Source organism: Macaca mulatta, chromosome 1 (assembly GCF_049350105.2).
Source record: "Macaca mulatta isolate MMU2019108-1 chromosome 1, T2T-MMU8v2.0, whole genome shotgun sequence".
Lineage (NCBI taxonomy): Eukaryota > Metazoa > Chordata > Mammalia > Primates > Cercopithecidae > Macaca > Macaca mulatta.
Window position 1 is genome coordinate 228074067 of NC_133406.1, and position 142496 is coordinate 228216562.

At 50.2% G+C, this 142496-nt stretch overlaps 2 protein-coding genes, 4 long non-coding RNA genes, 1 other non-coding gene and 1 pseudogene across 12 annotated transcripts in view; 3 read left to right on the forward strand and 5 right to left on the reverse strand.

Annotated features, from left to right (window-relative positions):
- Nucleotides 1–14853: 14853 nt before the first annotated feature.
- Nucleotides 14854–25261, reverse strand: LOC144336140 (uncharacterized). The gene is made up of 3 exons (XR_013407643.1): nt 24992–25261; nt 22169–24034; nt 14854–15586 (listed from the first exon to the last, which is right to left on the reverse strand). It is a non-coding gene; the product is annotated as an uncharacterized LOC144336140 (long non-coding RNA).
- A 1410-nt stretch (nt 25262–26671) lies between these two features.
- Nucleotides 26672–30825, reverse strand: LOC144336139 (uncharacterized). Its single transcript, XR_013407642.1, has 2 exons — nt 29995–30825; nt 26672–29635 (listed from the first exon to the last, which is right to left on the reverse strand). It is a non-coding gene; the product is annotated as an uncharacterized LOC144336139 (long non-coding RNA).
- DHRS3 (dehydrogenase/reductase 3) lies at nt 26947–79900 on the forward strand (the record flags this gene model as incomplete). The annotated part of the gene is given in 6 exon segments (NM_001260537.2): nt 26947–27321; nt 66956–67099; nt 68254–68373; nt 68708–68946; nt 74942–75067; nt 79393–79900. Coding segments are annotated over 6 exon segments (909 nt in total). The 3' UTR covers nt 79478–79900.
- On the forward strand, nt 30928–36534 carry LOC144336142 (uncharacterized). The gene is made up of 2 exons (XR_013407647.1): nt 30928–31733; nt 34577–36534. It is a non-coding gene; the product is annotated as an uncharacterized LOC144336142 (long non-coding RNA).
- Nucleotides 38689–41889, reverse strand: LOC144336141 (uncharacterized). Its single transcript, XR_013407644.1, has 2 exons — nt 40031–41889; nt 38689–39899 (listed from the first exon to the last, which is right to left on the reverse strand). It is a non-coding gene; the product is annotated as an uncharacterized LOC144336141 (long non-coding RNA).
- On the forward strand, nt 77748–77849 carry LOC114675259 (U6atac minor spliceosomal RNA; annotated as a pseudogene).
- Nucleotides 79901–134904: 55004 nt separating the features above from the next.
- The window catches only part of VPS13D (vacuolar protein sorting 13 homolog D), a 284839-nt gene continuing 277247 nt past the window's right edge, over nt 134905–142496 (reverse strand). For 4 of the 6 annotated variants that reach the window (XM_015113831.3, XM_015113758.3, XM_015113705.3 and 1 more), the window contains 2 exons: nt 140121–140361; nt 134905–138324 (listed from right to left, as the gene is read on the reverse strand). In XM_015113831.3, the coding sequence (XP_014969317.3) occupies nt 138193–138324; nt 140121–140361 (373 nt within the window). In that variant the 3' untranslated portion in view covers nt 134905–138192. The remainder of the gene's footprint in view (nt 138325–140120; nt 140362–142496) is intronic. The other 2 variants (XR_013407652.1, XR_013407651.1) reach the window with 1 other exon arrangement.
- LOC114675524 (small nucleolar RNA ACA59) lies at nt 139794–139959 on the reverse strand. Its single transcript, XR_003726493.1, has one exon. It is a non-coding gene; the product is annotated as a small nucleolar RNA ACA59 (small nucleolar RNA).

Here is a 142496-nt window from a genome sequence, read left to right on the forward strand (position 1 = left end):
AACAGCATTTCAGGGAAAAGTGGGGCACCATTAGGAGCAGCAACATACATATAATGGGAGTACCAGAAGGAGAAAAGTGGAAAAAAGGAACATAAAAGTATTCCAAGAAATAATAACTTAAAGCTTCCTAAATCTGTTGAAAAATGTTGTTCTACATATCCAAGAAGCTCAATGAACTCTGCCAGAAATAATCAGTTCCTCTTCAAACTTCCTTGTTCCTTTTAGCGACTAGTGTCCTTTCACATTGCTAGAAAGGATAAATTCTTGTTCTCCAAACAAGACTTTCCATCCTTGCCGTGCCTACCTGCCCAAACATGCCTTAATGGACAATCCCCCACTCCCCTCCTTTCTTTACAAGTTAAATGTTTAAGGGTTTCAGTTTACCATATTTGGAAAAGTTTTACCACTCCTACCCCTTCTTCCCCATCTACCCTATTTGGAAAAATTTCAAGTTTTAGCCAATCAGGTTAGTTTAAATTGTGCGGTCCAACACCAGCCAATGCAGAAAGGACACAGAAACAGAAGCTGTGTTAGGGATGAAAACGTTTCTCTCCTTTGCTTGGTGTGCACTTGCGATCATGACTGACACAGGCAGCACCCTTCTGCAGAAGTAAATTTGCCTTGCTGAGAAGTTTGTTGTTTGAGTGCTCATTTTCTTTGTGGCTCCAAGCTCTTATTTCCAACAGACGCCAACTATGATCAATGCAAAGAGATGGCATCACTGGTAAATTATTCCAAACACTTAAAGAATAATTCATTCCAATTCTTCACGAACTCTTCTTAAAAACAGAAGAGAAGGGAACACTTCTCAATGGCTATAATAAAAAAGACAGATAATAACAAGAGTTGACAAGGATGTGGAGAAACTGGAACTCACATTCATTGTTAGTGAAAATGTAAAATGCTGCAGCCACTTTGGAAAGAGTTTAGCAGTTCCTCAAAATTTATTGAACATAGAATTATCATATGACCCGGCAAGTCCACTTTAGGTATATACACAAGAGAACTGAAAACATGTGTCTACACAAAACCCTATATATAATTGGTCATAGCAATATTATTTATAATACCCCAAAAGTGGAAACAATCCAAATGTCCATCAACCAGTGAACAGGTAAACAATGTGGTATATACATTGTATTAGGGCTCTCCAGAAAGATCGAACAAATAGGACATAGAGAGGGAGCTATAAGAGGGGATTTTTTTTTTTTTTTTTTTTTTTTGAAATGGAGTTTTGCTCTTGTCACCCAGGCTGGAGTGCAATGGCATGATCTCAGCTCACTGCAACCTCTGCCTCCTGGGTTCAAGCGATTCTCCTGCCTCAGCCTCCCTAGTAGCTGGGATTACAGGAACGTGCCACCACGCCCAGCTAATTTTTTTGTATTTTTAGTAGAGATGGGGTTTCTCCATATTGGTCAGGCTGGTCTCAAACTCCCAACCTCAGGTGACCTGCCCTCCTCGGCCTCCCAAAGTGCTGGGATTACAGGCATGAGCCACCATGCCCAGCAAGAGGGGATTTATTAGGGGAATTGGCTTGCACAATTATGGAGGCTGAGAAGTCCCACAACAGGTCATCTGCAAGCTGGAAACCCTGGGATGCTGGTAACCTGGCTCAGTCCAAGTCCAAAGGCCTCAGAACCAGGGAAGCTGATGGTGTAATTATCCGTCCAAGGCCAAATGCCTGAGAACTCAGGGGGCATGGGGCACCACTGGTGTAAGTCCTAGAGTGAAAAAGCCAGAGAGCCTGGAGTTGCTGTCCAAGAGTAAGAGAAGAAGAGTACATTCAAGCTCTAGCAGATACATCAACACATTAGGCTTTTCTTTGTTTTTATTCTCTTCAGACCCCCAGCAGATTGGATGGTGGCTGCCTACCTTGAGGGCAGATCTTACCCACCTAGTTCACTCAAACTCACATGCTAATCAATGGAAACCCCCTCATAGAGACACCCAAAAATAATTTTCGACCGGGTTTCTAGGCATTCCTTAACCCAGTCGAGTTGACAACTAGCATTAACCATCACATCCATGCAATGAAATGTTATTCAGTAGGCCAAGCACTCATGCCTGTAATCCCAGGCATTTTGGGAGGCCAAGGAAGGAGGATCACTTGAGCCCAGAAGTTCGAGACCAGCCTGGGCAATAGAGTGAGACCCCATTTCTACAAAAAAAAAAAAAAAGTTTAAAATCAGCGGGGCATGGGGCACATGCCCATAGTCCCAGCTACTCAAGAGGCTGAGGTGCAAGGATCACTTGAGCCTAGGAGGTTGAGGCTGCAGTGAGCTGTGATCACACCACTGCATGCCAGCCTGGGTGACAGACAGAGATCCTGTCTCAAAAAAAAGAAAGAAAGAAGAAAGGAAGAAAGAAAGAAGGAAGGAAGGAAAGAAGGAGGGAAGGAAGGAAGGAAGGAAGGAAGGAAGGAAGGAAGGAAGGAAGGAAGGAAAGAAGGAAGGAAGGAAGGAAGAAGGGAAGGAAGGAAGGAAGAAAGGAAGGAAGGAAGAAGAAAAAGAAAGAAAGAAAGAAAGAAAGAAAGAAAGAAAGAAAGAAAGAAAGAAAGAAAGAAAGAAAGAAAGAAAGGAAGGAAGGAAGGAAGGAAGGAAGGAAGGAAGGAAGGAAGGAAGGAAAGAAAGAAAGAAAGAAAGAAAGAAAGAAAGAAAGAAAGAAAGAAAGAAAGAAAATTCTAATGAGCTTTAGGATCTAATCTCCCAAACCCTTCCCTTCTCATGACCTCCACCCTGTGTGGCTTGGATGAGGGATTTTAGACCTCAGGGATCTGTGAGGACAGCAATGGGGGTATGTGGTATTATCCTGATGTTTCCAAAAGCCAGATGAGGTAAGGATGCACGAGCTATTTGGCACATCTGGTGGGGTTGCTTGTGGCTAGAACTCTAGGCACTTGAGGCAGTAATTCAACCAATACATAGTTGCCATTTACTGAGGACTCCCTGTGTGCCAAGCAGTGTCCTACCAACGGCCCTCTGAGGTGAGCACATGGAGATGAAACTCACACTCTACAAGATTGCCTCACTTTCCCAAGATCATTGCCAAAGGGAAAGAGGTTTCCAGCAGGTGTGTGAGGCTGTGTGTTAATTTCATACAGGTTCCCATAATCCAATGCAACAATAACAGCAACAAAAATAACTAAGTCCAACATTGGTTAAGTGTCTGCAATGGCCCAGGCACAGCTGTGAAGTGCCTTATCTGTAAGAGTTTGTTCAATGTCTGCAACACCCTAGAGGAAGGTACTGGCGTGATCCCTACTTCACAGATGAGGATACCACGCCCCAGAATGCTGGACTCACTCGCCCACATTCATAGAGCCAGAGGTAGAAGGGCTCAGCCCAGAGCCCAAGCACTGCCCTGTCACCTCTTGGGTCTGTTAAAGCAAACTAAATAAGGCCTGAGAAGGACTCCGTACTTCCATATTTGAGTCCCTGTGGATGCACTCAAACCTAGCTTCATAGTTAGACAAGATTGAAAACCTAACTTAGGAGTGTGCGCTTGTAACAATAACTGAGTCTTGGCCAATCCCAGGGGCCAAACTTCAAGCGCTCAGAGCCTGCTAAGTGTTCAAACTGTGTTCAAATAAGACAAACGCCAGCCTGTTTTTGTTCCTCACTGCCGATTTCTGTACATCGCTTCCCTTTTTTTTGTCTGTAAATCTTCTACCACGTGGCCAGATTGGTGGCTCACACCTGTAATCCCAGCACTTTGGGAGGCCGAGGCAGGAGGATTGCTTGAGCCTAGGAGTTTGAGACCGGCCTAGGCAACACAGTGAGACCCTGTCTCAAAAAAAAAAAGAATTAGTTGATGAGGTTTTTTTTTTATCACTTGAGATCAGGAGTTTGAGACCAGCCTGGCCAATATGGTGAAACCTTGTCTCTACTAAAAATACAAAAATTAGCTGGATGTGGTGGCGTGCACCTGTAGTCTCAGCAACTCAGGAGGCTGAGGCAGGAGAATCACTTGAACCCGGGAGGAGGAGATTGCAGTGAGCCGTGATGGCACCACTGCACTCCAGCCTGGTGTCACAGGGAGTCTCCACCTCAAAACAAAAAAAAAATCTTCTTCTACCACATGGCTCCACTGGAGTCTCTGTGAATCTCCCATGATTCGCCTGATTCATGAATCATTCATTGCTCAGTTAAACTCCTTTAAATTTAATTTGGCTGAAGTTTTTCTTTTATCAGGTCTGACAGATGGATGGATGGACAGACAGACTTGAACTTATGGAGGCTGGAGCCTTTCTGGAATTAAAAACTGAAGACACAGCAAGTACAACTGAGGGGGGTTGGGGGTTGAACCAACGTTCCAAAACAGAGTCCAGAGAGGAAAAACACGGTGTTCTGGGTGGCAGATCCACCTCCCCGTACACAGCACACAGCCGGCTCACCGCATAATTCCCCTTTTGTCATTCACAGCAACAATCCATCCTGCTATGTCCACAACCTTGGAAGGGGCAGGAGGGAGAAAGGAGAGTGAGAACCAGCATTTCTCAGCAGTTGTCTGTGTTTGGCATCCCCAGGAAGCCCCAAGCTATCTGGGGAAGATGGGGTGAGGCCAGTCCCCCACCAGAACACCCATGGCCTCACCAGGCAGTGGAAATCCCCGCCCCGCCCTCAGTGCCCTCTCCCCACCCCATCCCATTCCATAGGCCACAGGCAGTGCCCTAGGCTGTAAATCAGCCCAGCTAACCCAGACCTGGGAGCAGATCCCTTGGGGGCCCTCCCTGCTAGCCAAGAATTCCAAGAATTCAAGGGGAAAGCCCTTGAGAAAACAGGCCACATGACCTGATATTTGGGCCAAAGCAGCGTTTCCATCCCAGGCCTGGGAGGACTCACACCAGGAGGCTGGGCTTGTCTTCCTGCGGGAGAAACCCAGGCACGCAGGGGCAGGGGCCAAGGTACTGATCTGGCTCCCCCCAGCCTCCTGAAGCGCTAGCTGGCAAACAGCTGAGCAATGTTCAGCCTGAGGGCTTTCCTGGGGTGTGAGCTTCCCTTGGGAGGCAGGGTGGGGGCCAGCGGTGAAGAGGCAGTTTCCTCTCAGGCAGAAACTTGGTTGGGTTTCAAATTCAAAGGAATGACCTTGATCAGGAGACTGACATCTACTTCACGACCATGCGGCATTTTCCAGCACCGGTCTAAGCATCAGTAAACACGAAGGAGTAGTGGCGTAATGGACACTGTACCCATTTTACAGGCCAGGAAAGCAAGGTAGGAAGAGGTGAAGTGACTTGCCCATGGGCAAACAGCAAGTGGGTGGCAGAACTGGACTCTAAACCCAGGAAGCCCACCCCAGGGGCTGTGTCTGGCCACCGTGAAATTCACCTTGCCTTTAACCAACAGGGTTAAAAATGACATCACAGGGCCGGGCGCAGTGGCTCACGCCTGTAATCCCAACACTTTGGGAGACCAAGGCAGGCAGGTCACAAGGTCAAGAGATCGAGACCATCCTGGCCAACATGGTGAAATCCCGTCTCTACTAAAAATACAAAAATTAGCCGGGTGTGGTGGCGCACGCCTGTAGTCCCAGCTACTCAGGAGGCTGAGGCAGGAGAATCGCTCGAACCCAGGAGGGCAGAGGTTGCAATGAGCCAAGTTCGCACCACTGCACTCCAGCCTGAGGACAGAATAAGACTCCGTCAAAAAAAAAAAAAAAAAGACGTCACAGAGGTGGAGTCATCCGCACCATTTCCCATAAGACGGCCTTGACATCCCGTGATTAGCCGAGGTCCTGTCTTAGCTGTGACAAACCAGACCTTGAGGCTGGATTTTCTAATGTCCCCTTGTGCCCCTGCAGGAGGACAGAACTAGTTAGGGCCAGAACAGTGTGGGGCTCACTGCCTGGCAAGGGACACTTAGGGGTGCCAGGCATCCCTCTGAGAGCTCTACCCCCGACTCCTATCAAGAAGCCCTCACACACCCCCCCCGTGTAGGCACTCCAGCTGTCCCCATTTCACAGATGTGGAAGCCAAGGCCCAGGGGCATTAAGAACTACGCTCCAGGTGAGGCACTGTTTAAGTGAAGAAGGAGGAATATCCGTGTCCGGTTGATGAGAAGCAAATGATCACAAACTGCGTGGCTTAAAACGACATAAATGCATTCTCTCACAATTCTGGAGGCTGGAAGTCCAAAGTCAAGGGGTGGGCAGGGCTACAGTCCCTCCAGAAGTTCTAGGGGAATCCCTCTGAAGCGGCATCAGTTGCCTGGGGTAATACCCCAGGTTCGTTGCCTCACGCCAAGGAGCTTAAGGATGCAGACATGCAAGGAGTAAGTTTAAGGGTGGAAGTTTTATAGGCAAAAGAGAAAAGCTCCCTCCCGGTTTGCAGCGATATGCGGTCTGTTTTGTAGAAAAACTTGAGGAGGCGGTGTCTGATTTACACAAGGCGCAGAAGATTGGTTGGACCGGGTGTACTATTTACATAATGCACGAAGAAGCTGGCCATCCCACCCTAATCTTTTGTTATACAGATGAGATCTTCACCTGGCCAGCGCCACATTGTCTGCTTCTTCACTGCATATGTGGCCTCCATGCTGAACGTGCCTGGCCCCCAGATAGCCGTTTCCTATGGGCACATAGGAAATTCCTATGTACACACAGGCACATAGTAATTTCCTGTGAGCATTTACCTACTCAAGCCTCCAGCTTGCTTATCTGTTTGCAGCTTGATTTTTCAGGCTGCTTTTTGTTAGGAAAAAAAATGATTTGCCTGTAATCCTAGTACTTTGCGAGGCTGAGGCGGGCAGATAACCTGAGTTCGGGAGTTCGAGACCAGCCTGACCAACATGGAGAAACCCTGTCTCTACTAAAAATACAAAATTAGCGAGGCGTGGTGGCCCATGCCTGTAATCCCAACTACTCAGGAGGCTGAGGAATCGCTTGAACCCAGGAGGCAGAGGTTGCAGTGAGCTAAGATCCTGCCATTGCACTCTAGCCTGGGCAACAAGAGTGAAACTCCATCTCATAAAAAAGAAAAAAGAAAAGAAAAAGAAAAAATTACTTGGGGGCTGCTTTTTTTTTTTTAATTGTATTTGTGTTATTTTGCATTTTGTATTATTTATTATTATTATTATTATTATTGTATTTTAAGTTCTAGGGTACATGTGCACAACTTGCAGATTTGTTACATATGTATACATGTGGCATGTTGGTGTACTGCACCCATTAACTCATCATTTACATTAGGAATATCTCCTAATGTATATTCCTCCCTGCTCCCTCCACCCCTAATGTATATCTCCCCTCCCTCCACCCCACAACAGGCCCCGGTGTGTGATGTTCCCCTTCCTGTGTCCAAGTGTTCTCATTGTTCAGTTCCCACCTATGAGTGAGAACATGCGGTGTTTGGTTATTTTGTCCTTGTGATAGTTTGCTGAGAATGATGGTTTCCAGCTTCATCCATGTCCCTACAAAGGACATGAACTCATCCTTTTTTTATGGTTGCATAGTATTCCATGGTGTATATGTGCCACATTTTCTTAATCCAGTCTATCGTTGATGGACATTTGGGTTGGTTCCAAGTCTTTGCTATTGTGAATAGTGCTGCAATGAACATACATGTGCATGTGTCTTTATAGCAGCATGATTTATAATCCTTTGGGTATATACCTAGTAATGGGTTGGCTGGGTCAAATGGTATTTCTAGTTCTAGATCCTTGAGGAATCGCCACACTGTCTTCCACAATGGTTGAACTAGTTTACAGTCCCACCAACAGCGTAAAAGTGTTCCTATTTCTCCACATCCTCTCCAGCACCTGTTGTTTCCTTACTTTTTAATGATCGCCATTCTAACTGGTGTGAGATGGTATCTAGATACCATCGTGGTTTTGATTTGCATTTCTCTGATGGCCAGTGATAATGAACATTTTTTCATGTGTCTGTTGGCTGCATAAATGTCTTCTTTTGAGAAGTGTCTGTTCATATCCTTCACCCACTTTTTGATGGGGCTGTTTGTTTTTTTCTTGTAAATTTGTTTGAGTTATTTGTAGATTCTGGATATTAGCCCTTTGTCAGGTGAGTAGATTGCAAAAATTTTCTGCCATTCTGTAGGTTGCCTGTTCACTCTGATGGTAGTTTATTTTGCTGTGCAGAAGCTCTTTAGTTTAATTCGATCCCATTTGTCAATGTTGGCTTTTGTTGCCATTGCTTTTGGTGTTTTAGACATGAAGCCCTTGCCCATGGGGGCTGCTTTTTATTAAAGGGAAAACCTCACCGGGGACTCTGTTACCCTTACTATCCACCTAAATAATTTACTTTTAGCTCCTGTATCACTTCCTGGCCTCTTGCAGCTTCCGGTTCCTCCAGGGTTCTGCGGCTTGCAGCTTCGTCACTCCAGTCTCTGCCTCTGTTCTCACATCGGCCCTCTCTTCCCTGGGCGTCCCCCTTCTCTCATAATGACACCTGTCCTTGGATTTGGAGCCCCTCTGGCTATTCCAAAATGACCTCATCTTGAGATCCTTAGTCAAACCTGCAAAGACCCTTTCCAAACCAGGTCACATTCACACATTCCGACACTAGGATGGATTATGTATGTTTTGGGGGACCACCTTCCGACTTGCTACAGAGGATCTGAACCAGGTCTGGCTGCCACTCAGCCTTTAAAACCGCATGAGGGGGTGGGGGGAAAGTGAGGATGGCTAATGGATACAAAAAATAAAATGAATAAGAACTAATACTTGACAGCACAGCATGGTGGCTATACTCAGTCATAATTCAGTGGCCTGGCGCAGTGGCTCACGCCTGTAATTCCAACACTTCGGGAGGTTGAAGTGGGAAGATCGCTTGAGCTCAGGAATTTGAGACCAGCCTGAGCAACATGGTGAGATCCCATTTCTAAAGAAAAAAATATATAATAATTTAATTTTACGTTTAAAAATAACTAAGGGTATGATTGGATTGTTTATAACACAAAGGATAAATGCTTAAGCTTATAGATCCCCGTTTACCCTGATGTGATCATTACAGACTGTATGCCTGTATTAAAATATCTCAGGTACCCCACAAATATATACACCTGCTATGTACCCACAAAAATTTAAAAGTAAAAAAAATAAAATCACAAGACATCCAACAAGTGCCCAGGGTACCATCAATCACCTTGGGGCAGTGGGGGCGGCTCCTGCCTACCCCAATTAGAGCTGAAAGCACAGAAAGTCCGCTTTCTTGAGACACCTGGTCACACAGGGACAGTATGGCCTGGAAGTTCAAGTTCTTGGGACAGAGAAACCTGGGTGGTTTTCTCACCCCCACGATTTCCTCCAGTTAAACTTCCTCAATTCCCCAACACTGCCCTTGGCAAATCCCCCACTTACCTGCCACTCACGCTACACTCTGTCCTCTCCTCTGGGACGTCTCACAAGTGTGAATCCACTTTTGTGGTCAGTGATTTCTGTGTCCCCCACCCCCTTCCGCTAGATGTGAGGGAGAAGGGCAGTGTCTACAACTACTCATGTAGACATCTTACCCCTGTGGGGCTTTTCTCTTTGTTTGTAACAGCTTTATTGAGATGTAATTCACATACCATACAATTCACCTATTTAAAATGTACAATTCAAGGCCGTTACGGTGGCTCATGCCTGTAATACCAGCACTTTGGGAAGCCAAGGCAGGTGGATTGCTTGAGCCCAGGAGTTCAAGACCGTAGGGAGACCCAGTCTCGAAAAAAAAAAATACAAAAACATGTTGGGTGTAGTGTCGAGAGTCTGTGGTCCCAGCTACTCAGGAGAGTGAGGTGGGAGGATCGCTTAAGCCCTGGGAGGCAGAGGCTGCAGTGAGCCGTGATTGCACCGCTGCACTCCAGCCTAGGTGATAAAACAAGATCTTGTCTCAAAAAAAAAAAGGAAAAGAAAAAAACTTAAATGTACAATTTAATGGGTTTTAGTATATTTATAAAGTGGTACAGCCATCACTGCAATCAATTTTAGAACATTTTTATCATCTCCCCTCTTAAATTCTGTCCCCATTAGCAGTCACTCCCCCTTTGCCCTCCCCCATGCCCTAGCAACCACTAACCTATTTCTGTCTCTATGGAGCTGCTTGTTTTGGACGTTTCATAGAAACAGAATCGGACAGTGTGTGGTCTTTGTGACTAGCTTTTTCACTTATGTTTCAAGGCTTGTGCATATCACGGCATATACAGTACATTTCATTCTTTTTCACTGACAAATAATATTGCACTGTATGGATTTGCCACATTCTATTCATCCATTCATTAATCTCTGGACATTTGTGTTGTTTCTGTTTGTTAGTCATGAATAACACAGCTATTAAAGCAGCATCCATGTGCAAGGTTTTGTTTGTTTGTTTTTTGTTTTTTTGTTTGTTTGTTTTCTGAGATGGAATTTCGCTCTTGTCGCCCAGGCTGGAGTGCAATGGCATGATCTCAGCTCACTGAAACCTCCGCCTCCCAGGTTCAAGTGATTCTCCTGCCTCAACCTCCCTAGTAGCTGGAATTACAGACAAGTGTAAATTACGCCCAGCTAATTTTTATGTTTTTATAAAATATAAAGATGGGGTTTTGCCATATTGGCCAGGCTGGTCTCAAACTCCTGACCTCAGATGATCCACCCACCTCGGCCTCCCAAAGTGCTGGGATTAGAGGTGTGAGCCACCGCACCTGGCCCATGTACAAGTTTTTGTGTGGTCATATATTTTAATCTCTCTTGGGTTTATATGTAGGAGTGGAATGGCTGGGTCACATGGAAACATCACGTTGAACCTTTTGAGGTCCCCGGGGGGTTTTAGTGAAAGACTCAGTGCCTCTCACCATGACTTTGGCCCAGAGACTTGGCCTTCCCAAGCCTTAGTTTTCTTACCTATATAATGAGAATGGATTCACTCAACAAATATTTATTAAACACGGACTATAGGCTGGGCCCTGTTCTGGGTTCTGGGACAAATTCCTGTGCTTGGGGAGCTGACTTCCAATGGGGGAAGCTGGATAATAAACAGACAACAACTTAAATAGAGCAAGTCCATGAGAAGGGCTCCAGAGAAAAGGTAAAGAAGGAGATGGGGGGTGCAGAATAGGAGAGTATTACTGTTATGGGATCTTTAGGTTGTCATTTTTCTGGCCAGAAACCTCTGTGACTGGGAGCACCTCTGCCCAGGTTTTGCTCAGGCCCACTGGGCTTATTTCATCTTCTTGGCCTGGCAGGTTGAGCTCAGCTCATGCTACTGGCCTGGGTCCCACACCTGCCAAGGGCAAATCAGACAAGGAATGGCAAGAGGTGCGTGGGTAAGTATGGGGCCCGGCCACTGTGCACAGACAGATATGCCAGCTGCTGCAGCAGGATGAGCAGCTCCAGGTGCCGGCAAAGTCGCTGACTCTCTGCGAGGCTGCAGCTAGACCAGGCGCACTGCAAGTAGCTTCCACAGCTGGCACCAGGGAACACAGCGCCACTCAGAAGCTTGGAGATACCAGGAACTGCAGGGCCCAACAGAGGGAGTCACAGCCCTGGGGCCCAACAGAGGGAGTCACAGCCCTGGCTCAGGGAGCTCTGAGGTCTGGGCTCCCTGAAGGGCTGCAGCTCTTCTCTCCTTCTCTTCACCCATAGCATGGGGAGCAAGGGGCATGTCTCAGCCCTGTTTGTGTTACAGCTCTTTTAGCCTCACCATTCGCTGGGTCCTGAGTTCTTGTCCTGCAACCAGGAAGAATGAGGTATGCAGACAAGTGGAAGTGCAAGACGAAGGGGAGCTTGATTGAGCAATAGAACAGCTCAGAGGAAAGGGGGCAGCTCCTTTCTTCTGCCAGGGTATCTCCACGAGTGTTCAGCTCCTAGCAGAGAGGGTGGCTCCTCTCTGCAGGCAGGTCATCCCATCGTCTCTGCAGCTCTCAACAGAGAGGAGGCCCTGGAGTGGGTAGCTACTCTGCAGCTGGTCGTCCTGACATCTCAGCTTTGGCTGATCTTGAGGCTTTTTATGGGCCTCAGAGGGGAAGAATTGCATGCTGACTGGTCCATGGGCAGCCATGGGCGGGCCTGGAAAAGGCACCACAAGTTCCCACTCTGCAGAACTGGCAGCCCAGCTCCCAGCTTTCAGACTCTCCCTAGCTGAAGGTAAGGTCTCAGTGGGGACTCACCAACCCCTTCCACTAAGGAAACTGTCTGCCTCCTGCTGCTGTTTTTGGCACCTAGGCTGGAGGTGCCAAGGGGTGCCTGCTGCCCTTAGCCCCCCTCGGCTTCCCTCCTAAGCTTGTCAGTGCCCAAAGTCCAGAGGGAGCCAAGGCAGCAAAGGGCTAGCATGTCAGCGCTGCCCTGAGTGTGCGAACATCCAGCTGGGCTGCAACAGCACCCAGACTCAGCCCCGACTTTGCTCCGAGATCAGAGCTGGCACCAACAGCAGGGAGAAGCCCAGCAGCGAGAGCAGGCACTTCTGAGCCTGCGAGGGTGGGGGACCTTCTTGAGCCCCCAAGAGTGCAGGGATGCCTGGGTCTGCAGCCGCAGTTTGGGCAGCTGCAGCTGCGCCGCGGGGTATGGGGCTCCTGCCTGCTCTGAGGAGCATGAGGCCTGGTTCTGCAGCCAAGGTTTGGGTGGCTGCAGCTGTCCCCAGGGGGCAGGGCTCCTGCCTGCTCTTGGGCCCCGAGAGCACAGGGATGCCTGGGTCCCCAGCTTTGGTTTGGATGGCTGCAGCAGCACCTGGGGAGCTCCTGCCCCAAGACAGAGGGGTGGGACTCCTGCTTGTCCCCAGCTCCCACTGGCTCCACGGAGCATGCAGCCCCAGCCTCGCCTCCTTGCTACGGCTGGCATGATGGCAGTAGTCACTCCAGATGGCCTGCCACCGCCATCATTACAGTGTTAACGAAGTCCTCAGTGACACTGAGCTGAGACCTGTAGAAGGTGGGGGAGCGAGTCTCGCAGATATGCAGGGGTTGGGGGGATCACAATCGTCCCTGCTCACTGGATCTTTTTGCCGGAATTGAATGTAGCAACATTGATTACCTGTGTCCTCACTATCTTGGGAGTCAATTCTTGTGAAGGTTGCCCAAAAACATTATTTTGAATTCATTAGAAGCTCAGGGTGGTGAACATGCCAAGTGTAATGAAAACACAGCCTTGGGGAAACCTGGAAGGACTCTGGGAGGAGGTGGCATTTGACTGCCACCACCTTCTATTGAAGGGTAAATAGAAAGGAGGAGGGTCTGGCTGACTGTCCAGCCCCTATCACCAAGAAGCTCTCTGGGGGCCTCTGCACCCTTCTGAAAGGAGACAAAGGGGCAGCTCAGATGGGTCAATGGGGAGTCCAGCGTGGAAGCTGCCCCAGGATTCCTGAAGCCAGGCTGTCTTTGAGGAGTGCTTGAGGCTTAGGAGAGCAGAGGACCAGCTCCTGGTTTTATGCAAAGCAGCAGAGCTTCCCTGCTCCACACCTGCCCCTATTCTTAACAGAAGCCTTTGTTGCCTCCCAGTGCCTTCCCCTCACCCTCCTCCGCAACCTGCCAAGGCCACCAGCCAGAAGCTAATTTGAGACAGTACATTTGGGAGCAGGAGAGAGGCAGAACAAGGCAAGTGTCTGCTTTGCTCCCAGGCCAGCCTGAGGGAAAACCCCCACCAGTGGGCACCTGGCCTTCCTTTGTCTTGGTTGAATCAACAGTCCATTCATTCATGAGAAAATTCATTCAACAAACATTTTCTGCACATCTCCTCTGTGCTGCCGTCAAGCAGTTCCCAGGCTGGAAGGGGTGGAAGTGGGGGAAGAGCGACAAGTAAATAAACGCATGCCATAAAGTGTTTCTGGCATTCTGACAGCCATCTTCATTGGGTACACAGCCCTAATAGGTCACAGTCTGGGAAAGGGGCCAGATGCAGGACCAGCTACATCATTTGCAGGTGCAAAGTGAAATACAGGCATCTCATTCACAAATTAAGGATTTCCACAGGCCGGGCGCGGTGGCTCACGCCTGTGATCCCAGCACTTCAGGAGGCAGAGGTGGGTGGATCACAAGGTCAGGAGTTCAAGACCAGCCTGACCAACATGGTGAAACCCCGTCTCTACTAAAAATACAAAAATTAGTTGGGCATGGTGGTGGACACCTGTAATCCCAGCTACTCAGGAGGCTGAGGCAGGAGAATCACTTGAACCCGGGAGGCAGAGGTTGCAGTGAGCTGAGATCGCGCCACTGCACTCCAGCCTGGGCAACAAAGTGAGACTTTGTCTCAAAAAAAAAAAAATTAAGGATTTCCACAGCAGACCACTGAAACGAGCGTGGGGCCCTCCTCAGTGTGGGGGCCTGTGGAACAGCCCAGGTCACGTGCCCACAAAGCTGATCTGGCTCCTCCTCCTCAAGAGGTTCCCAATCAGACACAAGATTTGGACAGGTTATTTCACCTTTCTATCTTCAGTTTCTCGATCTGGAAAAGTGAGTTTGTACCTGCCATGTACATTGGGTTGTTTGGTAACCATCCAATGGGTTCTTCCTGCCTGCTACACAGACAAAACAATCCACTGAGACCACGGTAAAGAAAGAGTTTAATTGACCCGAGACTGGCCATATCATGTAGGAGACAGAGTTATTATACAAATCAATCTTGTTGAAGACTTAGAGGTTAGAGGGTTTTTTGTTTTTGTTTTTGTTTTGAGACAGTCTTTCTCTGTCACCCAGGCTGGAGTGCAGTGGTGTGATCTCAGCTCACTGCAACCTCTGCCTCTCAGGTTCAAGCAATTCTCCCGCCTCAGCCTCCTGAGTAGGTGGGACTACAGGCACCCACCACCACACCTGGCTAATTTTTAGTAGAGATGGGGTTTCACCACATTGGCCAGGCTGGTCTCGAACTCCTGACCTTGTGATCCACCTGCTTCAACCTCCAAAAGTGCTGGGATTACAGGCGCGAGTCACCGCGCCCGGCCCTGGTTGTATTCTTTTGAGTTTCTGATTAGCCTCTCCAAAGGAGGCCATCAGCTATGCATTTATTTCAGTGAGCAGAGAAGAGTGACTTTGAACAGAATGGGGGACAGGTTTGCTCTAAGCAGTTCCCAGCTTGACTTTTCCCTTTAGCTTTAGTGATTTTGGGGGCCCAAGATATTTTCCTTTCACAGTATCCACCTGGATGGGTTGTCGGGAGGGTCATGCATGTAAAGCCCTTAGCAGAGGCTGGCACACAGGGATAGCAGATTACTTTAGTTGGAGGAAGCATCCAGGAGTATATATTGGGTAACATGGAAAACCAACCTGCTACCCAATAGAATGAGTTGGGGCCAAGTTGAGGGACAGTCTGTAGAATGGTGACCTGTGTATCACTTTGCCAGGGCCGCATATGCCACAGTCTGGAGGGATTCAACAACAGAAATTCATTTTCTCACAGTTCTGGAGTCTGGAAGTCGTAAAGCAAGGTACTGGCAGGTTTGACTTCCCCTGAGGTCTCTCTGGCTGGCTTGCAGATGGTCACCTGCTGTGTCCTCACCTGGTCTTTTGTCTGAGCACGCACCTCCCTAGTATGTCTGTGTGTCCCCAATCTCCTCTTCACGTAAGGACACCAGTCAGGTCGGATTAGGACTCACCAGAATAGACTCATTTTAACGTAACTACTTCTTTAAAGGCCCTATCTTCAAAAGCAGCCACATTCTCAGTACATTCTGAGGTTAGAGTTTCAACCTGTGAATTTAGGGGACACCATCAGGCCCTAACAACGAGTGCTTTTCAAAAACAACAAGGTCACAAAAGACAAAGAAAAATTCCAGGCCAGACTGGAAAGAATCAAGAAAGGGCATGAGAACCAAGTGCCATTTGAAACACTTTTTCTTATGTCATAAAGGATGTTACTGACACAACGTTGAAATCCGAGTAAGGTCAGTAGAAGATTACATAATAGTAATGTAGCGTGTCCATTTCCTGATTTCGCTAAAAAGCACTGTGATGTGTCAGAGGCAGTTCTTGTTTTTAAGAAATAGACAAAAATTTGGGACTCAGGCAATCATGTCTGCTGTGTAAAAGGTTGTAGGGGATGGGGTGGGTGGGTGGATGGATGGATGGATGGATAAATAAAGCAAATGCAAAATGTTAGCATGTGAGTGAAGGAGATATAGGAATGCTTGGTTCTATTTTTGCAACTTTTCTGTCCCTTCAGACTTACAGTTTAAAACTTTTCAGCACTGAGCTGTGAAAATTCTACAGTCGGTAACTGCCCGGGGGCAATATGGCAGAGGCAGGGGAGAAAAGATGATCGTGGAACAGCTATCAAGTGTCAGGCAGCCTCCATGGTCTTACAACAACCCTGTAAGGTCATGAATACAACCTTCATTTTATACCTGATGAAACTGAGGCACAGAGCACTTCGCTCTGTGGCTCAATCATTTCAGGTTTTGTTAAGGGTAGCATCCACTTCCAGGTATCATTGCCAGGTGGGGCAGCCAATATTCACACTCACTCTATTCCACTTTTTGCAGGTGATGCCACTCTCATCCCCTAAAGCCACCTTAGAAAGGTCCCGTCCTGGGGTGAGGAACAGAGTAGGCAACAGGGTGAAGAGGGAAGTATTCATTCCTGGTTTTACAAACCTGTTGTTTTTTTTCTCTGGGTCCCAAAACCGAAGGGCAGCCCTCAACCCCTTCTGGCCCCACAGATATTCAGTGTTTGACTAAGATGAAATAGGCAGGGCGTGGTGGCTCACGCCTGTAATCCCAGCACTCTGGGAGCTAAGGCAGGTGGATCACGAAGTCAGGAGATCAAGACCATCCTGGCTAACACGGTGAAACCGTGTCTCTGCTAACAATATAAAAAAATTAGCCAGGCACGGTGGCGGGCACCTGTAGTCCCAGCTACTCTGGAGGCTGAGGCAGGAGAATGGCTTGAACCCGGGAGGCGGAGCTTGCAGTGAGCTGAGATTGCACAACTGCACTCTAGCCTAGACGACAGAGCGAGACTCTGTCTCGGAAAAAAAAAAATGAAATAGAGACCCAACATGATCTGAACAAGGTGTTTTTATGAACTCATGAAAAGAGTCATTATTAGAAAGGGCTCAGGCAGCAGGCAGGCACGGGGGGTTGCAACATGTCTGATCGCTTTCTGCAGGCTCCTGGCAAGCAGTGATCATTAGCGGATTTTGTTCTGGGGAGGCTCAGTGTCAGCACCACATTATGGGATTTTATGGGATTTATGCACAGAACTTTCCTACAAAGCAAGGTATTACAGGACGGATTAGGCAGTTCCAAGAAGCCAAGGTCCTGGCTTCCCTCTCTGTCTTATTTTTTAGGAGAGTGTTTCAGAGGCCCATGGTCAGGGGCTCTATGACCTCACCCCTGGACTGTAAAACAAGCATGTTTTTACAGAAAGATCATACAGTGGATTTTTCTTAATGGAAACTCACTATAAAATATAGAGAATACGTTAAAAGGCATTAAGAGAAGATAAAATCACGTGTACTGCCATCACCCACAGACAGTCACTGTCAACATTCTGTGTTTCCTTCCTGTCTTTTTTCTGCGCACAGGCGTGTGTGTGCTCACAGAGAGACAGCTTCCGAGCAGGGAGCAGAGACAGAAGCAGAGAGGATGGGCTTTGATGTGAAACCGGGCTGAATTCTAATCCCCTATCTGCCACTCACTGGCTGCGTGAACTTGGCCAAGTTGCTTCACCTCCATTTCCGGTGATGTAAAAGGGGACTATAGATCCTACCTCCAGGGAGTCCTTTTGATCAAATGAATAGAAAGCATTTAGTGTACAACCTGACACACAGTAAATCCCAACCAAACAGTAACTAAATAAATATGGACACACACTGTGGGTCTTTTCTTTCCAAAAACAGGGTCATACTGGTGATTCCATTTTGTATCCTAACCCTGTAAGAATTTCACTGCTATCAAGAGGGAAAAATTGACTTCTATTCCCAGGCAGCTGAAAAATAATAATAATACAATTCCCAATTATACCTTGCTTCCTAGACTCCATTTTTAACAATGTAGTATACTGTCATATACTTTTTGCTTTTTTGTTTTGTTTTGTTTCATTTTAGACAGAATCTCACTCCGGTTGCCCAGGATGGAGTGCAGTGGTGACATCACGACTCACTGCAGCCTCAACTTCCCCAGCTCAGGTGATTCTCCCACCTCAACATCCCAAGTAGCTGGGACTACAGGCACGCACCACCATGCCCGGCTAATTTTTGCATTTTTAGTGGAGACAGGGTTTCACCATGTTGCCCAGGCTGGTCTCAAACTCCTGGACTCAAGCAGTCTGCTCGTCGTGACCTCCCAAAGTGCTGGGATTACAGGTGTGAGCCACCACCATACCTGGCCAGTGTGCACAGTTTTTTTGTTTGTTTGTTTTATGAGACAAAGTCTTGCTCTGTTGCCCAGGCTAGAGTGTAGTGGTGCTATCTTGGCTCAGTACAACCACCACCTCCTGTATTCAAGCAATTCTCCCACCTCAGCCTCCCGAGTAGCTGGGATTACAGGCACACGCCACCACGCCTGGCCAATTTTGGTAATTTTTTGTAGAGACTGGGTTTCACCATATTGGCCAGGCTGGTCTTAAACTCCTGACCTCAAGGGATCCACCCACCTTAGCCTCTCAAAGTGCTGGGACTGCAGGCGTGAGCCACCACTTCCAGCCCATTGTGCATATTTTTGGGGTTTTGTTGTCCTTCTTTTCCTTCTGCTCAGCAAAAATCCAACTAGCACTTGACTGAGGCTGCAGGTTCGTAACATCCAGAGGATCTGCCTGTTCCACCTGTGTTCCAGTAACACCACTTAAAACTGCATGATTTTGACATGTTACCCTGTCCTCTCTGGGCCTCAGTTTCCTCAACTGTGAAATGGGAACAGCAATGGTGTCCCCTCAGCAGCAGGCTGTCACAGCCAAGTAAGGTACTCCACGTGACGCACTGCGCCTGGCATCTAGTAAGCATTCAGTAAATGGTAAAATAATTAAGTTTCTTGACTCTGAGACATAATCTTCATGTTACAAATATATACACTTTCAGTTTGTCTGTTTTCTACTTGTTTTTATAAACTGATTAGGGCAACATACATTAAGATATTGAAATAGGCCAAGCGCGGTGGCTCACGCCTGTAATCCCAGCGCTTTGGGAGGCAGAGGTGGGTGGATCACCTGAGGTTGGACATTTGAGACCACCCTGGCCAACATGGCAAAACCCCGACTCTACTGAAAATACAAAAATTAGCCGGGCATGGTGGCGGGTTCCTGTAGTTCAGCTACTCAGGAGGCTGAGGCAGAATCGCTTGAACCCGCAAGGCAGAGGTAGCAGTAAGCTGAGATCGTGCTACTGCACTCCAGCCTGGGTGACAGAGCAAGATTCTCTCTCAAAAAAATAAAAATAAAAAGATATTGAAGTAATTGGCCAAACAGAGCTTTTCAACGATAGAGCAGTTATTGAAGGGAGCCACGGCTAGCAGGAAGCACCTTCATGCACTCTGCCGATGTAGAGAGACAAGCTGGGTGACAAGCAAGCTAACCCTAGCCCTAACTCTAACCCAAACCCTAACCTGGACACAGGTGGCTGAAGACCTAGGATATTCACACAAAGTCAGGGAGCCTCCTGTCTGCCTCCCCACTTGAAGGCAGGGACTGGGCTATGCTTGTCATCTTAGAGAGCCCTCCTAAAAAATGGCAGAGACGGCCGGGCGCGGTGGCTCACACCTGTAATCCCAGCACTGTGGGAGGCCGAGGCGGGCGGATCACAAGGTCAGGAGATCGAGACCATCCTGGCTAACACGATGAAACCCCGTCTCTACTAAAAATACAAAAAATTAGCCGGGCGTGGGGGCAGGCACCTGTAGTCCCAGCTACTCGGGAGGCTGAGGCAGGAGAATGGCATAAACCCGGGAGGCGGAGGTTGCAGTGAGCCAAGATCGTGCCACTGCACTCCAGCCTGGGCAACAGAGCAAGACTCCGTCTCAAAAAAAAAAAAAAAAAATGGCAGAGACATCATAAATCCTGCGAGAGGCCCATTGTCAGAGGCAGTTACAAGTGGTGGCCTTGGGCAAGTTATTGAACCTTTGGAGGTCTCTGCCCTCATCAGTTCAGTTAGGACCACATGAGACATTACCTTTAAGGAGCGAAAGAAGTACCAGGGTGTGGGAAGCTCTCAATATATGGTAGCCCCTTGTGATGACAAATCCATACTAGAGTCATGGGCTTTTGTTTTAACCTCTCAATGAAATCAGTCTCCTGCGTGACGTCTTTAACAACTTCTTACAGTGTATATTAAAACCTGCGTTAGGCCAGGCATGGTGGCTCATGCCTGTAGTTCCAGCACTTTGGGAGGCCAAGATGGGTGGATTGCTTGAGCCCAGGAGTTCGAGGCAGCATGGGCAACATTGTGAGGTCCCATAACTACAAAAAACCAAAAAATACAAAAATTAGCCAGCTATGGTGGTGTGTGCCTGTAGTCTCAGCTCAGCTACTCAGGAGGCTGAAGCAGGAGAATCAATTGAGACCCAGAAGTGGAGGCTGCAGTGAGCCATGACTGTGCCACTGCATTCCAGCCTGGGTGACAATAACACTTTATTTAAAAAAAAAAAAAAACCTGGGTCTTTGTGAACATATTTCCAGAAAGAGTCTAGATAGAAAAGTAGTTTTGTTTTGTTTTGTTTTGTTTTGAGACAAGGTCTCACTCTGTCACGCAAGCTAGAGTGCAGTGGTACAACCACAGCTCACTGCAGCCTCCATCTCCTGGATTCAAGCAATCCTCCTGCCTCAGCCTCCTGAGTAGCTGGGGCTATAGGCATGCACCGCTGCACCTGGCTAATTTTTCGATTTTTTGTAGAGATGGGATTTCACTGTGTTATCGTTGAACTCACTATGTTGCTGGTCTTGAGCTACTGGACTCAAGTGATCCTCCTGCCTCGGCCTCTCAAAGTGCTGGGATGACAGGCATGAGCCATCGTGCCCAGCCTGGAAAGTAGATTCTGCCCTCCTGAGGCTGCGTCATTTATTTCTTAGGACTTGAGAGACTGAAGTTTGCTAGCTTTGCTAGTGGTAGAGGGGAGACGTTGACAAACTGAAAACGGTCCACAGAGCAAATCTGGACCACTGCCTTTTTTTGTACAGTTTGCAAGTCTGAATGGTTTTCAGTTTTAAATGGTTGGAAAATAATCAAAACAAGAATGGTATTTCATGACGTGTGAAAGTTGCCTGAAATTCAAATGCCTGTGTTCATAAATAAGGTTCTACTGGAACACGCCCACAGTCATTCATTTGCAGCTGGTCACTTCTTTGATGCTAGAACGGCAGAGATGAGTTGTTTCGACAGAGATCCATGTGGCCCACAAAGCCCTTTATGGAAAATGTCCGCTGACTCCTGGTTTAGGGTAAGGATTTAGCATTCCCATGGCCCCAGCTCTGTCCCCGCCTCCCAGGCTCCCCGCTCAGCCCCAGCCCCACCCCAGAGAGTGTGTTCCTTGAGGACATGAAGCCGGGAGGACACAAACGCCCACTAGCATCTCCCTGCCAGGCATCACCTCAGGCCCTGCAGAGATGTCATCTCAGTAGTGACAACGTTCCCACTTTAGGAATGAGGAAACTGAGGCTCAGAGAGGCAAATCATCTGCCCGAGTTTATACAGATAATAAGTGGCAGAGCTTGGATCTGACCCCAGCCACGCTAACCTCAAACCCATACTCCACGCCCTGGTTTAGAATTCCATGAGCAGCCCAGAGGCAGGACACAGGTGAGGACCCCTGAGAGCCCTCTGGCCTCCGCCCAAGCTTTCTCAGGTGACACAGTGACACCCTGGGGCCTGTTCCCTTGCTAAGCACATCCTTCCCACTCCTCCGTGTTCCTGCCATGTTCCAGCCTTGGCTCCCGCCTGCGTTTTCACCCGACCCTGGCAGCCAGAATAAACACGGCTGCCCCAGCACCCGCTCCCATGGAGCCAAAAGAACCTACTTCCCTGCTGCCGCGGCCTGGGATTCCAAACAATAATGAAAAAAACACCTAAACCCAGGGGAGACAGACGCAATCCCATGGAAATACTCACCCGTGGCGGGGCACAGGGGAGGCATTTCATGGACCGGGGGGAGCCATCTAACCTGCTTTTATGTGTCCAGTTTTACCCACCAGGCCTCGCCGAGGAGGGAAGGGGCCCTCCTGGCCAATGTTCTGTATTAGGAAGGGATGTGTTTGATGAGGGTTTTAAACCGTCTCTGGCCTTTGCAGATTTGCTTTCCTGGACCATGGTCCCCGTGGGTCCTCTCCCTGCAGGGATTTTCCACTCACCTGATGCCTGATTTCTCCTTTCTGTTGCCTCTGGCCAGGCAAGCTGCCCAGTCGGCCGTCACATACGACTCATGTTTTCCCAGAAGCCTGTCTCCATGAAGAGACCCTCCAGGGCGGCTGATGTTAAACTTCATGGAACACTTTTTTCCACTAGACCAGGAGGTTTTCCAAATCTCCGTGGCTGAACACTGCCAGCTTGTTCTGCTCAGGGGAAAGTAGCCAGTTGTCCCGCAAAGCCATGTACGTGTGTGAGTCCACGTGTGTCTGTATGTGCACATGCATCTGTGTGTGTCAATCACACCAAGCTGTCGGTATTAAAATCCTGCTCAAGAGCTGGAGGAAGGGTGAGGAGGGAGGCAGAGTAGCTCAGCAGTGAGCACAGACCTGCTGGGATTTGGCTCCCGTGAATGCAGTCTCTCGGGAGGGGAGGGGAGGGGAGGGGAAGAGAGAGGAAGGAAGGGGCCCCCATCCCCACCCCAAAGTCCCTGAGCTGGGCACTCATGGCAGCAGAGCTCCAGATGTCACTGTTCACCCATCATGAGCCGGTGGCCCGTGGCCATCCCTGGCCTGAGTACCAATGGCCTCCTCACTGTTCTCCCGACATCCACGCAGTTCCCAGAGCTATCCCGGATTCAGCAGCCCAAGCAGACTCCGAAGACAGAGATGCCATCACATCTGCCCTTTGCTCCACAGCTCCCCTCCAAAGGCCCCCATCGCACTGCAGATGAAACCCAAAGTCCTCCTCCTGCCTGCAGGACCCAGCCGCAGCGCTTTTCAAACCTCAGTGAGCAAAGGAGCACCTGGGGATCTCGTTCAGTACAATGCAGAGCCTGATTCAGGAGGGCCAGGGCAGGGCCTGGGATTCTGTACTTCTTTTGGTGTTTTTGAGACAGAGTCTTGCTCTGTGGCCCAGGCTGGAGTACAGTGGCGCGATCTCAGCTCACTACAACCTCCACCTCCCGGGTTCAAGCAATTCTCTTGCCTCAGCCTCCCAAGTAGCTGCGATTACAGGTGCACCCCACTGTATCATGCTAATTTTTTTGTATTTTTTGTAGAAATGGGGTTTCGCCATGTTGCCCAGGTTGGTCTCAAACTCCTGGCCTCAGGTGATCCACCCACCTTGGCCTCCCAAAGTGCTGGGATTACAGGCGTGAGCCACTGCACCCGGCCTGAATTGTGCATTTCTAACAAGCTTCTGGTCCAGGAACCGCAGGGTGAGTGTGGATCCTCGCTGTACCGGGCGGGGGGCGGGGAGGGCGCTGAGCCATGGAAAAAGTTAGGTCCCCCGAGTGCAGCTCACCTCTTCCCTTCAGCCCAGAACGGCTCCTTTCACATTTTCAGGGACAGACCTGGGATGTGAAATTTCAAACTCTGCCCTGAGTTAAATTCCAGGAGGGGGTACCAAGAGCAAAGGATAAAGGCTGGGGGAGGGAGGAAAAGCCAGAGAGGATGTGTCCCTGCTGTTTTCAGCGACCCTCAGGCCTGGCCTGCTGAACTGTGTACACACACATCACCCCCACACAAGGTCTCCTTGGCTCCATCTTCCCAGGGACCCCGGGGGAGGGCAACAGAGCAGATGACAGCTCCTCTCTGAGCAGCTGATGCTGGGAGAAACCTGTGGCTTGCAGACCTGCCAGGCCCACAAAAACCACATCCTGAATGATGGACCAAGTAGAAAAAAGGCCACCGTCCACCTCGGGCCAGCTTCTGGAACTGTCAGTTCCTTTGGGGAATGCCTGACACGTTCTTTTTTCTTCCGATTTCATCCCAAACCTTTTGGGAAGCAGGGTGCATAGCCTTACACAAGTTACTCAGAGTTACTGAACCCGTTTCCTCCTGCAATAAATGGGCACGTGCCTCCCTGCGCTGTTAAGGAAATTAAATCAGAAACTGTGTAAAGGCCCTGAGGCACTAAAGGTCAGTTTGGGTTCCCGACCTCCTTCCCACCCACTGTCTGCCCTCCATCCCAAGCACACAACCAGAGAGATGTAAGAGGGACATAACGGTTACCCAGCCCCTCTGGCATCTGACCAGGGTGGGCTAGTTGGGGTGAAAACGCATCTCTGTATATGAGTTGCTTCATATCTTTTGGCTTTAGTTTCCCCAGTCACAACAGTGTGTCGGGGGTGGGGAAGGAGGACTATGATCCTCACAAGCCCTTTTACAGTTGGGATGTTAACCTTACATGAGAGAAATGCCTGGAAGAAAAGCATAGCTAGTTAGGAACACCGCGGGGGGCGGGGTTGGAGGCCGGGCAGCTCGGAGGCGCAGTATCCTATCTGGGCCACTAGGCGGCTCCGAGGACAACAGATGAGCAAAGCCCGGTTTTGCAGCCTGGTTCTGTCTTCAGACCTTTCCAGGCTTCTTCGCAGGCCTGGCGGACACCAGCCGCTGCTGGGTGGGAAAGGCCTGTCACTTCCAGGCTGGAATCTCTTTCCCATTTTTACAGACCTCGAGGATGGGAGGAGGCCGTCACCACAATGGAGTCCTGCCCTGGGGATCTGATGGAGACATTGGTCCGCCCTTCGGTCAGACTCTAGGAGGCGTTGGGGGATCTCTACTCTGCAACCCTTGGCTGAACCCCATCCTCCACTTCTTTCCTCCCGTCAGGTCAGAGTGAGAAGAGGTCTGGATTGGGATTCCCCGCTCCTGCACTTCCTGGCTGGGTAACCTGGATGATGGGGTAACAGTCCCCCCATTGCAAGGTCAGGGGAAGGACTAAGCGTCAGAATACAGGCCCTCAGTACAAGACGGTAGCTCATCCTAAGCTTCTCCTGCCTTTTGCTCTTCCAGTGGCTTTTCACCCAGAAGGAAGATCCTCACCTGCAGAACCTCTCCCCAGAACTAGGTCTTTGCAGGTGACAAGGCAATCCCAGCCTCCGCTCCCCGCAGATCAGCGTTTTTCGAAGTGACTTCCTCACCCAGGCGGAGCATTAAAAGTACCGATCCCAGCGCACCCAGCCCTGCTGAATCAGAATCTCTGGGGGTGAGGCCCAGGAATCGCCGTCTGAACAAGTCGCGGGCTGGAAACGGCTGCCCCAGATTACGGGGCAGCTCCCTGCTTTGCTCTCGCTCCTCCGGCCCCGGGAACGTGCAGGGGGGCGGGAGGCAAGTCCCATCAGCACTTTGAACTGGGGTTGCTTTTTCGTGACTCACCTCCCAGACTTCCTGTAACAGACAACTCTAAATAGCTCGGTCCCACCCTGCAGCAGGGGAGACATTCCGGTCGGGAAGGGCAGGAGGTTAGAAGGTGGGTGCCCCGCCAGGGCAGTCCAGGGAGATCCACAGGAGAAGCTGGCTGCACAGCACAGGGGCGCAGGAATAGGACGTTTTGTTTACAGGCTTTTGTTATTAAGGAAATTGCTGTCAGTCAAGGTAATTCTAGCTCAGATGAGCAATAAATATGCTCCCAGCTAATCTTTTGGGGATTTTATTGGCACCCGGAGCACAGGTTCCTTTCCCCTGACTACCCCCTCCCCTCAAAGCAAAGCCCTGCTCCCCAGCGGCTTCCCACAAGCATCGTGAGGGACTTGGGTCAGGCTTTTAAAAGTCCACTCTAAGTGAAGACAGAAGAGGTCCGGGCAAAGGTGAGGAGTGGCTTCCCGATCCTACCTGGAGGCCGGGGATGACCAAATGACCTCAAATAAACCCTGGGTGACCTGGTTGGATCAAGGCATGCGCAAGCTACCCCGGGCCTGCTCCACACGCAGAGGTGGTCACCTGGCCCGCGGGCGGCCCGGGCAAGGAGGAATGTCTCGAGAAGGCAGCCGGCTCGCTGGAGTCGGTTCCAGCGTGTTCGAGTTACAGCTGCGAGCCCTCAGGGACACCGGCGGCAAGTCCCGGCTTGCAGAGAGGGGAGCCAGTCCCGGGAGAGCGCGAGTCCCGGCGAGCCCGAGTGCGCGCCTTATGCGCGCTCCCCGCGACGGCGCAGGGGGAGGGGAGGCCGCAGCAGCCACTCAGAGGAACGGTAGTGAAGCCTCCCAACAACTTTAACTGTCAATCAGACTTAATGGGGTATTAAAAAAATGGGGGAAAAAGGGGCCGCCCTCTCTCTCCGAGACGCAGCTGCCCGGGGAGCGAATGAATAGGGCCGCGCAGACCAAGGCGTCCGATCCACGCGCGCTCCACACCCGGACCCTCTCCAAGTTGGAAAGGACAAAAAGAAGGCAATAAATGCTAAAAAGGGAGAGAAGGGGAGCTGGATCGAGCGGCAACTCCCAGCCTCTGCTGGAACAGAGAGGGGAGGGAGGGAGCCGGAGCGAGCGAGCGCGCGCGAGGGCGAGCCCTGCACGTAAAGAAACTGACACCCGGACCCCCCACTTCTCCTGCACGTTGCTGGCAATCAGATCGCGTTTAAGCAATTTCCTGAGCCCAAGAATAGCAATGAGTCGGGAGACTTTCGCGGGCTGAAATTGGGAGCTCCAAGCACTTTTGTCCCCCACTTTTTTTTTTTTTTTTCCTGGAGACGGGGTGGGGGTGGGGGCGCTACAATTTGGAAACAGCTTTTTTTTTTTTTTTTTTTTTTTTTTGTTTAATCTTGCACTTTGAAACCGCGGGACCGAGGCAGGGTGAGCGCGTGTGGTTGGTGCCTTTTTTTTTTCTTCCCCTGCCTGAACTCCTCTGTCAGTCTGTAAACATTACCTGAGAATTCCCCAGCCGAAACGGCTGCTGGGGCAAGAAACTTCTTGTTAGAACTTTCCACCTCCAGCTTCCCCCTCCACCTCTTTTACAGTCCCAACCTTAGGAGACGCTTTTTCTCCCCCAGAGGAGAATTTATCTTTTTTTTTTTTTTTTTCTCACCCAGTGCTTTGCATTTGGGAAGAGGTGATTTCAAGAGTGGCCAGGTGGGACGCCTCTCTCCTTATTCGGTTTACTATTTATTGTTCGGGGTGTTTTTTAATTCCTGTATTGCTCGGCCCGGGGACTTTCGCCCCCTGCCCGGCTCCGCGGCGCGGAGGATGGTGTGGAAACGGCTGGGCGCGCTGGTGGTGTTCCCTCTACAGATGATCTATCTGGTGGTGAAAGCAGCCGTCGGACTGGTGCTGCCCGCCAAGCTGCGGGACCTGTCGCGGGAGAACGTCCTCATCACAGGCGGCGGGAGAGGCATCGGGCGTCAGCTCGCCCGCGAGTTCGCGGAGCGCGGCGCCAGAAAGGTACCAGGCACTGCGACTCCAATGAGTGGGGGGCCGCAGGGGAGGGGGTGAGCCCACCTGCTGCCGCTGCGGGATCCCGCTCCCGGGAGCTGAGAGTCAACGGCCACCCCACTCCCCCGTGCCACCCACGAGTGCTGAGCTAGTCGGTTTCACCTTGTAAATTTCCCGGGCACCGGACTGTCTTTTTTGGCAGGTTCAGAGTTGATCCACTCCTTTGGGATCGGTGGCTGGCTGGCTATTCACCCCCACCCTGAAACTTAGGAGACCCACCCATTTCCCACATTCCTGCCTCCCAGAGGAAGGTGTTGTGCCCCCCTCCCCCGCCTTCCCCCCTTTTTCTTGCCGCCACCCTGGTGAGTGCAGGGTGTGCGCACTCCTGGGTAGAGCTGGGAGCCGCCTGCTAGCTGGCGCCTCGTATTTTCCTTGGCAACCCGCTACCCAGCCCCAACCTGGGCGGCTGCAGCTCTGAAGACACGAGAGGGGGTACTTGGTTTGGGTTTGAAAAGGGAAGAGCGGTCTGGCCGGACCGACACTGAGAGGCCCAGGTGTTTGGAAAGCAGGAAAGAGGAGGCCAGGGTAAGCAGCTACTGATAAAGAGCCCTTGTTCTCACCTTCAACCCTGTCCCCTCCCCCCAGCACACCCCTCAGGGATCTCTCCCCCTTTAGCTGGAAGGTGGTGCTGCAAGGAGGGTCCTGCCCACCAGACACAGCCTTTAACTTTTTGGTGGTTCAGGCACCCCTTGCTCCACGTTTTGGAGACCTGGTGCCGGAGAGCGGGGAGGGTGAGCAGGCTGTCACCCAACCCCAGCGCAGGCCAGGCTGACTCACCCGGTGACCAGAGCCATCGGGAGAGGGAGGCAGGCCAGGCTGTCTCCAGCCAGCCCTGTGAAGAGGAAGAGCGAAAACAGGGAATTAGTTTGAAACTTAAACTGTTGTGAACTAGGGGGGGGGAAAGGGCCGCAAAGCCAGCTGATCTGACATGGAGCCGCATACCTTGGGGATTAAGTAAACATGTACTGTAGAAAACCAAACCTGCATGTAATTCCAGGTTGCTTTTGTTTTGTTAAATGCTGCCCTGAGATTTACAATTCCTCCGGGGTGGCTCTGACTGGGACTGAACTTTGGAGCCTGAACTATCAGCCAAAGCCGATCCGATTAACTCTTCCCTAGCCGGGCTGGCCGGAGCGCGTGGTGGCCAAGCTAGCAGGGGTCTGGCTGTCCAGGACTCCCTCTTCTCCTTGGGTGGTTTGGACAGCTGCTTGACCTTGCATTTGGAGGGGGAGTTGGGAAGTGTTTTTAACCCTTGGACGCAACAAATAAGGGGAAGTAAGAGTTGTTCTCCGCAGTTTCATTTCCTTGAGGCGATGCCTCATAAAAGGCTCCCGAAGTTCTTTGTGAAGGGGTCTTAAAAGGGCAGATGAGGGTGTCCTTTGTGGGGGGAAGTGGGGTTTAGGACAATTGCATGTGATTGTCATTCTTTAGCTGTCTGCATCCCACAGAGACGCTTTTCTGAGTCTTCCAGCTCTCCCAAGTCCTAGGTCTCTTTTACTGTTCTTGTAGCTGACTACAGTAGGCAGATGAGGAACTCTTAGTCAATCTGGAAAAACTCGACTGACTATAAACAATCCTAAATTGAAAGAAGTGTATGCCATTGGGGGGTGGGTGCGATAGTACAGAATGGAGCCTGCAAGTTCACGCACCGGGAGCCAAACCCCACCTAACTTGGACTGGACGTCTTCTTCCAGGGAATCCAGCCAGGGCCAATTAGAAATATGTCTTAAATTGGTGTCAGGGTCACCAAAAACAAAAACAGGATCCACGGGGGCCTGTGAAACTTCGAGTGCCATTTATAATCAATTCAGTCATCTGACTCGCCAGGATGACCAGCAGTGCTCCCTGTAACTGGCCATTATCTGACCAATTACTGGAGCTACTTTATAGTAAGGCTTCTGTTTGCTCTCTTGGTGGGGAGTTTGGAATTGTGGCTTCTGGCCAGACATCAACGAGAGGACTTTGGGATAACCCCCAGAGCCGGGAGTGCTTTGGGGCCTAGTGGGGTTGGGAACAAAGGGTCAAGTGTTGAGGGAGTGGGGAATTTATGGGTTGGGGACAGGTGTGAACAGTGGGCTTGGGGGTGGCCCAAGGGCACTGGATCAGAGAGGGCCAGTGCCACTCACAGCCTGCAGTGATCCTAGACAGGGGGCGGCTGTGCAGAACCACAGATGACATTCCTTCTCCTCTTGATGGAAGTGGAGGCTGCGTCTGAGAGCTTCCCATCCTAGATTCTGATGGCTGCATCTGAGAGCTTCCCATCCTAGATTCTGATGGCTGCGTCTGAGAGCTTCCCATCCTAGATTCTGATGGCTGCGTCTGAGAGCTTCCCATCCTAGATTCTGATGGCTGCATCTGAGAGCTTCCCATCCTAGATTCTGATGGCTGCGTCTGAGAGCTTCCCATCCTAGATTCTGATGGCTGCATCTGAGAGCTTCCCATCCTAGATTCTGATGGCTGCGTCTGAGAGCTTCCCATCCTAGATTCTGATGGCTGCATCTGAGAGCTTCCCATCCTAGATTCTGATGGCTGCATCTGAGAGCTTCCCATCCTAGATTCTGATGGCTGCGTCTGAGAGCTTCCCATCCTAGATTCTGATGGCTGCATCTGAGAGCTTCCCACCCTAGATTCTAGTGGGATTGGATCTGGAGGGGAAAGACCCCAAAAAGGAAAAAGAAAAAAAAAAAGGAGTACCAGAATCTCTGCAAATAGCTGACATGTCCAGGAGTTATCTGTTTATTTGGGAAGGAGGGAGAGTTGACAACCCAGTTTCCCATAACGACCTTGAGTTAAATAGCATTTGGCAATATTCGTGGGTGGTGGTGAGCCTTAGGGTACAAAGGTGGCCCAAATAAGCGAGGGCTTTTTTTAAAGGGACACTAAGGCTATAAGAATTTGAGAGCTCCTAATTAGGACACGTCTCTCCTTATCCACAGTGCACTGTGGCAAACTGAGGCAGGGCCAGTCACGGTTAGGGTCTCCAGGCGTAAAGCTCTTGCTTCTCAATTTTCTATGCCCTCTTAGAATTCCTTCCACAAAAGCATTCAGAAACCTTAAGCTTATTCCCCTTCCCTCCAAGGGAACTAACTTCTGGCTAGTGGTCAGCCCAGGCTCCAGTCTTTGAGTTTGACATGGTGTTAGCAGGAACCCCTGGGAGGAGAAGTGGATCGTTCATTTAGAAGTATTTGTAGAGACCATTCCAGCCTTTGGTTTGGTGTCAAGCAAGTGGCTGGACTAGAGTCTTGGGCCATGATTGCAAACCTTGGGAGGTGGGGCAACATACACGAGCTCGATACCACATCAAGAACTCCAGGACCTTGGCTGGGAGCAGTGGCTCACGCCTGTAATCCCAGCACTTTGGGAGGCTGAGGCGGGCAGATCACCTGAGGTCAGGAGCTCGAGACCAACCTAGCCAACATGGTGAATCTCCATCTCGACTAAAAATACAAAAAATTATCCAGGCATGGTGGTAAGCACCTGTAATTCCAGCTGGTCAGAAGGCTGAGGCAGGAGAAGCGCTTGAACCCGGGAGGTGGAGGTTGCAGTGAGCCTAGATCGCGCCATTGCACTCCAGCCTGGGCGATAGAATGAAACTCTGTCTCAAAAACAAACAAAAAAACAAACAAATACTCAATTCCCGTTTCCAAGAGGTAGTCTGAGGGGAGGTATTTCAGGGATGTAGTGTGGGAACTGGCTTGGAGTTCTGTCTTGCTATCAGTGAATTTACAGCATGTGGGTAGATTGCCCTGTTCCTAAAGCACCCAGCCAGGAACTAGCACTGTGAGTAGATTTATGAACCCCATTCTCCAGCACTTCCATTCAGCAAGTCCTGTGTCCTTCCCATTCCTAGCCCTGGGGCCAGCCCAAGCTCATAAGTCCCTTGACACCGTCTCTGAGAGACCTAGCTTAGTAAACCTGCCTGGGGTATCTGTTCGGTGTTTGGCATAGCTCTGGGCCTGTAGGAAAATGTAGCAAAGATGAATAAAGACCTAGAATGTGGCCAGGTGCTTACAGTGAAGGCACAAATCACCATGTGTGTGTGCTTCCTGTGGTTACCATGACAAATTAGCACAAACTTGATGGCTTACCACAACAAAATGTATTCTCTCGTGGTTCTGGGGGCCAGAAGTCTGAAATCAAGGCGTCAGCAGGGTTCTGGGTTCCTGGTTCCTCTCCACTCCAAGACTCCAGGGGAAGATCCTTCAGCTCCTGGTGGCTCCTGATGCTCCTTGGCTTGATTGAAGCATGGCTGCAATCTCTCCTTTCATCATCACATGGCCTTCCTCACTGTGTGTGTGTGTCTAGGTTTCGTCTTTTTTTTTTTTTTGAAACAGAGTTTCACTCTTATTGCCCAGGCTGGAGTGCAATGGCGTGATCTTGGCTCACTGCAACCTCCACCTCCCGGATTCAAGCAATTCTCCTGCCTCAGCCTCCCGAGTAGCTGGGATTACAGGCATGCGTGCCACCATGCCCAACTAATTTTGTATTTTTAGTAGAGACGGGGTTTCTCCATGTTGGTCAGGTTGGTCTCGAACTCCCAACCTCAGGTGATCCACCCACCTCAGCCTCCCAAAGTGCTCGGATTACAAGCATGAGCCACCACGCCCACCCCCATCATTTTCTTATAAGGACACTAGTTATTGGATTCAAGGCACATACTAAATCCAATGTGATTATATCTCAAGATCCTTAACTAGTTACAGCTCCAAAAACTCTCTTTCCAAATAAGGTGAGATTCTGAAGTTCTGGATGGGCATGAAGTTTGGGGGATGCTACATGGTGGAAGCACAGAGGAGCAGTTCATTTATAGCAAGCACTCATGAAAGGTTTCATGAAGGAGGGAGCATTTGACTGAGCCTTGAAGAAGGTCAAGAGTTTCAACCAGAAGGGGTGTGACAAGGGCAATCTAGGTGCAAGAAACCTCCTGATCGAAGGCTCTACCTGGCTGGAATTGCGAGAGGGAAGTAGAAAGGAAAGCAAGAAAATACTGTATCGTGGCATAGGGAGGTAAGCAGGGAGTTTACACCTCAGACTCTGAGTCAGGTCAGTACTGGTGGGAATGGGACGAAAGAGAAAGAAGAGAAGGGTCCAGACAGGTCATCTGTGGGTCTCTAGAGTCATCAGGCCAAAACAGCTGCACTAACAAATTTACAGGGGAGAGAGCAGTGGCCCATCTCTCCTATCCTCTCTGTGCAACCTGAAAGCAGGCAGGTAGGCTACCTGTTCTACCTGTGACCGCTAGAAGCGTTTCCGCTTGGAGCATGGGTCTCAACTGACCTTACAAATGAGGCTGTCTCATGAATAGACAAACATCTCCTTCTTACTCCCCCAGGCCCTTCCCTTGGGGAAACAAAGGTGTCAACTCTCGGAGCACGGCCTCCTGCAGTCTTTCTCACCTGTGCAGGAGGCCAGAGACTAAGCTTTTATTTATTTATTATTTATTTGTTTATTTAAAAACAGAGATGGGAGTCTCTCGCTATGGTGCTTAGGTTAGTCTCGAACTCTTGGGCTCAAGCAGTCCTCCCTTCTTGGCCTTCCAAAGTGCTGGGATTATAGGTGTGAGCTTCCACACCCGGCCAAGACTGGGTTCTTGACCCTGGAAAAGTTACTACCTTCTCCAGGTTGCAGCTGAGAAGCACCCCTATAAAATGAGAGGGGTTACAATGATCCCTAAGATCCTGGCATGCTCGAAAATTCTCATTTTACAGATCAGTCAACCCAAGAAAGCAATGGATTGCCAGGCTTCCCTGAGTTGCAAGCAGGAGAATTCCGGGTGAAGAAAGCATTTGTCCCTATCACTGATGATCTCAGTCTTTGCTAGTCATCAGATGCCACCAAATGAAAAATAAGCAACTCAGAGTTGGAAAATGTGCTGTGCCCCAGCTCCACAGAGCCCCACACCCATTTAAAACTCCCTCAACAGGTAGCTGTCTGCCGTGGATTTAGTTCAGCTCTTGCAGAAGATGTTAATATTTCCAGACTGTCGCTTCTAAGGGAATAAGGGACCCGAGTTCCCTAACTAGCATGTCAAACAAAATTTCCTGGTTTTCTTTCTCCTTAATTCACCACCTTCTCTATTTGGGCTTTCAAGAATGCCTCCTCCCTCTAATAATACTGAATCTGAGTCAAGTTCATTTTCGTGTACCTAACCCTTCTGCTAATTCTCGTTTCAACTTCAAGCTCTTCGAGCTTCCATCTTTTCAGATGAAGCGCACTTGTTTACGGCTGCACAGATCCCTTCCAAGCCCTCTGATCTCTGTATCATTGCAGTTACTTTCTCTGGTTCATTTCCATCTTGGTATTTGCCGAGGTTGTCTACTTTGAGAAAGTGATCTCATCTATATTTATGAGGTGTCCTTTCTACCCAGGAAATGTATCTGGTTGTCACAATCGCAGTAACAAAAGCCCTTGTCTTAACCTGCCACTACCAGCGATATCCTACCACAGTATCAGTGCGGGATGGGTTCCACACACTACACGTTCTCCCTTGTCCTTGGACAAAAGCATGAACACACCTAGAATGTTATGAGGCCATGCCCACTGTTGCCTTCAGGAGACACAATCCAAAAATACAAGATACTTGAAACATTTCAAACGTATTATTCAGGTGAACCATGAGGATTAGGAAACCATTGAAGCCAACTGGAAATGAGAAAAGTGAGTCTATTTAGACACTAGCATGCCCAAATGTGTGCTCATCTGCTGTGGCACCCCTGAAATGAGTGAGATCTTAGAATCTGAAAATGAGCAGATGCCTAGATTCTCAACAAGAGTGCCGGGTTAGCAAGTGAATGGTCGGTGGGAACTCATTCATTTATTCACTTATTCATATATTCAGCACATTTATTGAGCACCTGCTATATGCCAGGCGCTGTTCTGGGCACTGAAGGCATGCAGGGAGCAAAGCAGATGAAAATCCCCACCCATGTAGTGAGAGCTGGCATTTTATTAAGAGAGACAGATAAAAAGCAAGATCAATAGAACAGTACATTCTTATGCCTGTAATCCCAGCACTTTAGGAGGCTAAGGCAGGTGGAACACTTGAGGTCAGGAGTTCAAGACCAGCCTGACCCAACATGGTGAAACCCCTGTCTATACTACTACTACTAAAAAAGAAAAATAGCTGGGTGTGGTGGAGTGCACCTATAATCCCAGCTACTTGGGAGGCTGAGGCACGAGAATTGTTTGAACCTGGGAGGTGGAGGTTGCAGTGAGCAGAGATCATGCCACTGCATTCTAGCCTGAGCAACAGTGCGAGACTCTGTCTCAATAAATAAATAAATAAATAAATAAATAAATAAATAAATAAAACAGCACATTGAATTGTCATCATAAGCGATAAGGAGAAAACCAATGAGGCAAGGAGGACAGGAATGTGAGGACCTGAGATTCTAGGTAGGGTATAAGGAAGGCCACACTGAGAAGGGCACACGAGGAAAGACCTGAAGGTGGCAAGGGCATGGTGGGAAGGGAGCAGTGGTGTTCTGGGGAGAGGACAGAGCAAGGGCTCTGAGGAGAGAGTGGAGTGTCTGAGGACCAAGAGGTGGCCAGTGTGGCTGGAGCAGTGAGTGAGTGGGGAGGAAGAACTGAGGGGGACAGGTTCCCATGAAGGACAGGTGGACCTAGCTGACCCTAGGACTCAAGCGTCATGCCCTCACCCAAGCCTTAGCAGGATCCCCTGGCTGCTGTGACAGGCAGGCGGTGGGTGTCAGGCCAGTGGTCGGGGACCTGCTAGGAGGCTGCCAGGTTTCCATGCCTCCTCCAAGAATATCACCCAGACTTGCCTCACCACCTTCTTTGGGAGATTCCCAGAGCTCAGGGAATGCTCTCAGCTTTGCACTAGTTTTAGAGGATGCTGAGGGCCTCCTCCGATATCTTTACCGTCAAGATGGAAGTGTCTGGGCTGAGGGAAATGGAGAATCTAAGCAGGCCGGGGTGCCACTGTTGGAGGGGGTGGGAGGCACCTGGAACCCAGCCCTCGGGGCTCTGCTGGGCAGCCTTGCTCCCAGCCAGATCCTGATTATTTCTTGCTGGTATAACTTAGGTGAGGAGTGACAACCAGCTTCAGGGTGACACGGTTCCGAGAAATCATGACTGTTGACTCCATTCATTGATTTCAGCAAACTAGGCCTTGGAGATGGGGCAGGGAACCTCATAAACAAAGTTCTCTCCTTGTGGCACTTAGTGTTCCTGGAGTGAACAGCATCCCCAGGTTGGAAAAGCTCCTGACACTGTGGAAGGATGAGTTGACACCAACAAGCTGGCTTCTAGTAGCAGTACTGCTGAACCCCTCTAAATAAAATCAGATAACTGTGCTGATGCTTAGAATGAAGGAGATGCTTTTCAGTCCTACTTTGTCAAAATGACTTCTGGGGCATTGTGTCCGTGTGGGCCAGCACTTTGGCAAGGCCCTTGAGCACCTGCAGGGTATCCAGGGAGCAGGCTGGGTGACGAGGGCTACAAGCCATGACTTGGGTTGGGTGGCAAATCCATGGGAGTATAGTTGACTGCTTAAGAGGCAGGAGAGGGTATCAGCTGCACTCCGGTACCACAGAGGCATAGGACCTGTTCTAGATGGTTCTGGAAGCCCACACCAGGCCCATAGGGAGAGCTTGAAAAGGCAGACCTGGGCCCTGCAAGAGGAACACCCTCCTGCCCTTTGGAACAGGCTGCTCTTTAAGCAAACATGGTGTCGAGATTTCTGCATTGGGGGAGGTTAGGTTCTGGACAACCTCCCGGGTCCCTTCTACCCTTTGATTCTGTGAGTCATTGTCATGATGTCAGTGAGAGCAATGACCCAGGCAGGGGCAGGGGGCAGGAGGAAAAGAGGACACCAATTTTCAACCAACACTTGAGAATTAAAAGGAGGCAGCCCTTCTCAGCATGACTTCAGCAGGATCTTCCCACAGTGATGTCATTCCTTTGTCCAGGCTTTCCAGGGTGCTGGGGAGCAGGGAGGAGGCAGGAGGGTGCAGGGTGGGCACAGATTCATATCCTTCACTCAGGCTTAGATTCCTGTGGCTTCCTAACTGGATGCTGATGGTTTCTTTGGGTTCCTAGTAATATTCACGACTGTGGTAACTTTACGTGGCTGTGGTACCATACGTGATTGGTAATATCCTGTGGTAATATATAAAGGGGCTTCAAAAAGGTTGTGGAAAATGGAATTAAAGGATGAAAATAAAAAATAAGAGCCAGGTGTGGTGGCTCACTCCTGTAATCCCAGCACTGTGGGAGGCTGAGGCGGGCAGATCACTTGACGTCAAGAGTTCAAGACCAGCCTGTCCAACAGGGTGAAACCCCATCTCTACTAAAAATACAAAAATTATCCGGCATGGCGGCACATGCCTGTGATCCCAGCTACTCGGGAGACTGAGGCAGAAGAATCACTGGAACGTGGGAAGTGGAGGTTGCAGTGAGTGGAGATTGCACCACTGCACTTCAGCCTGGGCGACAGAGCCAGACTGCATCTCTCTCTCTCTCCATATGTTTATATACACACATACACATATATACACAAATATATATATATATATAATTTATCAACATAAGCTTCATCAAGTTGCAAGACACTTTTGTAAGTGATACCAGCCATCTAGTTCATCCCAAAATAATTGAGCATCCTGAGAGTTCAGCCATGTCAATACAGTCTTTTTTTTACATCATTAGCTGAAGAGAAATGGATGCCCTTTGTCTTAGTCCTTTCTCATATTGCTATAGAGAAATATTAGAGACTGAGTAATTTATAAAGGAAAGAAGTTTAATTGACTGACAGTTACGCATGGCTGAGGAGGCCTCAGGAAACTTACCATCATGGCGGAAGGAAAAGGGGAAGCAAGGCACTTTCTTCACAAGGCAGCAGGAAGGAGAATGAACTTAGGAGGAACTACCAAACACTTATAAAACCATCAGATCATGTGAGAACTCACTATCATGAGAACAGCATAGAGGAAACTACTCCCATGATCCAATTACCTCCACCTCCTCTCTCCCTGAGCACATGGGGATTATTGGGATTATAATTCAAGATGAGATTTGGGTGGGGACACAGAGCCTAACCGTATCACCCTTTAAAGATTTTTTAAGATTAGGAAACAAAAGGAAGTCAGAAAGAGCCAAAGCAGGACTGTAAAGTGGATGCCTGCCTAATGATTTCTTATCAAAACTCTCACAAAATTGTCGTTGTTCGATGAGAGGAATGAACGGGGAACCTTGTCTTAGTGGAGCAGGACTATCTGGTGAGGCTTTCCTGGGTGTTTTTCTGCTAAAGTTTTGGCTAACTTTCTCAAAACACTCTCATTATAAGCAGATATTATTGTTCTTGTCCCTCCAGAAAGTTAACAAGCAGAATGCTTAGAACATCCCCAAAAAACTGTTGCCATGACCTTTGCTCTTGGCCGGTCTGCTTTTGCTTTGACTGGGCCACGTCCACCTCTTGGTAGCCATTGCTTTGATTGTGCCTTGTCTTCAGGATTGTAGTGGTCAATGCTTCATCTTCTCTTACAGTTCTTTGAGGAAATGCTTCAAGATCTTGATCCCACTTGTTTAAATTTTTCATTGAAAGCTTTGCTCTCATCTGCACCTGATCTGGGTGCAGTAGTTTTGGTGCTTATCAAGTGGAAAGTTTGTTCAACTTTAATATTTTAGTCAGAATTGTGTATGCTCAACCAATGGAGATGTCTATGGTATTGGCTATTACTATTATTATTATTTTTTTTTTTTTTGCTGTTAATTGTCAGTCCTCTTCAGTAAGAGCACAAACAAGATGAATTTTTTCTTTCTAATTTGATATGGATGGTCTGGCACTTCCAAACATGAAGATGTTTATCTTCAACATCGTCTTATCCCTTCTTAACAAGTTATCCATTTATTAAGTGCTGATGGATTTTTTTTTTTTCTTTTTTTTTTTTTTTGAGACAAAGTCTCACTCTGTCACCAGGCTGGAATGCAGTGACATGATTTCAGCTCACTGCAACCTCTGCCTCCTGGGTTCAAGCAATTCTTCTGCCTCAGCCTCCCAGGTAGCTGAGACTACAGGTACACACCACCACGCCTGGCTAATTTTTGTATTTTTAGTAGAGACGGGGTTTCACCGTGTTGGCCAGGATGGTCTCGATCTCTTGACTTTGTGATCCGCCTGCCTTGGCCTCCCAAAGTACTGGGATTACAGGTGTGAGCCACCACGCCCAGCCAACTGCTGATTTCTTTAGGGCATTGTCCCCATACACTTTTAATAAAGCGTCAATGATTTCACCATTCTTCCATCTAAGCAAGCTTCATTGTAAATTTGATGTTTGTTCTTGCTTCGGTTTTAGTAGAATTCATGTTGCTCTGATAGGGGTTCTTTTCAAACTGATGTCTTATCCTTCTTAGTGCCTCAAACTAGATCCCATTTAGTCATGTTATAACAAGTTAGTTATTTGGGGGCAAAAAAAAAATCTCAAATATATGCCTAGTTTTTTCATAATATGCATTTTCCTTGAACTTTTTGAAGACCCTTTGTACATGATTATGGTAAAAGCAGGAATGTAGGAATATACGTGGCACTATTGCTATACATGGTACTATTAATATACATGGTACTGTTAATGACTGTGGTACCGTAGAGGACATGGTATTGTACATGGCTATGGTATTCTACATGACTATGTCACTATATGTGACTATAGTACTATACATGATGTGGTACTGTACATGGCTGTGGTACTATATATAACTGATAATATACATGACTCTAGTACTATACATGATTGTGCTAATATATATAACTGTGGTGATATACATTGACTGATACTGTATGTGACTGCAGGACTGTACATGATGGTAGTTATATATGATTGTGGTAACATACATGGCTGCTAATATACATGGCTGACACTATACATGACTTTGGTACTGTACATGACCATGGTAATATACAAGAGAGATACTGTACATGACCTTGGTAATATACAAGATGGATACTCATACAAGACCATAGTAATATGCAAGAATGATACTGTACATGACCATGGTAATATACAAGATTGACACTGCATATAACTGTGGTAATATACAAGATTGATTCTGCATATAACTGTGGTAATATACAAGATTGATTCTGCATGTAACTGTGGTAATATACAAGACTGATGCTGTACATGACCTTGGTAATATACAAGATGGGTACTCTATAAGACCATAGTAATATGCAAGAATGATACTGTACATAACCATGGTAATATACCAGATTGATACTGTACATAACCGTGGTAATATAGAAGACTGATACTGTACATGACCATGGTAATATACAAGGCTGTGGCACTGTACGTGGCTGTGGCAATGTGTGTGACGATGGTAACCCACGTGACTTGGTACTCTACATGACTGCACAGTGCTTTTGCACATTCATTGTCGACCTTCTTCTTTTTTTTTTTTTTTTTTTTTGAGATGGAGTTTCGCCAGTCGCCCAGGCTGGAATGCAGTGGCGCGATCTTGGCTCACTGCAACCTCCACCTCCTCCCGGGTTCAAGCAATTCTCCTGCCTCAGCCTCCCGATAGCTGGGACTACAGGCGTGCGCCCCCACACCCAGCTAATTTTTATATTTTTAGTAGAGACGGGGTTTCACCATGTTGGCCAGGATGGTCTATGTCTCTTGACCTGTGATCTGCCCACCTCAGCCTCCCAAAGTGCTGGGATTACAAGCATGAGTCACCATGCCCGGCCACCAGCGCACATTTCTGAGATCCAGGTGAAGTGGCCATCCTGGGACACGTCGCTAAGGGCAGATTCTGAACCCAGGCTTCCCAGCTTCAACCCTCCATCTTTTCCCACTGCAACAAATAATCTCAGCCTGGCCTGGCCTGCCTCATTCAGGGTCATGGAGAGGTCAAGAGACAAGCTGTTAAGTAATGGGGCTTAGTACACAGAGGGTTCTGGAGAGAGCTGTGATAAGCAGTGAGTGAGTCAACAGGATGCGGGCAGGGATGTAGTGAAATCCGCTTTTACACAAACATCGTTTAGAGCACTGAGTAGCAGTATTTGCATACAATGAATGGGAGACTTGCCAAAGGAATAAAATAGTCCTCAGTTATCAGGGTTTCTTTTAAAGAGTAAACTGACAAGCTTGGGAATAGCACAGTTGAATTTCTTTCATTTGACAACCAGTGTGACGTCTTAACACGCAGAGACCCAGCCGCAGAGGAGACAGTGAGTGACAGCTCCCTCCAGTTAAGCCCGAGGTCACTGAGCTCTGCGTGGCCTGAGAGCTTTGATCACTGTAAATTAAGGAAAATCTTAGAAGACTTCTCGAAGGAGGTGGCAACTGAGGGGGTTGCAGTAACTCTCAATTTTTTTGCTGGTTGTAGAGCCCTTCAAGGGTCTGAAGAAAATATGAGCTCTATCCCAGGAAGAAGGTGCAACTGAAAGTTTTGTACTTTTAAGGGGGCATGTACACCTGTCACCTATCCTAGACTCTGGGTTAAGAAGGCTTGGACTAGATACAATCAAAACCCATCCAAGTCCTACAGGCTGAGATGCAGGCCCAGGGCGAGGGCTCGTGTGAGAGGTAGGGAATGCCCTGGTATCCTGTGACACAGAAGGCAGGGCAAGCTCAGGGTGGAGAGTACACATGTGTGGCTTGGTGCTTAAGGCCACCAGTGGTCAGCCTGGTGAAGGCCACTGGGCCCCAGTCTTTCTTACCCCATTGGCCATCCCTACTTAAAGGAATGTGACCTTAAATCCCCTTTTCGGCAGCCTTTCGGGGATTTTGATGAGTGAAGCGTATGATGATCTTGTCCACACTGAAATGGCCTCCTAGGGAACACGGTCTCCTGTCTGCGTCCCACCTCTCCCAACCACTTCTACCAGCCTCCAAGCCGCGCGGTCCCCACGCAGACCTCAGCACCAGCTGAGGTGCAAGGTCCAGGTTTTCAAACTGGGTTCCAGAGCACCCTAGAGGCCCCAAGAAGGTGGGGCCAAGTGGGAGATGGAGCAGGATGGGTTCTGAGGGACCCCTGCTTCCTGTGGACTAGGTCAGTGTTGTCACCTCTGTTTTGTGGCTTACAATTCCATGTTAAGATTTTGGTGTGCGTTTTGAAACAAAGTCATTGTTCTAAAGGAAAAAAATAAGGCTTGAAAATGATGCTTCAAGGAAATGACTCAGCCCACTCCCTCTCCTGGATGGACCCTTCTTGGATTTGCTGGATGTCCCCTCTTTAATGACACCTCCACCTTTGGCTCTTTAACCCAAGGTGCTGTGGCTTCTGGACCAAATGCCCTCTAGTTCGCTTGGGCCTTTGCCCCTCAGCAGAGGAACCCACACTCCCACCCCAGACATGTGGAACCCCAGACCCTGCTCTGCCCTCAGCCTGGGCACCTCCTCTACCACCGAGGTGCCCACAAGCTAGAAACCCTGAATACCCAACCAGGGCTGAGACAGCCTCTCCAAGGGGACTCAGCCCAAATCCATTTGCCAGAAAGGACACAGGAGGCTACTGCCTGGCCCTCCCTGCCTCCAAAGCACCCAGCCCTGGGAGAGTGTGCCTTAACAACCTCAGCCCCAAAGCCCAGACCTGGCCCATGGGCAGTGTCACAGCGGCCAAAATCTTTTGGGCGGTAGAGGCCGGCTCTGGCCAGTGCACTCATGCAATTTATAGTGCCGGCCAGGGCTGTTGGAAATTCGTTCCTAACGCCGTAGATTAGGAGGGGCCTCCCAGTGACTTGCTGTGTGACCTTGGGCGAGCAACTCTCTCTCTCTGGGCTTTGGTTCCCTCATCTGAAAAATGAAGATGTGGAAATTTAGTGAAATAGCTCCTATCACCTCCTGGGTGACTGCGAGAGCGTTTGCAAGAGACAACCACTCCTTCCAGTTGGGGCAATGGCCGTGGGGGTGAAGGGCGGTGGATACCCCCTGCTCCAGCCCTTCTCCTTCTGCGTATTAGACCAGACGCTCTGCAGGACGCCAGGGACAAAAGGCAAAAAACCCGCTGGCCTGACTCACCCTGGTTCTGGGACTCCCCCAGGAAGGGGAGAGTTCTGCCCCTGCCACAGAAGCCCTCGGGGGAATTGGAGCCCTTGACCCTTTCTAGAAGTCTGTGGGAGGGAACCACTCCCTACAGGGAGTCTGGCCATCTCCCTTCCACCCAAGGCCTCACCCGTGTTGAGATGACCCGTGGCACAGCCCGTATCTTCCCAGGCAGGGGCTGGTCCAACATGGGCCTTTCTGCAACCCAGGGGCTGAGGCTGGTCAGGGGTACGGTCTCCTCTCTGGTCCTGGCTGCCCAACCCCCACAACCATCCAACTTCCCCCACCCAAGACATTAGTCATTTTTATCTCTGCGTCCAAGTAGCTCAATTGGGCAGGACTGGGCTGCAGTGAGGCCAAAGTCTGGGGTTACCATAGCAACTCACCACGCTTTGTGGCTGCTTGTTGATATCCACAGGGGCAGGGGGCATGCCCTCCTCACTCACCAAGTATCTGGCAACTGGCACAGTGTCTGGCCCACAGTAGATACTTAATAAACGGTTGTTGCCTGAATAAATGCATGACCAACCCATGTAGCTAGTTAGAGCCAGTGATTACCAAGTACCTACTATGTGCCAGGGACTGTTCTAAGCCCTGACATGTCACAAGGTCATTTACTCCTCGAAGTAACCTTCCAGCGTGCGTGCTGTTATCATCTTCCTCTTACCAACAGGACTCTTGAGGGTCAGTAAGTTAGAATCACACAGCTAGTAAATGACCCAGCAGGACTGGACCCCAGGATGTCTGCTTGTAACCAATGAGTCTTGCCTCTTGGTTGATACCTTCACGGAAGAGATGGCGCTGATGGCCGCTAGTGGAGTCTGTAGCCAGACAGTCTACATGGGTCAAAAACATCACCTCCCGCTTTCCTGATAGGGGCTCTGGAGGTGTTGCGCTGATTGGTTTATTGACTCACGGGACCAGAACTCCCTGGGTAGGGCTGACTTCGGGCACGTCTCCAGGGACCAGTGCCGTCAGGACTCAGGCGAACTTCTCTCTCCCCTCGCCTTTAAGCAGACCTCTCTGCCACGGGGCTGCTCACACCTGCCCCCTGCTGCTGGTAACGTCACCCTCCCAGCTCCCATTCGAGTAGACAGGCAGGTAGGTGTTCTTTGCCCAGAAGTCCTGGAAGGGTCCAGGAATTGGGTCTCTCTGGCAGTGACGGGGTGAGCCTGAACCAAGGAAATGGTGCTGTATTTGGCCAGCTGGGAGTCACGGCCAGACTCTGAGCCAGGGTATACCAGCCCCAACCAAGCCATACGGTTTGGGAGTTGGGAAGTGGGCTTCTCTGCAGGGGAGATGGGGGTACCATGAGCAGGAGCAAGGGGTCCAGTACACCTTCTTGTGGAAGGACAACATTCGTTTTTCAGTCGTGCCACAGGGAAACAGCCGGGAGAGCCAGGCCTGCCTGTATGAGGCAGCCCTCCAGATCTCATCCTGCAGACCTTGTGAGGTCGTTTACTGATGCCTTACCCCCCCCTATCTCCTCAAGAAAAAAAAAGATAGAATGGACTTTTCTGGGTTGAGCTAAAATCTCTGCCTTCAAGGAGATTGTAGTTCAAAGAGGCAAAATGCACAGCCACCGAAATCCAGCAAGTTGTCAACAGACTGACTTTGGAACCTTTTCTAGACGATGTAAGGCCACTGTGATATGAGAGGAAACGAAGCCCTTTGCTAGGTCACGGTTCACAGGTACGAGAGGTCCGCTCTCCCTCCCCTCCAGCTGCAGGCAGGGAGCAGAACAGAGAGGATATCGGGTCCTTCCAAGTTGGTGGGGGGGTCTGTGGAGTCCTTTTTTTTTTTTTTTTTTTTTGAGACAGAGTCTCACTCTGTCGCCCAGGCTGGAGTGCAGTGGCACGATCTTGGCTCACTGCAAGCTCCGCCTCCCGGGATCACGCCATTCTCCTGCCTCAGCTTCCTGAGTAGCTGGGACTCCAGGCGCCTGCCACCACGCCCAGCTAATTTTTTGTACTTTTTTAGTAGAGACGGGGTTTCACCGTGTTAGCCAGGATGACCTCAATCTCCTGACCTTGTGATCCGCCCGCCTCGGCCTCCCAAAGTGCTGAGATTACAGGCGTGAGCCACTGCACCCGGCCTGGAGTCCTTTTAGAGCTCCCCCAGCCCAGCAAGCAGTAGCCCCTCTCACAGGCCTGGCAGCAGGTCACCGTGGGGAGCTGGGGCCAGTGTGACTGTAAAGGGCGGCGTGACCTTCATGCAGGCAGGCAGTCCTGCCAGACACACCCACATGGCCTCTGTCCACCCTTGGCTGCACGGCCCATGTTCTTACATCCCAGTTGCCAAAGAATTAAGAGTCTGACCTGGCCTTTCCGGGCCACTTCCCTGTGAGCACACAGCAGAGGAGACGGGGTCCGGGGTCCTTCAGGGATGGCAAGACACAAGGTCAGTGTGGACTGGGCACATGGTGCCCTCCAAGGGCTCATACCTCCTCAGCCAGCAGATCCATGCCTTGGCTTTGGGGATGTCTCCTGAGCCTTCAAGTCAGTGGAAATGTTCGTATGTGTGTATGTGTGTGTGTGTGTGTGCGCGCGCGTGCGCATACACACACACAGATGTGCGGTTCTTTCTTTCTCAAGGAGCCAGTAAAGCATAGAGATTCAGATTTTGAGTTCAGGAGTCAACCGCACCAAAGTTCATATGCTGGCTCTTCTGTTCACTTGCTGTGTGACCTTGAGCAAGTTACTGGACCTCTCTGAGCCTCCGTTTCCTCATCTGTCAAATGACGATTAAATGAGGTAATACATTTAAAGTTCAGAGACACAAAGCGAGTGCTCAGTAAGTGTTGGCCATGATGATGAGGCTACAGATCATAACTGCACTCTCTACCAAAGTCTCCAGGGCATTTCATTAAGGCGGGAATGGCTTGTTGTGTTTGTTTTATTCATAAGTGCTGTTGATAGGTTCATTTGGGGAGGAGACGCTGTGCCTTTCAGAGACTGTAGACTTTGAAGTAGGCAGATTCAGGTTTCAATCCCAGCTCTTCTGGCTGGAGGCCTTGGACCCATCCCTTGGCACCTCTAGATCAGCTTCCTGTTGCTGCTGTAACAAATTATCACAAACTTAGTGGCTTAAAGCAACACACATTACTCCCTTCCAATTCTAGAGGGCAGGAGTCTGACACGGGTCCCACTGGGCTAAAATCAAGGGGTCAGGTCTGCGCTCCTGCATGAGGTTCTAGGGCAGAATCCATTTCCTTGCCCTTTCCAGCTTCTAGGAGCTAGCTGCATGTCTTGGCTCATAGCCACTTTGAAGATGGCCCCTCCATCTTCAAAGTCAACCAGTCATATCCTAGTCATATCTCCATGTGATTCTCTGCCTCCCTTGTCTACTGTGGTTACAGGGGGCCTTCTCGGAGAATCGAGGACAATCTATCTGAAGTTGGCTGATTAGCCCTTTTAATTCCAGCTGCAACCTGAATTCCTTTTTCCCATAGGAGGTGACAGATTCATAGGTTCTGGGAATTAAAACATGGGCGTCTCGGAGAACGGGCGTCATTCAGTCAGCTACACTCTCGAGCCTCAGTCTCCTTATCTGTAAAGTGGCAGTGCAAATCCCAGCCTCCGAGGGAGGGACCTTGGGAAGATTCCAGGAGATTATTGAACATGGTGGCAGGGGATGAAAAATGTGGGTTGGGTCTGTCCTGAGCACCTGTTGAGCACAAAGCTCACACAGGAAGGGGAAGATGTCACAGTCCCTGCTGTAGAGCAACTGGCAGTGCAGCTGGTCATCAGGGAGGGTTTGTCCTTGGAGAACAAAACCAAAACAGGGGACCTTAATTGTGCCCCACCTGGGTGGGCAGGTGCTCCACAGGAGAGAAAACTGAATCGTCCCAGATGGCTTCCCGCAGGGTGGATTTGACAGAAGCGAAGGGCATTTGGGGGAGAGAGGCTTTCCCTCGTCACAAGGACATGGTTGACATTGCACAGGTATGGCAAGGGAAGAAGACACCCATCTGCAGTCTTGCTGGGGAGATGGACCAGTAGCCTGCAGTGACCCTGGTGGGGATGGGTGCCTTGGTAGGGCAAACCATGGCTGGAGGCAGCTACAAGCACAGACGGGGGCTTTCAACCCATCTTTGTTGTTAATAAAGTGCTACCCACGTTCTAAACAATTTACATGGACAATCTGATTTACTCCTCAGAGCAACCCTATGACACAGTCACAGTTCCCAGTTTAAAGATGGAAATACTAGGGCTCAGAGAGGTTAAATACTTGCCCGAGGTCACATAGCCCAGGTAGCCATGGGATTAAAATCTAGGCAGTCTGCCTTCCAGGAAAGGAAACCTGGCTGTGCCTAGGACTGGGGTCTAAGCTGAGGCATTAAGGATGAGATGGAAGCAGCAGAAGGAAAATATCCCAGGCAGAGGGAAAGAGCGGAGCTAGAAAATGGGAGACGAGAGCGTTTGTTTCCTTTGGGAAAAAGATCCTGGCCTGGCCAGAACCAAGTGTGAGCAGGGAGTGGAGAGAGATGGACAGGGTCACACCTCACAGAGCCTGGTGGTTGTGGGGTGAAGTCTGGACATGACTGGGAGCTCTGCTAGGGAGCCACTGAAGGCTTTCTACAGGATGTGTGACCAGTCCTTTCTATAGGCTGCATGACCAGCCCACATTAATGGAAGGTGACAGAAGCCTGATTTTCCACAGAATTCTCTGATGTTGGAGGGAAGTGATGCTCTCTGAGAACCGCTGAAAATCACTTTCTGTGGGGCTGGTGCTTGGGAAAATTCCTGCCTCACCTGGCCCCATGGGCCAAGGGCCTGGCTTTTCTCCCAGCATCCTGGTCTTTGCAGGGTGTGCTGGCCTGGCTATTTCCCATTGAATGTCCCACTTCCCCTGAATACCCTGGCCCTCTGGGCCCAGAGCCACAGCCTGACAGCATGAGATCAGTCAGCCGGAAGGGTCAACTCCAAGGCAGTTGACCTTCGTCCTAGCAGAGATTAAACTGATTCCTAATTAATAGCCTGTAGGATAGCTACCTTGGCACAGCTTGCAAGTAATTTAAGGCTTGTCCTTAGAGGCTGGTCCATAAATTATGTTTAATTAGCTGAAGGTCTCCCTGGGACACATCAGACTGGTGTGTGATTGAGCCTACCAGCTCAGTGACCTCTGAATTTCATGTTGGAGTATAAGGGAGATGCTGAGATACTCCAGTAAAATGTTTCTTTCCTTTACTAAAACAAGAGCTGAATTCTTAACTTCTGCTAGCAGCTCCGAGAGGTACCGCCACTCGGTTTGAGGGTCTCTGCTCAGCTAGTTCCTGGCTTTGCTCTTGACCGATTACTTATACTTCCAGGGTCTCAGTGCCTTATCTCTAAAAAGAAGCCGAGTTCAAGTCTACAGACCCTTATCTGAAACCCTTAAGGCTAGCTGTGTCTCATAGGTCTGATGTTTTGGACGTTAGAAATGCAATCCAGCACATAGGCCATATACCTAGTGACACCCACAGCAAGGCCTAGGGCAGCCACCCGTAATCACAGTGATAGTCACCACAGTGGGATAAAGAGACCAGAAGTAGCCTCATGATGGTTCCAATTAGGGTTTGCTCTAAATGCATGTGTCAAAAATAAATTAGGATTTTAGAGCTTTTTTGGATTCTAGAACGGAGGATAAGGGGCCGTAAACCTCACTGTTGAATTCAGAGAAGCTCCTAAATAAATGCTAATTATGATGAGGACTGTCGTTATTTTTATTTTACTTGTTGAGACAGAGTCTCACTCTGTCACCCAGGCTGGAGTGCATTGGTGCCATCTCAGCTCACTGCAGCCTCAATCTCCCAGGCTCACGTGATCCTCCCGATTGGCTTGGACTACAGGCGCGCACCACCACGCCCAGCTAACTTCTGTATTTTTAGTAGAGACACGCTTTCGCCATGTCGCCCAGGTTACCTGTTGTTATTACTCCTCTTTCCCCTACAGCTAATACGCTGCCATGTCTACCGCCCCTGCACATGTAGAGACTGGATGTGTGGGCAACTTTTAGTTTGCCAGGTGTCACCTGTCTGCCAGGGATGTGTGATACATTCTCCCTGGAGTGGCTCTGCTGGAGCTGTGTTTGTGTTTCCTGCTGTCCAGGGGAGCGTGGAAGGCTTGTGACTTGGCACGAGGTCCCACTGGGTGTTTCTGTTGGGCACCCTCTGTGTGATGGCTGGGGCTGGCTTCCTGGGTGTGACCCAGGGATTCTCACTGGGCCCTGCACTCAGAAACACCCTATACTTGGTTTGAGGCTTTGCTGTCACCATCTTGAAATTCTTTACAATTTTTGAACAAGGGACCCTGCGAATTAATGTGGCTGGTCCTAACAATAGCCATACCACACAAGTTGTCAATTTCATCCCTCCGAAGATCCCCTCAAAGGGAAGTTACTAATGTTTCACAGAAGAGGCAAAACTATTTCATTCATTCATTCACATGGTCACTGTGCACCTGATTACCAAGCCAGGTCTGGAAATTCCTCAGAGTGCCTCCGTTCTAGAGAGCGTGTGTGTTTCAGAATGGGGAAAATAGACAAAAACCAAGCAAACAAAGAACCACGATCGCTTCAGATAATCACTAAGTGCTGCGAAGACAAGAAAGCAGAGGGATGTGAGGGAGAAGGGCGTAAAGATTAACTTCAGCGAAGGAGAAGCTGGAATCAGGGCTGGAGTTCAGCTGTGCCTTGTTGCACTCCAGGGGTACTTGCTACAGATCTGGGGTTATTTCAGGCCAGGAGTGGTGGCTCATGCCTGTAATCCCAACACTTTGGGAGACTGAGGTGGGTGGATCACTTGAGGTCAGGAGTTCGAGACCAGACTGGCCAAGATGATGAAACCCCATCTCTACTAAAAATACAAAAATTAGCCAGGGGTGGTGGTGGGCGCCTGTAATCCCAGGTACTTGAGAGGCTGAGGCAGGAGAATCGCTTGAACCTGGCAGGCGGAGGTTGCAGTGAGCTGAGATCGCGCCACTGCACCCCAGCCTGGGTGATAGAGTAAGACTCCCTCTAGGGCGGGAGGAGACCTGGGGTCATTTGTACGTTCCCCACCCCCCACAAGGCAGGGTGGTCATTAGTTAATGGGGTCCAAGTAGAGGAGTCAATGGGGGTCTCCTCAAGCCAGGGGGGACTATTCATCCCTAAGACCTGGTCACCCCAGCTTCTCACAATAAACCCAGAGGCCCAGTTTTGGGGGGGGCAGTGGGTGAGGAGAAGGGCAGCCTTGGTTTCTCTGAGGGTCTCCAAGTTCTCGCAGTGCCAGGCCCCCTGCGCCTGAGGCTTCTGACCAGCCCTGCGGCTTGGTGAGCATTTTCTTGCACTTTTGACCTTCCCCACACCAGCACAGGGAGGCCAGTTTCAGTTTTCCCCGCTTCCCCAGATGGAGATGGTGAAGCTCAGAGATGCCAAGTGACTCATCCAAAAGTCACACAGCAAATCAACTCCAGAGCAGATTCCTTGAGGCCCCAACCAGGCTGCTTTTCATTCCAAAGGGCAGTGCAGGCGCTCAGCTCTGAGCGCTGGCTGCCAAGTTAGTGCGGTCCAGGGCTGCTCTGGGAGCTCCGCGGGATAAACAGGCCCCCTGCTTCGGAAGGGAGGGGCGGTGCGCGGCCAACGGGACACTTCATACCTCTTTATACCTGGAAACCATCCCCGCAACCCCCCATCCAGTCTTTGCAAGGGAGAAGTAATGAGCTTCCCAGAAAGCCCGGAGCAAAGGCAGGCACCTCCCCAGTCTCTTCCCACGAAAACCCAAAGCTGACCCTGGAGGCCCAGCCCTCGGGTTTAGAGGCTCCTTGGGGGAAGCGGAGACAGAGACCCTAGTGGAGAGGCTGCCCCCGGAGGGGTGGGAGCTGCCAACCCCAGGGGTGCTCCGGGGGAGCAAGGCCGCTCCAGGGAGGCGGGTGCCCGCCAGGGAGACGGCGAGGGCTGCCGGGACGGTTCACGCGGCGGCCAGCAGACTGGCTGCGTGTTGCAATGTCTGGTGGCGTTTGCAGCGTCCTGTCCGTGTGTGCAGCTGGGGTAACCTCGGGCCGGCGGAGGAGCGCGTGTGGCTCGTAGGCCCTGCGGCCGGAGGCTGCTGGCACCTTGCATCTCATTTACAGCTCCGGGTTCAGCCACAGGTCAGCGGCGCCCGTGACATCACGGCGTCTGTTTACCGACGGGTCTGGGCAAGAGCGGGCGGTCCCGGGGCGGGAGGGAGACCCCAGCAGCGCCCCGGCCTCCAGCCAGGCTCCCCTGCTCACCCCCTCCGCCCAGCCCCTCCCTGTCTGCACCTGAGACCTCAACCCAGCCCCCTTCTGCAGCCACCTACCCTGCCCCTTCCCCATCTGCACCCGGAGTCCCAACTCAGCTCCTCTCCACAGCCCCCAGCCTGTACCATTGCCCCCCATCTGTACCCTGACCCCACCTCGGCCTTCCTTCGCAGCCCGGCCCAGGACCCCAACCTGTTCCCCCGCTTTCCCCGCAAAGCCCTCCCTATCTGCTCCCGGGACACCAACTGGCCCCCTCCTCACCCGCTCCACCCAGTCGCCTCCCAGTCTGTACCCAGGACCCCAGCCTCGCCCCACCCCCTCCCCATCTATCTCCCGCCCCTTCCCATCCCCTTTCCACCCCTTTCCCATCCGCCGCTTGGGATCCCAGCCCGATCCCCACCCAGCACTGCAGCCCCGCCCAGCCCCGCCCAGCCCCTCCTGGGACCCCCGCGGCCCCGCCCCGCGCCCGCCCCTGGGCCCACTTTCAGAAAGACTTCCTGCCCGACCCGCTGAGGCTTGGCGGCTCCTCCTGCCACCCCCTCACGCCATCATGTGAGCCAGGCTGGCCTCCCGGCCGCGCACAGAGCCGGCTGCAGCTCGTTAGCTGTCAGGGCCAGGGTTGGGACGGCCCGGGCACTTTGTTATTGGAAACTGGGCTCACCCCGCTGCGCGAGGTGGGTCCCCGGCGCTGGCGCAGCGTCTTCCGCGGGAGCTGCCCTTGCCACCTGGAACTGCTTTCTCGCTCACCGCCTCCCCTCCCCCTCCCCCTGCGTAAAGCAATTGTTCTGGAGGCTGAACGGACCTGGGATTCTCTTCCCGCACACCTGGGGCTTGCCAGAGCCAACCCTCCTGGAGAGGGAGGCGCTGGGGCTCAGGGAACGGCAACCCCATTCTTCCATTTTCTCAGGCCAAACGCTCTGGGGTCATCTGGGAAGCTCACTTTCTCTAGCACCCAGCTCTGCAGCCGTCCGGAATCCCTCTTCTCCCATCACCTAAGCACCCCAGCCCAGCCCCTTCCAGCTTCGTGTCAGAGGCTGTTGTTTCTCTGCTTACAACCTCCCAATCTACCCCATCTCAGAATAGAATTCAAAGTCCTGCTGTGGCTGGTATCTCCCGCTTGCTCTTCCACACTGGTCTGTGTGCTGGGGAAGCTCATTCACACCCCAGGGCCTTTGCACCAGCTGTTCCCTCCACCAGGGATGCTCTTCCTCCACAAGTCTGTATCACTCCCTCCTTCACTTCCCTCAGGTCTCTTCCAAAATGTTACCTTAACCAAGAGGACTTCCCTGCATCCCGCCATCTAAATACCACTCCCACCCCATAATCACTCCCTCCAACCCCCTACAAAGCTATGTGTTCCTCCCATGCACTTCTAGCCACCTCTACTTAATATACAGTCATTCATTCCTGTGAACAGGTGTTCATGCTCGTCGTCCCCGGACTTACACATAAGCAAACTCTGCAAGTGGGATAAATGTATTCCCCGCTGGATCCCAGGGCCTCCAAAGTGCCTGGTGTACACAATTCCACAAATACTCCATGAATGAATGAATGAATGAATGAATGAATGAATGAATGAATGAGGCAGGACAGGGCTGTTAAAAGAGCTTCCCTTTGGAGTCCCAAGACTTGCTTTGAAACTTCTAGTAGTGCAACCTGCATGAGTTACTTAGATTGTCCAAATTTGAACCCACCCCACTGGACAGTAATCTGGAGAGGTGTGCTGTGAGGGAAGGGTGGTCTGTAGATGCTGGCTCTTCCCTCCCCTCCTTGGCACCCCCACCCCAAGGTCACCCAGCACTTTGCAGCAAGAGGTCCAGTGGGGGAAAAGGGCAAAGGTGGTGAGGCACCAGCCATGAACTCTAGCCTGAGTTTCTCTGCCTCCGTGTTTTGCCAAGTGCAGCGCTGGGCAGTCAGATGGAGGTGGAGCCCCGGCCAGTCTTGTGGGCTGTGGATGTTTGTGAAAAGAAACATCAGCCCATGGATTTCTGGCTGGGAGTGAACAGTGTTCTGCCCGCCCCGAGTCAGCTTTTGTGACAGTTTCCCTGGAGGGTTTTCTGAGTGGTCCCAGAACCAAAAAGTTTCGCAAGAATCACACCCAGGGATGAGGTGGAGACTGCTCAGTTGTCACGTACTGGCTCTTGGCAGGGCGTGTTTTTAGTGTTTGAAGGAGTGTCCTCAAGAACATGAGGTGCTCGTCGCAGGGGAAGACGTGCCTGTCTCAGCAACTGGGAAGGAGGAAATCAAAGAAGGGTAGAAATCAAATCAGAGCTGGTGTTTGTGGGGTTGGGGCATTTTACATAAAGACCTCTTGGGTAAAGAGACACTTGAGCAGAACCTATGAGAAGGTGGCCAGGTGTGGTACCTCACTCCTGTAATCCCAGCACTTTGGGAGACTGAGGCAGGAGGATCACTTGAAGCCAGGAGTTCAAGACCAACCTGGACAACAATGTGAGACCCCCATCTCTACAAATAATAATAATCATAATAATTTTTTTAAAAGAAGAGAGGGTGCCCTACAAGGAGAGGGATACTTGGGGAAAGAGAACAGAGAGAAGCCGGTGCAAAGGCCCTGAGGTAGAGGGGAGCCAGTGCTTCTGTAGGGCCAAGACCTAGGAGGGAGGAGACAAGGGATGGGGCAGACCAGGAAGGGCCTGCGATTCCAGTAAACACTAGATTCCAGTCTGTGAGATGGGCAGCCATCAGTAGTCATGAGCAGGGTAACGTGGTCTGACACATTCTAGAAGGATCTCTGCCTGCTCTGTTGAGAACAGACTGAGGCAGGGGCCCTGGGGCAAAGGTAGGAGCCGGGTGACCTGTTGGGATCAGGTGAGGGATCCACCTGTGCTCCCAGTGAGGAGCACTGAGGCAGGGCCCTGAGGAGCAGCCGTGGAGGCGGCGAGAAGTGGTGAGAAGCCTCTGGATTTCAGAGGTCAGGCTGACAGGGTGCGTGGTGGAGTGGGCATACGGTGAGAGAAAACAGTTAATGCGGGAGAGTGAAGAGGCTTCAGAGGTTAAAAAGAGCTGGGCATCTGAAAACACGGAATGGTGTGGAGGGGACACAGCTTCTGTCGCTTCCAGCCTCGGGAGCCTGGGGCTGGGCCTTGCTTGGCCTCCTCCATCGAATGAGGATAATGCAGCCGCCCATTTGTGTTAGTTTCCTGTCAATGGCACAACAAATGACCACGAGCTGCGTGGTCCAAAACACCAGAGCTGCTCTCACAGTTCCAGCTCTGGGTACCAGAGGTCCGAACTCCAGGTGTCAGCAGGACCCCACTCCCTCCCAGACTCTAGGGAAGGATCCTTCCTTGTCTCTTTTTTTTTTTTTTTTTTTTTTTGAGACGGAGTCTTGCTGTGTCACCCAGGCTGGAGTGCAGTGGCGCGATCTCGGCTCACTGCAAGCTCCGCCTCCCGGGTTTACGCCATTCTCCTGCCTCAGCCTCCGAGTAGCTGGGACTACAGGCGCCCGCCACCACGCCCGGCTAGTTTTTTTTGTATTTTTAGTAGAGACGGGGTTTCACCATGTTAGCCAGGATGGTGTCGATCTCCTGACTTGGTGATCTACCCGCCTCGGCCTCCCAAAGTACTGGGATTACAGGCTTGAGCCACCGCGCCCGGCCTCCTTCCTTGTCTCTTTCAGCTCCTGGTGGCTCTTGGCAGCTCCTGGCGTCGCGTGGCTTGTGGCCGCCTCACTGCAGTCTCTGCTTCCGTCTTCACACAGCCTTCCTCTCCTCTGTGTGTGTCTCTGTTCTGTCTCTCATGAGGACACTAGTCCTTAGATTCAGAGCCCACCCCAACCCAGGATGATCTCACTTTGAGATCCCCAACTCAATTACAGCTACTCAGTTACAAAGACCCTTTTTCTGCATAAGGTCACATTCACAGGTACCGAGGGTTAGGACTTGGACTCAGCTTCTCAGGGGACACTAATCAGCCGACCGTACCACCCCCAGGCAGCCAAGAGGACTCAGTCTAAGAGCCCAGAGCAGGACCCAGCCTGTAGTAAACACAGATTGTTCACTGTGGTGGCGGTGAGTGCTTGCCACAGTCCCACCCCACCCACTTGGAGACCAAGGGTGTTCCAGGCATACCCCGTACCCCTCACAGCAACCAGCCCTGGGCACTGTGCTGACCTGTGCTCAGAACAGCTTCTGTCCTCACCTGTCCTCCCACCTGAGCCCCATCAGAGCCCCGGTGTCCTCGCAGAGGGGCAAGGAGCATGTCTGTCACGCCTTTCAATAACCACTTGGTCATCAAGACCGTATGATGACCGCACCTTTCCCTCGTTCCCCGGGAGGTGGACACCTTTCTGTCCAGTCCTTGGCACATGGCATCTGCTCACTGTACCTGTGCACTGAATGGACATGTGGTTTCGTGGGGTCACTTTGCTCCCGCAGGCGAAATCAGCGGCAAAGGGCACAGGTTGCTTAAGTTGAGGTTCCGGCTCTACCGCTTACCACTTGGAATTACATAGCCCCTTCGTGTATCAGTTTTCTCCGATATGAGCCCTTCTGGAGCTGACAGAGGACTAGACGCCCCACGGCACCCATGCTGAGGCGGCGTGGCCAGCTAGTGAGCCCCGCGTGCATGTCAGAGCTGCTGTCATTCCTGTGCCTCCCAAGCGGGCCGGTTCCAGGCTGGATGCCCGCCTGGAGGAAGTCTCTGCCCTGCTCCAGGTTGCGGTCAGGGCCTTGTGGGAGGGCAACACCGCGGGCTGATCTAATTTGAGGAGCTTCATCACAATCTTCCCCAACAGCTGAGCCAGCGGTAGCCAAAACATTCTCGGCAGGCCAAAACAGGGGCCCGGAGCCAGGGAGTCTGTTTCGCAGGGCTATGTGGGAGAGACCTGTCTAGGCTTCAGCAGCTCAGCAGTGCGGGAACAGGAAGGACACATAAGGACCTAGCCGAAGTCCCTGAAAGGCCCAGTGGCTTCTGTCACCTCTGACCTCCTGGGGTCGGCTGTGGGGCACCTGTAACAAACCTAGGGCTACCCCAATAAATAGTAGCTGTTACTATTTTTATCAGCACAGCAACAGAAATAGATCCCCCTTGCTGATGGAAGATCTAGAACCCTGTTGGGGTAACGGTTGCCTGGAAGATCCCCTTCTGAAGCTCTGTGTCTGTCTCCTCCCCTAGAAACAGCCTTGAGTGGGGCAAAATCACAGAATCGCGCGATCTCTCTGTCCCCATCCTTTTACCTGACAGCATGCGGACTGGATTGTGTAGAGTCTGGAAAACAGGCCTCCCGGAAAAAAAAGGTGGAAAGGATTAGAAAGTCTGGGAAGGAGATGCTGGAAGCCAGTACCTGATCACTGTGGATCGGTTTGGATCAGTGTGATCAGAGTGGATCTGCACTAGAAGCAGAAGGGCTGGTAGGCTTGTTGTGTGTGCCCAGGTGACAGGCCAGCACTGTCAATGGGTGACAGCTAGAGGGATCCCACTGGGGTCCATTCGGAGAAAGCAGGCTTCCTTCCAGGGCTGTGCTGGAGAGGGACAGGCTGAGGGTTCAGTCACATTCCAACTATTTTTTTTTTCTTTAGCAACAGAGTCTTTGTAGAAATGACTATTCTAGGCCGGGCACAGTGGCTCACGCCTGTAATCCCAGCACTTTGGGAGGCTGAGGCAGGTGGATCGCCTGAGGTCAGGAGTTCGAGACCAGCTTGACCAACATGGCGAAACCACGTCTCTACTAAAAATACAAAATTAGCCGGGTGTGGTTGTGGGCACCTGTAATCCCTGCTATTCAGGAGGCTGAGGCAGGAGAATCACTCGAACCTGGGAGGTGAAGGTTTCAGTGAGCCAAGATGGTGCCATTGCCTTCTAGTCTGGGCAATAAGAGTGAAACATCATCTCAAAGAAAATGAAATGACTATTCTAGAAACCTAAAGTGTCTCCACTCTGGATGACTGGGGCAGGAGTGAGGAGAGGCCTGGGATGGTGTCTGCCTGCTCCCCACCCTACCCTCAGCACCTCCAGAGGCTCCTCACTAGGACCCCCAGGGTTCCTTGGGGCTCTGCTTGAAGACCTTTCCTCCCTAAGAAATCCCTCCACAGCTTGCTCTGCAGGTGAACAGTTTTGACGACTGGTCTCTAGCTTCTCAGGCTTGGGGGCATAGACAAAGGAGAGCCTTCTAAGTAAGGTGGAAGGATGGAACCAAGAGATAGCAAGATTCTGTGGTTTCACCCCAGTCAAGGCTGTGCCTAGGGCAGGCAAGACGGAGAGCCCCAGATGGGGTCTTCCGGGCAACCGTTTCCCCTTCAGGGTATGTGGATCTTCTACTGCAAAGGGGGATCTATTTCTGTTGCTGTGCTAATAATAATAATAACAACAATAATAAAAATGGCAGCTAGCTTTTTAAAAAACAGAGACAGCGTCTTGCCATGTTGCCCAGGCTGATCTTGAACTCCTGGCCTCAAGCGATTCCCCCACCTCGGCCTCCCAAAGTGCTGGGAATATAGGGGTGAGTCACCATATCCAGCCCACAGCTGGCATTTATTGTGCCCTTTCTTAATCTTCCCAACTACCCTTCAGAGTGGGTGTTTTAGGCTGGGAGCAGTGGCTCACACCTGTGATTCACCATCTTGGTGAATTATGGAGAAACCCCATCTCTACTAAAAATACAAAAATCAGCTGTGTGTGGTGGCGCACACCTGTAATCCCAGCTACTTGGGAGGCTGAGGCAGGAGAATCGCTCAAACCCAGGAAGCAGAGGAGGCAGTGAGCTGAGACTGTGCCACTGCACTCCAGCCTAGGCCACAGAGCGAGACTCCATCTGTAAAAAAAAAGAAAAAAAAGAAAAAAAAAAAAAAAGAGTGGGTGTTTCTTTTTTTTTTTTTTTTTTTTTTTTTTTTTTTGAGACGGAGTCTCGCTCTGTCGCCCAGGCTGGAGTGCAGTGGCGCGATCTCGGCTCACTGCAAGCTCCGCCTCCCGGGTTCACGCCATTCTCCTGCCTCAGCCTCCCGAGTAGCTGGGACTACAGGCGCCCACAACCGCGCCCGGCTAATTTTTTGTATTTTTTTAGTAGAGACGGGGTTTCACTGTGGTCTCGATCTCCTGACCTTGTGATCCGCCCGCCTCGGCCTCCCAAAGTGCTGGGATTACAGGCGTGAGCCACCGCGCCCGGCCAAGAGTGGGTGTTTTAAACCTTAATTCATAGAGGTTAAGTTCATGTAATTCATAAGTATTAAAGAATTGAACCCAGGCAGTCTGGCTCCGGAGCCCATGTTCTAAGCTGTTCTACTCAAGATAGAGTCTCTCCTTTTGGAAATAGGCAGGGTTGTGAAAGGGGGAAATTCCAGTGGTAACCTATGCCACGCTCACACTCATCCTCTGCTATCTAGCACCCCTCCCTAACCCTAATGTCTTACAAGCTGGATGTTGCTTGCCTGCTCATTCTCATCTGACCACAGGGATGGATTTTTATTAACAGACTCCTGCTGGAGGGGCCAGGAGCAGAAAGCTGTGCACGCTCCACACTGACCTTCCCACCCCACCGCCCAGCCTGCTGTGGTTTGGGGTCTCTGGTGGGTATTTTCTTTCCCTCTGAGAAGCCAAGTCAGCACCGATCCAGCTCCACAACATCGGGCCCATGGGACATGAGCCGGCCTGCCAAAGACCTGCCCAGGGTCTCAGATCTTTCCGGGGCTGCCAATTATAAACAGATGCTCCTCCTGGGACCCACCCAGAGACCACCCGGCTCATGTCACCAGTGGGAGGGTGTGCTGCAGCTGAACTCCAGGAATGAAAGCCAAGTCCAGCATTAGTGCAAGCCCCTCTGGGCTAGGAAGGCAAGGCTGGGTAGAGAAGAGGTACTGAGTATCCTCTGATCTAGGGCCTCCTGGGGCTGGTGTCTTGTGATGATGTTAGCTGAGCTTTTACTCTTGTGCCTGGCCCATGCTGGATGCTGGGGTTACGCGATGAGTAAGATTCCGTGGAGGACCTTGCACGCTCATGGGAGAGACAGGGCTGTTCACCAGTCAGCATGCTCACATCTATGCACTAGTGGAGGTTGAACAAACACTAGTGTTAGCAGTGAGGAATGGGTATCCTGAGTCAGGCTGATCTCCTGTTATGAGCTGCATGACCCTGGGTGAGTCACTGTCTGTCTGAGGCTTGCCTATTAAATGGAGAAGGTAAACATACCCACCACAAGGGGTTGTGAGGATTAAAGAAGAAAACATATCCATGTACTCAGCACCGTGTCTGACCCATGGCAACTGCTCAACAGATTTGGCCATTGTATAGTGGTGGCGCTGTTGTTGTTGTGAGGAGGCTGGAAAGAGCAGCCAGGGAGGCTTCAGGACTGAGGGAGCATTCAAGCAGGGTTTTGCAGGTTGAATAGGAGTCCATAAGTAGCCTTGGCATTAGAAACAGAGAAAAACAGCCCGGGCAGGGCACCAGGTAGGGACACAGGAGAACTCTGAATTTGAGAGATTTAGTCCCTGTCCTCTAAGTGACAGGATATAGTCCCCAAATGGCCGTGACAGCACATGCAGGGCCAAAAGCACTGTGTAATGAGCGAGTGGAAACTGGGAGCTGTGGATCCCCTGACAGGCTCCCTCCCTCAGTCACTCAACAATGGGAAGAGAGATGTGAATAGACAGTCACTTCACAATGGATGAGGGCCCCTGAAGGGCACTGCTCGGGGGCTGGGGGACAAGGGGTTGTACCCACAGGATTGAGTGAAGTTACCTGTGTGTTAAGAATCTATTTGGGGAATGATCCATGGGGACGCTTTTACTCCACCCTCTGTTGTTTTTTGTTTGGTTTTGGTTTTTGGTTTTGGTTTTTTTTGAGACTGGGTCTCTCTCCATCATCCAGGCTGGAGTGCAGTGGCGCAATCTTGGCTCGCTGCAGCCTCCGTCCCCTGGGCTCAAGTGATCCTCCCACCTCAGCCTCCAGAGCCACCACACCCAGCCCCACTTTCTATTTTTAAGATCATAAATAACAATACTTGTTCTTTAGAGATATTTTTTGCTTATACAAATATAAAGAAGCAAACGACAGTCAGCTGTGATCCTGCACGAGACACCCATCTCTGTGTAGCCTGTTGACTTCCATTGACCTGGTGGCTTACTCCTGTAATCCCAGCTCTTTGGGAGGCCGAGGTAGGAGAATCGCTTGAGCCCCAGGAGTTTGAGACCAGCCTGGGAAGCATGGCAAAACCCCATCTCTACAAAAAATATAAAAATTAGCCAGGAGTAGTGGCTTGCACCTCTGATCCCAGCTACTTGGGAGGCTGAGGTAGGAGGATCACCAGGAAATGGAGGCTGCAGTGAGTCATGATTGTGCCACTGCACTCCGGCCTGGGCCTGTCTCAAAAAAAAAGAAGTTTAGAGTTGAGATTATCTTATTCAAATAGTGCTGCACCCCTTTTGTCCCAACATTAGACTTCTGAGCATGTTTTTTTTTTCTTTGAGACGGAGCCTTGCTCTGTCACCCAGGCTGGAGCGCAGTGGTGCAATCGCGGCTCACTGCAAGCTCTGCCTCCCAGGTTCACACCATTCTCCTGCCTCAGCCTCCTGAGTAGCTGGAACTACAAGCGCCTGCCCCCACGCCCGGCAAATTTTTTGTATTTTTAGTAGAGATGGGATTTCACCATGGTCTCGATCTGAACTTGTGATCCGCCCGCCTCGGCCTCCCAAAGTGCTGGGAGTACAGGCATGAGCCACTGCACCCGGCTGACTCCTGAGCATCTTTCCATGTCGTGACACTTATCATTTTAAAGTCTGCAGAAGAGGGTGTATCAGAGGCAGTGCTATGATTTTCTCAGCTTTTCCTCCCCATGGGAAATGCCAACAGAGAGTGGGTACTAAGCAGTTACTGGGTGCCAGCTTCTGCCAGCTTAATCCCCACAGGACCCCTTGAAGAGAGGAGATGTGCTTCTTACAGGACAGTGAGTGGTGGTGCAATCCCCACAGCCTTTGGAGCCGGACATGACCTTGGTTCAAATCCCAGCTCCATTATTCAGTTGCTGTGTGACCTCAGACAAGTTGCTTAGCCTCTCTGAACTACAATTTCCTTAGCTTTAAAATGGGTATGATATGGCTACCTTTGTCAATTCCCCGATGCAAATGAGGTTTTCTTGTTTATTCTTTATCCCACTTACTGTCATTTGTGACTGACTGTTTTCTGATTCCTTCTCTGTCTTCCCCCACTGGAATGTGGGTTTCTTGAAGCAGGATCACATCTGCTTCATTCTCGGTTGGATCACCCCCCCAGCCCATAGCCGGCTCTCCGTGTGGTCCTGGATGGACGGGGCTGTTGTGGACATTGGAGGAGACAAAGCAGGAGAAGGCCGGCTGGGTGGGGATGAACGTGGGGCGCGGGGATGCATATGAGAAGAGTGGAATCCTCAAAGCTCAGACGACCCCAGTGTCTGGGGGCTTAGGGGTGCCTCTGCAAAGGTCTGAGGCTTTGGGTTCAAATCCTGTTTCACAGCGGGTGGCATGGGGTGAGTTACTTAACTCCTTTGTGCCACGGTTTTCTCCACTGTGACCACGGATAATGACAGTCTTCAGTGCAGAGGGCCGCTGAGGAGTCTGTCCGGCTATATCTGTCGTGAGAGCTGCTCTGGGCGAGGGCAGGACAGCCCGGCACCCCAGAGGACAGAGGTCTTTCTCCCCTTCCCACCTCCCGCTACCAGTCACTAGGAGGGAGAAGGGGACAGAAGCTCGTCATTTGCCCCAGAGGGGAGAGAAGAAGAGGGGAGGCCAGGAGGTGTGGAGCCACCCTTATTCTATAAACCCTACTTAAGAGTGAATTCCAGGCCTCTGGCCTTCCCAGCTGCTGCCTGTCCCGACTTCACTATGAGGCAGCCGCATTGGTTCCAAGGGCTCAGAAATCAGTCCCCTCTGCAGGCTCCCACCCCACACACCCTCAGACGCCTGCCTCTGCCCGCCCAGTCCTCACACTCATGCTGGCCCTGGGCGGGACCCTTGTCCTGTCAGCTGCGTGGGTCACCTCCAGGGAACCCTGGCAGGAGCCACCTGAGCGCGCCTGCAGAGCGGTATCTGCCAGTTACCTGGTCAGTGACGCAGATTCCCCAGAAGGGTCAGGGTAGGAAGCTGGAGGGGGAAGAGGAGCCAGGAAGGGACAGTGGCCAGGGCAGCTCCACGGGGCAGCACCTACCAGGGAAAGGGGCCCATTCTCTCCACTCAGCTCGCTCAGGCGCCAGCCCAGCACTTCAGAGACGCTCCCATTTCCTAAGATGGAAGGTGCCCAGCTCCACCTCCCTGCGACTCCCAGCATCCACCAAGGACCTGAGGAAACACAATAGCACATGGCTACACACACACACACACACACGCACATTACACACACTCGTACACAGACACACTCACACAGACACACACAGACATACACACACATACACTCACACAGAGAGACACATACAGACACACAGAGACACACACAGAGGTACACAGACACACTCTCGCACACAGACACACACACTCACACAGAGACACACACTGTCACAGACACACACTCACACAGACACACACACAGAGACACACACTCGCACACAGACACACACACTCACACAGAGACACACACTCTCACACAGACACACACACACAGAGACACACACTCTCACAGACACACACACACATACAGAGAGACACACAAAGACACAGAGACATACACAGACACACACACACACTCACACAGACACACACACACATACACTCACACAGACACACACACACATACACTCACACAGACACACACATACACTCACACAGAGAGACACACAGACACACAGAGACACACACAGAGGTACACAGACACACACTCGCACACAGATACACACACACAGAGACACACACACTCGCACACAGAAACACACACATACACTCACAGAGAGACACACAGACACAAGGAGATACAGAGACACACACATACAGAGACACATTCGCACACAGACACACACACATGCATTCACACAGAGAGACACACACTCGCACACAGACACACACACACACAGAGAGACACACAAAGACACACGGAGACATATACACAGACACACACACATACACTCACAGACACACAGACACACACAGACACACACACATGCATTCACACAGAGAGACACACACTCGCACACAGACACACACACACTCACACAGAGAGACACACAAAGACACACGGAGACATATACACAGACACACACACATACACTCACAGACACACAGACACACACAGACACACACACTCACACAGAGACACCCGCAGACACACACTCACAGAGACACACTCAGACACACAGACACACACACTCAGACGCACACATACACTCATACAGAGAGACACCCACAGACACACGGAGAGACACAGACACACTCACAGATACACTCCTAGAGGCCCACACAGACACAGACACACACAGAGACACACTACAGAAACCCACTTACAAAAACACACAGAGCCTGGCGCAGCGATGCTCAGCAGGGCATGCGCACAGCAGCCAGAGCCTCACCTCCGTCTGAGACCGAAGCCTTGCCCTGTGAAAGCTGCTCCTCACCCAAGGCCCAGCCAGGACGGTGCTGATGCTCTGGGGCACCCAGGTTTCCCTGACTCTTGGCCCAGGTGGACTTGACTGGAAGGTTCTGGGGCCCTAAATGGTTTAGCCAAGGGAATGGGTGGTCTCTCCTCTTAGAGACGTTAAACCACCTCCCTTCCCCATCCACCTGTGTGCCTGAACTGTCATTCATTCATTCATTCAACAAACATAATGTGCTATGCCGGGCACTGGGATGTGAATGGGATAGAATTGGGGCCCAGGGGGGTGGGGCTGAGGAGGCAGAAAGGCAAACCTATCATGTTGCCAGGGAAAGGTGAGGCCGGTTCCCCAGCCCACCTGGAGCACCCTCAACAGACTCTTAAAAGGAAACAGCCAAGTCTTAGGGCCCTGCCTGGGGGGCTTCCTGGCCCACGGAAGACAGTGAGACACAGCCTTCTTTCCTTCTCCCTGAGCCCTGCTCCACCTCCTCTCCAGGGTGATCTTCCAGCCCGGCTGACAGCGCTGGGTTGACCACTTGTCTCCACGGACATCTGAACCCTATACCCTCCCACAAGACCCCAGCTTTAAGCTTTCCTCTCTGTCAACTTGCCCAGCAATTCTTAGGGCCCCCAGAGGCACCTCTTCTTGCCTCAGCCAGAGCCCAGGGGACTGTGCAAGCCCCATGGTCCTGTTACATGTATGAGCCAGAGGTAGGATGTGGTTAGGCAGGGACAGAAGAATAGAAACCAAGGATTACCTCCCACTCAGGCTGACATACTCAGAAACCAGATGGATGGATGGGTGCAGTGGGGCTGGTGGGCAGGGGGATGGATGAATGGATAGCTGAATGGAGTTGGGTAGGTGAGTAAATGGATGGATGGATGCACGGATGGATGAAGTGGGGTAGGTGAGCAGATGGTTGGATAGATGGAGTAGGGTAGATGAGGGATGGATGGGTGGGTGGATGGGTGGATGGATGGGTGGATGAATGGATGGATGGATGGATGGAGTGGGGTGAGTGAGTGCAAGAATGGATGGAGTAGGGTAGGCGAGTGGGTGGATGGATGGATGGATGGATGGGTGGATGGATGGATGGATGGATGGAGTGAGGTAGGTGAGTGGATAGATTAATGGAATGGGGGAGGTGAGTGGATGGGTAGATGGAGTTGGGTAGGTGAGTGGGTACAGTGGGGTAGGGGATGGATGGATGGATGGAGTGGGGTGGTGGGTGAGTGGATGGGTGGATGCATGGGTGGATGGAGTAAGGTAGATGAGAGATGGATGGAGGGATGGATGGATGGATGGATGGATGGATGGATGGATGGATGGGTGAATGGATGGAATGGGGTGGGTGAGTGCATGGATGGATGGAGTAGGGTAGGTGAGTGGATGAATGCATGAATGGATGGATGGAGTGGGGTGGGTGAGTGGATGGGTGGATGGATGGATGGATGCATGGATGGATTCAGTAGGGTAGATGAGGGATGGATGGATGGATGGGTGGATGGATGGATGGATGGATGGATGGATGGATGGATGGATGGAGTAGGGTAGGTGAGTGGATAGATTAATGGAATGGGGTAGATGAGTGGATGGGTGGATGGAGTTGGGTAGGTGAGTGGGTACACGGGGTAGGTGATGGACGGATGGATGGATGGATGGATGGATGGATGGATGGATGGAGTGGGGTAGGTAGATGGTGGGTGGATGGATGGACCGGTGAATGGGAGAGTGGACAGATGGACAGATAGATGAATGGGTGGCCGTATAGACAGGATGATAAAGGAGGAAGAAAGGAAACCTGGATGACAGTGGCTGCAAGGCGGGGGGGGTGGAGGAGGCCTACACCAAATTGCCTTCCTGGAGCAAATGCTTGTCTTTTTTCTTTCCCATGAACTGAACCTCCCAGCTTCTCCTGGAGGAACACATTCTGTTTTTAGCTCAACAGACAAGAAAATGTCCCTTGGAGCCTGTTTAATTGTAGTCCATCTGCCTTTGAAGGACTTATATGGTCATGGAGAGGAACTGATGGTACCCACTTGTTAAGCCCTTTCTATATTTCAAGACCTTAATTAAAATAAAGTGGCTAGACTAAGTGGGGTTTTCAAACTGGGTTTTAGAGAACACTTATTTTTTTGTAAAATATTTTGAAAGTTTTTAAAACTCTAATTTTAAAAATCGATTCCGTTGGAGACCACTGGAATTTCTGAGAGCCGCCAGCTAGGCCTGTTTTGTGCCCTCTCTGCTTAAGTGACAATTCGGAGATTTCAAGGTGAGCAGCGGATATATGGTTACCATTGGCAGCTCCTTATCAATGTGACTTTTCTCTATACCATGTAACAAAGCAAAATAGAGAAGTCAGCTGGATCTGGGTCTGATGGGATTGGAGCTTCCATCTGTAACCCCCAATTTGAAACATTTGCCTTCCCAAAGCAGCCATTTTGTTCTCATTAGCAGCCTTTAGAGTAAGGAAATATTATGGAGTCAGGTGTATCATTTATTCCTTTTCTTGATTTCACACATTGGGGTTTCCATGTTGGAATTTTTTATTTAAAGGGGGAATTTCATTGATAGTCTTAAATAAAAGAGAAAAGAAAAGAAACAAAAATAGAAACCCACCGGACGAATTCCCAAGAACCCTTTCGGCTCTTCCTGTCTCTGCTTCTGTCCTCTGGGTGGTGTTCAGTCCCCTGGCTTCCTCCCTCTGTGCTGGTGAAACTGGTTCTTAGTCAGGGCTCTTGGTCCCCCTGTCATCCGACTCCAGGCCCTTTTACCAACAGAGGCCTCACTGGCCCCAGTGACACATCGTGGGGAGGTGTGTCGTCCTCCGTTAGGTCAACGTTAAGAATTAGCCAGGCTTCTCTTCTGAGCCTTTTATGAGCTGGCCATTCATAAATTTGCCCAAACCCTCAGTGGTCCTGCCAAGGTCACCTTCTGGCGTAATGAGTCCATGTTTATTACCTGCCGGGTGAGGCCATGCTTCCTTCTCAGTGGCAGCCTTGTCACTGCCCTTCCAGGACTTCCTCAGGGGAGTGACTGTAGCTAGATGGGAGGCTCGGCTTAGCTCCTGTGAACCTTGAGGCTGGAATGGTCCTGTCTGTACTACCAGCTGGTGTTAATAATCCTGGCTCTAGACCTAATGGGTAAAGCCAGCTGATTCCTAATGGAGAGCATTCTGGAACATTGTGCACAAAGAGCTCTGCTGTTGCCTCTACATTTGCAGGAAATGAACTGGGCTGGTAGGAGGCGGCCTGCTGAAAGTAATAAACAAGAAAACCTTTCTAAATACACATCAATAGACTAATCAGACGTGGGCTCAGAAACTACTGGTTCACTTAAGAGTAGACCATATGCCTTTAAAAAGTTATATTGTTGGCTGGGGGCAGTGGCTCGCACATGTAATTTCTAGCACTTGAGAGGCCGAGGTGGGAGGATGGCTCGAACCCAGGAGTTCAAGGCCAGCCTGGGCAACATAAGAACACCCCTACTCTACAAAATTTTTTTTAAAAAATTAGCCAGGTATGGTAGCATGCACCTGTGGTCCCAGCCGCTCCGGAGGCTGAGGTGGGAGGATCTCTTGAGCCCAGAAGTTTGAGGCTGCTGTGAGATATGATGGCACTACTGTGCTCTAGCCTGAGAACAAGATCCTGCCTCAGAAAAAGCCAAAAGTTATATTATTAATCTGTGTTGTAGTCTTTATCTTTGGGTGGAACCAGGGAGGCCAGTCGTTTCAAGACAAATCACTTTAAATACTGAATTTCTGGTGGCAATTGTTGCATCCCTGTGGCTTGTTTAATGACCATTTGTTCTGCGTTGTTATTCTCTTCTTCCAGATTGTTCTCTGGGGCCGGACTGAGAAATGCCTGAAGGAGACGACGGAGGAGATCCGGCAGATGGGCACTGAGTGCCATTACTTCATCTGCGATGTGGGCAACCGGGAGGAGGTGTACCAGACGGCCAAGGCTGTCCGAGAGAAGGTCTGTAGCCTGGGAGGGTCTGTTCCTAACACAGCTGACCACAGGCTAATTCCGGGCAAAGAGAACATTCTTATGTGGCCTGGAAGAGAGCTCTGCTTATGGCAGAATGGCTTTGTCCAGGGCACCTTTGGGTGCTCTCCCATGAAGCTGGCCCTAGTTACATAGACAGGGATTAGGGTTGATTACATAACAGGTGTAATCATCTGTTGTTGCCTTGGAAATGTAGACCGTGTGGGTTTCCCTCCAGGACTGTGGTGGGGCAAATGTCCCATTGGCCTCTGGGAAAATCCTTCTCCTGACTCCAGTCATCTGTTTGGACTAAATATATCAGCGAACTCCAAGAGAGGGAAACCCCACCCTGAGTGTTTGGCACATGGTAATGTTAACTGTTTTTATGTCACAGTAACCTCATTTATTATAAATATGCTATGTGCCAGGTACAGCGTGTGCCATAAATTATTTCTGCTCCTCAGAACAGTCCTGGTGTGGCATTAGCCCCATCTCACAAATCAAGACTGGTGCTCAGAGAGGCAGTTCCCTTCCCCAGGCCCTGTGGCTGGTGGTGGTGGGCCAGGCGGCTGCTGGGCCTCTGTGTATACAGGATAACTGGAACTGGGCTGGCAGGAAGTAGCCTGCAGGAAGGAATATCTAAGAAAAACTGGTAAATAACACATCAATTGATTGATCATAAATGGACTCAGAAATTACTCGTTCACTTAGGAGTAGGCCATATCCCTTTTAAAAAGTATACTGGGCCGGGTGCGGTGGCTCACACCTGTAATCCCAGCATTTTGGGAAACTGAGGCAGACGGACCACTTGAGGTCAGAAGAAGACTAGCCTGGCCAACATGGTGAAATCCCGTCTCTACTAAAAATATAAAAATTAGCCAGGCACGGTGGCAGAAGCCTGTAATCCCGGCTATTTGGGAGGCGGTGGCAGGAGCCTATAATCCCGGCTATTTGGGAGGCAGAGGCAGGAGAATTGCTTGAACCCAGGAGGCAGAGTTGGCAGTGAGCCGAGATGGCGCCACTACACTCCAGCCTGGACAACAGAGTGAGACTCCATCTCAAAAACAAATAAACAAACAAACAAACAAAAAACGTATATTGTTGGCCCTGGGCTGGCTGCCCTCATGGCCCCCTCTCGCCTGCAGGTGGGTGACATCACCATCCTGGTGAACAATGCCGCCGTGGTCCACGGGAAGAGCCTAATGGACAGTGACGACGATGCCCTCCTCAAGTCCCAACACATCAACACCCTGGGCCAGTTCTGGGTAAGGGCTGTCCCAGGCCAGAGCCAGCCCCCAGTGTGCAGGGAGCCCAGGCAGGATGGAGGGGAGGGGATGCTTGCCAGGGCTTGGGCTCAGGCCAGCAGGGATGTCCACGAACGAGGTGGCCAGACAAGACAAATGACCGGCTCCAGGACGCATCAGACTTTGTGAAATGCGCTCACTGTCCCGGGCCCGGGAGCCCTCAGCCCTCTCCCTTGCAGGAAAGCTCGGGTACTAGAGCATCGTGTGTGTCCAGGGTGGGCTGTTCTCCCCAAAAGAAAGGTGGAGGGGTTTCAGAGCTGCGGCTGCTCCACCCTGACACTCCATCCACCCTCAGACCACCAAGGCCTTCCTGCCGCGTATGCTGGAGCTGCAGAACGGCCACATCGTGTGCCTCAACTCCGTGCTGGCACTGTCTGCCATCCCCGGTGCCATCGACTACTGCACATCCAAAGCGTCAGCCTTTGCCTTCATGGAGAGCCTGACCCTGGGGCTGCTGGACTGTCCGGGAGTCAGCGCCACCACAGTGCTGCCCTTCCACACCAGCACCGAGATGTTCCAGGGCATGAGAGTCAGGTCAGTGAGCAGGGGACCCACCTCCCCAAGCCATGTTCAGTCAGCCGACTGCAGAAAGAGCTCTGATATAAAAATCAGGCTAGGGCCGGGCGCAGTGGCTCACGCCTGTAATCCCAGCACTTTGGGAGGCCGAGGCGGGCGGATCATGATGTCAGGAGATCGAGACCATCCTGGCTAATAAGGTGAAACCCGTCTCTACTAAAAATGCAAAAAATTAGCCGGGCGTGGTGGCGGCGCCTGTAGTCCCAGCTACTTGGGAGGCGAGGCAGGAGAATGGCGTGAACCTGGAAGGTGGAGCTTGCAGTGAGCCGAGATCTCGCCACTGCACGCCAGCCTGGGCGACAGAGCGAGACTCCATCTCAAAAAAAAAAAAAAAAGAAAAGAAATCATAGTGGCTCATACCTATAATCCTATTACTTTGGGAGGCCAAGGCAGGCGGGTCGCTTAAGCCCAGCAGTTTGAGACCAGCCCGGGAAACATGGAGAAACCCTGTGTCTACAAAAAAGAAAAAATTAGCTGAGCATGGTGGTGCACACCCAGCTATTCGGGAGCCTGAGGTGGGAGGATCGATTGCTTGAGCCCAGGAAGTTGAGGCTGCAAGTGAGCTGTGATTGTGCGACTGCACTCCAGCCTGGGAGACAGAGTGAGACCCTGTCTCAAAACAAAAAGTCACCAAGGAGCCTCTCCCCTCTGCTTGACGCTGTCTTACCTGGTTCTCGGTCTGCAAGGCAGTGATGCCACAATGGGGAGGGTCCTGCTGCCTGGTTCAGGGAGCTTGTATGAAACTACTAGAGCTACAGGCATGCAGCGGGATGTGCCCAAAGGTCAAAAGAGGGAGACGCACCTCCACAGCCATCGTGCGGGGCGAAGGGAGCTGGAGACATAGGGTGCATTCCGCCTGGTTCCACCTGTGTGAAGTTCCAAAACAGGCGAAACTGAGTTGGGGTGATGGAAGTCAGACCCGTGGCTGCCCCTGGAGGGCTGGGGGTATAACCTGGGAGGGAGGCCGAGGGAACTGTCAAGACTTTCAGAAATGTTCTCTCTTCTTGATCTCAGCAGTCATTAAATACGTGAAAGTTAATCAAACTGTCTGCTTAAGATTTATACCTTTTGTTGTATGCAAATTATAGCTCAATTTATTTGTCTGTTTATTTATTTATTTTTTGAGATGGAGTCTCGGTCTCTCGCCCAGGCTGGAGTGCAGTGGCGCGATCTTGGCTCACTGCAACCTGCACCTCCTGGGTTCAAGTGATTCTCCTGCCTCAGCCTCCCGAGTAGCTAGGATTACAGGCGTGCGCTCGCACCCAGCTAATTGTTGTATTTTTAATAGAGACGGGTTTCACTATGTTGGCCAGGCTGGTCTCAAACTCCCGACCTCAGGTGATCCGTCCGCCTCGGCCTCCCAAAGTGCTGGGATGACAGGCATGAGCCACCATGCCTGGTCATAGCTCAATTTAAACTAAGCAATAGGGGGGTCCCACCACTCCTCCTCCAGACCAGTTAAGTCAAGGGGAACGGGGGCCACTGGTCTAGAGCTCATGCCACCTGGGGTGGTGACTCCCTCATAGCTGTGATGCACTCTGTGACATTGGGTCCCATTAGTTACTGCTCTGGCTGATCTGTAAGATGGGGTGACGTGAATGTCTCCGTCATAAGTTCTGCAGTGAGGACAAAATGGAATCTGGCAGGGAACACCGTATGTGGTACATTTTAAGTACCCAATAAACGGCGCTTTAATGATATGCAGTCATGTAGGGGCATGAGGTCATCGATGAATGAAAACCGGGAATTACTCAAATACTATTCTCCCTGGTTTTTTTGCAATCCGGCGTACAGTGCTTCACCTTCTGAATTATACACTTCAGCTGCTTCCAAAAATGAGGATGACATCGAAGGGTCAGGATGAGAATTCAGTGAGACCGTTTAGTGTAGTGCATGCCACGTGGGAGTCACTCATTCCACCTTATAGTTACTATTAATAGGGACAGTGCGGTATTGGTTGTCGAGAATCAAAAGTACCGGGCTTGGTGGCTCATGACTGTGATCCCAGCACTTTGGGAGGCTGAGGCAGGAGGATTGCTTGAGCCCAGGGAATTAGAAATAATACATGTAACACATCTAGTGCAAAGCCCAGATACTAGATGCTCAATAAGGAGCTGCTGCTTTTATTATTGTTACTAACAATAAACATCTTCATAAATGCATGTTATTAATTTTCCTAGCAGACTGCCTGGTTTGTGTGCAAATTGTCATCAATTCTGAATTTCGAGGAGTCTAGACTAACGGCTACTGATGTTTCCTGTTGGCTTTTCCCCCCCCCATGGGTTTTGGTTTGGTTTCTTTTCATCTGAGTATACAGAAGGTGCCTAATAAATGTGTAGTGCATCAGTGGCAGTCTGCAGTGTTTTTTTTTTTTGGCTTTTTTTTTTTGAGACGGAGTCTTGCTCCGTTGCCCAGGCTGGAGTGCAGTGGCGTGATCTCGGCTCACTGCAAGCTCTGTCTCCCAGGTTCACACCATTCTCCTGCCTCAGCCTCCCAAGTAGCTGGGACTACAGGCGCCCGCCACCACGCCCAGCTAATTTTTTGCATTTTTAGTAGAGACAGGGTTTCACCGTGTTAGCCAGGATGGTCTCGATCTCCTGACCTCGTGATTTGTCCCCTCGGCCTCCCAAAGTGCTGGGATTATAGGCGTGAGCCACCGCACCCAGCTGGCAGTCTGCAGTTCTAACTGGGTGTCCTGAGCACAGGAGCAAGCAGGACATTGCAGACATCAAGTTTGTGTGTCTATTTCACCTTCTAGCATAGTTTCCTTTCTATCACTTCAAGAAGGAAATTCAAGGTTTTCCCGCCACATTTTTTCAGAGTGTGAACCCAAACTGCTTGGGGTCAAATCCCAGCTCTGTGTGACCTTGTCCAAGTTACTTGACTTTTCTCTGCTTCAGCTTCCTCACCTCTAAAAAGGAATTCATAATAATAGTATCCCCAGCTGGGCACAGTGGCTCACACCTATAATCCCAGCACTTTGGGAGGCCAAGGCAGGCAGGTCACCTGAGGTCAGGAGTTCAAGACCAGCCTGGCCAACATGGTGAAACCCTGTCTCTACTAAAAATACAAAAATTAGCCAGGCATGGTGGTGGGTGCCTGTAATCCCAGCTACTCAGGAGGGTGAGGCAGGAGAATCGCTTGAACCTGGGAGGTGGAGGTTGCAGTGAGCCGAAATTGCGCCATGGCACTCCAGCCTGGGCAACAGAGAAAGACTCCGTCTCAAAAATGAATAACAATAATAATAATAATAGTATCCCTTTTCATGGGTTAGATGAGCTCCCGTGTGTGAATCATCTGGCCATGCCTGGGAAGTAGCGAGCACTAGGTGAATCTTAGCGATCTATGGTTGTGCAGGGAAGCCCCAAGGGCTCGGCCAGAAGAGTAGTACAAGGAAGATGGGTACCTAACCAACTCCCATTTCCTAAAAGAATAACAAATGGATGAAAGCATTGGTTTCCTCGTACAACCATGCTTAGCAGCTTCCCAGGGTTAAATGGGTTAAATGTGAAGACATGTTTAGGACAAAATGGATGATTTTCCCAGCAAGACTGGCCATGTCAGTGGATGTTGTTGTTTATAAATTGCTATTTATCGAGCCTCTTTTTTTTTTTTTTTGAGATGAAGTCTTGCTCTGTCTCCCAGGCTGGAGTGCAGTGGTGTGATCTTGGCTCACTGCAACCTCCGCCTCTCAGGTTCAAGCAATTCTCGTGTCTCAGCCTCTCGAGTAGCTGGGATTACAGGCGCCTGCCTCCATGCCCGGCTAATTTTTGTATTTTTAGTAGAGACAGTGTTTCGCCATGTTGCCCAGGCTGGTCTCGAACCCCTGGCCTCAAGTGATCCACCTGCCTCGTCCTCCCAAAGTGCTGGGATTACATGCATGAGCCACCGCGCCTGGCCAATTGAGCCTCTTTGATGTACCAGCCATAGAACCAACCGGAGCCACCAAACACTTTACAACTACCGCTGCATTTGGCCCTCACAGCAACCCTGCAAGAGAGCTTGTATTCCCATTTTACAGATGAGGGAACTGAGGCTCAGAGAAGCAGAGTTACCTGCTCAAGTCCACACAGCTTGGAACTGGCTAGCTGAGAATGCTTCTTCCGCGAATTTGCACTGCTTCCATGGGAGTTAAGAGCTGTGCCAGTTCCCCGTGTCCCCATTCCACCCACCGTGGAGAGGAAGGAGAAAATCCTGTGCACAGACGTGCTTGAGGCCTCCTCTGTCGGCTTCCCTGGCAGGGGTCTCACCAAGAAGGATTCCCCTCAAGCCCATGGACTTTGGTCTGTCCATCCTGCCTTCCCTTTCCCAAGAGACAGGACAGGCCACAGGTGGAAGCCAGAGAATCCAGACTGCCCACGACACCTGTAGGACTCCAGTATCAGGGAGCTGCCTCAACACGTTCATCTCTGCAGAACCGCAGAGACTTGCCCCTCTTGACCACAGGACTGTGGGCCTCAGAATCACCATCATGGCCAAGCGTGGTAGCTGGGTCCACACCAGTAATCCCAGTGCTTTGGGAGGCTGAGGCAGGGGAATTACTTCAGCCCAGGAGTTGCCAGCCTGGGCAACATGGCAAAACCCCATCTCTACAAAAAAATATAAAAATTATCTGGGCATGGTGTGTGTACCTGTAGTCCCAGCTACTCGGGTGGCTGAGACAGGAGGATCACTTGAGCCCAGGGAGGTTGAGGCTGCAGTGAGCTGTGATTGCGCCACTGCACTCCAGCCTGGGCAACAAAGTGAGACCCTGGACTCAAAAATAAAAAATAAAAAACGAATCACCATCATGTTGACAAAGGAATTACAGGGCAGGGGGTAAGATCCATGTGCCCTCTGAGGCCAAGCCCCTGTTGGGAGTCCAAGGGCTGCCTGTTGCTCAGGAATGACATCAAACCCAGGTGATTCATCACCCTTAATCTTCCTGGTGCCAGAGCGGATCACAAGCTCTTTGTGGGATTGGGGTCAGAGCCAGCAACATGAGCCCTGCACCTAAAGATCCAGCAGGGGCAGGAAGAGCAGTGAGCAAAGGTGATAGAGCATTGGCCTGGTTTGAATCCTTAACGCCCTACTGACTCAATAGAGCCTCAGTTTCCTTATCTGTAAATCGGGAGAATAATTTGTGCTTGAGTCTGGCAGTTAGGCAACATCATCATTGTTTGGGTCTAGGGTCAGATGCTTCTGAATAGTCATGTGAGGCCCCTGATGTTTGCTATGCAATCATTCATTCATTCATTTTGAGATCCCACGGAAAGCACCGTGCAAATGTTTGAATCAATGAATCAATGAATGAGTTAGTGAACCAGCAAGCTGAGCCGAAGCCATCGCTAGCCGAGCCCCTGCCTCCAGACAGAATGAGCAGGACACATTTGGGAAGCAGCAAGTTCAGTCCTTCAAGTATTTACTGAGCTCCTGCTCTGTATCAGACGCTGCGCTAGGTGCGGGGGTTGCAGGGGAATAGGACCGACCAGGCCTCCACCCTCATGGAACTCAATAGTCTGATGGGGGAGACAGGCCACCGACAAGGAAACACCCCAGCAAGCAAGGCCTTCCTAGGTGGGGTGAACGCAGTCAAGGAAATTAGCAGGGAACGAGATCAGAGGTTGCTTTGGGTGGACTGGCCTGAGATGTCTCCCAAAGGAGGAGCTGGGAGGAGAGAGCCAGGCCGTCGAGAGAGCTGGCAGAAAGCCCTGATCTGAGAGTGTGATGTGACAAGAACAGAGATGGGCCTGTCCTGAAGGAGCAGAGTGTAGGGAAAAGGACTGTGCACCTGGAGGAGTCAGGGAATGTGGCACCTGGATGAGTGTGGGGTAGAGGGAGTACTCCAAGCAGGCTTCGAGTCTCTTAGACAGGAAAGGCCAAAGGGTAATCCAGACATGTCAACCTCATAGAGGCTTCCAGCTAAGCACACGCCTCTCCAGGAGAAACCCACTGTGTCTCTTCCCGTGTTCAGGTTTCCCAACCTCTTTCCCCCACTGAAGCCGGAGACAGTGGCCCGGAGGACAGTGGAAGCTGTGCAGCTCAACCAGGCCCTCCTCCTCCTCCCATGGACGATGCATGCCCTCGTTATCTTAAAAAGGTATGGAGCTGGGAGAGAACGCTCTGGGTCAGTACGTATGTGATCGATTAGTCATGTCTGCTGTGGGCATGAGCATGAGGAGTGGTGGCACATTTGCCGTTGATGTGCTGTACTTACCATGGGGCAGCAGTTCTCAAACTTGTTAGTCACAGGGCCCCTTAGAGTTTTAAAAAGTATGGAGGAACTCAAAGAGCTTTTGTTAATGTGAGTTGTAGCTATTGCTATTTACTATATTAGAAATTAAAAGCCAGGGCTGGGCGCAGTGGCTCACGCCTGTAATCCCAGCACTTTGGGAGGCCAAGGCAGGTGGATCATGAGGTCAGGAGATAGAGACCATCCTGGCTAAAATGGTGAAACCCCATCTGTACTAAAAATACAAAAAGAAATTAACTGGGCATGGTGGCGGGTGCCTGTAGTCCCAGCTACTCGGAAGTCTCAGGCAGGAGAATGGTGTGAACCTGGGAGGCGGAGCTTGCAGTGAGCCGAGATCACGCCACTGCACTCCAGCCTGTGCGCCACTACACTCCAGCCTGGGCGACAGAGCTAGACTCCATCTCAAAAAAAAAAAAAGATACTAAAAGCCAGAAAAATGTTGTAAGATGTATACATTTGTTTATAATATTTATTCATTTATAAATAGCCATAATGAACCCATTACATTAATATAAATATATTTTTATGACAACTAGTTATGTATTCTAAAACAAAATAAATGTAGTCAGGAGTGGCATTGTTTTACATCTTTGCAAATCTCTTTGTTTGGCTTAATTGAAGACAATTGGATTCCAGTATGTGCATCTGATTTCAATTTGTTGTGATATCTTGTGTCACATAGCCTCTGGAAAATTCTACCATTCACTAAGAGAATGAAAGTGAAAAGACAAATAACATCTTAGTATTATTACAGAAACAATTTGGCCAGGCATGGTGGCTCACGCCTGTAATCCCAGCACTTTGGGAGGCCGAGGCAGGCAGATCACCTGAGGTTGGGAGTTCAAGACCAGCCTGAGCAACATGAAGAAACCCTGTCTGTACTAAAAATACAAAAAAATTAGCTGGGTGTGGTGGCGTGTGCCTGTAATCCCAGCTACTTGGGTGGCTGAGGCAGGAAAATCGCTTGAACCCGGGAGGCGGAGGTTGCAGTGAGCTGAGATCGTGCCACTGCACTCCAACCTGGGCAACAAGAATGAAACTCCGTCTCAAAAAAAAAAAAAAAAAAAAAGCAATTTGACCTCACAGACCCCTGAAGAGATCTCAGGTACCCCCAAGGGTTCCTGGACCTCATTTTGAGAATCACTGTTCTAGAGCCTATTGGACATAGCCCCTGCCCTCAGGAAGTTTACTGCTAGAGGGAACATGGGGATCTTGATGCCAAGGGCTCAGAATTCACAGAAGCGTCTTAGTACCAGTCAGGTGGGATGTAGCAGGGCAGACCACTTTGGGGAGGTAGGCTTTATAAAGGATAGACTCCTCCAGAATTTGCCTGGCAGCCTAGTCCTATTCCCCTAGAATTTTCCAGACTTTGTGCCGCAAACCCTTCCCCTCCCAGTCCCACACTCAGTTTTCTTGGGCCTCTTAGCACAGCGGGAGATCCTTGTCCCTGGAGCCACAGGTGACCATGAGCTCTTGGCTCCCCTGGGGATCTGGCCCCCACATGACTGAACCCCTCTGACCCGGAAGGCCTTTTCAGGAACGGAAGCCCCCAAGTGCCAGGCTGGCCCCTGCTCTCATGCGACATGCACTCCCAGGAGAGCCAAATTCTGCCCTGGCTGCCGGGACATGGCGAGTCCCAGCTAAGAGGCTGCTCCAACACACTCAGGGCACAGAAACCTCGAAACCGAGGGGCAAGCCCGATCAGCCCTCTCTTCCCCAAACTCAAAGCCCTTTCAGAGGCACAGGGAAGGGGGCACCCAGGGGCATCCAGTCCACGCGTCGGCCTCCCTCAGTCCATCCTGACCTCGGGTCTGAGATGCTCCTCGGCCGTCTCTAGGAGCCCCTAGTTGATCAGGGGCTCAGGTCCTCACTGAGGCCAGGCTGCCACCCTCCACCTCAGGGGAGCTTCTTAGAAGCCTTCCAGAGCTTTCTAGAGAAAAGTTGGTCTAGAAAACCTCAGCGCTCTCCACAGTAAGCCCTCAGCCTTATTTTCCAACCTTCCCCACAACTACTTTTCAACAGGAAGGAGGAGCCACCCACCTCCCCGTTCTCTGAACTGCATCCCTCCTCACCTTCCCCAGGAGAAAGCAAGGCTCAACTCTAATGCCACCACCCCCAGGAAGCCTTCCAGATTGCTCCAGCTAGAAGTGAACCTTTTTCATCTTGTACTTAGAGTGGGCCAGGACCCTTCGGTTTGAGTCACCAGACAGCCTGAGGGCCCTCTCTATGCCGGGCCCATGCAAGGGGGATCAGAGATAAAATACCCGCCATGAAGGCCCCCACAGGCTTGACAAGTAAACGGGCAAGGACTACACCAGTGCTTGCTGGGGAAGCACCGGGGCTCCTGGTTGCACGAGGAGAAGCCTGAGGGTGAGCCCAGGACGCTTCCCCGGAGGATGTGACACCCAAATCCAATCTGATTCCTCAGATCCACACGATCATCTCTGTGGAATTGAGGGCAGTTGGGATTGAAGAATCTCTGAGCTGCCTGTGGGCACCAGGATGCTAAGAGCTTGGTTTTGAAAGTGTGTGTGTATGAAGGGAGAGAAGGTCAGCACTCCCCTTGACAAGGAACACACACAGGTTAAGCCATTGTCACCTACTTAGTGGCATCTAACCACCATTTGTTTTTAATGGGTACAAAAAATAGACCGAATAAAAATAAGTCTTTGATAGCACAACAGGGTGACTATAGTTAATAGTAATTTACTTATACATTTAAAAATAACTTAAAAGGCCAGGTGCAGTGGTTCACGCCTAAAATCCCAGCACTTTGGGAGGCCGAGGTGGGCGAATCACCTGAGGTCAGGAGTTCAAAACCAGCCTGGCCAACATGACAAAACCCTGTCTCTACTAAAAATACAGAAATTAGGCAGGCATGGTGGCGCATGCCTGTAATTCCAGCTACTCGGGAGGCTGAGGCAGGAAAATCACTTGAACCCAGGAGGCAGAGGTTGCAGTGAGCCCAGATCGTGCCACTGCACTCCAGCCTGGGCGACAGAGTGAGACTGTCTCAAAAATAAATAAATAAGTAAATAAACATAAAAATAACTAAAAGTATAGTTGGATTATTTGTAACACAACAGATAAATGCTTGAGGTGATGGATACCCCATTTACATTGATGTAATTATATACATTTGCATGCCTGTGTCAAAGCATTTCATGTACCCCATAAATATTTATACCTACTGTGTACCCACAAAAATTAAAAATAAATAATGAACTCTGTTTCAGAATCTAGGAAAAAGATAAAAAATTTATAAAAAAAATTGCTCTTACCACCCACTCTCTGCCTTTTTAAAACATATATTTTAAAAAGAATTTGTGTGTTTGTGTGTGTGTGTGTGTGTGTGTGTGTGTGTGTGTGTGTGTGATAGAGTTTTACTCTTGTCGCCCAGGCTGGAGTGCAATGGCACGATCTCGGCTCACTGCAACCTCCGCCTCCCATGTCAAGCAATTCTCCTGCCTCAGTCTCCCGAGTAGCTGGGATTACAGGTGCCTACCACCATGCTCGGCTTTTTGTATTTTTAGTAGAGATGGGGTTTTGCCATGTTGGCCAGGCTGTTCTCAAACTCCTGAGGTGATCCACCCACCTTGGCCTCCCAAATTACTGCGATTACAGGCGTGAGCTACCACGCCCGGCCTGGAAAGGATTTTTGAGACAGGGTCTGGCTCTGCCAGCCAGGCTGGAATGCAGCAGTACAATCTCAGCTCACTTCAACCTCCGCCTCTTGGGTTCAAGCCATCCTCCCACCTCAGCCTCCCCAGTAGCTAGGACTATAGGCACATGCCACCATACCCAGCTAATTTTTGTATATTTTTGTAGAGACAGGGTTTCACCATGTTGCCCAGGCTGGTCTTGAATTCCTGGGCTCAAGCGATCTGCCCACCTCGGCCTCCCAAAGTGCTTGGATTACAGGCATGAGCCACCATGCCCAGGCTCCCACTGCCTTTTTAACAGCTGCTTATCCACTTACTTGAAAGCTCTTCCCCTGGGGAGGGTGGGGATTTGGGGAGAAACTGGTGTGTGGCTTGGGGGGGTGGGGAGTACTTTTAGGGACCAGCCCTCTGCTGCCCCATCTCACATGGCCACCAGCGACCGAGCCCCTGGATCCTGCCCCGCTGACCATCGCTGACCATCGCTGTTTTCTTTCCTTCCTCCCACTCCAGCATACTCCCACAGGCTGCCCTTGAGGAGATCCACAAATTCTCAGGAACCTACACCTGTATGAACACTTTCAAAGGGCGGACATAGAGACAGGACGAAGACATGTCTGAGGAGTCACGGAGTTCGGGGGCCACAGCACCTGGGCACACACCCGAGCGCCTGTCCGTTGACACGCTTCTGCTGGGTGAGCAGGACAGCTCCTGTCCTCAGCGAAGAATCTGGCTGCCCCCGGGCCAGTCCCAGGACCTTTGCACAGGACTGATGGGTGTAACTGACCCCCACGGGGAGGCAGGAAGCCAGCCAGTAGCCACCTTGACACTTTCGTACATTTCCAGTTCCGTAGAGTTTATCGTTCAATTGCTTCTCAAGTCTCACCAGCCTCAGCAGTGTGCATAGACCATTTCCAGGAGGGTCTGTCCCCAGATGCTCTGCCTCCCGTTCCAAAACCCACTCATCCTCAGCTTGCGCAAACTGGTTGAACGGCAAGAATGAGAAATAAAGAGAGATGGCTTTTGTGAGTTCCTTTGTTCAAATCTTTGGTGGGCAGTTGGGAGGGAGCCAGTCCCAACCACTAAACTCCATCCTTTGAGAGATAATTGGTCTGTTCAAGGTCCCCAACTGCCAAGGGTGGAGAGAAGGGGGCCGAAATCAGGAGACAAAGTGTAGCCCAGGCCTACGGGCAGAGAGAGGTGCCTGGTTCCTTGCCCACTCCGCCAGGCCCCTCCCAGCAGCCATGGGTTGAGGCCGCTTTTTCTCCCTGGTGTGACCTGTATGAACCAGTCTGCAGACAGCTGGCCACAGCTGGAGATGCCCTCTGTCCTGCCATGGCACCACCAGCCCCCAGGCCATCAACTCAGGACAGCAAAACCAGTCTTTATGGAGCACCCACTGTCTACCCAGGGTGTGTGTGGTGCAGATAGGGGAATGTTGCTGAGAAGACTACCAGCACAAGAAGCCAATAATCTGGTTAGGAAAGGATCATAAGTCACCAGAAACGCAGTGACAACTCCTCACCATCAGGTCAGTGCTGAGGGGTGCTACAGACCGAGTCCCATTGATCACAGGGGCAGGGGGAGGTCTGGAGTGGCAGAAGAGATTGGCACAGGTTCCATCAATGGGGGCAAAGTCACGGCCAAAACGACCTAGTAGAGATGCGCCCTGCTTCCCCCAGAGTGCACGCTTTCTGCTGCCACAAGCTTAGTAAACCTCACCTTGGACAGTGGGGAAGAGAGTGGGCCGTGTCGTTTCACATGAAGTAGCCTCCATTCATACAGCTCTTGCAGGTGGATGCCAGGGTGGCAGGAGGGGAACAGGCAAGGTCCCCGGGAGGTGAAGGAGGTCACAGCCCTCTGACTCAACCCAGGAGCTTTCCCAAGAGTCACATAAAGTCTTAACCTACATGTAAACCTCAGGCTGAACCCTCCCAACTTAGAGAATATTAGACACAGCTCAGGTGATCATCAATCTGGTCTATGTGCAGAAATGCCAAGTCATAATTATAGCCATGCTTTTTTTCTTTTTTCTTTTTTTCGACATGGGATTTCGCTCTGTCTCCCAGGCTGGAGTGTGGAGTGGAGTGGCACAATCATGGCTCACTGCAGCCTCAACCTCTCGGGCTCAAACAATCCTCTACCTCAGCCTCCAGAGTAGCTGGGACTGCAGGTGCACGCCACCACGCCCAACTGTTTTTCTTTTTCGTAGAGACAGGGGTCTTGCTCTGTTGTCCAGGCTGGTCTTGAACTCCTAGGCTCAAGCAATCCTCCTCCCTCAGCCTCCCAAACTGCTGGGATTACTGGTGTGAGCTACCACACCTGGCCTGTAGCCACTCTGATTGAGTACCTAGAATGGAGGCTAGTCCCCAGGCATAACGTTTTAACTGTTCATTATCCATGCCACTTGGCAGCAGCTGAAGACCAAAAAAACACAACTCCGAGACTGCGCTGGAGACTTCCAACAGCCTTGATGTGGAGCAGCCAGAATGTGACGCCCCAGTTTCAGTGGCTTCCAACAATGAAGGTTTCTGCCTTATTATTGCTACTTGTCCTTCAAGAATAGCTACGGGTGTGCTCCGTGTCATCTTCACTCTGAAACTCAAGCCGACCGGGGGCCTCAGGGAGGATGCCTTGTGGCACAGGGTAGACATACCTGGTGAACTGTGCACTGGCTCTTGAGGTTTCTGCCTGGAAACAACACCGTCACTTGTGCTCACCTTTCATTGGCCGGAGCAGGTCACATGGTGGAGCCTGCTATTAACATAGCAGGAAATACAATCCTGCGTGGAGATGCAGTCCCTAGTTCTGAACCAGGCTGCCACGCCAGAGAAGAAGACATCATGAGCAAAAGTTAAAATACAGGTTGAGGACAGAGGGAAGCAGATGGATGGCTTCCAACTGCAAGCCCAAGGACATAGTGACTTTTGGGAGGGCACAGAAGGTGCTAAGGAGAGCCCTAACAAGGCAACTGTCAGTGTTTACCTCACGCTACACTTGTTTAGGAGCTCACTCTGTTGCCCAGGCTGGAGTACAGTGGCACGATCATGGCCACTGCAGCCTCCACCTTCCAGGCTCAAGCAGTTCTCCCATCTCAGCCTCCTGAGTAGCTGAGACTACAGGCATGCGCCACCACGCCTGGCTCACTTATTCACTTTTCGTAAAGATAGGATCTCGCTATGTTGCCCAGGCTAGTCTGGAATTCCTGGCTCAAGCAATCCTTCTGCCTTGGCTTCCCAAAGGAAAGCTGGGACTACAGGTGTGAGCCACTGCACCCGGCCCACACTAACCTTTTGAAAAGTGGTATTATGAAGCCTATTCCGTAAGTGAGAAGACACTCAGCAGGGGAAACCCTTGCTCAGGTTAGTGGGCTTGTGAGCACTGGAGCCAGATTTTTTTTTTTTTTTTTAAGAGAGATAGGGTGTTTATCTGTTGTCCAGACTTGAGTGCAGTGGCACAATCATAGCTCACTGCAATCTGGAACTCCTGGGCTCAAGAGATCTAGAACCAGCTCTGCCTGACCCCCTAGTCCCCTTGCTAACTACAGTACCAGGCAACAGCAAATGATGAGACCCCAAGCCAGGACCTATCTCCTTTTTGGTCCTTGAGGACATGTTACCAAAGTATGGGGGGGTTGCTAAAGAGGTCCTCCTGGAATGTCCACACCCACCTATCGCCCCACCTGTAGTGTGTCTAGACACAAGTGAGCCCACAGGGCAGATGCCTCTCACTGGCTCTCCCAGGAAACAGATTGGGGATAAGCATGTCTCAGTGGGCAGGGATAAACGAGGAGGATGAAGTAGGGGTCTTGTGTTAGTCCCGATTTTTCTGACCATCCTTGAGCTGCAGACCCTCATGGTGTGGCCCCAGCCCAGCCTTTTGGAGAGGATTTGACTCCTGAAGTTTCCATGAAATTGCATTTAGCCTGCAGGCCAGGAGTGCAGCAAGGATCCCTGAAGTCTGATTGGACTCTGGGAGTTGCAAGCCCCGCCAGCCCTCCCCAGTTGCACTGAGAACCAATCACTGTGTTAGCAGGGTGGGACCCTGGCTTCCCAGAGCCCCAGGGACTTCTGACAGCAGGGCAGGGCCTGGTCCCACCCCACCCCCTCCCTCTCAGCCAGGAGCTTTCAGTCTTTTTCTGGATCTTTTCCCAGAGGAACCAAAAGAAAAAGCATTAGGCAGAATCCCAGGAGGCCCCATTCTGGTCCCTCTCCCAGATGGTTTGGCACTCAAAGAGCCTTGAGAGTGAGAGTGGAGAGCTAATTCTGTCCTTAGCTTGGCCATGCAAAGAAGAGTGACAAGTGCCAAACCCCTAAGGGGCAGGATGGGGCAGGCCAGCCCTGGGAAGAGGACTTGGGTCCTGGGAAATAACCTCGTTGCCATGCTTAGGGTTCCTCCCCATCCCCAAGGAAAACCAGATTGGAGGTAGGGATCCAGCCCAGGGAGGCACCAGATCCAAGCCCCATGCTGGCACCATTCCAGGGGCCTGGGCTATCTGGCCTGGTGAATGGTCAGGAATTGAGTCTGTGGCCACTTCCCCGCTCCCAGGGGACAGAATGCTTTGACAAATGGACTTTCTTCCTCTTGAGCCAAACTGATGTCTGGGAGGGATCAAGGTGACAGAAAGCTCCTGGGCTGATCACACGGAGAGACTGCCTGATGAGACAGATAACCCTTGCCCCTGGGGACGTCCCAGTTCAGTGGGGATCGAAAAAGAAGCCATGTCACAAATACAGGAACCCCGCTGCCCCAGTCCTGATCAGCACAGAGGGAAGAAGATGGTTGTGGGTTGTGGACAAGGGGATCATCTATGGTGAGAAGCAACCCCCACCCACCACAGCACATCTGAGACTTCTGACCCTGAGGGGTCTTCTCTGATATTCAGGAGAGGCCTTCCAGGGGAAGCAGGTCTGTGATAAGAAGCCAGAGGTCTATGCCTATGAAGAGGGCTTCTATATATGGGCACCCCTCACTTGAGGAAAAGCCAGGAGGTGACAAATGTCCCTTGTATTAGTTCATGCTCACACTGCTATAAAGAACTAGCCAAGACTGGGTAATTTGTAAAGAAAAGAGGTTTAATGGGCTCACAGTTCCACAGACTGTACAGGAAGCATGGCTGAGGAGGCCTCAGGAACCTTACCTTCGGGAATCATGGCAGAGGCAAAGGGGAAGTAATCACATCTTCACATGGCCAGCAGGAGAGAGACAGAAGGGGTGAGTGCCATATGCTTTTAAACAACCAGAGCTCATGAGAACTTACCCACTATCACAAGAATAGGGAGGGAGAAATCTGCCCTTGTGATTCAATCACCTCCCACCAGGTCCCTCCCCCAACATAGGGGATTACAATTCAACATGAGATTTGGGTGGGGACACGGAGCCAAAACACATAATTCCATCCCTGGCCTCTCCCAAATCTTATGTCTTTCTCATATTTCAAAACCAATTATGCCTTTCCAACAGTCCCCCAAAGTCTTAACTCATTCTAGCATTAACTCAAAAGTCCAAATCCAAAGTCTCATCTGAGACAAAGCAAGTCCCTTCTGCCTATGAGCCTGTAAATCAAAAACAAGTTAGTTACTTCCATGATACAATGGAGGTACAGGCATTGGGTAAATGCTCCCATTCCAAAGGGGATAAATGGGCCAAAATAAAGGGGCTACAGACCCCACGCAAGTCCAAAACCCAGTTGGGCAGTCATTAAATCTTAAAGGTTCAAAATAATCTCCTTGGACTCCATGTATCACATCCAGGCCACAATGACACAAGGAGCAGGCTCCCAAGGCCAGGCCTTGGGCAGCTCCACCCCTGGTGGCTCTGCAGAGTACAGGCCCAACAGCTGCTTCCACAGGCTGGTGTTGAGTGCCTATGGTTTTTCCAGGCACACAGTGAAAGCTGTTGGTGGATCTACCATTTTGGGGTCAGGAGGACAGTGGACCTCTTCTCACAGCTCCACTAGGTAGTGCCCTAGTGGGGACTCTGTGTGGGGGATACAACCCCACATTTCCCCCTCTGCACTACTATAGTAGAGGTTCTCCATGAGGGCTTCACCTCTCCAGCAGACTTCTCTCTGGACATCCAGGTGTTCCATACATCCTCTGAAATCTAAGTGGAGGCTCCCAAGCCTCAACTCTTGCCCTCTGCACACCCATAAGCCTAATACCATGTGAAAGCTGCCAAGGCTTGGGGTTTGCACCCACTGAAGCAATGGCCCAAGCTGTACGTTGGCCCCTTTTAGCCACAGCTGGAGCTGGAGCAGCTGGATGCAGGGCATCATGTCCCAAGGCACCAGGGCTCTGGAGTTGGCCCACAAAACCATTTTTCTCTCCTAGGCCTCCAGGCATATGATGGAAGGGCTGTGCAAAGGTCTCCGACATGCCCCGGAGGCATTTTCCCCATTATCTTGGCTATTAACATTTATTTCCTCTTTACTTAAGCAAATTTCTACAGCCTTGAATCTACCCCCCCACACACACACCAAAAAAATGGGTTTTTCTTTTCTACCACATGATCAGGCTGCAAATTTTCCTAACTTTTATGTTCTGCTTCCCTCTTAAATACAAGTTGCAATTTCAGATCATCTCTTTGTGAATACATATGAGCATATGCAGTTAGAAGCAGCTAGGTCACTTCTTGAATGCTTCGCTGCTTGGCAACTTCTTCTGCTAGATACCTTAAATCATCTCTCTCAAGCTCAAAGTTCCACAGATCCCTAGAGCAGGGACACAATGCTGCCAGTCTCTTTGCTAAAGTACAGCAAGAGTGACCTTTCCAATTCCCAGTAAGCTCCTGCTCTCCATCTGAGACCACCTCAGCTTAGACTTTACTGTCCATATCACTACCAGCATTTTGGTCACAATCATTCAACAAATATCTAGGAAGTTCCAAACTTTCCCTCATCTTCCTGTCTTCTTCTGAGCCCTCCAAACTATTCCAACCTCTGCTTGTTACTCAGTTCCAAAGTCACTTCCACATTTTCAGGTATCTTTACAACAATGGCCCACTTGTCTGGTATCAATTTTAGTGCCATTCTCACACTGCTGTAAAGAACTACCTGAGACTATATAATTTATAAAGAAAAGAGATTTAATTGACTCATAGTTCCACAGGCTGTACAAGAGGCATGGTGGGGGAGGCCTCAGGAAATGTGCAATCATGGTGGAAGGGTGAAAGGGAAGCAAGCACATATTCACATGGCAGCAGGAGAGAGAGCAAAGAGGGAAGGGGTACTTTTTTTTTTTTTTTTTTTTTTTTGAGACAGAGTCTCACTCTGTCACCCAGGCTGGAATGCAATGGTGCAATCTCGGCTCACTGCAACCTCTGCCTCTCAGGTTCAAGCGATCCTCCTGCCTCAGCCTCCCAAGTAGCTGGGACTACAGGCGTGTCACCACTCCTGGCTAATGTTTGCATTTTTCATACAGAGGGGGTTTCACTATGTTAGCCAGGCTGGTCTCAAACTCCTGATCTTGTGATCCGCTCACCTCGGCCTCCCAAAGTGCTGAGATTACAGGTGTCAGCCACTGTGCCTGGCCAGGGCTACACACTTTTAAACAACCAGTCTCGTGAAAACTCACTCATTATCATGAGAATAGCAAAGGGGAAATCTATCCCCATGATTCAAACACCTCTCATCAGGTCCCATCCCCAAACCTGGGGATTACAATTTAACATGAGATTTGGGTGGGGACACAGAGCCAAGCCATATCATTTCTCAACCCAAAAGGAAGGCTTGGGGACATCCCTGGCATACTGAGCTCACTGAGAGTGGGGCTGTCACACTGTGATGTGACTTACAGATATTTGTTACCACACAGCTCTCCATAAACGAGGGCTGCCCACTGTGAAACAGAGCTGGCTCAGCCTGGGCCAGGGGGCCACTGCCTCTGAGCTGTACAGGGTCCAGTCTCCACCCCCACCTCTCACAACCCCCTGAGGCACTCAGCTCACAGCAGCCCTGGTGCTCAGGCCCCTTCCAGAGTGCCCCAGTTCTCCCAGACCCACCATGAGGCCAGGGAACTCCCCAAGAGGTGGGAGGCCCTGATATTTGGAGGGAGGAAATTCAAACTCTGGAGTTCCACTGGCGTGGGTTCAAATCCTGGCTCTACCAACTTTTAGTGTGACGTCAACTTTTTTCACCTGCAGAGCAGAGGTGATGCAGGTCCCCACCTGCCTTCCAGGGCTGTGGTAAGTATCCAGTGCTCATGGGATCTAAGAAGGCTCTGTGAACTTCTGAGGGCGTAGTGTGATGCTGGTGACTCCCATGGCTCCCAGCCAGGACCCAGTTGTCCCCCAGGACACATGGGGTCACTGCCTTGGTTTGGCCTGTGACAGCAGCATCCTGCAAAGCTTGGCTGGTTCCCTTGTGATTGGGGCGGGATGAAGCTGTGCTCGGAACACACCAATATGGACTGGGCGCAGTGGCTCATGATTGTAATCCCAGCACTTTGGGAGGCTGAGGTGGGCAAATCATGAGGTCAGAAGATCAAGACCATCCTGGCTGGCCAGGCACTGTGGCTCACGCCTATAATCCCAGCACTCATGCCTGTAATCCCAGCACTTTGGGAAACTGAGGCAGGCAGATCATGAGGTCAGGAGATCAAGACCATCCTGGTTAAAAAGGTGAAACCCCATCTCTACTAAAAATACAAAAAAATTAGCTGGGCATGGTGGCACGCGCCTGTAGTCCCAGTTGCTCGGGAGGCTAAGGCAGGAGAATCACTTGAACCTGGGAGGCGGGGGTTGCAGTGGGCCGAGATCACGCCACTGCACTCCAGCCTGGGCAACAGAGTGAGACTCCGTCTCAAAAAAAAAAAAAAAAAAAAACAAAACCACCAGCCTGGCCAACATGGTGAATCCCTGTCTCTACTAAAAATACAAAAATTAGCTGGGTGAGGCCGGGAGCGGTGGCTCAAGCCTGTAATCCCAGCACTTTGGGAGGCTGAGGTGGGTGGATCACGAGGTCAGGAAATCGAGACCATCCTGGCTAACACCATGAGACCCCATCTCTACTAAAAATACAAAAAATTAGCTGGGCTTGGTGGCGGGAACCTGTAGTCCCAGCTACTTGGGAGGGTGAGGCAGGAGAATGGCGTGAACCCGGGAGGCAGAGCTTACAATGAGCCGAGATCACGTCACTGCACTGCAGCCTGGGCAACACGGTAAGACACTGTCTCAAAGGAAAAAAAAAAAGAAAACTCCAATATGGTGGTGAGTGAGGAGCAGGGGAGGCCCCTGAGGAGGGCAGGGCAAAGCGGCCCTGCAGGACGGGAAGTCTACATGGGAACGGGCTACGGTCCTCCAGCATGTAGCGGGTGGGCAGGATATTTGCAGGACATTTCTCTGCACCTCCCACCATCACTGGCTCTGGGCAGCCCCTTGGTACCGAAATCTCTATGGCTCAGGAAGAGAATAAAAGAAGTTCTGCAGAAGTCACTGCTGGGAGTGGCAGGATCGTCACTGCCCTGCCTTGCTGGGAGCTGCTCTAGCAAGCAGGTCCCCTTGGGAGGCGGCAGGCCTCAGAGGCAGGACTCTCAAAGAGGCTTCATCACAGACTTTCTGGCTAGGAAGGCCAGTTCAGGGAGGCCTGGCCTGACCCAGGAGGCTGGCCAGACAGTGCCTGGCTGTGTGACCCCAGGGGGTCATTGACTTCTCTGGGTTGAACTACTAGGAGCCCCTTAGAACCCCATCCCCTGCCCATCTTTCCCCTGGGGATTTGGAGGACTCTCATGAGAGGAATAATGAAAAAGCACTTTGCAAATAGATCTGCCCTGGCCAGACGCGGTGGCTTACACCTGTAATCCCAGCACTTTGGGAGGCCAAGGCAGGCGGATCACCTGAGGTCAGGAGTTCAAGACCAGCTTGGCCAACATGGAGAAACCCCGTCTCTACTAAAAATACTAAAAATACAAAAAAAATTAGCCGAGCATGGTGGTGTGTGCCTGTAGTCCCAGCTACCCAGGAGGCTGAGGCAGGAGAATAACCTGAACCATGGAGGCGGAGGTTGCAGCGAGTCAAGATCACGCCACTGCACTCCAGCCTGGGCGACACAGTGAGACTGTGTCTCAAAAAATAAATGAATAAATAAATCTGCCCTATGCAGTGAAGCTGGGCTATCCGTCCAGGTGTTGAGCAACAGTGAGGAAATATTTCTGAGGGTTTCTAGCATAGTGGCCATATCACAGAGGTCAATGGGTTCTGTCTACATGACCACTCGGACACCACTCTAGTATCTTGGCGGCTCACATTCCATGGCTCAGTCTCTCTCTCTCTTTCCTGAGAAGATGCCAAGCTCTTGCTGAGAGCACCTGGGGCTCCCTGCACACGCCATGCAGTCTCCTCCACCAGGAACTCTGTCTCCATCCTCTCCCATCCCAGCTCACAAGTGCCGCCTCAGACGTCCCCTCCCGGAGGTGTGGTGGCTCTGGGTTGCTCCATCTCAGTCTTTTGCTTATTTCATTCATCAATCATCTCACCACTTGCCATTTTTTTAAATATATTTTTATTTTTATTTTAGAGATGGGGGTCTCACAATATTGCCCAGGCTGGTCTTGAACTGCTGGACCCAAGCAATCCTCCCTCTTTGGCCTCAGGATTACAAAGTGCCCCAGGATTACAGGCATGAGCCACTGCCTCCCGTCTATGTTTTATATTTCCCAGCTTTATTGAGATATAAATCACATACCACACAATTCGCCTATTGAAGTGTGCAATTCAGTGGCACTCAGCATATTCACAGAGTTATGTGAACATCACCATAATCATTTTAGGACATTTTCATCACCCCAAAAAGAAATCATGTGCTCATTAGCAGCCTCTCTCCATCTTCCCCCAACTCAGCCCTTGGACACCCCCAATCTACTTCTGTCTTTGTGGATGTGCCTGTTCCAGACACTTCATATACGTGGAATCCTACAGCATGTGGCCTTTCACGACAGGCTTCCTTCACGAGCATCACGTTTTTGAGGTTCGTCCATGGTAGAGCGTGGATCAGGACTTTGTTCCTTGTTATTGCTGAATCATCTTCACAGTATGGCTCTCCCACAAGTTGTTTATCCCCATTTATTCATCACTATCAATGGATATTTGGGGCTATTTTTACTTATTACTTTCTTGCTCTGTCTGAGTCTGTCTCCCGCTCTGGATCAGACACCCCAGGAGAGCAGGGGTGGCCACTTTTCTCAGCACCTGGAAGAGTGCCAGGCATGGACTAAACACTCAGTGAATGTTTGTTGTCTGAACAAAGAGGGACAAATTCTTCTTGGTTTTTTTTTTTTTTTTTTTTTTGGAGACAGAGTTTTGCTCTTATTGCCCAGACTGGAGTGCAATGGTGTAATCTCCGGTCACTGTAACCTCTGCCTACCGGATTCAAGTGATTCTCCTGCCTCAGCCTCCGAGTAGCTGGAAATACAGGCATGTACCACCATGCCCGGCTAATTTTGTATTTTTGGCAGAGACGGGGTTTCACCATGTCTGTCAGGCTGGTCTCGAACTCCCAACCTCAGGTGATCCACCTGCCTAGGTCTCCCAAAGTGCTGGGATTCGAGGCATGAGCCACCACACCCAGCCCAAATCCTTCTTTGGAGGCAGCCAATATGGGTGCTTTGCTGTTTACCCCAAACACCCCATTTTCCCACACACCTTCCCTTTTACTTCCCCATGGGCCCTTGAATAAGAAAACCAACACAGATGATTCAATGTTTGACGTCAATATCAGCATTTCCTCAACAGCAGCACTGCTGGCATCCCAGATGGGATTCTTCTTTGTGGTGGGGGCTGTCCCATGCTCTGTAGGGGTCTGGCAGCATCCCTGTCTCCACTCACTGGTTGCCACAGGCACCTCTCCCCCCACCCAGTTGTAACAACCCAAAGAGTCTCTGGACATTACCAAATGTGCCCTAAGGAAGAGGTCCCCAACCTTATTTGCACCAGGGACTGGCTTTGTGGAAGAATTTTTCCATAGGCCAGTGGTGGCGGGGATGGTTTCGGGATGATTCAACCACATTACATTTATGTGCACTCTACTTCTATTATTATCACACTGTAATTGTACAATGTAATAATTATACAACTCACCATAATGTAGAATTGTAGCAGGAAGAGCCACAGACTAAAACCCCTTGGACACCAAGTTAAAGAAGGAAGGGGTTTATTTGGCTGGGAGCATCAGCAAGACTCCTGTTTCAAGAACCGAGCTCCCCAAGTGAGCAATTCCTGTCCCTTTTAAGGGCTCACAACTCTAAGGGGGGTCCACGTGAGAGGGTCGTGATCGATTGAGCAAGCAGCAGGTACGTGACTGGGGGCTGCATGCACCAGTAATCAGAACAAAACAGAACAGGACGGGAATTTTTACAATGCTTTTCCATATAAAATCTATAGATAACATAACTGATTAGGTCAGGGGTTGATCTTTAACTACCAGGCCCAGGGTGTGGTGCTGGGCTGTCTGCCTGTGGATTTCATTTCTGCCTTTTAGTTTTTACTTCTTCTTTCTTTGAAGGCAGAAATTGGGCATAAGACAATATGAGGGGTGGTCTCCTCCCTTAGAATCAGAGGGAGCTGGCTGGGCGTGGTGGCTCATGCCTGTAATCCCAGCACTTTGAGAGGCTGAGGTGGGCGGTTCATGAGGTCAGGAGATCGAGACCATCCTGGTGAACACGGTGAAACCCCATCTCTACTAAAAATACAAAAAAATTAGCCGGACATGGTGGCGGGCACCTGTAGTCCCAGCTACTCGGGAGGCTGAGGCAGGAGAATGGCATGAACCCAGGAGGCAGAGCTTGCAGTGAGTCAAGATCGCACCACTGCCCTCCAGCCTGGGTGACAGAGCAAGATTCTGTCTCAAAAAAAAAAAAAAAAAAAAGAATCAGAGGGAGCCCTGAGCTTATTTTCCTGTGACTAGATGGTCCCATCTGGGGCTGATGGGAGACACAGATCATCAGGCATTAGATTCTCATAAGGAGCACACACCCCAGATCCCTCTCATGCACAGTTCACAAGAGTGTTCAAGCTCCTATGAGAATCTAATGCTGCCACTGACGTGACAGGAGGTAGAGCTCAGGCGGTAATGCAAGCGATGGGGAGCGGCTGTAAATACAGAGGAACCTTCGCTCATTTGCCTTCCACTCACCTCCTGCTGTGCGGCCCATTTCCTAACAGGCCATGGACCAATACCTTAGGGACCCCTGCCCGAAGGAGTTAAATCATCCCGTCAAGAACCCCTGGTTTACACTCATTTTCTTGTTTGTTCTTCTTAACCCAGAGCAGTGGAAGCTGGCATTATTGACACTGAGTAGCTGAAGAGACTGAGGCCCAGAGAGCTTCTGTGGCCTGACCACAGAGAGGCCCACAGCAGAACCGGGAGGTGAACCATTGCCCCAGGGCTGGGCCCTTAACCTGCCAAGGGGGAGCCAGGAAACCTCTTGGGCCTTCCGTGTAACCACTTGAATCTCTCCCTCTTTGGAACTGGTTTGAAAACTTCACTCCACCCTCTTGGTGAGTTCTGCCAGCACTGCAGAATTTTCCAGGCTGCCTTCCCCACTCCAGCCCACAAATCCTTATCATTCCTTTCATTTCTCAGTATTCACAAGACAAGGGAAATAAGCCGTTGGGGGCAGACACAAGCTGTGTTTGTTCCTTCGAGCTGCTGCTGTGATGTAACTGGATCCTGCTTGGGAAGGTCACAAGGGGACCGTGGGCAGAGCCCCAGCCTGGGGCCTGGCTGTGGGCACGAGAGAAGGCTAAACATCCCCCAGATGCCACAGTGGATTCCTCGGGTAATGAGCTTCTTGGTGGGGGTGGGTGGGTGGGGCTCTGGCCCTAGACCACCCGTCTCAGTCATGCCAGGCCAACCTCCCTTGCTGTCCACACTGGCTGCAAACCGACTTGGCCAGCCTATCTGTGAGCCATGGAGCTTGCGGAGAAGGGAAGAGACTGGAGTTTGGAGCCAGCCAGCCATGACTGACTGAGATTCTGAATCCTGGCTCTGTGGAACCTGGAGCTTCACCTTCACCTTAGCTTAACTTCAGTGAGCCTTAGTTTCCTCATCTATAGGATGGGACTAATAACCCTGTCCTCCATAAAGTTGCTTGTGAAAATCAAGAGAGTAATACACACCATAAAGTAATGCATGTGTGCTTGGTATTAATACCAAGTAACAAATTAATAAATTTGTATTACATCTTATTTTATATTCTATTATAATAAAAGTAATAACTCATTGTGTACTTCATACATGATAGAGCCTAAGTTACACACATTTAATAATGAAAATTTCCCAATATTTTACAGGAAACTGAGGTAGAGAGAGATGAGGCCATCTTCCCAGGGCTTATTCACCGCTAGTAACTGGTAGAGCTGAGATTTGAACCCCAAAAACTAGTTGTGAAATCCTCGCTCTTAATCCCTGAGTTTTGTGATTTCTCGAATAAGAAGCCTACTGTGTAGAGAGTGCAGATACAGTACTTGCCAGTATTCATTGATATCTTTACGCAGTCCAGGACCTGGCCTCCTCCCGCCCAATCCATGTCAATGTTGCCGCCAGGTTCCAACACACCTTTGCCCAACTGACTGCTGCCTGTTGCAGGTGGGCCAAGGCCAGCCTCAGGTAGGCTTCTGGGTCCCCTGTCCTTCCGTGAGGAGGCATGGATCTCCTTCCAGAGCTCACTGGGGGCAACCCTGCCCTCTTCACTGTGGGTCCAGGAGGAAGCAGAGCATCCACGTCTTCCATGCTCCAACCCTTCCTCAGAATACACACTTGCCCACCTTCTCTCCCTCTCCAGGTCCCAAGGCTTCGCACAAAGCAGCGCCCATGGGCAGACTCCTCCCCTGGCCAATTCCTGGAGCCCCTAAAATGTCCCCAGCACTCTGCCAAGTGCTTTGAGGGACACTTAACAAGAATGAGGCCAGATGCAGTGGCTCACTCCTATAATCCCAGCATTTTGGGAGGCCAAGGTGGAAGGATCACTTGAGCCCAGGAGTTTGAGACCTGCGCAACATATTTTTGCTTGTCTCTACAAAAATAATTGAAGATATTAGCCAGGCATGCTGGCATGTGCCTGTGGTCCCAGCTACTCAGGAGACTGAGGTGGGAGGATAACCTGAGCCTGTCAGGTCAAGGCTGCAGTGAGCCAAGATCATGCTATTGCACCCCACTCTGAGCAACAGAACACAACTGTGTCTCAAAAAAAAAAGAAGTAGAGTGAGGAAGTGGCATTCATGGAGTGCCTGCCCAGTGTGTGAGCAGCGGTAAGCCAGCCAGGGGTTCACCAGCCTCAAGCCAGGGACTCTCTCCCTGGGGCACCCTAGTCCCTGTCAACAGACACTGACATTACCTGCAGAGTGTCTGGAATGGATGTAGGGAGCTCAAAACCTAGGCAGACATCAAGAGATGCAGCCAGACCCCAGCCTGCAAATCGCGCCCTAGGCTGGTCCGGTGGGCGCAGGTGCCCTGGCTGCAGCCGTCGCTGCTGAACCCTAGGAGACCCTGCCGACCCTGGGTGCTCCCTGCTGCCACCACCCCCACGCTCTCTGCTTGTCTGCTTCCTTCGTTGCTGAGTCAAAGGCTGGGGGAGCATCTGATCCATCGAGTCATGAGGATGCCCACGCCTCAGCAGCCAGGGGCGGGGAGGCAGGTACAGGGCCTGCTTGTCTCATGCTTTCAGTCAGAAGTTCCCTGACCAGCCGATGGGCCCCCACGAGACACTCGAAAACTCCCCGAGTGGTTTCTGGTCCCATTCACAGCAATTCTTGCTTGGGCAAAAAGGAGGAATTTATTGATTCGTGTCACTGGAAAGCCCGATGATCTTGGGTTTCAGTTATGGCTGGATCCAGGGTGCGAGCAGTGTTACCAGGATGCAGCCAGGACCCAGTTTCTCCTTCTCTTGTCTTTCATTTCCACATCCTCTGGGCTGGCTTCATCCTCAGACATCTTACTCTCATGATGACAAACTGGCAGCATCAACTCCACCTGACAGCCACCCTCCCAAGTACAAGAGCAGCAAGAAGTGAGTCTCTCCCTAGTGACCCAAAGTTAGTTCTGATGTTCTGATTGGTTCTGGTTGACTTGAGTTGAGTCACATGTCCATGTATAAGCCAATCACAGTGGCCAAAAGAATGCAATGCTTTGATTGGCCGGCCCTGGGTCTTGTGGTCTTCTGTCCCTGCAGCCCAGGAGGGCATCTGCCCGTGGAGACACACAGACTACAAGTTGGAGAGGGGAGGTTCCTTGGAAGCCCAATGGGGTGCCCTTGCCAGGGGAAGAGTGAAAGGATGCCTGGCACCAAAAGCAATAGCTGTCACCAGAATGGCCATGGGTAGACTCCTTGACTTGCCCCTGGGCCGTTCTGAGTGACAGCTGGCCTGTGCCCTGGCAGGCAGCCCTGAGCTCCTGGGTCTGTGTCCTGTCCTGATTGAGGGTTGGCTAGCATGGTGACAGGGAGTTGGCGGCCCCCTCCTGACTGCTGGCCCCTTATGACTGGCAGTCGGTGGGCATCCTGGTGGGCAGCTGGCAGTGTGCTGTTGGCAGCTGACCAGTCCTGTCTGGCAGTCCATCATGGGCTGCCCTGGGGCAGGGACGGGGAATCCCTGGGGTCAACCCCGTCTGGCTCGGCCTCTGTCTCTGCCCTTCCATGCAGGAGTGGAATTAGCCCTGCTCCACCGCTCCCCAGCCAGGGGGAGAAAAATGGCGACTGGGGGGCTGGGGCTGGTTCTAAAAGCCTTTTGTCCTCACGGGGTAGCAGGAGCCCCTGTCCTGCCACAGCAAGAGGCCTTTTGGGGCCGGCAGTGCCCTCTGGGAGCTGGAGCCCGTGGCCCTGGGGTGGAGGAATTCGGGAAATGTTGGAATGGGTGCCTGGTTTGTCCCTGCTCATTCAGTATCACTCTGCTTCCAACAAATAGTTCTTAAAGGCCAAGCGCAGGTCAGGCAGTGGGGCTGCGGCCGTGAACTCGAGCAGGGGCTCCTCGGCACTGAGCTTTCAGCAGATTGTGGAGGGGGCCATGATGCATATTAGACGGGGTAGGGAGGCCTTGTGGGAAGTGATATGTGGGCCAGCACGCAGGCGAGGCTGGGGAGACGGGGAGGGTGTTCCAGGCAATGGAAGGCAGTGAGCAGCTGGAGTGAGGGCATGAGTGCCAGGGCCCCGGGATCGGGAGAGGCCACATTGAAGAGCACATAATGGGCCTTGTAGGGATCTCAGATCTTTTCCCAAGGGAGAAGGTGCCAGAGCAGGGAGGAGCCATGATGAGGCCTGCATTTGAGAAAGGTCATTCCGGATGCAGACAGCCAGACTGTGGAGGACGCAGGTGGAAACTGGGAGCCCCTCCATCATCCAGACAGGAGACGAGATGGCCAGGGCGGGAGGGGTCACTGTAAGGAATGGGCAGATCTGAGCTGGGTGAACAAGTCCAGGGTGGAGGCCTGGGCACTGAAGAAGAAGCCTGGCCCCTCTGTGCAGGTGCCATGGGACGGGTGCCCACCTTGTTAGTGCTTTGTGCCTTGTGCCAGCCCCCCAGGCCAAGAAAGCCCCTTAGGATGAAGAACAGATCCCTGTGCCCGGGCTGGGAGGGGCTGACAGGGCAGGGAAGAAAGGCCAGTCCTGGTGGGCAATGGGAGGCCGAGGGTGGGCTGCTGGCCCAGGGCCAAGATAGGACGTGGGGAGCAGCAGGTCATCCCCCTGCTACAGGGAGGCTGAGGGTAGGGTGCTGGCCCAGGGCCAGGGTAGGATGGGGAGAGCAGCAGGTCATCCTCCCGCTACAGGGACATGGCAGAGGGCTGAGGGCCAGTGTGTATCGTGGAGTGCTGGCCAGGCAGAGGAGCTCCAGGTCTCAGTCCTCAAAGAGCCGAACATCGCCATGATAATGCCACATGCTTCCATCATGCTGTAATGCTTCCAGGGCGCTGCTGAGTTTGCATCGTGTGGTTCCTCCTACGTCACTCCTGGGAGGTGGGGCTGTGGCCCCTGCTTGTTGAAGAAATCAGGATTCAGGGAGCACCAGGATTCAGCCTGCACCCAGACCCAGCATGGAAGAGTGGAGCGGGACCTGGCCCCTGCCACCTGTGTTTCCAGGGCTGGGATCCTGAGATGAGGCTGCCCTGCTGGGGCCTGGGGCCCCAGGGGAGGCAAGAACAAGATCTCTGGACACCACCATCCTTCTCCTAGCTCCTCCTCCCCTGAGCTGTGCCCTTAGCTGGTTCTAAAAGGAGTTTGAGACCAGCCTGGGCAACATAGTGGGACCCTGTTTCTACAAAAAAATTAAAAATAATAAAATAAAATCAAAATTAGCAGGGCTTAGGGATGAGCATCTGTAGTCCCAGCGACTCAGGAGGCTGACGTGGGAAGATCGTTTGAGCCTGGGAGGTCAAGGTTGCAGTGAGCTATGATGGCACCACTGCACTCCAGCCTGGATGAGAGAGCAAGACCCTGTCTCAAACCAACAAAAAAAAAGTAGGCAAGTGATATTGACTGCGATTCATCCCAGATTAGGAATCTCGTGCAGCTCTGAACAAGAATGACTCAGATATGTTGGAGCCCGGGCTGCCCCGCGCGGCGCGGTTAGTAAACAGCTGCAGAGGAATGCGTGGTGGGGATCCTACTATTGTCAAAACAAGAGATTCCCTGTTGACACACACGCCCAGGTGTCCACACGCTTGTGTGCATTTGTGAGTGCGGAGACCGTGGAGAAAAGGTCACCTGAGATATGGGGGGGCGGGTTGTGGCTGGGATGATTCACTCTTGGTCTATCGTTGTGTTTCCACTGGCTGCTGCCAACACAAGTCACTTTTATAGATGCCAAAAGAGGATTTTAATGAAAGAATGAAAAGTGAGAATGGGAAACAGAGTCCAGGGGCTGAGAGCACTGGCTTTGGGGTCAGAGTGACCTGGGTTGTTCAGTCACCAACAGCTTGGAGAAGTAAGGAGGTGACTGGCCCCTACCCCCAGCTGTGTCTGCCAGGCTGGAAGACCGAGCTGCTTCATGGATGACGGAAGTCACATGTGCTAGGCGCTTAGCACAGCCTGGGACCCTGCATGGTCAGTGGCACTGTCACTATGGCCACGACTGTCCTCTGCCTTCCACCCCCAACCCGACTCCCTCTGAACTCTCTCTCTCCACAGCCCTGCCGCATCTGTCAAAGGGAAAGGAAGGGTCTTCAGAGACCAGACCCTGAGCCGTCAGAGGCAGACCAAAGGCCTGGAGGCCACCCCAGGGCCAGGGAAGGAGGCCGGCCTCTCTTCCGAGGCTGGCTGGTCCATGTGTCTGGCTCCCGCCCAAAGCCAGGATGACAGATGGCCCCCGCAGGAAAGGTCACTGTCTCCCGAGCAGTTGTGTGTTTGGCGAAGGCGGGCGGGCGGGGCGCCTTCCGAGGCTGGCGGATGTCTGGCGTTCGGGGGCCTGCACCTCGCCGGCAACTGGACTTTATTTTGGTTACTGAAGATGGGAAGGCTCCAGTCATAAATAACTGTCGGGCCATGTAGCCGTCCTCTCCCTGTGCCCGGGCCCCAGGCCTCTTCAAGGCCAGCGTGTCCTTGCCTCGGGGCTTGGGCGGGAGGTCTGGTGGCGGGGCTCGGAAGCCCAGTGGGGAGGCGGGGGAGAGGGGAGAGGGGTCTCAGGGCCTGGGTTCAGAGCAAGGTTAGCCAAATAGTGGATAAATTAAGTGAGGGAACAGACAGCTCCCCTCACTGTGAACTTTTCACCCAGCTAACCTGCTCCTCACCCACTCTCAGGTGGCGGCGGCTCCCGCCCCGGGGCTGTCACCTCTCGGGGGGGTTGTCACCTGCCTCTTCCCCCACTGCCAGCCCAGGTGAGACTGAGGATGGAGGGCTCGGGGCAGACTCCCCAGCCAAGGCCCAAAGAGGAGCTGTCGTGACCTGATCTGGAAGCTCAGGGCTTGGTCCAGCCTGAGGTCCACACTTGGGCAGGGTGGCCAAGCTTCCTCCCTCCCTCCATCCCTCCCTCTCCAATGCCCTCACCTGGGCCGGTCACACAACCCTGGCGAACCCCTGCATCTGCCCGTGACGGGGACAGGGGACCCCTTGTAGGGGGGCAGGGTCATTCCACCTGAAGTTGACTCTGGCGCTCCGGGGCTTCTCCCAGGCATGACCCTCTTGCCCAAGCCTTCTTTTCTTCGCTTGTTTCCAACCTGAGCCACCCCTAAGGGGCCAGGTCCACCTTCAGGGAAGAAAGGAAGAGCCCTTCCCTCTGGAAAAGTGGGTTCAGGGACTCCCGGGCAATGGCCATGGCCCCAGGCTCCTGCCCCAAAGGTTTGTCCCTCACTCACTGGAGCCCATCTGGACCAGGCATCAGGGACAGAAACCTCTAGGTAGCCACAGAGTGGGTGGCTCACGGGTTTGGGGGGGACAGTGGGAGTGTCCGATTCCCCCAAGAAGGAAAGTCTGCAGGAGAGCAGGATGAGACCTGGCAATCCAGTCACAGGCCCGGCCTCCAGCCGCCCTCCTCTGCCAGTCTCCTCCACTGCTGGCTGCCCAGCTCAGATCCTCAGATGGTTCCCCAAGAAGATGCAGGGCCCAAATGCACGGGGAGTTGGGCTGGCGTGAAGGGTGACCCAGGTGGGCACAGGAGGATGCCCTGGGACCCTGCGAGTGGCCTGATGTCCCTTCACTCCACGGCACTGGGTGGCTGTGGCAGGCTGAGCACTGGGCTGGTGCCTGCGTCCACAGAGGGGAGAGTGACAAAGAGGGGACAGGAGGTGGGCAGACAGATGTGGGCACACACCACCCACAAGGCAAATGCCAGGTGGATGGAATCCTTGGAGGGCAGCTTCGGTGGGGGCTGTCAGCAGAGGCCTCTCAGAGGAGGTGGCCTTTGAGCTGAGGTCCGAACGACAGGAGGGACACCTGTGTAAGGAGAATGGTGTGAGCTGAGGTCGAGAGCTGGGCAGAGCAGACGCACAGGGCCACGGGGCACTGTTATGGGCCAGGAAGTAGCAGGGAGGGGCCATGCCAAGGTCATGAGCTGAGATTCGCCCTTGGGCTTCTTGGTATATTGCCCTCGTGTTGTCGAATTGAGGTGACTCCATCTCCCTAACGAGGGCACCCTCTGATCCTGTCCACCACAGGAGGCTCGTCACTGGGAGCCAGTCCTTCTGGCTCTGTCGTTTCCCATCCTGGCTTCAGGCCCTGCAGTCTCAGTTTGGGTTTCTGTAAAATGGGAATTCAGTATCAACCTTCTCCAGGACGGAGGAGGAGAAAGAAAAAATGCAGCTGCTTGGGAAGCGAGCATCCCCCGGAGAGAGGGTGGAGGAGGAGGAACTGTGCTTGCAGCTTGGCAAGCAGGCGGGAGCATTTGGCCCCCGTTCTCGCAGTCACAGACGTTCCAACGTGGCCAACACCCCGTGGAGGAAATGAAAACCCGAATGCTTTGTTCCTGCCATCTGTAACTTTCTTCTCTCCCTGGGGAGGCATTTGGTGCTGATGGGCCTGAGGTCTCTGTAGGAAGGGAGGATCGGACCATCCCTGATGCCCTCTAACCCCTGAGGTCTATATTTCTGGGACTGGGGGCTCACAGGCTGCCTGCTCCTCGGCTGGGCCCAGAGCTATCCTTCCCATGAAACAAATGTACCCAGTTTGGGGCCAATCATGTCAAGAACACAATCCCTTGAGTTGTGTTCCTAAGACTGGGGCTCCGCTGCCCAGACTAGTCATACCCTCCTGCCCCATCTTCCCGGGGTCAGGAGCCTTCCAGCTCCTGGACGGGGACCTAATGGGATGAACCCTGTGGTCATTACCCCATCATCACGGGCTATGGCCAGGGAGGCGGGGAACTTGGGGCTAGGGTGGAAAGGATGAGACTCTGGCTCTCCTATGAAGAGGTATCTGATTTCAGGAATCTTCCTGGGACTCTATAAACCATCACCATTGTTTACTAACATGCAAGTAGCTCTATGCTTTCTTCCTTTTTTTTTTTTTTTGAGATGGAGTCTTGCTCTGTCGCCCAGGCTGGAGTGCAGTGGCACAATCTCGGCTCACTGCAAGCTTCGCCTCCCGGGTTTACACCATTCTCCTGCCTCAGCCTCCTGAGTAGCTGGGACTACAGGCGCCCGCCACCTCGCCCGGCTAGTTTTTTGTATTTTTTAGTAGAGACGGGGTTTCACCGTGTTAGCCAGGATGGTCTCGATCTCCTGACCTCATGATCTGCCCATCTTGGCCTCCCAAAGTGCTGGGATTACAGGCTTGAGCCACCGCGCCCGTCTCCTTTTTTTTTTTTTTTTTTTTTTTTTGAGACATAGTCTGTCTCTGTGACCCGGGCTGGAGTGCAGTGGCGTAATCTCGGCTCACTGCAACCTCTGCCTCCTGGGTTCAAGCGATTCTCCTGCCTCAGCCTCAGGAGTAGCTGGGATTACAGGTGCATGCCACCACGCCTGGCTAATTTTTATATGTTTTTAGTAGAGTCAGGGTTTAGCCATGTTGGCCAGGCTGGTCTCAAACTCCTGATCTCAGGCAATCCACCTGCCTTGGTGTCCCAAAGTGCTGGCTCTATGTTTTCTAATTGGAAAAATGATACAGCAAGGCACGGTGGCTCATGCCTGTAATCCCAACACTTTAGGAGGCTTGAGTCCAAGGGTTTAAGACCAGCATGGGCAACATGGTGAAATCCTGTCCCTACAAAAAGTACAAAAATTGGCCGGGCACGGTGGCTCATTCCTGTAATCCCAGCACTTTGGGAGGCCGAGGCAGGCAGATCACAAGGTCAGGAGATCGAAACCATCCTGGCCAACATGGTGAAACCCCGTCTCTACTAAAAATACAAAAATTAGCTGGGCGTGGTGGCGCATGCCTGTAATCCCAGCTACTTGGGAGGCTGAGGCAGGAGAATCACTTGAACCAGGGAGTCAGAGGTTGCAGTGAGCCAAGATTGCGCCACTGCACTCCAGCCTGGCAACAGAGCAAGACTCCATCTCAAAAAAAAATAATAATAAAAATACTAAAGTATAAAAATTAGCTCAGAGAAAAAAAAAAGTTAGCTCAGCGTGGTGGCAGGCACCTGTAGCCCCAGCTACTTGGGAAGCTGAGGCTGAGGCAGGAGGATCGCTTGAGCACCGGAGGTCGAGGTTGCAGTGAGCCAAGATTGTGCCACTGCCTGGGCAACTGAGTGAGATCCCGTCTCAAAATAAAGAAACAAAAATGATACATAATTATTTTTATTTTTATTTTGTTTTTTGAGACGAAGTCTTTCTCTTGTCCCCCAGGCTGGAGTGCAGTGGTGCAATCTCAGCTGACTGCAACCTCCGCCTCCCGGGTTCAAGCAATTCTCCTGCCTCAGCCTCGCGAGTAGCTGGGATTACAGGTGCCTGCCACCATGCCGGGCTAATTTTTGTATCTTTAGTAGAGACAGAGTTTCTCCATGTTGGCTAGGCGGGTCTCAAACTCCTGACGTCGGGTGATCCACCTGCCTCGGCCTCCCAAACTGCTGGGATTACAGGCGTGAGCCACTGTACCCGGCCAATACATAATTATTTTTTTAAATTAAAATAATGCCAAAATGCATTCAGATCTAGGCTGAGATTTCCCTGCGTCTAGGTGATTTGTTTCCCCCAACTACCTCATTAAACCTGTGTCTGTCACAGAGGAAGCCCTCCATTCAGATGTGTTGAGTGAAGGAAGGAAGGACAGAAGGGAGGAAGGAAGAGATCACAAGCTAAACTTATGCGATCCTTCAAAGAGAGCTGACTGCTTTAAAAATGGGTCACTGTGGTCATCACCATCCTGCTCCCCAGAGAAACAGGTTCTTCCTGAAGCCGTGCCCACCCGCGGTGGGATTTCCCCCGGGGACCGTGACCTTTCCGCTTCCTGTCTTTCCCACAGTTCCCAGGCCAGGGGCTTCCCAGAGCAGATGGTCCGTCCATGGGCTCATTGTTTTAAAATATTTATTCAGTATTATTACAAAGATGATATCGTAACAAGAAAGGAAAAAATTAAAAAAAAAAAGGGCACTCACCAAGTACCCAAGTTTTTCAATCGTTTTTATAATTGATGATTTTTGCTTAACACTCTTATGGATGTTTGTTGTATTTCCGCATAACCTTTACATTTCTCCCTTTACATATCATTTGAATAGCTTTCGACTATTCCTTCACACGGTTTTACTGTATTTTTGGAAAGTTTTTTTTGATAGTGGATGTTTCGGTTGTTTCCAGGTTTTTTGCCGCTGACAATAATGCAACCGTGCATGTTTGAATAGCTCTGGCCTTTTGCATCTCGTAAACCTTTTCGTTGGGATGAATTCCAATAGAGAATTACTGGGATGGAAACATCGTTTTATGACTTTCTTTCTCTGGATGTTAGTTAATTTCTAGGTACAATAGCAATTTACAATACCTTCAACAGCGGAGTCAGTACCTGAATTTCTCTGCATGCTTCACAATCCTGGATGTGGCCTTAAGAACACTTTTTGTTTTCCTGGTGCGGTGGCTCATGCCTGTAATACCAGCACTTTGGGAGGCTGAGGCAGGAGGATCACTTGAGTCCAGCAGTTTAAGACCAATCTGGGCAACAGAGGGAGATAGGGAGGCCCTTTTTCTACCAAAAAATAAAAATAAAAATTAGCCAGGCGTGGTGGCACGTGTGGGCGGTTCCGCCCATGGTCCCACTGAGATGGGCAGATTGCACTAAGCCATGATCACACCACTGGACTCCAATCTGGGTGCCAGAGTGAGACCTTGTCTCAACCCCCCCCCTTTTTTTTTGTTCATTTTGTAAATATAAAATAGTCTCTTAATGCTGCCTTAGTTTCCCCCTCTTTGATGATGAGTGAAGACAATCACGTGAACGCATAGCACGTGAGCTTGCCATGTTAATTAACCTCTGAGCCCCAACGGGGTCAGATATAAACTGGGAATAATGCCATTTCCAGATGGTAAGTTTTTCTTTTTGCCAATTCAGCCAATCATTTGATCTTTATTTGTTTATTTATAGGAGCTTTAGATACATGCGGTACTTTCAGAATAGCAAAATCAAAACATGGTGTTTGCCCCAAGAACTTACGACCTGTTTCCGTATTGCCAGGGTCCCTCAGAACTACCCTCAATGAGTCTTCGGAGTAGTTTGAATGTACAATAGTAATTACGTCATCTGCGGAACCCAGACGCCTCAGAAATAAATTAATTTCGTCTCAGATGTAGTTATCAGGGTTGTGACTATGTAAACAGTTTTCATCATTTCATACCTGAATGAATGAATTATATTCTGCAGAAAACTGGTTGGTTGGAGAGATTTAATTAAGACAGGAATGCAGGAATTTTCTTGGGACAAACAAAAGGATTATAGAACTTCATAAATAATACAGAAAAAAATTAGAAACATGTACATTTGTTGGTTGGATCTTTCTTTCTTTCTCTCTTTCTTTCTTTCTTCCTTCCTTCCTTCCTTCTTTTTTTCTCTTTCTTTCTTTCTTTCGTTCTTTCTTTCTTTTTCCTTCCTTCCTTCTTTCTTTCTTTCTTTTTTTCTTTCTTTCTCTTTCTTTCTTTGTCTTTCTCTTTGGTTGGTCCTTCCTTCCTTCCTTCCTTCCTTCCTTCCTTCCTTCCTTCCTTCCTTCCTTCCTTCCTCTTTTATTTTGAGACAGAGTCTCACACTGTCGCCCAGGCTGAAGTATGGTGGCATTATCATGGATGGCTCACTCAACTTCCTGGGCTCAAATGATCCTCCCACCTCAGCCTTCCCAGTAGCCGGGACCACTGGTGAGTGCTGCCATCCCTAGCTAATTATTTGTAGAGATGAGATCTCGCTATGCTGCCCAGGCTGCTCTTGAACTCTTGGGCTTGAGTAATTCTCCTACCTCGGCCTCCCAAAGTGCTGGTATTAGAGGTGGGAGCCACTGTGCCTGGCCATTTGACTGGATTTTCTTGCTATACTCCCTGTGATAATTGAGATGTAAAACTCACTTCAGTGTCTAAGACAGATAAACATTCAGTGAATGCCGACTACCCAACTCCAGTTTCTTCATATGTAAGTGATTCTTTCATGTCCTCTGTTCATCTACATTAAACTCAATGTTTTTCTTGTTTATTTTAATGAATTCTTTATATATTGTAGCTACTCTTTCGCTTCCTGTTTCCTGACATTTACTTTGTTCACAAAATTTAGAATATTGGAAATATTTCATGTCCTGGGTTACATTACAGTCACACTCCTGCTGTTCTACCCCCGCCCTGCCAACTCTCTAAGACTCAGTGGGCTGAAATGAGAGCCAGGAGGTTTACCAGTTGGAGCAATTTAGTTGATTTCGTCCTGGGCTCAGGCAGCTTTCCCTGATGTCATTTATTCCCTGGGGATTTGACTCACTGAAGCACACAGAATAATTCTTCTGGAATGAAAGGACTTAGAACCTCCTCATTCAGAGGGTCTCTTGCCTCAAACTCTATTCTTGTTCTTGCTTTTTTTCCTTTTGCAGCAAACTCATTCATTTATCAAATATCCAACAACAGCATTCTAGGGGCAAGACTTTGAATTTTGGGGACACAATGGTGAACAAAACAGACATGTCCCTGCCCCAGTGGAGTTCACAGTTTCCTGGGAGATGCACACTGGCCAGTGCCATCCAGTCCAGAGTGCTCATCAGGCAGTTACCGTGTGCCAGGCTGTCCTCATCAGGCACTTACCGTGTGCCAGGCTGCCTTCTGGGCCTGGGGCCAGACAGGTGAGCAGAGATGGTCCCTACCATCAGAAGCTTATCATCAACACAAATCCACGAAACATGACATTTAACATGCGCAAAACTGCAAAGGAAAGGCTGGCAGAGCCACGTGGACTACGGCACAGGGAGGGACTTATTCTGACCGGGGGTCTGCCAGGAGGGGTGTCCGTCATGGAAGGCTTCCCTGAGGAAGTGACACGTGCCATGAGCTCTGATGGCTGACTTAGAATTAACCGGGCAAATGGGGACAAGACTTTTTGACACAAAGGGAATAATACACACAAAGCACTTGGGGTGGGAGGAAACAGTTTTAAGGGCCCACTCAGGGCTGGATGCAGGGTGGGGCACTGGGATTCTTGGGGCCAAAAGGCTGGGTTTCTCCTCCTCTGTGAATCAGAGTTTGGGGGAAGCCGCTCCTGGTTTAGCCCACTCTCAAAGCCCCGATCCACCACCGGGGCAGCTCATCTTTTGTCTGGTGGTGGGGAAAGGCTGTTGGGGGAGCTGAGGGGCAGAAGCCTGCTTTTGGAGGGCCCATGGCAGAGAGTAAGGGAGGGCCACGTGGAGCCCCACGGTCACCCTGCTACTTTCTCTGACCTCAGCTGCGGCTTGGCCTCCCGCCCTTCGGGAGTTCACAGGGAGGTGAAATCTGCAAGCGGAGGCTGGTGTCTTCCCCTCCTGGGAGGACTGAGCTGTCCAGACAAGGCCCGGGAAGGCCCCTTCCTCCCCTTCCAGGGCTCTCTGGGATCCGATGAGCCATTTGTCCAGCTCTGTCCTCTCCCCTCCCCAGCTCTGGGGACAGAGCAGCTGGGACTGCCAAGACTGTCCTGTTCCTGAGGTAGGTCCCCACACCTGGAGACCCAGGGGCTGAGGCCGGCCCCTGCACCTCCTCCAAGCTGCTGAGCTCAACTGCACTCTGTAGCCCCAAGAGGGTATGGGAAAGGCTGGCCCCCCACCACCACCCCGAGCACTTCATGGCTGGCAAGGCGCATGCTGCAAACCAGGCTCTGGCGCTTTGCCTTTGCGAGCACTGGGGGCTGTCACTTCCGACCCTGTCCTTACAGGGAAATTCCAGCCCACAGCTCAGGGCCTTGGGAGCAGCCGCATAGACTTCGGAGCCAGGCAGCTCTGGGTTGGAGCCCCTGACCTGTCTCGCTCTCTGCAGGACACTGGGCACATTTACCTCTCTGAGCCTCAGTTTCTCCATGTGTAAAAAGGGGTCTACTCCTAAGTCGCAGAGCTGTGGTACTTATGGTGGCAGCTGGTGACAATTCCTGGCAGTGGGAGTGGGTGGGTTCCTTACCACCAGTGACTCCTCTCAGAGTCATTCAACCCAGGCATGGGTGCTGGTGAGATGGTCAGTGCCACCCAGTAAACCGAGGCCTCACGTGTAGGAGTCTGCTTTCTGGAAGGGAGGCTCTGCCAGAAAGTCTCATTTCATTCTCAGAAGAACCCAGGGATGGAGATAAAAGCAGGATTCGCCTCTGACAGATGAGGAGAGGTTCAGAGAGGTTGACAAACTCACTTAAGGTTGCACAGCAAGTAAAAGGCCCAGCTAGGATCCTCCAGAGGTTGCTGGACCAGGGAGCCCATCTTCTGCACTGTCAGGAGGGGTCCAGTGTTGGGCCCTGAAGCCAGGAGCCTGAGAGGACGTTCTCAGCACAGCTCCGCCTGCAAGCCTGGGATTTCCCACCCCCCATGCACCGCACCCGGGACCCCAGGACAGTGCCCCCCGCACACTGGGCTCTGGCCCCAGCCTGCCTCTGGGAACTTGGCGTTGGAGTTGGGGGAGGGTGAAGGAGGGAAAGGCGGCCCTCGGAGCTGTCCCGGAGAGGGGAGCTGTTTGGCGTGAGGGCTGGGCCAGGCCGGCCTCCTTTGTTGCAGGCTGACAGGACGGTGCAGCCACCACACACTTCAGCTGCCAACTCGCCGCGGCCACTCAATCCATCACTGAGGGCGGGGGCTCCCGGCCCTGCTGGCTCCTGGCCGCTCGGCCTGCAGTGTTGTTTTAGTCTGACTCGGGCTGTGAGATAAACGGGGCATGAACCGGCCCCCTGGCAGGGGGTCAGCCCCTTCTGCCCTCATTAAAGTGCCAATCAAGAAGAGGAATGGAGACGCTGAGTGAGCTCAGCCCTCTCGGCCAAGGGGGCAGGAGCCGGTCCCCCCACCACGGATGCCTGGAGATTCCATCCAGGGCCTGCGGGCGTCTGGTTGCAACACACCCAAGGCAGCCAGCCCTTGGTGTTCCCTTCCCTTCCCAAGCCTGCCTGTGTGAGCAGCGGGTTGGGTGGGTACTTGAGGCTTTGAGTTTCCAGCTCCCCCAACTGGAAGGGAAATTCAAAGCAGCAAGTACCCACCCACCCCCTGCTGACACTGGCAGGCTTGGCTTGCTGTTTGGTTTTCTGCGGCAACGTCACAAACCACTCCAAAACTTTATGGCTTAAAACAATTATCTTCAGGCATGGTGACTCACGCCTGTAAAACTAGCACTTCGAGAGGCCAAAGTGGGAGGACTGCTTGAGGTCAGGAGTTTGAGACCAGCCTGGCCAACATAGTGAGATCCCATCTCTATCAAAAAATATAAAAATTAGCTGGATGTAATGGTGCACGCCTGTAGTCCCAGCCCAGGAGGCTGAGGCAGGAAGATCACTTGAGCCCAGGAGTTCAAGGCTGCACTGAGCCACTTGCACTCTAGCCTGGGCCATAGAGCAAGACCCTCTATCAAGAAACCAAACCAAACCAACCAACCAAACATAAAGACACCCAGCCATTTGATGATCTCGTTTGAACCTGAGGGTGGACAGGGCTCAGCTAGGTGAATCATCTGCTCCATCATCTGCTGAGGTGGTGGCGGAGGGGCCATCAGCTGGGGCTCTTCTGGGCTGAAGGGTTCAACATGGCTCAGGCACATGGCATCTTTGTGGGGACACCAAGAAGGCTAGGACACCCGGTTCACGAAGATGGCTGTGCCTGTCTCTCTGTCCCTGTGGAGTCTCGGGGCCTCTCTCCCTGTCTTACATGGTCTCTCCACGTGGTCTGTCCTGCAGGGTAGCCAGAGTATTCAGTGACTTGGGGCTCCCAAAAGCACAGGAGTAAAGATGCTAGGCCTTCATAAGCCTTTGGCCTGGAACATGGCACAGAGGAACGTCTGCCCCATCCTAAAGCAAGTCAGGGACCAGCTCTCTTTTCTCCTGGGTACTCTGCCTAGAGGGCAAGTGGATCAGCAGCCTCTTGGGGTATGGGATGAGGTGGCTGGAATTCTCCCTCTCTCTCTCTTTCTCTCTCTCTCTATATATACACACACATACACACACACTCCACGATTCTTCAATTCTCTGGAAGAATCCCCTCAAAGTCTATAACAAGGCATTCACAAAAACCTAATTAATAGTATGCTTTCATATTTATTTTACATATTAAATAAAAATAATAATTGGAACAGGTGCAGTGACTCACGCCTGGAATCCCAGCACTTTGCTAGGCCAAGGCAGGCAGATCACTTGAGGATCTGCCAGGAGTTCAAGACCAGCCTGGGCAACATGGCAAAACCCTGTCTCTACAAAAAATTAGCCAGGCATGGTGACATGTGCCTGTAGTCCCAGCTACTCGGGAGGCTGAGGTGGGAAGATCGCTTGAGCACAGGAAGCAGAGGCTGCAATAAGCTGGGATTGCACCACTGCACTCCAGACTGGGAGACAGAGTGAGACTGTCTCAATAATAATATTAATAATAATAATAATAGTAATTGTTACCATTGCTTAAGAACTTATGCCAAGCATTCTTCTAAGCAATTATAGCTTATTTAATTCCCCTGATAGCCCTATATAGGGATGATATAACTGTTACCCTTGCTTTGCATGTGTCTAAGGTAAGTGGCTAAACTGTAACAGACTCCCAAATATTTAGTAACTCAAACACAATAGAGGTTTATATCTCACTCTCTTAAGGAAAGATCAGCATTCCTGGTGGGCAGGCAGCCCTCCTCCCTTTAGTGTCTCATAGATCCAGGATCCATCCATCCTGTGACCCGGCCCCCAACCTCTGGTCCCCAGTGGTGCATAGATCACTCTGGCAGCTACGTGAAGACTGGGCCATGGATGGTGTGTGCAGCCGTGGGCAAGCAGAGGGTTTTGGGATATTGCCCATTTGCCTTCTAAATTTCCTCTCCCTTTGTTCATCCTGCTGTCTGCCCTGGGAGGCTGCCCTCTGTGGACTTTATCAGTGGGCTCCCCAACCCTCCGGCTTCCAGTTAGGCTCAGCCAGTGGGAGACACAGCAGGAGATCAGAGGGAAAGAGGATAGGGGAGGGTATTGATTTCCCTGGCTCTCTGTCTCCACTAGGCTGTATTTTGGAAGTAGCTGATTTTTCTACCAAAGGCTACGGCTCCTATGGGGGCCAGCAGCTTTAACTCTCACCCATCTTAGGGATGGTAAGAGGATATACCTTGTTGGTATCCTCTCTTGTTGGTATCCCTGATCCCACCCACAGCTTGTAATCAGCCCGTCTGCTAACCTCTCTGCAATCTCTGTATCTGTCAGAGGATACAGCTTATCTACATTCTGCAGTGGTCTCAGCTGGCATAGGAGGCAAAGGAGGAAGCAAGGAAGCATTGAGAATACTATAGTAATAATGCAGGAGGGAGATGATGGGGGGGGTAGCTTTCCAAGGTCAACAGGATTTTCTGATGGATTGCATATGGGGTTTGAATAAAAGAGAAGTTTCCAGGATGATTCCAAAATGGTTGGCTTGAGCAACTGGGAAAATGGAGTTATTTATTAAGATGGGTAAGACCAAGGGAGAGGCAGGTTTGGTCAGTTTTGGACATGTTAAGTAAGCGATGATTTTTAGACTTCTAAACGGAGACATTGAGAGGCAGATGGAGCTTTGAGTTTGAATTTCAGGGCAGAAATTCAGGCTGGAGGTAAGACTTTGAGAACTGCCCGTATACAGATGATATTTAAAGCCACAGGACTCAGTGAGATAACCAAGGAGAGTTTGAGTGAGGTCTTATAGTGAATGCTGTGACCCTCCAACATTTGGAGGCCAGGAAGATGAGAACAAAGAATAACGAGTGAAGTAGGAGGAAGATGAAGGAATTGGGTTTTCTGGAAGCTAAGTAAAAAAAAAAAAAAGTTTCAAGAAGGAGAGAGTGGCTGGGCACAGTGGCTCACTCCTGTAATCCCAGCACTTTGGGAGGCCAAGGCAGGCAGATCACAAGACCAGGAGATCGAGACCATCCTGGCTAACACGGTGAAAACCCGTCTCTACTAAAAGTACAAAAAATTAGCCAGGCATGGTGGCACATGCCTGTGGTCCCAGCTACTCAGGAGGCTGAGGCAGGAGAATCGCTTGAACCTGGGAGGCGGAGGTTGCAGTGAGCCAAGATCGTGCCACTTGGTGGCACTCCAGCCTGGGTGACACAGTGAGACTCCATCTCAAAACAAAAAAAAGAAGGAGAGTGCTCAACCATGACAAATACAGCTTTTATTCAGATTAGATAAGGCCTTATCATGAAGATTAGAATTTGAAATATGAATGTCATTGATTATCTGGAAAGGGTGAGGTTGTGGAGATGAAAGCTTAATTGGAAAGGGCTCAGAGAAGAGGAGAAATTTCTGGTTCTATTCATGGCAGAGTAGCTGGTACTGGACAAATCTGCCTGTCATAAATAACTGCAAAAATGATCACAATATATGAGACAGCTATTGGGCACTGGACTGCAGGCAATGCCATGCTACAATCCTTTAAAAAAGGAAATACACAAGGCTGAACTACACATCCACCTTGACTTTCTGCCTTGCGGTAATTTTCAAACTGTGGTACCAGGAAGAGGATTACAAGCAGAGAGTCGCAGTCTCTCTGGGTGGAGAAAAGGAAGCTCAGGGTTCAGGGCAGCGAAAACAGCTAGAATTTGTGGGCAGGTTACCAAAAAGGAGGGAACCACAGAGAAATCCAGAAAGGCTACCATTCAGAAGTAAAGACCATACCTTAGGAGTAAGGGCTTCATCCTAAAACTGTGAGTAAAACTGAAATAGACCTACCCTAACGAAGTCTAAAATCAATCTTTAACAAAATCAAGACAATCCACCAGTTACTTAACTGCCAGAAAAAATTTTTTAACACTCTTCAGGGGATAGTATCATAATCCAGAGTTTCTACAATGAGGCACTCAAAATGTTTAGTATATAATCAAAAATTACTAGACATGTAAAGAAGCAGGGAATGTGACCCATGACAAGAGAAGAAAAAAAAGCAGTCAATAGCAGCAAACTCAATATAATCCAGATGCTGGAATGAGCAGACAAAGGCATTAAAATATATAAATATATTAAAGGATCTAGTGGAAAGGGAGACAAAACATGTGAGCAGATGGGGAAATTCAACATAGAAACGAAAACCTTTAAAAATAATTTTGAAAATTACGTATGTATTTATTTGTAGAGATAGGGTCTCCCTATGTTACCCAGGCTGGTCTTGAGCTCCTGGTCTCAAGCAGTACTCCGAAAGTACTAGGATAACAGGCATAAGCCACCATGCTTGGCTGAAATGAAAACTTTTAAGTGGAAATTCTAGAACTGAAAAATACAGAATCTGAAATAAAAATTTTTTGGAAGTGCTTAATAGCATATTAGACATGGCAAAATAAAGAATCTATGAACTCAAGACAAGTCAACAGAAATTATCAAAACTGAGGCACACGAAGAAAGAAAGAATAATCAAATAAGACAGAACAAAGCATTCAAAAACGTGGGACAATATTAAATGAGCTAATATGCTTTTATTTGGAGTTGCAGAATGAAAGGGAGAGAAAATGGGACAAAGAAAATATTGGAAGAGGTAATGGCCACTTTCCAAAATGGATGAATTGTAGCATCCCACAGATTCAAAAAGCTCAGCACATCCTAAACAGGATAAATACAGAAATACTATACCTAGACCATCAGAGTCAAACTACTAAAAACTAAGGACAAAGAAAGCGTTCTTAAGAATCAGCTGGAGAAATATGGACACATCACATCCAAGAGAACAAAAATAAGAATTATGGCTGACTTCTGATCAGAAACTTTAGAAACCAAAGATAATAGAATGATATATTTAAAGTGCTGAAGGAATGTAGAATTCTTCATCCTGTGACAATATCCTTCAAAACTCAAGGTAAAATAAAGACAGTTTCAGGAAAACAAAAATTGAGATAAGCCAGGTACGATGCCTCATGCCTGTAATCCCAGCATTTTGGGAGGCCGAGGTGGGAGTATCACTTAAGCCCAGGAGTTCGAAACCAGGCTGGGCAATAAAGTGAAACCTCATCTTAACAAAGAATCTGAAAAATTAGCCAGATGTGGTGATGCATGCCCGTAGTCCTAGCTATTCAGGAGGCTGAGGTGGGAGGATTGCTTTAGCCCAGGAGGTTGAGGCTGCAGTGAGTAGTGACTGCACCACTGCACTCCAGCCTGGGTGACAGAGCAAAACTCTGTCAACACACACATACACACACACAAAACAAACACTAAAGAACATTATTTAGGTGACCCAAATGGAATCTTAGATCTTTGGGAAGGAATAAAAAACACCAGAAATGGTAAATAAGTAGGTGTTTATAAACATTTATTTAAGGCTGGGCACAGTGGCTCACACCTGTAATCCCAGCACTTTGGGAGACCGAGGCGGACGGGTCACCTGAGGTCAGGAGTTCAAGACCAGTCTGACCAACATAGCAAAACCCCGTCTCTACTAAAAATACAAAAATTAGCCAGGCGTACTGGCAAACACCTACAGTCCCAGCTACTCAGGAGACTGAGGCAGGAGAATCGCTTGAACCCAGGAGGTGGAGGTTGCAGTGAGCCGAGATTGCGCCATCGCACTCCAGGCTGGGCGACAGAGCGAGACTCTGTCTTGAAAAACAAAACACAACAAAACAAAAGCCTACCAACGAGTGAAAGCAAAAATACTAACGATGAATAGTGGTGTTTATAACAAAGGTAGAAATAAAATATATGACAACAATTGCACAAAAAGAAGGAAAAGTGTAAATGAAGCTATTCTGTTCAAAGTTTTTACGTAATATGGAAATGATATACTATCCATTCAAGGCAGTCTACGATAAATTAAAGATGAATATTGCAATCTCTAGAGCACACTAAACAAATAAACAACAAGAAAGGTTAAACAAACAAACACTAAACAAACAACAAGGAGGTTTAAAAGTCAGTGGAGATATTAAGTGTCAATGTAAGTTCACTGACTGTGAGAAACAAACCACAGTGTTATGGGATGTCAGTAGTGGGGGAAGTCGTGGGCAGGGAGGGACAGGGGACATATGAGAATTCTCTGTGCTTTCTACTCAATCTTGCTGTGAACCTGAAACTCCTCTCAAAAATAAAGTCTATTTTTAAAAAAAAACCAAGAGAGCACATACAAGACAATTCTAAAATACACTTAATCCAAAATAAGAACGAAAAGTAAAAAACCAAAGAAACAAGGAACAGATGAAACAAATGGAAGACATATAGAAAAATGGTAGACTTAAACCCAAGTACGTCAATAATTACATTAAATGTAAACAGACTACAAGTGAAAAACAGAGAATATCACATGGGATACAAGAACAAGACCCAATGATATACTCTTCTCTAAGAATATGAACACCAAAATAAAGAAAGTAAAAAGAATGGGGAGAAAAGGTATGGCATATAAACATTTATCAAAAGAATGCTTGTGTGGCTATATTAATATCAGACAAAGAATACTTCAGGACAAATACTATTACTGGAAATAAAGACCATTTCATAACAAAAAAATCAATTCATCAAGAAGACATAATCTAAATGTACATGAACCCAGCTCAATACATGAAGCAGGCTGGGTGCACTGGCTCATGCCTGTAATCCCAATACTTTGGGAGGCCAAGGCATGAGGATCACTTGAACCCAGGATTTTGAGAACAGTCTGGGCAACATAGCAAAACTCCGTTTCTATAAAAGATACAAAAATTAGACAAGCATGGTGGCATGTGCCTGTAGTCCCAGCTACTCAGGAGGCTGAGGTGGGAGGATCATTTGAGTCCAAGAGGCAGAGGTTGCAGTGAGTTGAGATTGTGCCACTACACCCCAGCCTGGGCAAGAGAGCCAGACCCTGCCTGTGAAGGTGAATATTGAGTGTCAACTTGATTGGATTGAAGGATGCAAAGTATTGTTCCTGGGTGTGTCTGTGAGGGTGTTGCCAGAGGAGATTAACATTTGAGTCAGTGGACTGGGCGAGGCAGACCCACCCTCAATCTGGGAAGGCACCATCTGATGAGCTGCCAGTGTGGCTAGGATAAAAGCAGGCAGAGGAACGTGGAAGAACCAGACTGGCTGAGTGTTCCAGCCTCCATCTTTCTCCCGTGCTGGATGCTTCCTGCCCTCGAACACTGGACTACAAGCTCTTCAGCTTTGGACTCTTGGACCTACACCAGAGGTTTGCCAGGGACTCTCGGGCCTTTCGCCACAGGCCGAAGGCTACACTGTCAGCTTCCCTACTTTTGAGGTTTGGGACTCGGATTGGCTTCCTTGCTCCTTGCCTTGCAGACGGCCTATTGTGGGACTTCATCTTGTGATCGTGTGAGTCAATACTGCTTAATAAATTCCCCTTCATATATACATCTATCCTATGAGTTGTGTCCCTCTAGAGAACCCTGACTAATACACTGTCTAAAAAAAAAAAATACATGAAGCCAAAACTGACAGAACTCAAAGAAGAAATCAAGAACTGCACCATCATAACTGGAAATTCTAACACTCCTCTCGGAGATACTGACAGAGCAAGCCTACGTAACAAATCATTAGCAATATGGAGGGTTTGCAACAGAGACCATGAGAAGAGAAGGCGGAGAGAGAAACTTCAATCTTTTGAGAAACTGTACTTTAAAGAGAGCCAGGCCGGGCACGGTGGCTCACACCTGTAATCCCAGCACTTTGGGAGGCCGAGGCAGGCGGATCACCTGAGGTCAGGAGTTTAAAACGGCCTGACCAACATGGCAAAACCCTGTCTCTACTAAAAATACAAAAGTTAGCTGGGCGTGGTGATGTGTGCCTGTAATCCCAGCTACTGGGGAGGCTGAGGCAGGAGAATCGCTGGAACTGGGGGGTGGAGGCTGCAGCGAGCTGAGATCAAGCCACTGCGCTCCAGTCCGGGAGACAGAGCAAGACTCAGTCTCAAAAAAATAAATAAGTAAAAGTAGCAAAAATAAAGAGAGCAAAGAATTGAGCAGTGGCTGGATTGGTGTACAGGATCAAGGGTGGATTAAGAGGGGAGACGTCACAGCGTGTTTGGGTGCTGGTGGGGCTATCCAGGAGGGGTGGATCCAGGAGGGATCCAGTAGTGGGATCTGGCGATTGGGGACAGTGAGTGGACAGCTTTAGATACAGTGTCTTTCAGTAGGCAAGAGAGGACAGAATGCTGGCCATAGGCAGGAGAGTCAGCCTGAAGGGGAGCTGTGTTCATGCGTCAGGGGGACAGAGCTGGAGAAGGGGACTCTTCCCCAAGGTGGTGACAGCCTGAGGCTCTGTGGCCAGGCCTCCTGAAAATGGGGCAACTTGGGCAGGATTCTCCCCAGTCTCTGAGACTCCTGTGCCCCTGTTCTGCTCCAGATCTTTGCCCCCAGATAATTCAAGTTAATCATGGAAAGCTACCCCATGATAAGAGGCTGGAACAAGAGTACTGCTTTATAATTTTTCTATTTTTTTTTAAACATTTAGAGATTTGTTTCAGCCTTTAAAATAACAGATAAGGATTGAAAATACAGATCAGGATACAAATACAGATAAGAGGCTGAGTGCGGTGACTCATGCCTGTAATCCCAGCACTTTGGGAGGCCAAGGCAGGCGATCACTTGAGATCAGGAGTTCAAGACTAGCCTGGCCAACATGGTGAAACCCCATCTCTACTAAAAATACAGAAATTAGCCAGGTGTGGTGGTGCGTCCCTATAGTTCCCAGCTACTTGGGAGGCTGAGGCGGGAGAATCACTTGAACCCGGGAGATGGAGGCTGCAGTGAGCTGAGATTGCACCACTGCACTCCAGTCTGGGCAACAGAGCGAGACTCCATCTCAAAAAACAAACAAACCAGAAAAGATGTTTAAAACATAGTTCACGGAAAAGGAAATGGCTCTTAAACCTAATTTCCCATAAGAGAAGTATACATTCAGACTACACTGAGATACCCATTTTCTCCAAATTGGCAAAGTTCAGAAAGTTTGCTAACAGATTGCATCGGTAAGGGTGTGGGTAAATTCATTTCTGGTGGCTGTGTAAATTGGTGCAAACCCTACGGAAGGCAATTTAGCAATATTTATCAAAATTACAGGTGCACAAAGGATTCAGCAATGTCTCCTCTAGGACTTTTTAACTTATCAAAAAAATCAAGTATGCACAAGGTGATTCGTGGCAGCCTTGTAAGAGCAAGACGATTGGAAACCTGAAAACAACCTAAGTAACCATGGGTGGGGATTGGCGGAACAAACACGGTATTTCTATACAATGGAAATCATGTCATAATCCAAGAAAACAGACTGCTCTTCATACAGCTGCTCACAACTCACCAACCTCAACCAGTTACAGATTTCTTTACTCCTTCTCCACTCCCACCGCTTCACTTGAAAAGCCTTTAAAAATAAAAAATAAGCCGGGCGCGGTGGCTCAAGCCTGTAATCCCAGCACTTTGGGAGGCCGAGGCGGGCGGATCACAAGGTCAGGAGATCGAGACCACAGTGAAACCCCGTCTCTACTAAAAATACAAAAAATTAGCCGGGCGCGGTGGCGGGCGCCTGTAGTCCCAGCTACTCAGGAGGCTGAGGCAGGAGAATGGCGGGAACCCGGGAGGTGGAGCTTGCAGTGAGCCGAGATCGCGCCACTGCACTCCAGCCTGGGCAACAGCGTGAGACTCCGTCTCAAAAAAAAAATAAAATAAAATAAAATAAAATAAAAGAAAGGTCATGTGCTGATAAGGAATGATCTCCAAGACAAAGTAAAAAATGCAAGGAAGTACTATGCTCGAATCTTTGTAAAAAATAAAAAATGAAAAGACAGGCTGGGTGTGGTGGCTCACGCCTGTAATCCCAGCACTTTGGGAGGCCAAGGCAGGTGGATCACTTGAGGCCAGGAGTTCGGGACCAGCCTGGCCAATATAGTGAAACTCTGTCTCTACTGAAAATACAAAAAACAAAATTAGCAGGGTGTGTTGGCACACACCTGTAATCCCAGCTAGTTGTGGGGCTGAGCTAGGAAAATCACTTGAACCCGGGAGGTGGAGCTTGCAGTGAGCCAAGATTGCACCACTGCACTCCAGCCTGGGTAACAGAGCAAGACTCTATCTCAAAAAAAAAAAAAAAAAAAAAGGGGGGTGTGGAGAGTAAATATACAGATATATATGCAATTGCCAATACACACACATATAATTTGACAACTTGTATTTTAAAGAGAGCAAAGAATTGAGCAGTGGCTGGACTGGGGTACGAGATCAAGGGTGGATTGAGATGTGAAAAATAATAGTGTGTTTGTGTGCTGGGTTCGGGGGCTGTCCAGGAAGGGTGGACCCAGGAAGGATGGGATCTGATTATTTTATATATACATATATATGTGTGTATGTGTGTTTGTGCATGTGTCTTCCTGGAAAAAAATACACAAGAAACCAGGGTGGGGAGCTGGGTAGTTGAATGACAGAGTGGGCGGGAGGAGAGAGATAAGGCAAGGGTAAGTAAAAACAAACACAGAAGATAAGAGATAGCATTTAACAAACAGCACTCCACACTGTCTACTTCCTCTTCCCTTTTCAATACTACCTCTCCTCTTCTAGATAGATGTGTTTCAGGAATTCCACCTATAAAGTCTGAAGGGCATTTAAACCCCACTCAGTCATTTGACCAGCAACTAGGCTAAGTGGGCAAGAGGTGTGCTGGGGTAAGCCCCTGGGCACATGGGTAAGTATGTTTTTTCTGCTTAAGATGGAGATGGAATTACCACGCTCAGGTGACGGTTTACAACCAATGATTCACCATTCCCGTGTTCAGTCTGGTGACATTTTTAAAACATTATAAATCTTTACATTCAAACACTAAGAGCCACCGACACTGTCTTTGGTCATTTGTGAGAACGCTGTTGATATGATAACTAGATTAATAGAAAAAAGCTGAGAGTCAAATGTGAGCTGATGAAAAGTTGACAGGATGTCTCCTCCTAATACCTCCACTTTTATTAACATTATGGATGCCATCTTTTTTTTTTTTTGGAGACGGAGTCTCGCTCTGTTGTCTAGGCTCCAGTGCAGTGGCGCAATCTCAGCTCAGTACAACCTCCACCTCCCAGGTTCAAGCCATTCTCCTGCCTCAGCCTCCCGAGTAGCTGGGATTATAGGCGTGCATCACCACGCCTGGCTGATTTTTGTATTTTGAGTAGAGATGGAGTTTCACCATGTTGGCCAGGCTGGGCTCGAACTCCTGACCTCGGCCTCCCCAAATGCTAAGATTATAGGTGTGAGCCACCACGCCCAGAGGACGTCATTTTCTAAAATAAGACGTTGGCTGAAGTGTACGGCCGCTAACTCCTGTGCTGAGCACACTGGAACAGACTGGTGGGCGAAGCCTTTGCTCAGCCCTGGACCACCAAGGTCTCTGCTGGGCTGCTCTCCCACCGGCCTGCTCTCCCCCGGGCCTGCTCTCCCCCCGGCCTGCTCTCCCCCCGGCCTGCTCTCCCCCCGGCCTGCTTGCATGTGTACGTCCACGGACACACGCCCTGCCTTCATGCCTTAGACTTTAAACACCCTGGACAGCTGGCCAGGCCTTGGTTTTGTTTGCAGAGCTGCCTAATCTAATATTGGTATTTAGTAAACAAAGCCCAAACAAGGGAGAAGTAGGCCCCTCTTGCCTCTTATGAGCTCCCAGGGCTCTCCAGTGGACCCAAGAAGCACCGTGAGATGCCCCAAAGTGTCATGACCAAAAAAAGAAACTTGAGTTAACCTTCTCTGTGGTTGACAGGAAATGCTCAGAGCGGGAGTTTCAGATCCAGGCCACCCCATGCAAGGAATCCTGCTAGGAGAAAATGGGTCACTCCTAGTGGGCTGGCCTGGGGCAGACTGGGGTGAAGAGGGCTGGCCATGTGCCCCTGATGCCCTTCCTCAGATGCCTGCTGCTCCCCCGCGCCATAGAGCCTGTGGGCCTTGCATTCTTGCGACGACAGCTCCCCTCTTCTCACAGCTCCTGGCTCCCTCCTCTCATCCAGATGTGTGTTCCATGGAGCTCTACAATTAAACAGATGCATCTGATAGTGACCTGCCCTTCACCCAGCAAGACACTCCCTAAGTGCCAAAGCCCATAGGTGGGCATCATCATGGCGGCCGTTAGGGCCATGGTTGGAGATCCTGGAGGGCCTGGAGCAGAGGGGCCTTCCCTTCCCACGGGGCTCGGACCAAACCCCTGTCCCCTGTCGTGGCTGGTTCAGTTCCAGTCCTTGTGCCCTTTGAGATCATCTCCAGCCCCCCGCTGCAAAGTCCACTCACCCGCCCTCCTGAGGAGCTCGTGCACATCCAGGGCTGCCACAGAGGGTGACGTGCACCTGGGGAAGTCAGGCGGGGTCATGGGCTTGGGCCACAGCTGCTTCTCATGGACTGGACGGAGCAGGTGATGTGTCGGCCAGGAAGGAGGCCGTCTCAGCCACGGGCAGGCTCCAGGAACAGGTTCCTCACATCAGGACGCAGGCCCTGCGCTCCCCGAGGGCCCAGGATCCAGACGCTTCCGAAAGTGCTCTCCTCGCATTTCCTGACCCACCTCCACCGTGCCGTCCAATCTGACGGCCACCAGCTACAGCGGCAATGGAAATGCGCCTATTCGGAGTTGAGCTGTTCTGTCGACGTGAAACAGGCACCACGTTTCAAAGATTTAGTGCAAAATCACAACATAAAGCATTCACTGACAATGTTTTCTATTGATTATACATTACATGATAATGTCTTGGACATATTGTCTTTAATTATCAAAATTAACTTTCCATTTCTTTTTCCTTCTTAAAAAATGCGACACTTAGAAAATTTTATATTTATTTATTTATTTATTTTTAGATGGAGTTTCACTCTGTCGCCCAGGCTAGAGTGCAATGGCACGATCTCGGCTCATTCCGCCTCCTGCGTTGAAGCAATTCTCCTTTCTCACTCTCCTGAGTTGCTGGGATTACAGGTGTGTGCCACCATGCCTGGCTAATTTTTCTATTTTTAGTACAGACAGGGTTTCACCATGTTGGTCAGGCTGGTCTCGAACTCCTGACCTCATGATCTGTCTGCCTCAGCCTCCCAAAGTGCTGGGGTTACAGGCGTGAGCCACCACGCCCAGCCTATTTTTTTTTTTTTTTTTTTTAGTGACAGGGTCTTGCTCTGTTGCCCAGGCTGGAGTACAGTGGTTCAATCTCAGCTCACAGCAGCCTCTACCTCCTGGGTTCAAGGAGCCTCAGCCTCCCTAGTAGCTGGGACTACAGACATGTGCCATGAGGCCCAGCTCATTTTTTTTTTATTTTTAAAGTAGAGACAAGGTCTCACTATGTTTCCCCGGCTGGTCTTGAACTCCTGAGCTCAAGCAATCCTCCCGCCTCAGCCTCCCAAAGTACTGGGATTACAGGTGTCAGCCACTGCTCCCGGCCTAGACAATTTTAAATTACATGTGTGACTTGCATTCTTTCTTTCTTTCTCGTTTTGGATACAGTCTTGCTCTGCCGCCCCAGCTGGAGTGCAGTGGCACCGTCTCACTCACTGCAACGTCCTGGGATGACAGGCACGCATCACCATGCCCTGCTGATTTTCGTATTTTTAGTAAAGATAGAGATGAGGTTTTGCCATGTTGGCCAGGCTGGTCTCAAACTCCTGGCCTCAAGGGATCCGCCTGCCTCCGCCTCCCAAAGTGCTGGGATTCCAGGTGCCTGAGTGACTTGCATTATTTCTATGGGACAGTGCCGGTCCACTTGGTAACGGTGGAAGCCATATTTGTCAGAATCCCCTTCCTGTAGGTCTCAGGGCAGAGCTGTCAAGAGGGAAGGCACCCGTGATTTGAGAGGCAAAGCTGAGGCTGGCCTTGCTGACCAACACTGACCCCAGGCCCACCCCAGACCCTTGACTGCAAACTCACAGAGGACACCTCCCAGAGACGCCCACCCCAGCCCCTTCCGCGGTCCTCCTCGCCCTCTACCCCCGCCACAGCTGGGTGAAGCCTGACTCCTAGAGTGCATCCTTTATTCCACGATAGACCTCGTGGTTCTGGCTCCTTGTTGAACCCTGTCTGATCCCTACCTCTCCTGGGCCTCTGGAGGCCGCATCCAACACAGCTGAGAAGGTTAAGGTTAAGGTCTCAAAATACAGCCGGCTGCAGCTCAACAGCAAGAGGCCTCCTGCCCAGGCCTCTAGGGCTCCACTCCCTCTTCTTCTGCCCACCAACCCCGGCTATTCTCTCTCTCCTTCACTACCCACTTCCCCTCCTCTCCTCCCTGTCTGCTGGCTCCTTCCTTCCAGTCCAGAAGCAGCTCAGGTCCCTGCTGCTTTTGAAACACCAACATGGCAAAACCCAAAACCTCCCTCCCTCCCACAGTCGAATTTTAAAGACACATCTACACTCCCTTCTTCACCTTTGGATCCTGTTGCAACACCAGCCACCGGCTTCTGGCCCACATCCCAGAGCCGCCGGGGACAAGGCCACCGATGGCCTCATTTCCCAACCCCCGGCCTCTTTCCAGTCTTGCTCCACCTGACCTCAGAGCAGAGGCGGTCACTAGTCCCTCTGCCTCTGCCCTTTTCCCCACGACACCCCCTTCCATCCCTGTCACTGACCCTTCCTGGTTCCTCCTCCCCTGGCAGTCCTTACGTTGACATTTCCCAGGGCGCTGGCCTTAGACCCCTCACTTTATGCCCCCTCTGAGTAAGGCATTCATGCCAGGACTTATTTAAACTACTGTCTCCAGGCCGGACGCGGTGGCTCACGCCTGGAATCCCAGCACTTTGGGAGGCCAAGGTGGGTGGATGACTTGAGGTCAGGAGATCGAGACCATCCTGGCCAATATGGTGAAACCCCGTCTCTACTAAAAATACAAAAATTAGCTGGGTGTGGTGGCGCATTTCTGTAATCACAGCTACTCAGGAGGCTGAGGCAGGAGAATCGCTTGAACCTGGGAGGCAGAGGTTGCAGTGAGCCGAGATTGCAGCACTGCACTCCAGCCTGAGCAGCAGAATGAGACTGTCTCCAAAAAACAAACAAACAAACAAACTACTGTCTCCAAAAGAATGACTCCCCCATCTCTACCTTTCTAACGCTGCCAACTGGATGCTCTGCAGGGCCCCATGTTCAATGTGTTGAAAGTGAAACCCATCACCTAAGACGGCCTCCCAGTTCTCTTTTTCTTTTTTTTTTTTTGAGATGGAGTCTCGCTCTGTCGCCCAGGCTGGAGTGCAGTGGCGCGATTTCCACTCACTGCAAGCTCCGCCTCCCGGGTTCAAGCGATTCTCTTGCTCAGCCTCCCGAGTAGCTGGGACTACAGGCGCCCGCCACCATGCCCGGCTACTTTTTTGTATTTTTAGTAGAGACGGGGTTTCACCATGTTAGCCAGGATGGTCTTGGTCTCCTGACCTTGTGATCTGCCCACCTCGGCCTCCCAAAGTGCTGGGATTACAGGCTTGAGCCACCGCGCCAGGCTGTCTCCCAGTTCTCCATCTCAGGGAGTAGCCAAGGCCAGAGGCTCCTTTAGTCATTTAGGTCACTGGCTTCCTGTCCTCAAAGAGAAAAATCTCTCTCTGCTCACTCCCATTCACGCCTCTTCACACCATTAACTCTTTCTTTAAATCTTAGCTGGGCCGTTACCCTCCTTTCACTCTGCGTGATTGTGAGCTCCTCTAGGCGGCTTTGTGTGTCAGTAGTTTGTGGGCTTTCATTGCTGCGTAGTATTTCAACCCTATGTTATACTATAGTTTGTTTATCACAACATGAATCGGAAAGTGCTGTCTTCTCTAGTGCGGATTTGTGTAGGGTTGATACTAATTTTTCCTTGAGTGTTTTCCTTGAGTGGAATTCGCAAGTGAAGCCATCTGGGCCTGGATTTTTTGTGTGGGGGAAGGTTTTTAATTAAAAATTTAATTTCATGAATAGATATAGGGCTATTCAAATTTCCCGTTTCTCCTATGACTTTCTGTAATTTGTGCCTTTCAAGAAATGTGCCCATTTTATCCGCATTGTTAGATTTAAAGGCAAAAAGTTATTCATAATATTCCCCTGCTATCCTATAAACATCTAGGATATGTAATGATGTTTCTCCTTTTCTCCCCAGTGTGGAATATTTTGGGGAGTTTGTGGGGGAGATGGAGAGAGCCAAAGCCTAATCCTCCACAGTAGAAAACCAGTAGACCACACCCACAATTGGCAAAAAATGCAAAAATAGGTGAAAACATCGTATTTGGAAAAATAGAGTTAAATACAAGAAGATATTGGAAAAGAGTTCAAAGTAGCTGCCTTTGGGGACAGGATTAGTGTGGCATGGGACACGGTGGGGCACCGGATTCGAAAACAGTTCTTTCTGAGCTCCCATAAAATTCCAGTTCAGGACTCTCTCATTCTCCTCTCCCCTCACCCACCTGCCCTTCCCTTCCCCAATTCAGGCTGCACTGAAGATGTTTCAGTCCTTTTGGGAACTTCTCTTATCAACTCCGTGACGGGCCTTGGTTTAGTCTGGTGGTCCCCACGGTCAGACCCAGCTCCTCTCCCATCTCCAGGGATGACAGACATTGGATATCCCCCAGGACCCTTACCTTGGACCAGTGGTGTCTTAGTGGTCTGGAAGCCCATAGAAGAGTTTTGCTTTGTTTTTAACTCTTCCTTTCTCAATATGACAAAACTACTTTCAATGACAAAAACAGCAATTACCTGCCGGGCACGGTGGCTCATGCCTGGAATCCTAGCACTTTAGGAGGCCAAGGTGGGCAGATCACCTGAGGTCAGGAGTTCAAGACCAGCCTGACCAACATGGAGAAACCCCGTCTCTACTAAAAATACAAAATTAGCCAGGCGTGGTGGCGCATGCCTGTAATCCCAGTTACTCGGGAGGCTGAGGCAGGAGAATCGCTTCAACCCGGGAGGCAGAGGTTGCAGTGAGCTGAGATCGCACCATTGCACTCCACCCTGGGAAACAAAAGTGAAATTCCATCTCAAAACAAACAAACCAGCAATTACCTTTGCACCAACCTAATATCTTCACTAACAATAATGAATGAAACAATAATAAAATAAATGCAGATGGTGAACATTTATTGAACTTTAAAAATACACAATCACAGTATAAAAGTATGACAGTATAAAAGGACACAACTACTTACTCTTGTTGAATGTTTTTTGTTTGTTTGTTTGCTTTTCTGAGACAGAATCTCGTTCTGTTGCCCAGGCTGGAGTGCAGTGGCGCGATCTCAGCTCACCGCAACCTCCGCCTCCTAGGTTCAAGCGCTTCTCGTGCCTCAGTCTCCTCAAGCGATTCTCATGCCTCAGTCTCCCCAGTAGCTGGGATTACAGGTGTGCACCACCACACCCAGTTAATTTTTGTATTCTTTAGTAGAGACGGGGTTTTGCCATGTTGGCCAGGCTGGTCTTCAACTCCTGATCTCAGGTGATCCGCTTGCCTTGACCTCCCAAAGTGCTGGGATTACAGGTGTGAGCCACTGTGCCCGGCCATCGTTGTATGTTTTTTATATTTACTTAATGATCTGTATTTTGTTTTTTTGGTGACAGCCCTATATAACAAATGTCTATTTAAATAATTCTCCAGTAACTAGTAAGTGGATTTTAAGAAAATCATCAGCAAAAGGTACAACTGAAAATTGTGGCAATTGTAAAATCATACTGCTAACATAACAATTTTCTTTACATTTCATTGATGAACTAAAATTTGCACTTACCAGACAAGAAGGTTCCCCTTCCTAGTCTGAATTCTGTTTCACTTTTTAAGTTTTTTTTCTCTTTTTTTTTTTGAGACAGGGTCTCTCTCTGTCGCCCAGGCTGGAGTTCAGTGGCACGATCTCAGCTCACTGCAACCTCACCATGTTGGCCAGGCTGGTCTCAAACTCCTGACCTCAGGTGATCCACCTGCCTCGACCAACCTCCCAAAATGTTGGGATTACAGGCGTAAGCCACTGTGTCCAGCCTCATTCTTTAAGTTTTAAAACACAAATAAACTGCAAGTGAGGTCGGGCATGGTGGCTCACACCTGTAATCCCAGCACTCTGGGAGGCTGAGACGGACAAATCACTTGAGGTCAGGGGTTCGACACCAGCCTGGCCAACATGGTGAAACCCCGTCTCTACTAAAAATACATGGTGGTGCATGCCTGCAATTCCAACTACATGGGAGGCTGAGGCAGGAGAATTGCTTGCACCTGGGAAGTGGAGGTTGCAGTGAGCCGAGATTGCACCATTGCACTCCAGCCTGGGCAACAAGAGTGAAACTCCATCTCAAAAATAAATAAATAAATAAATAAATAAAATAAAACCGCAAGTGGTCACACAGAATGACAGAATTGAAGCAACTCAAGTCCCGTCCCACTGCTTTGTCTTACATATGTAACGAACCTGCATGTTGTGCACATGTACCCTAGAACTTAACGTATAATAATAATAAATACATAAAAAATAAAAGTGGAGCTAGATTAAAAAAAAAAAACCCTCAAGAATCACTTTATGTCTCATTAGAGTGTTATAACCATCCCATTCCACCCTTGGTCATGAAAGATGATAACTTTAAACACTCTATTATTTTCGTTTCGTTTTCCTGTCTCTGTCCTTATTTTGACAGATTGTAATGCATGGAATATGATGTAATACAGGTGAAATAAAAAAAAAAAGAGGATATAGCCTGTGGAGAAACTGTCATCAATAGATAAAATGTAAATATTGTAAAAAAAAAAAAATCTGTTTAAATGCAGAAATATGTTAGAACAGGGGGGTTAGAGACTCCACCGTGCCCGAGCAAGCCTGAACAATCCCAAACCATTAGAACGTTCTCTTGAAATGAAGGTGCGTTAGCTGAGTCCACGTTTGGTGGGCGCCCGCTGTATAACCGGCAGATCTCAGAGTTAATATCCATGTGGTGTACAAGGTTTACTAAAGGAGAAGTACTACAATGTGCTAATTTAAAGCTTGCCTACGTACCTACTAAAACTCACTGGAATTTAAACTCACTAAAGATTTTTGATGGGAGGAGAATTTTATCTCCACCCCAAATCTCCAGATTTTGTTTAGAATTGCCAAGAGCACAGTGATAATAAAAAGCAGCCGGCTTTTAGTTCTAGTTTTATTATTGTTTTTTAATTGTTTGCAGGCTGGATCTGCACTCTTTCTCCAGCATGCAGGCTCCTACTCCCACTGACCGCCCTTGTAAGTCACTGCCGTGGGCCAAAGTTCCATGGCCACTCCGTCACATTCACGATCTCTCCTTAACCTGCCATTGGCACTTCATCCTCCCTAACTTCGCTCCGTCTGAAATTCCAACAAAACTTACAGGCAATGTCCTCTACATTGTTGAATACAACATATGTCTTACTTGGTGTTTTATCGCCATGCAATCCAGTTGACCATATCCTCCTTCTTGAAGCACCGTCTTCTTCTTCTTCTTCTTCTTCTTCTTCTTTTTTTTTTTTTTTTTTGAGATGGAGTCTCACTCTGTAACCCAGGCTGGAGTGCAGTGGCGTGATTTCAGCTCACCGCAAGCTCTGCCTCCCGGGTTCACGTCATTCTCCTGCCTCAGCCTCCCGAGTAGCTGGGACTACAGGCGCCCGCCACCAGGCCTGGCTAATTTTTTGGTATTTTTAGTAGAGACGGGGTTTCACCGTGTTAGCCAGGATGGTCTCGATCTCCTGACCTCGTGATCCGTGGGGCTTGTCCAGGTCCTGGCACTCTTCTCATCTCAAATTCTACTCTCATTATCATCAAATCTGCCTCCATGGTTTTAAACACATCACTGGTTGCTTAAGCTGGAAACCCAGAAGCTACCCTTGACATTTCTTTTCCCCTAATCTTTTTTATTTTTTGAGACAAGGTCTGGCTCTGTCTGCCAGACTGAAGTGCAGTGTGCAATCTCGGCTCACTGCAGCCTTGACTTTAGGACTCAAGGAGTTCTCCTGTCTTGGTCTCCTTAGTAGCTGGGACTACAGGCGTGTGCCACCACGGCCAGCTAATTTTTTTTGTTTTAGAGGTGGGGTCTTGCTATGTTGCCCAGGCTGGTTTTGAAGTTTCAAACTCCTGGGCTCTGGTGATCCTCCTGCCTCCACCTTCCAAAGTGTTGGGATTGCAGGCATAAGCCACTGTGCTTGGCCCCTAATCTCTGCATGAAATCAATCTCACTGGTTTTTCTGTTCTCCCTCAAAAACATATCCAGACTCTATTTGCTCCCTTCCATCTCTCTGCCCCCATCCTCATCCAAGCCTCCTTATTTCTTGCCTGGGCTATTGCAGCTGCTCTCCACTATTAACTCATGCTACCCTGTCTTCATCTGCAGCCAGACACGTATTTCTTTTTTGTTTTTTGTTTTTTGTGGTTTTTTTTGAGACGGAGTCTCGCTCTGTCGCCCAGGCTGGAGTGCAGTGGCCTGATCTCACCTCACTGCAAGCTCTGCCTCCCGGGTTCACACCATTCTCCTGCCTCAGCCTCCCCAATAGCTGGGACTACAGGCGCCCACCACCACGCCCGGCTAATTTTTTGTATTTTTAGTAGAGATGGGGTTTCACCGTGTTAGCCAGGGTGGTCTCGATCTCTTGACCTGGTGATCCGCCCAACTCGGCCTCCCAAAGTGCTGGGATTACAGGCGTGAGCCACCGCGCCCGGCCCGGACAGGTATTTCTTTTGTGATGTCAGCCTCACCGTGGAACCCTCTGCTTATAGCTTCTCCCAGCGTGGCTTACAGAGTCCATCATGACCTGGCCCGGCTGTGCCTCCCACCTCCTCTTATTGGGCTCCAGCCAGTCCAGGGATCCTGGGACTCAGCTGTGCTAAGCAGGTCCCTGCCTCAGGGCTCCACATGGGCACTGCCTTCTTCCCGGTGCCTCGTGAACTCTCCTCACTCTTGCTGGACTCAGACCATCCGCCTGTTTCTCGGTTGAGTCTTCCCTGCCCCACCCTGACGCCCACTACTAGTACAGCTCAGCGAGGGCAGCAAGAATGCCACCCTATTCACTGCATATCCATGCACTCAGTACCGAGCCTGGCGCCCAGTACGTGCTCAAGAGCAGCGGCTGGCAGTGCCTCCCTGTTGCTGGAGGGGCAGAGGGTTAGGTTCTGCAGCATCAGAGTCATGTGTGCTGTCTGGGAACACCTAGGGATGCGTGATCTCTGTGGACAAACCATGGAACAGATTGAGAGTTGCCTTTCTGCAGGCTTGGCCAAACTTCCCGGAAGTCTCTTAAGCATCTTAGGAAAATACGCCCAAAAGGCAGGAATTTTCCCTCTCAAGTAGCCCTGGGAGCTGTTTCAGCACCCGCCCCCTCCCAGCACCGCCCCCTCCCGTCTCCCACACACTCCCTCCCTTGGGGGCTCACTCGCCCGGGGTTTCCAAGAGCCAAGTTGGTCTAGATTCACACATTTCCTCCAAGTCAAAACGTACCCATGACCTTTCTGTGCTTTTGAGTCAGACCAGAAGAAGCATGAGGTGTGAAGTTTTGTGAGCCCCTGGGAGCTGCTGCCGCTGGGTGTGCTGTTTGGGTAAGACTGTGGGAGAACATGGTCTGGCTCCTCTCAGCGACAAATGGGTTGGTCCCGCTCCTGGGCGTGGGACAGGCAGCTCTGTAATGCAATTGTTCCAGCGTCAAATCCTTCTGAAGTTCCAACTGGAGTATTTGGAGGAAGCTTAATTAAGGCTGCTGCGTTCTTCTTTTTCCTTTCTTCTAACTTTGTTTACTTTAAGCACGTACTGCACTTCCAAAGGATATAGCTGGAGTTAAGAGACTGCCCCTCGGGCCACTTGAAGATGCAAGGCAGCCTCTCCCACACGCAAAATCATATCCTGCAGGACTTAATTCAGACAGTCTACAAAGTTCTGTGTGTCTGTCTTTCTATCTGTATCTTTGCATGCCTCAAAGAGAGAATATACTTTTGTTTCATATCTTCATGGAACATTTATTTATTTATTTTAGATGGAGTCTTGCTCTCTCGCCCAGGATGGAGTGCAGTGGCACGATCTTGGCTCACTGCGACCTCCGTCTCCTGGGTTCAAGCAATTCTTCTGCCTCAGCCTCCTGAGTAGCTGGGACTACAGACGCACACCACCACGCCTAGTTAATTTTTTTGTATTTTTAGTAGAGACAGGGTTTCACCGTATTGGCCACACTAGTCTCAAACTCCTGACCTCATGATCTGCCCACCTTGGCCTCCCAAAGTGCTGGGATTACAGGCATGAGCCACCGAACCCGGCCCTGGAACATTTACATAAACTGATCAACCACTTGGACAAAAAGAAAATCACAACAGATTTTTTTTTTGGTCAGAGTCTCACTTTTGTTACCCAGTGGAGTACAGTGGTTATGGCTTACTGCAGCCTCGACCTCCCTGGCTCAAGAGATCCTCTCACCTCATCTCCCAAGTAGCTAGGACTACAGGCGCGCACCACGCCAGGCTCATTTTTGTATATTTTGCAGAGATGGGGTTTCGCAGTGCTGCCCAGACTTATCTCAAACTCCTGAGCTGAAGTGATCCGCCCACCTTGGCCTCCCAAAGTGTTGGGATTACAGGCGTGAGCCCCTGCGCACAGCCCAGATGTTTTGAGAGTGTAGAAATCTTCAGGTTACATTTATTTACTGATCGTAAACCAATAAAATTCAAAACATTAATTTAAAGGAGATAATTTGGCTGGGCACAGTGGCTCACACCTGTAATCCCAGCACTTTGGGAGGCTGAGGTGGGAGGATTGCTTGAGGTCAGGAGTTCGAGACCAGCCTGGCCAACATGGTGAAACCCCATCTCTACTAAAAATACAAAAAATTAGCCAGGCGTGTGGCATACCAAGTCCTAGCTATTCAGGAGGCTGAGGCAGGAGAATCCCTTGAACCTGGGAGGCGGAGGTTACAGTGAGCCAAGATTGCGCCACTGCACTCCAGCCTGGGCAACAGAGCCAGACTTCGTCTCAAATAGATAAATAGATAAATAAATAAATAAGATAATTTAATATATAGAAGTTAACAAGTAGGTAATCCTTAGATCAAAGAAGAAATTAAAAGCAAAATTAAAGACTACATAGAAAGCAATAAAAGGAGAACGCTTAATGCCAAAATTAATGAGACAAACTGAGTACCAGAGGAAAATTTATAACCTAAAATGTCATTATTCAAGAAGAAAGTTGAAAAAAATACAGCACTACAAAACAAAATGCTTACCTTAGAAAGCAAGAAAAGAATAGTAAAATCAATCAAAACAGGCCAGGTATAGGGACCAGAAGATTAAAGATGTGATCAATAAAATAACAAAAAGTGGCAAAGAAAAGCACATTTCAAACTGGTTCTTTGAAAAGAACACTAACATCCTCAAAAAGTTAGTTATGAAAAAAAAGTGAAAACACGCAAGGAATGAGAAAGGAGAAATAACCAGATATGAGGACTTAAAATAATACATGCAACTGTACCAGCAACACATTCCAACAGTTAAGAGAACCGAACGATTTAAAAGAATCAAATGTTACCAAAATTGACCTATGAAGAAATGGAAAACCTGAATAGTCCAATAAACAGAGTAGAGCAAGGGATGATTAAAGGGTACCACTGAAAAGCATTCTAGGCCGGGCACAGTGGCTCATGTCTATAATCCCAGCTCTTTGGGAGGTTGAGGCCGGAGAATTAGTTGAAGCTAGGAATTTGAGACCAGCCTTGGCAAAGAGCGAGAGACCCTGCCTCTACAAAAAAGAAAATAAATTAGCTGGGTATGGTGGCGTGTGCCGGTGGTCCTAGATCCTTGGGAGGCTGAGGTAGGAGGATGGCTTGAGCCCAGGAGTTCAAGACTACAGTGAACTATGGTCACACCACTGCACTCCAGCCTGGGTGACAGAGCAAGACCTTGTCTCTTAAAAAAAAAAAAAAAAAAAAAGTTATATAACCTAAGGATTTGCAACCAGCTTTTATCCAAGCTTTGAAAATCAGAACTGAAAATTCTAATGTAATTTAAGTACTGTAAGCCAAATGGTGGAAAGCTCCCTGGTCCATTCTACGAAGAGAGCATAATTTTCATTCTAAAGTCTGATGAAGAGACTGGGCACAGTGGCTGATGCCTATAATCCCAGCACTTTGGGAAGTGAGGTGGATCACTTGAGTCCAGGAGTTTGAGACCAGCCTGGGCAACACAGTAAGACCCCATCTCTACTCAAAATAAAAAAAAATTAGCCGGGCAAGGTGGCACATGCCTATAGCCCCAGCTCCGTGGGAGGCTGAGGTGGGAGGATCGCTTGAGCCCAGGAGTTCAAGGTTGTAGTGAGCCAAGATTGAGTCACTGCACTCCAGCCTGGGCAACAGAGACTCTGTCTCAAAAACAAAACAAAAAAAAGGTTACTCTGAAAAAAAGAAAATTATAGACCTCTTTCACTTAAAAAATGCCAAGACTCAAAATATTAGCAAAAAAGAGCCAGAAATGTATCAAAAGAAAAACAAACTAACACATTTTATCCAAGTGGAACCCATTATTCCAGGGATTAAGAGTGGTTCCATATCAGGAAATATATCAACGTGCTACTTAAACAAAAATTAAAGGAGAAGAAACAGTATCATAATAAACTGTTCATAATAATAGATGCTGAAAAGGCATTTGCTGTAATTCAGCAAATGCCGTTCCTAACAGTAAATCCAAATGCCAACAAACAATCAATTGATGGTCAAATTCGCTGCTGGGGACACGCAAAATAAAGTAACAACGAACTATCACTTTGTACCCATCAGACAGGTAAGAGGGGCAGAGATGGGTGCTGCCCTTCACGTTCCCACCAGCACTGGGGGAAAGTGGTCTGGAACATACCTCCTAACTAATCAGCTCCCGGGAAGTGACTGTACAGAAATGAAACTGGTGTGTAAACGCATACATAGGCGGGCATTTATTGCAGCATTGATCTTGGGGGCAAGGTGGAAGCAGCTGGAAAGCAAAGTGAACGCCCACTGAAACAGGAATAGGTGAGTGAATTATAGAACATTTACACCATTAATGATCATGCAGCACTTCAGAGAATAAACTACAGTGATACCAGCCTGCGGGAACAGTGAGAAAAGCAAGTCGCTAAACAGTGTTTAATAGATTCCATTTTTGTAAACACAAAAGTTAGGAATCTATGACTACGTATATCGGCGTATGAAGCTATAAATAATTATATAACATGGTAAAAATTTGGACAGGGTCTCCCTCTGTTGCCCAGGCTGGTCTTGCTCCTCCTGGTTTGGCTTCCTAAAGCGCTAGAATTACAGTCCCTTTCTTTGGTCTTTATGATTGCTTTTATCATGCCCCCAGCCAGAGAGCCACAACTTGGATGGTCTTCGAGACCCTTGCAGATGGGAGTGAAATCTCACTTCAGATTTCCTGAAGAAGTGCTCTTCCAGGTTAATCCAAACTTCTTCATAATAATGAACATGCTTGGGTCTGTGTTCAGGAAGCACTTTCTGTTCTTAGGGTCTTGGGATGCACTGTCCAGTGAACAGCAAATATCAAGTATCTCTTACAGTGCTAGAAATCACATTCTTGGTCTAAAGAGCTGGGGTGAAAGTTGTTTGCAGTCAACCAATACCTGCAAGACGGCATGCTGAACTCGGCTGAGGAAAGGGAAGATCGTCATACACACACCCTTTCTGTCAGTGACATCCCCATGCCCTGGAGTGCCTGGCTGGTTCACTATCAAACACTGACTGATTGTCCCACTGCATCCGTGAACCCTCGAAAAGAGTCTAATTGTGTGCTCATGTAGGGGTTGTTAACCACACCTCCCACTGTCCCTCCCATTTGGAAGGGGCATAGTCTTCAGAAGTTGTGCTTTGGTTTGGAAAGCGTAGCCCTTCCCTTCTCTAGGCTTTTGGATTTCTGTTGACATTTTGTTCTGACTGGCTGTTGCCCAGTTCAACTGGGCAACCGTGGATGAGGTACCTGAATAGGTGAGGGGAATATTTCTTGATTAAAGCCAATTCTTTGCCTATCCTACAACACTGAAGCTGTGCAGCTAAATGTGGTCGGACAAAAACACAACACAGGCTGCCTGGTCCCACTTTAAATTCACGGTCATCAACCTCAAATGGGTCCTTAATGTTGCCCGGCAAACATACCATGCTTCTGTTATCCTACATGACTATGTGCACCTTCTCTCTCTCCAAATCTGTATCACTTCCCGCCCTGTATTCATTCTTGCCTGATGTGAGAAAACAGGAGCAATCAACCGAATCTCAAGCTCCCCCACCTCCACCCATCTTCCCGGCCTGCCAGGCCCTCTTTTCCCTTATTCCTTCCTGCCCTCTTGAATTTCTGGTCAGTTCTCTCCATTTGCGGCCAGATTCCTCTAGAGAGCTGTTGGTATTTCTCTCCTTCCATTTTCCTCTTGAACCTCCTCCAGCCCGGTTTTCACCTCCAATGCTCCATTGAAACCACTCTTGGAAAGGTTTCCAGTGACTTCAGTGTCGCTAGGTCCATTGGTAATTGTTGGTCCTCATCCCACCTGACTTAGCAGCAGCACTCAATGGTCTTTGAAACCTTTCTGGCCTCAGCTTCTAGGATCCATCCCCTCGTGGTGTCACTCCGTCTCTGGATGATCCTGCTGAGTCTCCTTTTCTAGTTTTTTTTTTTTGAGACAGAGTCTAAAGCTGTCGCCAGGCTGGAGTGCAGTAGCGTGATCTTGGCTCACTGCAACCTCCGCCTCCCGGATTCAAGCGATTCTCCTGCCTCAGCCTCCCGAGTAGCTAGGACTACAGGCGCCCGCCACCACGCCCGGCTAATTTTTTACATTTTTAGTAGAGATGAGGTTTCACCGTGTTAGCCAGGATGGTCTCAATCTCCTGACCTCGTGATCGCCCGCCTCAGCCTCCCAAAGTGCTGGGATTACAGGCGTGAGCCACCGCGCCCGGCCTCCTTTGCTGTTTCTTCTTCAGCTGCCTAAACCCTTAGTGTGACTTCTGTCCTGCTGGGGCTTGAACCAGGAACCTCAGAGTGGGCTGAGCAGCAGCCAGTATAGTGCGGAGACTGCCACTTACTCTTGGGAGGTTGAGACTGGTTAAGGAGTGGGGCTGCCTCCCCAGGCTTGGGGGGAGAGGCCACATTTTGTCGTGAACATCATACTATGTTTGGTATTTGTCACTGGTGATAGCTCTAGAAGCTACAGATCACCAAGAGACCAGAAGAAAACAAACAACAAGTTTGGGAAGTCCACAAAGCATTTTATTCCACAGGAAGAAAAATGATGACTCTGATATGAGAACCAGACTCGAGAGTCTTAACACATTGGTGACTGTAATAGTGTTTACATAATAGAGAACCAGATATTTCATTTTTAGAATTTTATCAAGCAGCTACTATGGTATTTTGAGGCACAGATCATACTTACAAACAAAGTGGCCCTGGAGCCTTCAGAACATTGCGGTGAGTATCCACCAAGCAGCAAGACACTCTGGGACTGGGGAAGGGGCCGCTTGTCTGTTTTCCACTGTGTAGTGACCAGGCCAGAGCCTGGGGAAACACTGGCCTGGCTCACCTTTCAGTGAGCACAGAGAAGCAGCGCCAGCCAGGGAGTGACACGGGTCGGTCAACGGTGCTGGGTCAAGGGACTGAGTGGCTTTGGATATCTCCTTACCCAATTTACGCTTATTCCATTTATTTTACTTTCCTCAGAGACCAACTGTGTGTTTGAGGCAGAAAGAAAAGCAGTAGAAATGATTTTTTTTTTTTTTTTTTTTGTTTTGAGACGGAGTCTCGCTCTGCCGCCCAGGCTGGAGTGCAGTGGCCGGATCTCAGCTCACTGCAAGCTCCGCCTCCCGGGTTCACGCCATTCTCCTGCCTCAGTCTCCCGAGTAGCTGGGAATACAGGCGCCCGCCACCGCGCCCGGCTAGTTTTTTGTATTTTTTTTAGTAGAGACGGGGTTTCACCGTGTCAACCAGGATGGTCTCGATCTCCTGACCTCGTGATCCGCCCGTCTCGGCCTCCCAAAGTGCTAGGATTACAGGCTTGAGCCACCGCGCCCGGCCAGAAATGATCTTAACAAAGTCTTAGACGTTGCTGGCTGAGTATCAGTTTACAAAGAAACGGGGCATTGAAGGAGCCACGGGCAGCGCCTGTTTCCTCCAAAGTTTTGCATGTTTTCCTGGTGAGAACCAGGAGGGGATGTCAGACACCCCTGAAACCTTCTGGCCGCAAGTGGCCCAGGGCTGCAGGGCAGGGGAGGGCTGAGAAGTGGAACAGCTCGCCGTTCGCCCTCCCATCTCCCACCCAGCCTTGCCCTAGATGGTCTTTGGATCCCATTTTAACATCTGCCTCTCCTAAGGTGCGAGTGTCAAAGTGCTTGATTGTGCAATCACAGGAGATGGGCAGCTATTTAAAGAGTTGAATAAAATTAGAAAGGAGCCCGAGGAGGGCATCTGAACACTTCTCTGGATTCCTCCTAAAGCACCAGCTGCAGGCTAACTTCCTCAGTCAGATCTGAGAATGCCCAGCACTGCTGCGGCCCAAAGCAGATTTCTTTAGTAACGCTAAACTCCTTGATCTCATCAAGAAATTTCAAGTGACTTTGTTCCAGAAGCTGATAGAAGGCTCACTGACGCATACAATCAACCCTTCCGAGAGTCTCATCTTTTAAGAGATCATGATCTCAGGCAGTGGGTTGCTGATGACAAAAACCACAAACCAAACTTTGGGGTGCAAGGAGGGAGGCTGAGGAGGAAGCTGCGGAGGAGCTGCCACTTGGCTGTATCCTGTTGCCATCTTGTGCAGGGCATGAGTGCTGACACAATCACGACTACCCCCCGGAAAGACACAAACTAAAACCCACCCAATGCTGCAAAAGCCAAGTTTCAATTCTGCAATCCACTAACTTGGAGTTCAGCGAAGGCAACCAGCCTCGGAGTTCAAGAAAGCTGATCCTTGAACACCATGTAGCTACTTGTGCTAAAGCTCCCTTCCTTCCTCTGCACGCGTACACACACACACACACACACATACACACACACAGACAGACACAGAGGGGAAGTGGGAGAGGAAAGGGAGGGGAAGAAGATTAGCTTCATTTGTGTTTTGGAAGGATTTGGGTCATGAGTTATAAACACCAAAACCTTCCACGCATCCACTGATCCACTGAGTCATCCCAGACTCAGCTACATGTGACAAGGTTGTAGAAATTGATTAGCTTTATTAAAATAAAAATTTTAAAATCACAAGGTGAGTCATTCATTCTAAAGTGAGGCCCTTTTTCCCTTCTCCCTAGATGCTTAATCCTTACAGAAAAGCAAAACACCAAAAAAAGACCCAGGCCGCTCATACCAGGCCTTGCTCCCAGCAGGAATTTAAAAACAAGGATAAGAGATGCTTTCGTCAAATCTTGGTTCCACGAAAAGCTTACCAACGCAGCTTTTTAATACTATTTCATCCCCTTTCTGGAACTCTCCCCGCTCCCTTCTCACCCTGGGGTTTCCATCCTGTGTCCCCTCGGGCTGTGGAGCTGCGATGCCCGCCTGTGGCTTTATTAAAAGGAAAACAGTCCCCGGGCTTTGTTCTTGGTTGCTGCTGCCCAGGCAGGAGAGCACTCTTATGTGGATTTCTGATTTGTTGCAGTAGTTCAATGGGATTTTTCTTTTCCTTCTCAGTTAACAGAGTTTACCAATGTTTCCAACCTCTCTAATAATAACCTGAGAAAGCTTACAATGCTGATTTGCCCATGTGTGGTAATAGAGCACAGGTTTCCCTCTAAGTTTGGTAAGACTAGTTAGGATAAAGCCAAATGGATAACTTACAACACAATTTGTGAGAATCTAAGCACTCTTTGTAAAATGGGGGTGAGAAATCAAAAGTGAGCTCCCAAGCCCCTCTCCTAGATCCTTCTGAGGGGCCAGCGCTAGTCCTGGGTGCCACAGCTCACGGCCCAACTGGGCAGCCACGATGTCAAAGGTGTCCCTTTCAGGACCACAGCCCTCACCTCAACCCACTTTACTGGGAATACTTTAGTCTCCAAAACTAAGATGTAACATTCTTTAAGAATGCCTTTCTATAGACAGTATCCTGAATTAGATGTCTAGAATTAGTGCAATAGAAGATCCAATATAATTTTATATTACTTTACAGTTAACAAACCTTTACACATAGCACAGGCCCTGCTCAGAAACATTCCTATATATTTACAAACACACAGTTGTACATATATACATGTTAACAAAATACAGGGCATCTAAAAATTAGATTCGTCTCGGTACATGTTTTTAAATGTTATTTAACCAATACCTTTAAAAATTATTTCCCATAATCTAAAATAACTCCCTGCCTCACAAATTAATGTGATTTCCACTTGTATCTTTCCTCATGAGGATTTACTTTCCCTCATTCCTTGACAACTTCCCCAAACCCAACTCTGGTTCTGTCTCTAATGCCCGCCGAGAGCTTGGCCTCTTTCCTCCCGGCGGGTCTGTGCTGTGTCGGGAGCGCCCGTCTCAGCAGCGGGGCTTCAGGAGTCCAGCTCCAGCTGCTCTCGGTTTTCGCTGAGTCTTAACATAAGCTGCTGTTCATAGTAGAGGCTCTTGGCGTAGTTTATTTCTTGTGACAACTTGACAGCGAGGACCTCAGATTTCACGTGGACCTAAGGAGGAGAACAGGATGGGTCACCTGCCCCCAGGGTGGGGAAACCCAGGAATCAGATCCCCCAGGCGGCGGCTCCCAGCCCAGCTGTGTCTCAGGATGGGATGTCCACGTCAAAGAAACAGTGATGGCCGGGGCTGCTCCCCTAGTTCACTTGCACTCAAGTCTGGATTTTTTTTTTTTTTATTTTTAAGACGGAGTCTCTGTCACCCAGGCACGATCTCTGTTCACTGCAACCTCCGCCTCCCGGGTTCAAGTGATTCTCCTGCCTCAGCCTCCCATGTAGCTGGGACTACAGGCGTGTGCTACCACACCTGGCTAATTTTTTTTTTTTTTTTTTAGTAGAGACGGGGCTTCACCGTGTTAGCCAGGATGGTCTCCAACTCCTGACCTCGTGATCCACCCAAAGTGCTGGGATTACAGGCGTGAGCCACCACGCCTGGCCGATCTGTCTTTTTAAACATTCCCCAGGACTGTGCAGCCAACCCATACTCACCTGCCATCTGGGACCCCACCCCTCCCCGCCCCCAGAACTGATGTGCAGAGGTAAGACCGAGAGCAGGAGTGCGGGGTTCACATCTCAGGTGACAGCCGAGGAAGGAAGAAGAATCAGCCAACAAAAGCGTCTAGGTCTTTCTTACCACAAACACCTCCCTGCTCACCTGCTTTGAAAGGGTGCAGAAGTGTAGTAGGCGAGGCTGCCCACCTGCTACAGTGAAGGGATCTGGAGAAATACTCACACTTTGGGGTGCTCGCCCTCTTTGTCAGCCAGCTCTAACTTAAGCCAATGACCGACCCCAGGGGAGCCTTACACAAGCCCAAGCAAGCCCAAGTGCATTGCTGAGCAGGGGGAGGCCAAAGGACTCCGGAGGAGAGAGGCCCAGGAAGGCCGGCGCTATTTCTGATCCGTAGAGAGAGGCGCGGGCAGGCCCTTTTAATTAACGTATCGTTCTTGAATGCAAGCTTCAAAATCCCGGCGTACCGGGTGAGAATGAGCAGGACTAACACCTGGGTGTCGTGGCAAGCCACCAGGCAGACTGGCCAGGGACAGCACCGCGAGGGGCTCTGCAGCCAGCTCCTGTGTCAAGTCACTTGGATTTGAACCCCAGCTCCTCAAGGTCAGCTGTGTAGACCTGAATGAATCACCTGCCATGACCAATAGCGAGGAGGGGATGACAGCGACACAATGACCACACAACCCACAAGGCGGCCAGCCCTCCAGGAGCGCGAGCTGTTCACAGGAGCTTTCTTATTTAAAGGCCTTGTCATAGCAATACCCTGCCCCCTCTGGAGGCCAAGTATAACTTTTATTTACAAATACTTCTTGCACATGCTAGAGCTACTAGAAATAATGTTCTGGTTTCCACTGTTAAGGAGAAACAACGGAGAAGCGTGAGCTCCAGTGCTTTCTTCCATTCAGTGCACTGGAGAATCCCATTGTGGGAGCAGAAAAACCCTGTGTGTTTTGTTAGCTGTTCCTTATCACCAACGAGAGTAAGTATTGTCACCCTCACTACATCTATGAGTAACTGAGGCACAAATGTTGTGAGGCAGTAACATTCCCACAGTCACCCATGGGCCAGCTTGGAGGGCAGCATCACCCCGGGCAGCATCACCCCATAAACATACCCTGGGCCCTCCCACGTTCAGGACGGAGAGGAGCACTCCTGGGAAGGGCCCAGCCTGAACCTCCTACATGGGCTCCTGCTGAGGAGGGGGAAGCAGGGCAGAGGCATGGAGGCCCTGGCCCTGCGCCTGAGGAGCCTGAGAACAGCCTGAGAACAGCCATGCACTCACCATGGGCTTCTGGTGGGAGGGGCCGGGGATGGACACTCCGCTGCTCGTGCTCACGGCTTTCTTGGTCACCTGCACGTACACCTTCCCATGGTCTTTGGAGACAAGGCAGTGGTAGAGGTCATCGTATTTGACTTCTAGGAAAATGGCTTCTCGGTCCACGTAGTCCCCACTTTTCAGGAAGTAAACAGCTTTGGAGGAGATGAGCACGCAGTAGCTGTCAATGTTCTCCACAGCGATGAAGCTGCAAAGCAAGACGGGAACACAGGAGTGACACCTGGGGCTTGGCCCAGCGTCAGGGGGAGGCCCACTGCGGGCTCTGTGGCCCCAGGGCCTGAGTGTAAATCCCGGCCCCCTTGCTCACTACACCTTGGGCAGGTGGCTTAATCACGCTGAGCTTCAGCTTCCACTTTTGTAAATTAGGAACAAAAATGGGCCTGGCCTCAGGGGCCTGTTGTGAGGCCCATGGCCATGGCACCCCACACCCCTCGATGGGGCGCTTGATAAATGTCAGCTAATGATGACCACCAACAATTTCAAAGATAGAAATACTTTCATATCCGGAAATTGTATCTTGGGGGGTGTTTGTTGATGTTTTTCTGTGAGCATTTCTGGATACCTTAAAGCTTACAGAAAACGGTAACAATGCCGTATTGGACGAAACCGAAAACGGGATGCCTTTCAATGTGAAACTGAAGGAGCAGCTGAGAAAGTTCACTGCCTGGCAGAGGGAAGGGAAACACGAGCGGGCGAGAAGGCGCGGCTGGGGGTGCTGAAAGCTGATGGGGAAAAGCAGAACTAAACAGATTCACCAAATGGCACGCCAGGAAGAGACGGCCTGGTGTTAAAACACCTGCACTCCCACACCCGCTTCCTCCGTCTGTAAGCTCAGCCCCTCCAGGGACGGGGCACTCCCCCATCCACTTCATGTTCAGAAAACTCAGAGAGTCAGAAAACGCTTTCTTAGGTAAAGCTGTCATCTTCCTTTTGGAAACTACTAGTTGTTACTTCAGGAGCTTTCCGGCCACTCCGAAGAAACTGAATTCCTCCATCATGGAGCTCACACATTTAAAGTGGAAATTTATGCACATCAAACCTCTCTGGCCACTGAATGAAGAGCAGTGAGCCTTGGGAACAGCGTGACAGTCCCCCCCCCGGCCTGGCTGCCTCCCCTGAATCTTGTGACAGCCCTTCACAATGGGGCTGCAGCGTCCAGGGACAGCGGACAAGGATGGACGGCGGCAGGAATACTAAAGGCTGACGACAGAGTGGCAGTCGAGCTCCTGCTGGCAAACTGAATTGCTCAGAGCCAGGCTCCACCTGCAAGTGTTCGGAAACCTGGGTCCAGAACGGTGTTGTTCCCAGGTCCTCTGAAGGAGGCAGAAGCCTGGGGGCGGGAGGTGGCCTGCCTGTTGAAGGGAACAGGCTGCCGGGCCCTCGCTCACTGGGGGTCCGTGCAGGACGCACGCCTGCTCCCTCAACTTCTCTAAAGCCCATCCCCCTCCCTGCAAGGATCACAGGTCCTAACTTCTCTATGAAGCATCCCCCACATACTCCAGCCCCTCCTCCACTTTTGAGCATTTAATTGTGATGGTCCCCAAAGCACCGCCAAGCACCAACTCGTCGTTTCCATGTGTCCTGGATAAGTCTCTCCGCTCTCTGACGACGAGGTGAGCCCTGTAAGTGGGGTCCATATCTCACAGCCCCGTGTCTCCTGAGCAACCACAGAGCTGGCCACCCCATCAGCACTCAGTAAGTGTCTGCCTTGTCCCAGTTGCCATTTTAATTACAGACGCCCGTGACCAAAACTGGGGTTTATTGTTCTATTCTAACTGGTTGACAATGCCAAGAATGTAGACTTGTAAAGTCTCAATGCCAACATTAGAAAGACCCGCAGCCTTCAGCGTTCAGGCCACTCAGCACAGACGTTCTCACATCTTGCGCTCTGACAGCATTGAGAGCGGCATCATCACTGAACAGAGTTGGATGGAATCTGAAATGGCTGGTCCGGGAAAGAAACGAGGGCACGGGGAAAGACAGACAGACAGACAGACAGACAGAGAGGTATAAAAATGATCCTGACACAGAGAAGAGGTGACACAGTGCCAGCCAGAACCGGCGGGGACTCAAGCTGAGACCCTGGAGCGGGCCTGGTGCACAGGCACTGAGGCCGTCACGGGCTCTCCAAGGAGACTCCAAAGTTGGCCACCATGTTTGGGGTGACAGCAGGAACCTGCATGAAAAATCCAACTGAGATTTGAGGTTCTTTCCTCTAGGTGAGCATAGCACAGGCACTTTCACCCCAGTGCCCAGCCCCCAACCCCCAGCGCCACCACACTGGGCACTCGCCATAGCTGACATTTACATGTCAGTCACAGG